Raw genomic sequence first — 144,179 nt, 5'->3', positions numbered from 1 at the left:
ATTGGAGACATGTTCATTTTGATGAAAGTTAGGTGATGTACACTTTCAGGATGCGCTTATCCATCAGGACACCTCCAGCAGTGCTGAAGAAATGTTCTGAGAGAACGATTGCTGCTGGGCATGACAAAACCTCCAAGACATGACAGGCGAGCTCAGGCCAGTCTTCTATTTTTGATGACCAAAATGCAAAAGTTTCAAAACTCCCCATGATGGCATTAATATTGAGCTTGAGATACTCCTGTATCATCCTCTCCAGTGGTTCACTATGTGTCAGACTTATTCTATGTTCTACCGGTGCATGGGCTGGTCTAAAAAATCTGTGAAATGACTCACAGAAATTGCTTCTGCCATTTACATTGCTGCTGCTCCTAAAGTTTTTGCATTGATGACTCTATGTTCCGAGTGTTGGAAGTCTATAACTGCGATGCACAATGTATGCCTCACTGATGTCTTGGGGAAAACAACTCTTAAGTGTCTACACGCGTGTTTCAATACTCCAGCATGTGCGCGTCCCTTTCCAGGGGAAAAAGCATCTGACAAAAATATACTCTTGTACCGTGGATCTAACAGAGTGCAAACCTAGTAGTCAGCACTATTTCTAATCCTAACAATACAGGCATCATGTTGCAGACAGTGCAGCAAGCAAGCACTCATGTGTCGGGTGCTTCCATGAGGTCCAAGACCATGATGTGTTGGTTGTGGAGGACACCACCATCGCATTAGCGCACAACTGCACACCCATACATAGCTCCCTGGTCACCATACAACAAAGCACAAGCTGTATAACGCTGAGAATCAGAGCATATGGCCAGCAAAGGTCAATTCTAGCGTTGCTTGAAAAAGACCCGGATGGGGTCGGAACGTCACATGCTACTTGATCCTTTTTGCCATTCACAAATTATTATTTTTTTGCTTCTTGATTGTGGTGTTAAATCTACATAAATTAAACAATTTTGCAAATTTTTGAAAGTGTGGCTAATTTAACTCTTACAAGCTCCTAGCTTTGGCATCTGTAGGGGGAAATCAAATTTTACATGACCCCAACTGTGACACTGAGGGCTGACTGCTGTGCTAAGAGAGGGTCGCATAGGGTAAGCACAACAAACTGCTGGACTGTGAATGAGGTGCAGGTGGAGCTGTTATAGTGGATTGAGAAAGATGTGATGTGTTCGGTGTCTAAGATCGGTCAAAAACAGCAGGTATATTCACTTCCGTAACAGCTGACGGACTCTCACTCACCTCGACTATAACAGGTAAACAAGTGGATGTTCTGCATCTGGAGACCTGTGTGAGAACACTTGCCACACTGATGATGGAGGAGGAAGAAGCAGAAGATGTGGTGACCGGTGGTTAGCAAGGCCCACTAGGCTGCATTTTAGCACAGTGAGATTCCCAGATTAATGCATACTGATTGTGCATGTGCTGGTTCATGCATGTAGTAGTCAAATTATTGAAATTTTTGCCACCACTGAGGCTAGGCAACCCTTGCCTCCCATGCGATCTGCCCCCATGACTGCTGCTGGCCACAGCAAGAGTTATGGCTGAGGATGCAGTGCTTGCATCACTCCATGTCTGTGCGGCACGTCACAACACAACCTCTTCGCCTTCCTCCACCTCCACTTCCTTTGCAGAGTTACTCAGCTACGTGCCCCTGGGTTCACACCAATTGGGATTTACAACCTCATTGTCATCCAATTTGTCTTCCAACTCCTCTCCCTGAGAGTCACCCTCCTCCTCTTCCTGCCTTGACAGCACAGTACAGTCCACGTGCGCTTCAGGTATTGGAGGCTCATCAGGCTCACCTCCACCCCTAGAGGTTAACTTCTGGTGATGAGGGTCTGGATTCTGCTCGGATCCTACTTTGTTTGGCCCTGGACTGGACTCAACTGAAAAAAATTGGGGGCATCGGTGTAGATGCTTTCCTCCTCTTGAGTCTGTGAATCTTTGGAGCAGACCTCTGAAGCCATGGAATAGAATATGTGAACAGCTCTGCAGACTTACCCATCTGTGGTACCCCAGAGTCAGTTGGTCAGTTAGAGAATTGTGATGTGGGGGGAAACATGGGTAATTACGGTGCCACCTCTGATGACTGTACTGTGTGTGATGATAAGGTGTAGGAAAAGAAGGAGAGGCCACTTGATGCAGCGCTTGCCATCCACTCAAGCACATGCTTTTTCTGTCCCTCACCCTGGCAGGGTGTCTCGATTACCCCCTCAGTGTGTCTGGGAAGCAGATACTGACAGCTCAGCCATCCGGTCAGGTACAGGGGCATGCTGAAGCTGTCAGTGCATTGAGTGACAGCTAAGTGTCCAGTCTGGTGCAGGGGCATGCTGAGCTGTTGGTGCTTTGATTGACAGCTTGGCTGTCCAATCTGAGACTGAGCGTTGCTAGGCTGTCTCCAAGTGTTCATTGACCCAGATGATTGCCTTGCTACTTAGCTGGGCTGTAAGTCCCGGATCTCTGCCAGGTGTACAGTTGCTTCAGCTAAGTGTGGTTAGTTTTGTCTTCACTTAGTATTTTGCTTGATGATCTTTCATTGCCTGACTTTGGACCTCATTCTGATCCTCTGTCTGTTTAACCCCTTTGTTCTGATCCGCTATCCTCCTGGTATTTTGAGCTTGAACTGTAACCTGACTATACTTGTATCTCTTCCCTCTGTTTGTGATGTCACCTTCTAGTTTTTGACCTTGGAATCCTTGACTATCCCGACTCACGGCTGGACCATGAGAAGTTACTCAGCATCACTCTGGGTCGGGTGCGCCTTGAATTTGAAATTAATCACCAACAGTGTCACTAGCAAAGCATCCGCACACCTCCCACTCCATGCTTCACTGTGGGCTCCACACACGTTGAAACCACTTCTTCACCACTTCCTTTCTGGATCTCACAAAAACATTGTGGTTGCACTCAATTGCATTAAGGCATGTCAATGTGAAATAAATGAAGTGTGAATAGCATAATGGCTTTTGAAATTTAGGAAAAAACACATGAGATGCTTAGCACAAAATTTGGCCAAAAGATGTGAGCCCATCCACCATCGTCAAGGTCTCATGACTCGAATGGGTCCCTGATCTAACTGCCCAGTATGAACACTTACCTATGGCTAATATCTTGGTAAAGCCTACATTTATGGATTGGTCAGAATCTGATGTGATTAGATATAATTAAAATCACTGCATGGTGAAGGGCGGAGTGCTCAGTCAGAAAGCTAGCATACAAATAACAGAAAACTGACAGGCACATCAAGAACTAGTCTGAAGAAGCGCATACCAAAAACAGCTTACATATCAAAATAAGGAAATGGTTGCACTCAATTGCATTAAAGCATGTCAATGTGAAATACATGAAGTGTGAATAGCATAATGGCTTTTGAAATTTAGGAAAAAACACATGAGATGATTAGCACAAAATTTGGCCGAAAAATGTGAGCCCATCCACCGTCATCAAGGTAATCTCATGAATCAGATGGGTTCCTGCCTATCTGCCCAGTATGAACACTTACCTATGGCTAATATCTTTGTAAAGCCTACATTTATGGGTTGGTCGAAACCTGATGTGATTAGATGTAATTAAAATCACTGCATGGTGTATGCTCAGAAATAATCACTTTGTGGTTACCAAAAAAAGTGTGGAAAATAATGTGGCACCACTCAATGGCATATAATAATAAAAAACATTTTATTAATACAAGATATATAAAATACAAGACATGATAAAAAAGGTGTCTGACAAATCTCAAAGGGACTAACAAAAGACCATGGATAATCCTGCCACAGCAATTTGTTGAAAAAACATTACAGTGCACCCAAGAATAAATTAAGCAAGGGACAAGAAGACATATCGAATTGTGTATTAAAATACCCTTTTTCTTATGTTGAACCTATGCTAATCAATAATAATGTCAATTTCCTTATCGCATAGATATCCTGACAGCGCTAACCGCAGGAAGGATAAACCAATAAGGGTTAAATAACCAAACAACAATACTGCCTGTCCCTTCTAATATAAATATTCTTGCGGTTTAAACCACAATGCGGGTGAACAAAATGAAGGTAAGTTACCTATTGGTGAATATTGAAGGAGAAACCTGGACGTCCCTTGAGCCCTGATGCGCGTTTTGCACGGCTTCTTCCGGAGGCGCCTCCAGAAGAAGCAGTGCGAAACGCGTGTCAGGGCTCAAGGGACGTCCAGGTTTCACCTCCAATATTCACCAATAGGTAACTTACCTTCATTTTGTTCACCCGCATTGCGGTTTAAACCGCAAGTACATTTATATTAGAAGGGACAGGCAGTATTGTTGTTTGGTTTTTTAACCCTTATTGGTTTATCCTTCCTGCGGTTAGCACTGTCAGGATATCTATGCGATAAGGAAATTGACATTATTATTGATTAGTATAGGTTCAACATAAGATAAAGGGTATTTTAATACACAATTCGATATGCCTTCTTGCCCCTTGCTTAATTTATTCTTGGGTGCACTGTAATGTTTTTTCAACAAATTGCTGTGGCAGGATTATCCATGGACTCTTGTTAGTCCCTTTGTGATTCGTGTGACACCTTTTTATCATGTCTTGAATTTTATATATCTTGTATTAATAAAATGTTTTTTATTATTATATGCCATTGAGTGATGCCACATTATTTTCCACACTTTTTTTGGTAACCACAAAGTGATTATTTCTAGTGGTGGTATATTACCCTTTATTGGGAATGTGTAATTATTGGGTAATTTTTGTGATAATGGTGTATGCTCAGTCAGAAAGCTAGCATTCAAATAACAGAAAACTGACAGGCACATCAAGGACTAGTCTGAACAAGTGCATACCAAAAAACAGCTTACATATCAAAATAAGCAAATGGTTGCACTCAATTTCATTAGAGTAAGCAGGAGATACTTTTGCGGAATCTAAGGTTCAACACATAATCCTTAATCCCTAATTCCAAATGTGTCCTTTCATGGTTTTGCAACCTTCATCCAAAATCTACAATATACAAACTCTAATAAGAGCAATGAAAACCATTACATGAACAGGTGTGTCATAACTATTGGCGTGTGTGTGTGTGTGCGTGTATGTATATTATGCAGCCTCAGGGTGCATCAGTGTCAGCGTGAACTATCTTTCGATATTTGAATTACATGAAATGCTATGGCAAGAGACCTAGGAGAACCCCACTGCTAATGCAGAGACATTAAAAAGCTTGACTGCTGTTTGCCATAATGTAAGTAAGCCAAAATCCTTCTGGTTCTGGAAAAGCGTCTTGGTGCAGATGAGACCAATATAGAACTGTTTGGTAAAACATCTCATTCTACTGTTTACAGAACAGAATGAGGCCTAAAAAGAAAACACAGGACCTGTAGTCAAATATGGTGGAAAGTAAAAGCTGTTTTGGGGTTGTTTTGCTGCCTCTGACACTGAATGCCTTGACTGTGTGCAAGGCATCATGAAATCTGAATATTATCAATGGATTTTGGGTTGGCCAATGTAGTGCCCTGTGTCAGAAAGCTAGGTTTGAGTCTTAGGTCATGAGTGTTCTAGCAGGACAATGACCCCAAACATACTTCAAGAAGCACCCAGAAATGGATAGAAACAAAGCTCTGAAGAGTTCTGGCCAGCAACAAGCCCAGATCTAAATCCCACTGATTACCTGTGGAGAAATCTTAAAATTGCTTTTGGGAATAGGCACCCTTCAAATATGAGAGATCTGGAGAAGTTTGCAAAAGAATAGTGATACAAAATTCCAGTTGAGAGGTGCAGGAAGCGATTGATTGCAGTTATTTATTCCAAAGAGTGTGTAGCCAAATATTAAATTAAAGTTGCCAACAATTTTGTCCAGCCCATTTTTGAGGTTTTGTGTAAAATGATGTCCAATATGTCTTTTAAAAAAAAGGGAGAAAAAGACTAGGCTAATGATGGTATGCACATCCCAATAGACAATAAAAAACCTTTATTTCATATTGGATACAATAAGCTAAAAACATTTAAAATACAGACAAAGAACCAATGACCCAGACACCCCCAAAAAACAGGTAATATGAACCTAAGATGTGGCCCATATTGGACTATTCATAGCCACCAGTAAGCAGGCACATATCATGCAATTCTATATAACAAGACAGCCATGTACATTGAAGGCAAAGATAAGGCAGAAAGACAGACTTGATATCAAGCATATAATAAATGTAAGAAAATGTATAAATCCTATCTGCCCTAAAGCATGTGGAACTAACCACAGAATGAAATTGCCTAGTGCAAAAGACACCCAAGAATGGTTATACCATGGCTGAAATTGCAAAGTTGCAGTGGATGCATAATGAGCAAATTAGAACCACCAGATACAGGTCAGAACAGCAAGAGTCCCAAAGGGGTTAAAGAAAGGGGGTGGTAGGCAGGCCCCACGCGTATCGCCGCTGTGACTGGTGGCTTCGTCAGGGGAAGTGAGTCCAATGTTGAAAAGAGTAGGTTTAAATACCTGTACCAATGATCAGAGAGGCGGAAGTTTATTTGTAGTGGTCTAGGTAACGGCCATGGAAAAAAAAAAAAAAAGACCACTACAAATAAACTTCTGCGTCTGTCCATATTTTTGTATTTGGAGGCAGCCTTGTTTGCAGTCTGTTGCAATTACATGCGCACGTGCGGCCGTTACTATGGCCACCATGATAAACTTTCTGACCAGTGTCATACAGTGCGCATGTGCTGTTAGGATGTCTGATTATTACTTCCAGCGATACAGCTGTAACGCTGATGTGTACACGAGTTCCAGGTGTCTTTGCTGTGCATCGCTCTGCCTCTCTGATCATTGGTACAGGTATTTAAACCTACTCTTTTCAATATTGGACTCACTTCCCCTGATGAAGCCACCAGTCACTTTGCAATTTCAGCCATGGTATAACCATTCTTGGGCGTCTTTTGCACTAGGAGATTTCATTCTGTGGTTAGTTCCACATGCTCTAGGGCAGTTAGGATTTGCAAATTTTCTTACATTGTTTTATTATATGCTTGATATCAAGTCTGTTTTTCTGCCTTATCTTTGCCTGCAATGTACATGGCTGTCTTGTTATATAGAATTGCATGACATGTGCCTGCTTATGGGTGGCTATGAATAGTCCAATATGGGCCACATCTTAGGTTCATATTACCTGTTTTTTGGGGGTGTCTGGGTCATTGTTCTTTGTCTGTATTTTAAATGTTTTTAGCTTATTGTATCCAATATGAAATAAAGGTTTTCTTATTGTCTATTGGGATGTGCATACCATCATTAGCCTAGTCTTTTTCTCCCTTTTTTTTACTTCTCTGCTCACAGGCTAGGTATTGCACTCCACTGGAGACTGAGATATGACAGTAGTGCACCCCTCCTTTTGCACAATATGTCTTTTATACTCAGATATTTGTGTTGTTCCAATACACATAAACAAATTAAACATGTGCAGAACAAAACGTGTAATTGCAATAATTTTCTGGGAGAAATTATCAATTTTCTTGAACTATATCAGTGTACAGCTCGTATAACAGTGTAAAATTGGGGCACAATTTGGCCATTTTAACTTACTGAGGGGTGTATTCACTTTTGTTGCCAGCGGTTTAGACATTAATGACTGTGTACTGAGTTATATAGAGAGCACATCAAATTTACACTGATTTACAAGCTGTATGCTTGCTAGTCTACATTGTATCACAGTGTCAGACCATCAGTATTGTCCCATGAAAAGATATAATAAAATATTTACAAAAAATGTGAGGGGTGTACTTACTTTTTTGATGTACTGTGTATATATATATACAGTCATATGTAAAAGTTTGGGCACCCCTATTAATGTTAACCTTTTTTCTTTATAACAATTTTGGTTTTTGCAACAGGTATTTCAGTTTCATATGTCTAATAACTGATGGACTCAGTTATATTTCTGGATTCAAATGAGGTTTATTGTACTAACAGAAAATGTGCAATCTGCATTTAAACAAAATTTGACCGGTGCAAAAGTATGGGCACCCTTATCATTTTCTTGATTTGAACACTCCTAACTACTTTTTACTGACTTCCTGAAGCACTAAATTGGTTTTGTAACCTCATTGAGCTTTGAACTTCATAGCCAGGTGTATCAAATCATGAGAAAAGGTATTTAAAGTGGCCACTTGCAAGTAGTTCTCCCATTTGATTCTCCTATGAAGAGTGGCATCATGGGCTCCTCAAAACAACTCTCAAATGATCTGAAAACAAAGATTATTCAACATAGCTTTTCAGGGGAAGGATACAAAAAGTTGTCTCAGAGATTTAACCAGTCAGTTTCCACTGTGAGGAACATAGTAAGGAATTGGAAAACACAGGTACAGTTCTTGTTAAGCCCAGAAGTGGCAGGCCAAGAAAAATATCAGAAAGGCAGAGAAGAAGAATGGTGAGAAGAGTCAAGGACAATCCACAGACCACCTCCAAAGACCTGCAGCATCATCTTGCTGCAGATGGTATCACTGTGCATCGGTCAACAATACAGCGCATGCATAACGCCTTTTTGTATGACCAAACAACTCAATCTTTGTTTCATCAGTTCACAGGACCTTCTTCCAAAATGTAACTGGCTTGTCCAAATGTGCTTTTGCATACCTCAGGTGACTCTGTTTGTGGCGTGCTTGCAGAAACGGCTTCTTTTGCATCACTCTCCCATACAGCTTCTCCTTGTGCAAAGTGTGCTGTATTGTTGACCGATGCACAGTGACACCATCTGCAGCGAGATGATGCTGCAGGTCTTTGGAGGTGGTCTGTGGATTGTCCTTGACTGTTCTCACCATTCTTCTTCTCTGCCTTTCTGATATTTTTCTTGGCCTGCCACTTCTGGGCTTAACAAGAACTGTACCTGTGTTCTTCCATTTCCTTACTATATTCCTCACAGTGGAAACTGACAGGTTAAATCTCTGAGACAACTTTTTGTATCCTTCCCCTGAAAAGCTATGTTGAATAATCTTGGTTTTCAGATCATTTGAGAGTTGTTTTGAGGAGCCCATGATGCCACTCTTCATAGGAGAATCAAATAGGAGAACTACTTGCAAGTGGCCACTTTAAATACCTTTTCTCATGATTTGATACACCTGGCTATGAAGTTCAAAGCTCAATGAGGTTACAAAACCAATTTAGTGCTTCAGAAAGTCAGTAAAAAGTAGTTAGGAGTGTTCAAATCAAGAAAATGATAAGGGTGCCCATACTTTTGCACCGGTCAAATTTTGTTTAAATGCAGATTGCACATTTTCTGTTAGTACAATAAACCTCATTTGAATCCAGAAATATAACTGAGTCCATCAGTTATTAGATATATGAAACTGAAATACCTGTTGCAAAAACCAAAATTGTTATAAAGAAAAAAGGTTAACATTAATAGGGGTGCCCAAACTTTTACATATGACTGTATAAATATATACTGTATATATATACATGTATATACTGTGGTGTAGTGACCACTGTGTCCACTAGGGGGCGCTGTGTGGATGTCCTAGGAGAGAGGATGAATGGCAGAGTACTGAATGACCGTTGTGTATCTCAAGGTGGGTGGCCTTGAGATGGAGACTTATGTGTGTGTTGGTCAGCAGTGATACTGCTGAGGTGCTGCTTCAATGTGTCCGGGAGAAGTCTCCAGGTAGCTGGGGAGACAGGTGGCACGAGTTATCTACAAATCCACCCAGGGGTGTGATTAAGAACGATAGTGTAAAGAGTGTGAGAATGGTTCAAGGACCTGTGATGAGGTCATAGCCGTGTGACCCGGTGGGCATGGCTACAGACCATATAAGGTGGCCAGGGTAGGTCACAGGTGTAAATGCAGGGACCCGGTTGGTCCGTTGTGGAAGGTCCCGCTGGGAGATGTGTCTCCTTTCCTGACAGCACGTGAATGCTGGGTTAAATGGCTGCACGTGCCTGAGGATTCCCTGGAGGGAATGGATGTCTGCAGCATGATGAAGGAACTATGAGGAAACCCTGACGTGGGTGAGATATCTGAGGATGGAGAGCCTGCGTATGCATAACCTGTGCGACCACAGGGATTACAGAGCTGAACTCTGTCATGGACGCTGTGCTGATTCTATGAACTGTATGTTACTGCTGTGGGTTTAGGTTGCTGAATAAACCGCATGGACTATAATTGTTTTATGAAAAACCCGTGCCTGATCTGGAGTTGTGGCGGCTAAGCGAGTATCCCCTACCCGAATGACTGCACTACCTCACAATACATAGTATATACATAATATTAGGCGCGCATTTCACAATAATCTTGCAGTGTAAAGAGGCTGTTGATGTTCCAATGAACAATTAAAATCCTTGTTTGTCGAGTGAAATATTATAAAATACACTTTATTGATCCCGAGTGAAATTGTAGTATCAAAGCAACACAACCTAAACAAGAACATGAAATTGCTAAAGTAATAAAAACAAAACAGTAAAATGAAGTAGCTGATTGGCAGTCTGCACAAAAAAGTCAAAAGAAACTAGATGGTCATTTTGTGCTGCCAGTCATCAAGTGTAATTGGACCATTAGATTGGTGATAGATCTCCTCAGATTAAATAGAGATTAGATTGGTGAGGGTTCATCTCTCAGTACCCCCACTGATTAGTTGTTTAAGGGAACCTGTCAGCAGTTTTGGCCGATATAAGATACGGCCACCATTTTTCAGGGCTTATCTACAGCATTCTATAATGCTGTAGAAAAGCCCCTGATCTGACTTGCAAGATAAGAAAAACAAGTTTTATTATACTCACCCAGGGGGGAGGCGGTCTGGTCCAATGGGTGTCGCAGGTCCACGTCCACGCCTCCCATCTTCTTGCGATGCTACCCTCCTGCTTGCTTCATCACTTTCCTCGGCATCGCACTCCTGTGCAGGTGTACTTATACAATACTGCACGCTGGGAAAGGTCAGAGAGACCCAGCACCTGTGCACCTGGATGTTGTTAAGATGACTAAGATGACATCGGGTCGCCATCACAACGATTGGGTCCACATGAAGAAGCCAATCCAAGGGCAAAGGGGCTTTCTTCCCTCTGCATGCTTGCTATATGCTGCGATTGCAGGGTTAAAGTGCCAGGAGTGGTGCTGTCAGAATCAGCAGACACCCGGCGGTGATCGCGGGCACAGCCTCTGTGCGCGGGCAATCGCCATGACGTATCCATATGTCCAAGGTCGGTAAGTACCAGGCGACCTGGAAGTATGAACATGTTAAAAATTCATAAAGGGGTTAAAACTGTATGTGGATCCCGCAAATAAATAGTAATTAGGCCAATATAAATCTAATGTGTGGCCGCCTTAAAAATAGTCCTATTCTTAACCCTGTGCTGTAGTCCCCCATTTCTATGAAGTGGATGGGGAATGCGCAAAATAAAAAAATACAGATTCCCCTCTGGTGACAGGTGAACTTGTATATGTGGGTTCCAGGTGTATTACAGGTTTAATTACAGCATGGAACAGAGTAAGGCTTATACTGTTCTATGGAGGAATTTTTTCTAAAAGACAAAAAAAAAATCTCCAGTTTAATGATTTTTTTTTTAGAAAAACACCCCCTTTCCTAATTTATACACCAAAAGTCTAGCATGAAGAATGTTAATGTGTGTCTAAAGGTGTGGAGTGATATAGTTAATTGCTTCTAAGAGTCCCAAGGTATAGGCCCCTGATGAGTAATCTATGTTAATACTGAGTTTTTTATGTACCCAAATAAAACTTGAGTGTAGAGAGCAGCAGAGAAAAAGTTGTTCTTATTACTGTAATATAAATTGACATGGCTCATGCTGTTTTTCTTGGCAGCCCTCCTTTGTGTCTGACTCGCAGTCAAATTCTTCCAGTTGACATTCCTTGTTTTTGGCTGGCCCTTCACCAGACCATAAAGCTGACCATCCACTGAGAGAAGAAAAACCCACTCAGGGGCATCTCTTTTTTTCCCTTCTTATTAATAGCTATACTGTTTAACATCCCATGTGTGCTACAAAAAGAACAGCAGGGGAAGTTTCAGCTGAAAACTAAAAAAAATAAAAAGCATAGCCAGGGGTTTGCAATGTTCAGTTGCTGTGATACATTTTTCACAGTAAAAAGCATGCAGTGACAGAAAGTATTGATTGCGCACTTAGTACGGGATCAATACATTCTGCAGGCTGAATTTGCTTTGAACATGAACTATACTTGTACCTTTCAGCGTGTTCCCATTTTGTTTTCATAGTTATTTGTTTCCTTCTTTTGAGTTTTTTTATGACATTAACTACGGTGGTTCTTTTTCAGGCACTTATTACAGTGATTGAGTACCAAAAAATCAGTAGTTTCATGACTTGATTAACTCTTCTGAAAGAATTTGTCTATTGTCATGATCTGTAGTGATCTGACAGTTTTAAATTGCACTGGGTGAACTTTTTTTACTTTGGAAAGTTCCAAGGTGTCTTGACTGTCCCTGGTGGTGGTTAGTGGTATTGCACTTTAGGTTTTTGTGCACTTAATTATGGATCAGGTGTGACACCCTATAAAGGTGTGCTAGGGGTGTGCAATCACTGCCTGTGATATTGTGAGTTTGTTTTCACTTTGAGTTTGAGAGCCTGGAGGAAGGATGGAGCTGGTGAGGAGTCCTGCGCAGCTTAGCCAGGGAGGACGTGTTTCAGCTATGGTGTCTGGACGAAGGGCTGGCATGGCGTGGTGGGGTCGCAGTGATGGTGTCAGCAGGAAGTGTCTGCATGGACTGGTGGAGTGGCTACTATGGAGAGTGGCACTCACCATGTGGGACTTGGCTGCTGAGCTGGACTCAAGCATGCTCGACTTCATGGCAGAAGCTGAACTCATCCTTGGGACTCTGTTACTAAGCTGCAGCAACTGGTGGTGGACTCTGCTCCTAGGCAGCACTATGGTGCAGGATCCTGTTATGGTGATGGATCCGGGTGGAGGAGAAGACGCACACAGGTGGTGGGCTCTGTTGCTAGGAGCGCACGCAACAGAGCAAAGCTAAGTGGTGTTTCCCCTGTATTGTCTCTTTCCTCATGTGTGTTATTAGTGCAGTGGTGGGATTAGTCTCCGCACCGACCTATTCCCTAGTGAGGGTTTAGGTTCAGGGCGAGCAAGGGGTTTAAGGTTCGCGTGCGGCGACAGGTTCAGAGCCTGTATAGGGAACGTAAGGAGTGCAGGGACACTGGCTCAGGGGAGCTTAGGTGGTCTCCATCTCCCCATTCCCTATCGCAGGGCCCACCATTGTTAAAGTTTCCCAGGTTCCCCCTTTATTATTTAAATTCGCCTTACTGGAGGCGGGGTTTCCAGATTGTATGTATAACGTGTAATTCCTAAATTCGCCAGGTGGAGGCGGCGTGTCCACCTGCACGTATTATTATTTAAATTCTCCACTGGAGGCGCTGTATCCAGGGTCACGTGTGTTATGGGTCCGCCTTGTGGTATCATCTGCGTCCAGACACACGTGACCATGACATTATCACAGGCCCTACAGTTTTTTTTTCTGGTGAGCCTTGGCCATGTGGAGACCTATGGTATTTGCTGCCGGGCCTCACTGAGGTGTGGGGAGCGGCAAGGTGTGTTAGTGCCGCTGCAGCAGCAGTTATCAGGGTCTGGGGCCTCTGCTCAGCTAACCAGAAAATTAAAAAAAAAAAAAAAAGCGGCTGCGGTCTGGCTAAAAGCCCCTAGAGTCGCTGCTGGGGAGCGGGACTGGTTCATGCATGCGGGCGCACCCAGGCAGGTGGGAGGAATGGTGCCCCACGGAGCTGCCTGGTATTCCCCGAGGTGAAGGGGTACGCCCCTGTGGTGAGCTGACTGGTGTGATAGTCCGTGGGGTTTACGCCAAATCTTCTATACCATCGAAGAAGCCGCCCCTCCTGGTCGTCTGGAGGCGACCAGTGAATGTATATATTTTCCTCCATATTCCTGCGGCTCTGGTACTAAAGCCCCCTAGAGTCGCTGCTGGGGAGCGGGACTGGTTCATGCATGCGGGCGCACCCAGGCAGGTGGGAGGAATGGTGCCCCACGGAGCTGCCTGGTATTCCCCGAGGTGAAGGGGTACGCCCCTGTGGTGAGCTGACTGGTGTGATAGTCCGCGGGGTTTACGCCAAATCTTCTATTCCACCGAAGAAGCCGCCCTCCTGGTTGTGTGGAGGCGACCAGCGAGTGTATATTTCCTCCATTTCCCGTCCCCTTCTCCTCCTGGTGTGTGCAGCAGGTGTGCTGCGGGGGAGTAGGGACAAATCTCAACCCTCGCCATTAACCAACCCTGGAGGCGCAGACCTCATGGTGAAAGGGTTGGAGGGTGGTGTCCCTTGGTGAATAGCGGGGGTGTGAGTGTGGTGACACAGGGGGACGCCTCTGTTGTCGAGTCCAGAATGAGTTCACCAAATTTATGACAAACGAATGTGTGTAATAAACGTTCAGGTCCGGACCTGTGTGTGAACGAGCATGTATGGGTGGCCACTAGTGTTGAGCATTCCGATACCGCAAGTATCGGGTATCGGCCGATACTTGCTGTATCGGAATTCCGATACTGACATCCGATATTTTTTCAATATCGGGCATCGGAATCGGAAGTTCAAAGTTGATTGACAGCCGAAATGACGTCATCATGATGCGCGGTGTGTGCGCATCATGATGCGCCGTCATTTCGGGCCTTCCGGGGGTCTCTGCCGGCCTGCCGGGGGGCTGTGCCGGCCTGCCGGGGGGCTGTGTGGACTGCCCGGGGTCTGTACCGGCCTGCCGGGGGCTGTGCCGGCCTGCCGGTGGTCTGTGCACCCTGTGGGGGTCTGTACCGGCCTGCCGGGGGGCTGTGCTGATGTCCGGGGGTCTGTGCAGGCATCGTCCGATGGGACTACAAGTCCCATCTGGCGATGCCTGCTACCATGACAGTGATTGACACATTAGCCAATGATGGGACAGTAGTAGTCCCATCATCCGGCTAATGTGTTAAATGTTTAAAAAAAAAAAAAAAAAATACTACATACATACTACATACATACTACATGCATGCTACATACAAATTCCCACACAGCTTTTACCATAAAGTGAGACTAGGGACTTTTTTTTTTAAGTGGCGGAGGAATACAGTGCGGAAGGATACCTACCTTCCGTCATTGGATTCCTGCAGCCCGTAGAGAGCGGCAGCATCAGCTGATGCTGCAGTTCTCTACCCAAGATCGTCGTGGGACACACTCGTGGACTGCTTCAGATCATGGGTGAGTATTTTTGTGGTTTGTTATGTTAATCATAGAATCATAGAATCGTAGAGTTGGAAGGGACCTCCTGGGCCATCTGGTCCAACCCCCTGCTCAAAGCAGGATTCGCTAAATCATCCCAGTCAGATGTCTGTCCAGCCTCTGTTTGAAGACTTCCATTGAAGGAGAACTCACCACTTCTCGTGGCAGCCTGTTCCACTCATTGATCACTCTAACTGTCAAAAAGTTTTTTCTAATATCTAATCTGTGTCTCTTCCCATTCAGTTTCATCCCATTGCTTCTAGTCTTTCCTTGTGCAAATGAGAATAAAGTTGATCCTTCTACAATGTGACAGCCCTTTAGATATTTGTAGACAGCTATTAAGTCTCCTCTCAGTCTTCTCTTTTGCAAACTAAACATTCCCAAATCCTACAACCTTTCCTCATAAGACAGGGTTTGCAGACCGGTCACCATTCTGGTCGCTCTTTTCTGAACTTGCTCCAGTTTGTTGATGTCTTTTTTAAAATGTGGTGCCCAAAACTGGACACAATATTCCAGATGAGGTCTGACCAAAGAGGAGTAGAGGGAAATAATGACTTCACGTGATCTAGACTGTATGCTTCTGTTAATACATCCTAGAATTGCATTTGCCTTTTTTGCTGCTGCATCACACTGTTGACTCATATTCAGTCTGTGATCTATTAGTATACCCAAGTCTTTTTCACATGTGCTGTCACTTAGCCCTATTCCTCCCATTCTATATATGCTTTTTTCATTTTTATTGCCCAGATGTAGTACTTTGCATTTCTCCCTGTTAAAAACCATTCTGTTAGTTGCTGCCCACTTCTCCAGTTTATTTAAATCTTTTTGAATCCTCTCTCTCTCTTCTCTAGTATTAGCTATCCCTCCTAGCTTTGTGTCATCAGCAAATTTAATCAGTTTACCCTCAATTCCTTCATCTAAATCGTTGATAAAGATGTTGAACAATACAGGGCCCAGGACAGAGCCCTGTGGTACCCCACTTGAGACATTCTTCCAACTGGATGTGCAGCCATTTACGACCACTCTTTGGGTCCGATCACTAAGCCAGTTATGAATCCACCTAACAGTTGCCTTGTCCATTCCATACTTAGTCATTTTTTCAATAAGGATTGTATGAGAGACTTTGTCAAATGCTTTGCTGAAGTCAAGATATACTATATCTACAGCATTTCCTTGATCCACCCAATCAGTGATACCGTCATAGAAGGAAATTAAGTTAGTCTGACATGACTTATTAGTTAGAAACCCATGCTGACTCTGTTTAATCACTTCATTCTTATCCAGGTATTGACATACATGTTGTTTAATAATTTGTTCAAAGATCTTTCCTGGTATAGAAGTCAGACTCACCGGCCTATAGTTGCCTGGGTCCACCTTCTTCCCCTTTTTGAAGGTAGGAACAACATTTGCTCTTCTCCAGTCTTCTGGCACTTCTCCTGTTCTCCAAGAATTTTCAAAGATTATGGAGAGGGGTTCAAAAATTTCTTCTGCTATCTCCTTCAGTACTCTGGGGTGTAATTCATCTGGACCTGGAGATTTGAATTCATTTAGGTTAGCTAAGTGTTTCCTCACTATCTTTCTGTTTATAGATATCCTGGATTCTTCTATTCCCTTAATAGGACAGTGAATAACAGTTGATGTTGCATTTCCTTTCTGAGAGAAAACAGATGCAAAATAGGAATTTAAAAGTTCAGCCTTCTCAACATCCTGTCTTACCATTTCATCATTTTCATCCTGTAAAAATCCTATAGCATCTTTGACTTTTCTTTTACTTTTGACATATCCCCAAAATCCTTTATTATTGCTTTTGACATCTCTTGCAAGCCTCAGTTCATTTTCAGCTTTAGCTAATCTGATTTGTGCCCTGCAGGTTCTGCAGACAGCATTATATTCTTCTTTAGATATGCCTCCCTCTTTCCATTTTATAAACATTTTTTTCTTCCTTTTTAGCATGTGCTTAAGTTCTGTGTTCATCCATCCTGGTTTCCTTAAATGCTTCCTATTCTTCCCTCTTTTCGGAATTGTTAACAACTGTGCTTTGAGAATTTCATTTTTCAAGATTTCCCATCCTTCCTGGACATTTTTGTCTTTAAGGATATCCAGCCATTGGATCCCTCCAATTCTCTTTCTGAATCCCTTAAAATCTGCCTTTCTGAAATCTAACCTTGACGTCTGAGTCTTCACAGGTCTTCTACCTCTAGTTATCCAAAATTCTAAAATAGCATGGTCGCTACCTCCTAGGGTCCCAGCCACTTTTACCTCCTCAACCATTTCCTCCCTGTTTATAAGGATTAGATCCAAGGTAGCAGTTCCCCTTGTTTTCTCCCTTACCTTTTGGAAGATAAAGTTGTCAGCAAGAGAGGATAAGAATTTCCTTGACCTGTTAGTTTTGCCTGAGAGAGATTCCCAACAAATGTCTGGATAGTTGAAATCTCCCATGACAACTATGTCATATTTTTTGGAGAACTTGGCCATCTGATGCATAAAGAGTTCATCTATATCTTCGGCTTGCACAGGCGGCCTGTAGTAAATGCCTACAATGGTGTCCTTTCCATTGTTCTGTCCTTGTATTCTTACCCAAACAGTTTCCACAGAACTCCCAGTCTCTGAAGCTTCAATCTCTGTGCAGATATACGCGTTTTGAACATACAATGCGACACCCCCTCCTCGTTTATCAAGTCTGTTTCTTGCAAATAAGTTGTATCCTTCTAGTCTTGTATTCCAATCATGTGTATTGTCCCACCAAGTTTCAGTGATTCCAATTACATCATATTTCTTTTCCTGTGTTAGTAGTTCCAATTCTCCTTGTTTGTTGCCCATGCTTTGTGCATTAGTATAGAAACATTTTAGTTTGTGATTGGTTTCTCTTTCTCCAATATTTTTATTAATTAGATTCTTTCGTCTTTGTTCTTCCTTTCCACTTCTAATAGCAGAGTTCTCAATATTTATTCCGTAGACGACAATGGCTTCGGGGAACAATGTGACAAGTATTGGTAAGTATGTTACTCTATGTTATATGTACTGTATGTCTATGTATGTATTGTATGAATGTATTGTATGTAGCATGCATGTAGTATGTATGTAGTATGTATGTAGCATGTAGTATGTATGTAGCATGCATGTAGTATGTATGTAGTATGTATGTAGTATGTATGTAGTATATATGTAGCATGTAGTATGTATGTATGTAGCATGCATGTAGTATGTATGTTGTATGTATGTAGCATGCATGTAGTATGTATGTAGTATGTATGTAGCATGTAGTATGTATGTAGCATGCATGTAGTATATATGTAGTATGTATGTAGTATATATGTAGCATGTAGTATGTATGTAGCATGCATGTAGTATGTATGTAGTATGTATGTAGCATGTAGTATGTATGTAGCATGCATGTAGTATATATGTAGTATGTATGTAGTATGTATGTAGCATGCATGTAGTATGTATGTAGCATGCATGCAGTATGTATGTAGCATGCATGTAGTATATATGTAGTATGTATGTAGTATGTATGTAGCATGTAGTATGTATGATGCATATATGTAGTATGTAGTATGTATGTAGCATGTAGTATGTATGATGCATATATGTAGTATGTATGTAGTATGTATGTAGCATGTAGTATGTATGTAGTATGTATGTAGCATGTGTGTAGCATGCATGTAGTATATATGTAGTATGTATGTAGTATGTATGTAGTATGTATGTAGCATGTAGCATGTATGTAGCATGCATGTAGTATATATGTAGTATGTAGTATGTATGTAGCATGTAGTATGTATGTAGCATGCATGTAGTATGTATGTATGTAGTATTTTTTTTTTTTTTTTTTTTTTTTTTACATTTAACACATTAGCCGGATGATGGGACTACTACTGTCCCATCATTGGCTAATGTGTCAATCACTGTCATGGTAGCAGGCATCGCCCGATGGGACTTGTAGTCCCATCGGACGATGCCTGCACAGACCCCCGGACATCAGCACAGCCCCCCGGCAGGCCGGCACAGCCCCCCGGCAGGCCGGTACAGACCCCCACAGGGTGCACAGACCCCGGGCAGTCCGCACAGCCCACCGGCAGGCCGGCACAGACCCCCGGCAGGCCGGCAGAGACCCCCGGAAGGCCCGTACAGACCCCCGAGAGGCTGTACAAGGGCAGGAAAGGGTTTTTCCAATTCCGATACCGGAAGTCTCATAGACTTGAATGGAACTTCCGGTATCGGCATCGGCGATACCGATACTTTTTTTAAAGATCGGCCGATCCATTCCGATCCGATATTTTGAAGTATCGGACGGTATCGCTCAACTCTAGTGGCCACCAAAAAACATCTTGTGGAAATGTGTTTTGGAGTCTGATCAGCTCTTAACAAACATACACATACATAAACTCGTTCCCCAGGCCGGCGCTGTGGAGAGGAGTGGTGCCTCCAAAATGAACTTTTTTGCCAATACTAGCGGTGCGTTTGTCATAAACCTGAAGTGTCAGGTAATGGTGGGGTGAACTCAGGGTCTGGGCGTCCCCGCTGTAGGTGTTTCCCTAATGAGGGGTGGTCTTGAGGGTCCAGAGGCCCCTCATTAAGGAGGGGGTACTGTCATGATCTGTAGTGATCTGACAGTTTTAAATTGCACTGGGTGAACTTTTTTTACTTTGGAAAGTTCCAAGGTGTCTTGACTGTCCCCGGTGGTGGTTAGTGGTATTGCACTTTAGGTTTTTGTGCACTTAATTATGGATCAGGTGTGACACCCTATAAAGGTGTGCTAGGGGTGTGCAATCACTGCCTGTGATATTGTGAGTTTGTTTTCACTTTGAGTTTGAGAGCCTGGAGGAAGGATGGAGCTGGTGAGGAGTCCTGCGCAGCTTAGCCAGGGGGGACGTGTTTCAGCTATGGTGTCTGGACGAAGGGCTGGCATGGCGTGGTGGGGTCGCAGTGATGGTGTCAGCAGGAAGTGTCTGCATGGACTGGTGGAGTGGCTACTATGGAGAGTGGCACTCACCATGTGGGACTTGGCTGCTGAGCTGGACTCAAGCATGCTCGACTTCGTGGCAGAAGCTGAACTCATCCTTGGGACTCTGTTACTAAGCTGCAGCAACTGGTGGTGGACTCTGCTCCTAGGCAGCACTATGGTGCAGGATCCTGTTATGGTGATGGATCCGGGTGGAGGAGAAGATGCACGCAGGTGGTGGGCTCTGTTGCTAGGAGCGCACGCAACAGAGCAAAGCTAAGTGGTGTTTCCCCTGTATTGTCTCTTTCCTCATGTGTGTTATTAGTGCAGTGGTGGGATTAGTCTCCGCACTGACCTATTCCCTAGTGAGGGTTTAGGTTCAGGGCGAGCAAGGGGTTTAAGGTTCGCGTGCGGCGACAGGTTCGGAGCCTGTATAGGGAACGTAAGGAGTGCAGGGACACTGGCTCAGGGGAGCTTAGGTGGTCTCCATCTCCCCATTCCCTATCGCAGGGCCCACCATTGTTAAAGTTTCCCAGGTTCCCCCTTTATTATTTAAATTCGCCTTACTGGAGGCGGGGTTTCCAGATTGTATGTATAACGTGTAATTCCTAAATTCGCCAGGTGGAGGCGGCGTTTCCACCTGCACGTATTATTATTTAAATTCGCCACTGGAGGCGCTGTATCCAGGGTCACGTGTGTTATGGGTCCGCCTTGTGGTATCATCTGCGTCCAGACACACGTGACCATGACATCTATACTTTTAAATTCAAGATACTAGCTCTGTTTCTGCAGGCTTCATACGTATCAAATGGACACTGATTGTGGCAGTCTGTATTCTGAGTAAGAGAAAGTTAGACATTATAATGGGAATTTCTCCATGTGTAAAAAGAGTAATTCCTATAAGGTTACTTTAGGACGGGTTTCCGAACCAGGTCTATTCAGGTCTGTCCTCCTCACCAGGCACCCATGTCAAGCAACATGCGCACCCCCGCAGAAACCTTGCACACCTAGACACCCACACGCTCTCTGACTCTATTCTACCACTGGCATCCATATCCTCACTCCATGACACAGACGGTGCCACTGCTTTCTACAATGCCACTCTAGCATCAGCTATTGACGCGGTTGCCCCTCTCGTTCATGGCAGAATGCGACGTATCAACAGACAACCCTGGCACAATAACACCACTAAAAAGCTCCGGCAAGTGTCCAGGATTGCAGAGCAGCGCTGGAGGAAAACAAATTCGCAAGATGACTTCACCACATTCAAACAGGCAACACTCGATTTCAGATCTGCCCTCACCTCTGCTAAACAGGCCTACTTCACAACCCTCGTATCTTCCCTATCTTGCAACCCAAAAAAGTTATTCAAAACTTTTAACTCCCTCCTCCGCCCACCACTGCCTCCTCCAACCTCCCTCATCTCTGCCGAGGACTTTGCCACACACTTCAAAAACAAGATTGACCAAACAAGGCAAGTCTTCATCACTCAACCACCACAACCCCTTTGTATACCAGACCAATGCCCAAACCCCATAACCTCACTCTCCAACATCACTAAAGGGGAGCTTAATCGTCTCTTCTCCAAATCGCACCTCACAACCTGTGCACTCGACCCCATCCCATCCCACCTCCTCTCCAACCTCACCACCACACTTATCCCATCCCTAGCCCACCTCTTCAACCTATCACTAACGTCCAGTACCTTCCCTTCTGCTTTCAAACATGCCACAATCACGCCTATCCTTATAAAGCCAACCCTCGACTCAACCGCTTTGTCCAGCTATCGCCCAATATCGTTGCTCCCATTCGCTTCCAAACTCCTGGAACAGCACGTCATCTAACTTGCTCTTTGACAATCTACAGTCTGGTTTCCGCCCCATCACTCCACTGAGACAGCCCTGACCAAAATTACTAATGACCTACTTACAGCCAAATCAAATGGACCATACTCTATACTCCTGCTTTTAGATCAGTCCTCTGCATTCGACACAGTTGACCACTGCCTCCTACTACAGATTCTCTCCTCCTTCGGCATCAAAGGCTTTGCCCTATCCTGGATCTCCTCATACCTTTCCAACCGCACATTCAGCGTCTCCCACTCCCACACCACCTCCTCATCCCACCCTCTCTCTGTTGGAGTCCTCCAAGGCTGTTTTAGGACCCCTCCTCTTCTCAATCTATACACTTGGTCTGGGGCAACTCATAAAGTCCCACGGATTCCACTACCACCTTTATGCTGATGACACTCAGATCTACCTCTCTGGCCCAGACGTCACCTCTCTGCTGTCCAGAATCCCAGAGTGACTATCAGACATATCCTCCTTCTTCTCCTCTCGCTTCCTCAAGCTCAATGTGGACAAATCTGAACTCATCATCTTTCCTCCATCTCACAGATCTTCCTTACCCGACCTAGCTATAACAATTAATGACATCATATTTTCCCCAGTACCGGAAGTCCGCTGCCTCGGAGTAATCTTTGACTCTGCCCTGTCCTTCAAACCGCACATCCAAGCTCTTTCTACCGCCTGTCGCCTCCAGCTCAAAAAATATTTCCAGAATCCGCCCTTTCCTCAACCCTCAATCTACTAAAATGCTTGTGCATGCCCTCATCATCTCCTGCCTCGACTACTGCAACATCCTTTTCTGTGGTCTCCCTGCTAACACCCTCGCACCTCTCCAGTCCATCCTTAACTCTGCCGCCCGACTAATTCATCTCTCTCCTTCCTACTCCTCTGCTTCTCCCCTCTGCAAATCTCTTCACTGGCTCCCATTTCCTCAGCGTATCCAGTTCAAATTACTAATTCTGACCTACAAGGCCATCTATAACCTGTCTCCCCCATATGTCTCTGAACTAATCTCCCGATACCTTCCCTCACGTAATCTCCAGTCCTCCCAAGACCTCCTTCTCTCCTCCACACTTATTTGCTCCTCACCCAACCGCCTCCAAGACTTCTCCCGAATAGCCCCTATTCTCTGGAATTCTTTGCCCCAACAAGTCCGACTATCAACCACATTTGGATCCTTCAGACGGAACCTGAAAACCCACCTCTTCAAGAAAGCCTACAGCCTGCAATGACCCCGCTACCTCCTTCTCTCTCACCACTACCGGTGATATCACCTCAACCAACACCGGAACTGCTGCAACCCACCAACCTGCTGTCTCCTTCCCCACCATCCAGTAGCATGTAAGCCCGAAAGGGCAGGGTCCTCTCTCCCCTCTGTATCAGTCTGTCATTGTTGGTTTGTTTACTGTAAGTGATATCTGTAATTTGTATGTAACCCTTCTCATGTACAGCACTATGGAATCAATGGTGCTATATAAATAAATAATAATAATAATAATATTCAGAAGTCTTTCTAATGTAAGAACAGATATCAGCGCAGAAAGGACATAAGCTGGCCACACACATGAGATAACTGTTGGCCAGTCACCCACTCGCCCATGCACATGAGCACTCTGCTAGGCCTTGCATTTCAATGGAGAGAGAAGAAAGTTGCTGGCAGATTGGGCTTTGAAATTCTCATAGCTACCAATCAGCAGTCACAGACAACTGACCTGGCCAATGGACCAGAGTCTCACGTTTCTATCCACGCCGCTGTAGTACATACCCTAAGTGCAAATTATTTGCAGGATATTCCCCAGCTGTACGATTTATCAAACCAGGCTTTGCATAAATCACATGCTTGCCAGTAAAACAATCCCATTCAGAGCAATTGCAGTTTGTTTTATATTTTTCTACTGACTGTCGGTCAGGAATTGGCCACAAAAACAAACTGACAAAATGATGCAAAAGCCATGTGTGAAACCAAAAATAGGCAATCATTGAAAACCATTTTTTAAACCATACTTTTGGAGATTCACTTCAGTCACACTACAAACATATCCATAGAATTCCATAGAGAGGCAAGTAACCCAAATTTCTCAGTCTCCCATACACACTACATAAAAAAAAAATCACTTGAACCCACCGATCATCTGAAGTGTATGAGGACATCCTGACCCTGTCTTGACAGAAGATGTCCAAAGAGACAAGGTCTGCTCTAGAGGAGATCTGCATGGAGGAATGGGCCAACGTACCACCAACAGTGTGTGCCAACCTTGTGAAGACTTACAGAAAATGTTTGACCTCAGTCATTGCCAACAAAGGATATATAATAAAATATTGAGATGAACTTTTGTTAATGACCAAATACTTATTTTCCACCATAATTTGCAAAATAAATCTTGCCAAATCAGACATGGTGATTTTCTAGATTTGTTTTCTCATTTTGACTCTCATAGTTGTGGTCTACCTATGATGTCAATTACAGGCCTCTCTCATCTTTTTAAGTGGGAGAACTTGCACAATTGATGGCTGACTAAATACTTTTTTTCAATACTGTATTTTCACATGCATGTCAAGTGGTTATAAATTTACAAGGCGGAGTTACTAATATGTTTAAGTCCGGTGTATGCATTGGTGAAGGGAATTAATCCAGCATTGCACTTTTTAAACAGAATAATTAAGGTGGATGACCAAATCAACATTTATTTTTCAATATTAAGTGATCATCATACAATACAAATCTGCTTGGAGCAGAAAAGTTGTGCTGCATCCCAAAGGTAGTCTGCTATTGGCCTGGTAGTACACATTGCAAGATACTAGTGGTCTATTGGGCTCTATTGTAAAATAACAAACAGAAAAATACAGAAACCATACAAATAAGTGAAATATGCTAAAATAAAAATGACTTATGGACACTACAACCTACAAAATGCAGACATATTTGTTCTGGAGAAGATGGTCAAAGGGTTATACATAAAATTAAGTATCGTATAAAAATAGAAAAAGTTAAAAAGCAAATGTAAAAAATAGATTTCTTTTCTTACATTGTTGTCACCTGGGGATCAGGCACGTAGGATTTATAATGCAAACATGCTTTCTCCTGTATCACCAGACAGTCATGTTAGTCATTTTTCAGTAATTTTCCATACCGGAATTGATACTTCAATATGCTTGTTATGACCACCCGTTGATGCCACACAACCAAATGTAAAACGAATACCTAAAATTCCATCATACTCAGGAAAATGTAATGCTGAGAACTGTACAGTACATGTGGTTAGAATCTATATTCATAAAAACATGCAGACTTAATGCACTTTTGGAATAGTTATTGCTTTACAGAAGGCTGTGGGAGCACCTCACGTACCATTCAATTGTTTTGCAATTTGAATATTCAGCAGCATAACATTGGTAATATTTATACATGTGACAGGTAAGTAATGGTTTTCCCCTCAGGTACATTGATTTGCAGTTTCAGTCTATACAGCTGCAGTCATAGGGTTTTTCTATCTTGGATCTTGGGTTCTGTACTGGGTCCGATCCTGCCCTGATCTTCCTCCAGTATCGTAGCCTGGTAATCTGTGTGGTTGAGGTGGAGAAGGTGGCACATCTTGTCGTAAAGGACCCTTGGTTTTTGGTGGCTGATATGGAGGAAGTGGATAGTTGTCTTCTTGATTGATCTTGGATCTAGGATGGGTACCTTTGATGCTTGAAGATGCCACATCATAGTAGTATGGTGGCTCTCTATCTTTGTACAATGCTCATGGACTAGTCATATACTGCACAGGTTCCACAGGTCCAGGTCTGAAAAGAAAAAGAAACATATTACCCTTAAGATAGCTAATACACAATGACTTACATATTGTATCATATCAGAGCTTATGAGTTACAATAATAGTGTAACTAAGGAAGGAGACACTAAACAATAAGATAATTAATACAGCACATGAACTAATTGTTTGGGGTTCAATCTATGTAATGTTGTGTAGTTCTGGTGTAGACAAGAGTCTGATGACCCGCTATATGGTTCCTGTTTGTGGGAGCCATGTCCTATTTGGAAAGAAACCCATACATATATTACAAGATGTTTCATGGTGTTCTTGTATACTACTCTAATGAATCTGACTTGAGCAAACAAATAATGATCCCTATTTCTGTAGTCTTACTGGGTAAAATGTCATATTTTTGAATTATAGCTCATTGAACTTGGTAAGGATATTCAGTTTCTACCCCCTTTGCAATCTCCATCAGGGGCTTACACCTGAAGCCCAGATAAATAGGATTCAGAAGAAGCCCTCATAGATCCAGTAAGTAAAATTAGACAAATATCGTGCAAATTCAACAACTTTGAACTTTGGAGTTAGTTTCCTTCTTTTAGAGAATATTCTTCTGCAGTTTTGGGTCTGGCATTAAAGACGGGACACCTCATAAAAAAGGCAAACAGTGCAAAGTGTGCCTGATTACACTCAATGAATGGTTCCTTCAGGGTTTAATCTCCTCCAAGGTTTTACATGGAAGCCTCTGATGGACACAGCAAATGCTCCTGAAATGTAGTGTGAATTAGCCTGTCTTTGCTGGCCAAAAAAGATGGAGACAATTTGAAAATTAAATATCATCTTTACTGATTCAAAAAGAACATGATAAAAGACTAAAAAAGTACAAGGGATAAGTGTAGCAGGAAACAGGTACTATTGTACAGATGGGTATTGTGCAATGGTTACATGATCATACAACATGGTTAAATCAAAAAAAGTCCTAGTGCTTTTGAAAAAATACAAAGAATTTAGAACCAAAAAGCATAGGTAAATGTAATTTTCAAGAGAAAACAGACAATAAAAGATTGGAGTCAAACCAAATGTAGTTGTAAGATTGTATGTAAAAATACAATTTGAAAGATGTAGTATAAACCACTTTTATTAATTTGAAAAGTTTAAATAACCCCAAGATACCAAACGATGAAATTATGAAGGGGATATGCTTGAAAGTAGCAACATTATGATTTAATAACAATAACAGATGAAATCCCCTTGGAACGGATGTAAATGGCACATATAGCAAAATGAAACATAATTCTCAGGTGAACAATGAGAGAGTTACAATGGCCATAGCATTGTCCAGTTCAAAAGCATTCACAAAAGGGTTCACTTGCGCTGTACAAAGAGTACATGGGTCGCCCTCCCAGGGCTGTGGGGTACTCGGTACCGGGCCGGTGTCAGGGGGATGTGTCACAGCAGCGGTGACCCGGTCCGTGGCCCTGGGCACCCAAGCAATGGGGAGATGTAGTTAATAGTAGGATAGTTTGTGACGCCACCCGTGGTGTTTGGCAAATATGGTGTTAGGCCAACGCTGCATACAGATCCGCTGGGACTGATGGTGTGGTGCAGCAAAGATGGTGTAGCTCCCCACAGGTGGAGCTGCAGTCTCAGGGCAGTGTAGATGTAGCTGGCACGGGGATGTAGCAGTGCCGAAAGCGTAGGGAGCAGACAAGACACAGCGGTTGTAGTTTCTGTACCTTTACTGAGTATATGCAGTCCAGAGTCCTGATTACAGATGGTATTGGAGCAGGTTAGCCTGGAAGCAGATCAGGATTCTCTCTCAGCAGAAGGGCTGTGCAGTCTCCTTCCTAGCGCTTTGCAGTGTGAAGCACTCCAGTACTTAGTTACTCTGAAATGCCTCTCTTCAGATGTTCCTAGAACTTTACTTGTATGACAGACAGCTATAGCCTCTCTCGGGGACTCCTCTCCTGAGTCCTGGCTCACTAGTCAATTGCTGTTGTGTCCCAAGTCTTTGCTGGGAGCAGGGCATTTACAGCCTCCTACTCCTCTGGTATCTGTGGTAGGACCGTCAGCATCTGTACCACCGTGGAGACCAGGCTCCAGTTCTGTGCGCTCTCAAGCTGAAGGAGCTCGCCTTCTGCAGCTCAACCTCTCAGCTTCGCACCTCCCGTCTGCACACTTCACCCTCTGCAGACTAACTGATCTCTTTCCCTTCAGGCCCTCAGAGGACACCCCTTTCCAGAAACCTGGTTCAGAGTTCTCCCTGCTGGCCCGGAGTGGAACTGTGTTGCATGCATTAGGTTAACTGCTGGAGAGACCCATCACTGCTTCCAAGCCTGGCATTACCCTACCCTGGAAGAAGGCAAAGCCAGTGTGGCGACCATACCCCTGGGGGGCCACATTCCCCCCTAGTGAAAGTCAGCACTCCTGGGCTGAGCAAAAACATGAAAAACAACATATAAACATTTAAACAACAATAATTGTACAAGATTTGAAAAAGAGAAAAATGTACAAAAACCAAGAGCTCAAAAATGGTCCTATGATGATAAGTCCAGCATCAATGTCCATGGTCTATTCCTGGGCAAATAGTAAAAGTTTTTGACCACACACAAGTCCTGTGGTTCAGTGTCCATAAAACAAACCAAAGAGAACTCTTAGAGGTCACCTGTAGGTACAAAACTTGAAAAATAGTTACATATTTACATAATTTCAAAATTTACATCTATTTTGCTATATGCGATATCTAACTGGTAGTATGCCTTGTGTGGTGCGAGTGGATCTGCGTAACCCTAGTGTAGGCAAACTAGGTAGCATTCTCCTATGGACTCTTAGACTCACCATGGATGCAACAGGTTCACCACTGGCAGGGCGAGGGTTCTCTGGCTCCACTGCTGGTGTGGCCTCTGTTGCCTGATTTTCTAGATCTTCAAGGTCTTCTTGAGTCCTATTCTCCTGTGCTTCTACTTGGGGAAATAACAACACCGGCATCATTAACTCTAGTCCAATTCGCAGGGAACTCTCCCAGCACGGTACTGACTGTCTTTTCTTCCTCTGTAGGTGGGATGTTATCTGATCCTCCCGCTTTTTCTTTCAAATGGTCAGGGCATAACTTCAAGTGATCCCTGGATACCGCTGCTGAGGTCTCTCCTCCATCTTTTTACTAACAAGGCATACTTTGGCATTATCAAAGTTCAAGGGCAGAATTGTATAGGGCTTCTCTTCCCATTGATCATCCAGCTTATGCAGTCTTCTTTTTCTCTTGAGAACTTGTTCTCCTGGTGAAAAAGGAACAGCAGGTGCATTTTGGTTATAAAGTCTCTCCTGCTTCTGCCTTGCCTGAGCCAGACTCTTCTCCACACACTCCTGTACCCTTCTGTACTGCTGCTGCCTCTCCTTGTCCCAGTCAGCATCTGGTGACATTACTTCAGGCATCAGGACTCCCATGTCCAAGTCAATAGGCAGCTTACCAGGCCTTGCTCTCATCAGGTACACTGGAGTACAGTTGGTAGGGTTCACTGGGATATGGTTGTAGAGATCTACCAGATCGGGTAACTTTTCTGGCCACAGATTTCTCTCCACCAAGGGCAATGTCTTCAGTAAATCAATCACTACCTGGTTCATCTTCTCGCACATGCCGTTGGTCTGTGGGTGATAAGGTGTTGTCCGGATCTTCTTACACCCATATAAGTTGCAAAATTCATGGAACACTTCTGCCTCAAAAGCTGGACCTTGATCTGTCAGCACCCTCTCAAGATAACCATGTGGTCTGCAGAAGTGCTGCTGGAACGCTCTGGCTGCGGTCCTGGCCGTTAGATCTTTGACCGGCACAACCACCAGGAATCTTTAATAGTGGTCCACTATGGTAAGGGCATAGCGGTATCCTGACCGGCTTGGAACCAACTTCACATGGTCCAGGGCTACCAACTCCATTGGCTGTTTGGTGATGATTGGCTGTAGGGGAGCTCTCTGGCTGTCTCGATCCTTTCTGTGCAGATTACATTGTCCACACTCCCAGCACCACCTCTCAATGGCTTTTCTCATGCCCGTCCAGTAGAACCTCTCTCGGAGCAAGGTTTCCAACTTCTTCCATCCAAAGTGTTCAGCTCCATTGTGGTATGCTCCTAGGACCATTGATGCATCTCTCTTTGGGACCACCACCTGCCAGACCAGCTCATGTGTGCAGCATTGATACTCCTCCGACACAGCTTCCATTCATAAATGAACAGCCGACCTCTTTCCTTCCACAACTGATGAGTTTCTTCAGGAGCATTCAACTCTGGGCGTGAGTCACCTTGTGTCAGCAGCTCTTTCTTTCACCAGGCGGACTGCAGGGTCATTATCTTGCGCTTCTGCCCAATCATGATAGGGTAACGGATTCAGAGTGACTTGCTTCAAGCCAGGCCGTCTGTTTCTCACTCCTTGAGCACGTTGGGCCGCCAGTGGCCAGTGGAAGGGAGGCAGTTCTACCTCTTCCAGAGCCTCAGGGTCTTCTCCTGCATCTGGCAGATTAGGCATCCTGGATAGCGCATCAGCATTGGCATTCTTATGCCCTGCACGGTACTTGATGGTAAACTCATAATTGGATAACCAAGCCATCCATCGCTGCTCCAGTGCTCCTAGCTTGGCAGTGTTCAAGTGGGTCAATGGGTTGTTGTCCGTGAAGATTGTAAATTTTGCCGAAGCTAGGTAATGCTTGAACCTTTCGGTGACATCCCAGACTATGGCAAGGAACTCCAGCTTGAAAGAACTGTAATTATCAGGGTTCCTCTCAGTGGGACGCAGCTTCCTGCTGGCGTAGGAGATCACTCTCTCTTTTCCATTCTGTACCTGCGACAATACTGCTCCTAATCCCACTTTGCTGGCATCCGTGTACAGCACAAAGGGTTTGTCATAATCTGGGTAGGCCACAACTTCGTCACCTGTGAGAGCCATCTTCAATCTGGTGAAAGACCTCGACAACTCTTCAGTCCATTCAAATGTGGAATTCTTCTGCATGCCTTGCTTGGACTGCCCCACCAGAAGGTTTTGCATCGGGGTGGCTATTTCAGTAAAGCCTTTGATGAATCTCCGGTAATAACCTACCAGTCCCAGGAATTGGCGTACTTCATGGAGGTTAATCATAGAATCATAGAATCATAGAATCATAGAATCGTAGAGTTGGAAGGGACCTCCTGGGCCATCTGGTCCAACCCCCTGCTCAAAGCAGGATTCGCTAAATCATCCCAGTCAGATGTCTGTCCAGCCTCTGTTTGAAGACATCCATTGAAGGAGAACTCACCACTTCTCGTGGCAGCTTGTTCCACTCATTGATCACTCTAACTGTCAAAAAGTTTTTTCTAATATCTAATCTGTGTCTCCTCCCATTCAGTTTCATCCCATTGCTTCTAGTCTTTCCTTGTGCAAATGAGAATAAAGATGATCCTTCTACAATGTGACAGCCCTTGAGATATTTGTAGACAGCTATTAAGTCTCCTCTCAGTCTTCTCTTTTGCAAACTAAACAATCCCAAATCCTGCAACCTTTCCTCATAAGACAGGGTTTGCAGACCGGTCACCATTCTGGTTGCTCTTTTCTGAACTTGCTCCAGTTTGTTGATGTCTTTTTTAAAATGTGGTGCACAAAACTGGACACAATATTCCAGATGAGGTCTGACCAAAGAGGAGTAGAGGGAAATAATGACTTCACGTGATCTAGACTGTATGCTTCTGTTAATACATCCTAGAATTGCATTTGTTTTTTTTCTGCTGCATCACACTGTTGACTCATATTCAGTTTGTGATCTATTAGTATACCCAAGTCTTTTTCACATGTGCTGTTGCTTAGGCCTATTCCTCCCATTGTGTATATGCTTTTTTCATTTTTATTGCCCAGATGTAGTACTTTGCATTTGTCCCTGTTAAAAACCATTCTGTTAGTTGCTGCCCACTTCTCCAGTTTATTTATATCTTTTTGAATCCTCTCTCTCTCTTCTCTAGTATTAGCTATCCCTCCTAGCTTTGTGTCATCAGCAAATTTAATCAGTTTACCCTCAATTCCTTCATCTAAATCGTTGATAAAGATGTTGAACAATACAGGGCCCAGGACAGAGCCCTGTGGTACCCCACTTGAGACATTCTTCCAACTGGATGTGCAGCCATTTACGACCACTCTTTGGGTCCGATCACTAAGCGAGTTATGAATCCACCTAACAGTTGCCTTGTCCATTCCATACTTAGTCATTTTTTCAATAAGGATTGTATGAGATACTTTGTCAAATGCTTTGCTGAAGTCAAGATATACTATATCTACAGCATTTCCTTGATCCACCCAATCAGTGATTCCGTCATAGAAGGAAATTAAGTTAGTCTGACATGACTTATTAGTTACAAACCCATGCTGACTCTGTTTAATCACTTCATTCTTATCCAGGTACTGACATACATGTTGTTTAATAATTTGTTCAAAGATCTTTCCTGGTATAGAAGTCAGACTCACCGGCCTATAGTTGCCTGGGTCCACCTTCTTCCCCTTTTTGAAGATAGGAACAACATTTGCTCTTCTCCAGTCTTCTGGGACTTCTCCTGTTCTCCAAGAATTTTCAAATATTATGGAGAGGGGTTCAAAAATTTCTTCTGCTATCTCCTTCAGTACTCTGGGGTGTAATTCATCTGGACCTGGAGACTTGAATTCATTTAGGTTAGCTAAGTGTTTCCTCACTATCTTTCTGTTTATAGATATCCTGGATTCTTCTATACCCTTAATAGGACAGTGAAGAACAGTTGATGTCACATTTCCTTTCTGAGAGAAAACAGATGCAAAATAGGAATTTAAAAGTTCGGCCTTCTCAACATCCTGTCTTACCATTTCATCATTTTCATCCTGTAAAAATCCTATAGCATCTTTGACTTTTCTTTTACTTTTGACATATCCCCAGAATCCTTTATTATTGCTTTTGACATCTCTTGCAAGCCTCAATTCATTGTCAGCTTTAGATAATCTGATTTGTGCCCTGCAGGTTCTACAGACAGCATTATATTCTTCTTTAGATATGCCTCCCTCTTTCCATTTTATAAACATTTTTTTCTTCCTTTTTAGCATGTGCTTAAGTTCTGTGTTCATCCATCCTGGCTTCCTTAAATGCTTCCTATTCTTCCCTCTTTTCGGAATTGTTAACAATTGTGCTTTGAGAATTTCATTTTTCAAGATTTCCCATCCTTCCTGGACATTTTTGTCTTTAAGGATATCCAGCCATTGGATCCCTCCAATTCTCTTTCTGAATCCCTTAAAATCTGCCTTTCTGAAATCTAACCTTGACGTCTGAGTCTTCACAGGTCTTCCTCCTCTAGTTATCCAAAATTCTAAAATAGCATGGTCGCTACCTCCTAGGGTCCCAGCCACTTTTACCTCCTCAACCATTTCCTCCCTGTTTATAAGGATTAGATCCAAGGTAGCAGTTCCCCTTGTTTTCTCCCGTACATTTTGGAAGATAAAGTTGTCAGCAAGAGAGGATAAGAATTTCCTTGACCTGTTAGTTTTGCCTGAGAGAGATTCCCAACAAATGTCTGGATAGTTGAAATCTCCCATGACAACTATGTCATATTTTTGGGAGAACTTGGCCATTTGATGAATAAAGAGTTCATCCATATCTTCAGCTTGCACAGATGGCCTGTAGTAAATGCCTACAATGGTGTCCTTTCCATTGTTCTGTCCTTGTATTCTTACCCAAACAGTTTCCACAGAACTCCCAGTCTCTGAAGCTTCAATCTCTGTGCAGATATACGCGTTTCTAACATACAATGCGACACCTCCTCCTCGTTTATCAAGTCTGTTTCTTGCAAATAAGTTGTATCCTTCTAGTCTTGTATTCCAATCATGTGTATTGTCCCACCAAGTTTCAGTGATTCCAATGACATCATATTTCTTTTCCTGCGTTAGTAGTTCCAATTCTCCTTGTTTGTTGCCCATGCTTTGTGCATTAGTATAGAAACATTTTAGTTTGTGATTGGTTTCTCTTTCTCCAATATTTTTATTAATTAGATTCTTTTGTCTTTGTTCTTCCTGTTCTTCCTTTCCACTTCTAATAGCAGAGTTCTCAATAGCATTTGTCAGGTGTATGGCTTTTTCTAGTCTTTTGCTTCCCTTCCCATGTTGTTCTAGTTTAAAGCTCTCCTTACAAGTGTAGCAAGACGACTTCCAAATACATGTTTTCCAGTCTTCGTAAGGTGCACCCCATCTCTAGCAAGTAGTCCATCGTAAAGGTACCTCACTCCGTGATCCAGAAATCCAAATCGTTGCTGACGGCACCATCGACGTAGCCAGTTGTTCACCTGCAGAATCTTATTCCACCTCCTTGTTCCATGGCCATCCACTGGGAGGATGGAAGAGAAGACCACCTGCACTCCCAGTTCTTTCACTTTCTTGCCTAAGTCTTCAAAGTCTCTGCAGATGGTTTCCAGGTCGTTTCTTGCGGTGTCTTTTGTCCCCACATGTAGTAGCAGGAATGGGTAGTCATCTGTAGATCTGAAGAGTCCTGATATCCTGTCAGACACATCTTTAATTTTTGCACCTGGAAGACAGCACATTTCTCTTGAAGTTATATCCGGTCTGCAGATAGCGGCCTCTGTTCCTCTCAACAGGGAATCCCCCATGACCACCACTCTCCGTTTCTTCTTCACATTTTTCTTTCTCCATCCAGGAGGACTCTGAAGGCGTACAAGGTTGCTGTTTGTGGGCAAAGTCTTATCCTGATGTATTTCTTCATTGGTTTCCTGCGTGAGAGCCTGGTACTGGTTCCTGAGGAGTATGGGTGCTGACTGCCTCCTGATCCTCCTGCTTCTCTGGGTCACATGTCTCCATTCCTCTGTTTCTTCAGGTGCACTTCGAATTTCTTCTCTTTCTGTAACATGAAGAGATAATTCTGCTCTGTCCAAGAACTCTTCGCCTTCCTTAATGATCTTCAACGTAGCTAACCTCTCTTCGAGACTTTGCAACTTTTCCTCCAACAGGGACACAAGCTTGCATTTGTGGCATGTGAAGTTTTGCTTTTCCACTGGTAAGTCTGTGGAAATGTAGAAAGAAATGCAGCTCACCAAATGGCTCCTGGCCTCTTCCATATTGAGATTTCTTAAAAACGATGAAAGATGAGCCAAAAAGGCACTGGGAATATGCAGATGATCTCCTCAAGACTCTTCCCCTGGTTTTCCGATTTCCTCTTTTCAGCTGCAACAGCCAAAACCCAGTGATCATTGAGCTCGCGGAGACTCTTCACTTATCCCAGAAGGCACTGGGAATATGCAGATGATCTCCTCAAGACTCTTCCCCTGGTTTTCCGATTTCCTCTTTTCAGCTGCAACAGCCAAAACCCAGTGATCGTTGAGCTCGCGGAGACTCTTCACTTATCCCAGAAGGCACTGGGAATATGCAGATGATCTCCTCAAGACTCTTCCCCTGGTTTTCCGATTTCCTCTTTTCAGCTGCAACAGCCAAAACCCAGTGATCGTTGAGCTCGCGGAGACTCTTCACTTATCCCAGAAGGCACTGGGAGTATGCAGATGATCTCCTCAAGACTCTTCCCCTGGTTTTCCGATTTCCTCTTTTCAGCTGCAACAGCCAAAACCCAGTGATCGTTGAGCTCGTGGAGACTCTTCACTTATCCCAGAAGGCACTGGGAATATGCAGATGATCTCCTCAAGACTCTTCCCCTGGTTTTCCGATTTCCTCTTTTCAGCTGCAACAGCCAAAACCCAGTGATCGTTGAGCTCGCGGAGACTCTTCACTTATCCCAGAAGGCACTGCGAATATGCAGATGATCTCCTCAAGACTCTTCCCCTGGTTTTTGGGTTGTTGTTGGGTTTCGTCCAGTCCCGGATGACCGTGACCTTGTCAGGATCTGGTGCCACACCTTCTGCACTGACCATATGACCGAGGTACTGTACCTTAGGCTTCAGGAGGTGGCATTTTGAAGGCTTCACTTTCAGGCCAAAATTGGACAAAGCTTCAAACACTTCGGCCAGGTGTTCCAGATGCTCTTCATAGGTCTTGGAGAAAACAATGACATCATCCAGGTACAACAGGACTGTTTCAAAGTTCATGTGTCCCAGGCAGCACTCCATCAGCCGTTGAAAGGTTCCTGGAGCAGTGCAGAGCCTAAATGGCATATAATTGAACTCACAGAGACCCATTGGAGTGGTAAATGCAGTTTTCTCCTTGTCTGCCTCTGCCACGGGAACCTGCCAATACCCACTGCTGAGATCCAAGGTGGAAAAGTAGCTAGCAGTTTTAAGTGCAGCTAATGACTCTTCATTTCTAGGCAATGGGTAGGCATCTTTATGTGTGATACTGTTAATTTTCCTGTAATCAACACACATTCTCATAGTACCATCCTTTTTCTTTACAAACACTATTGGAGCTGCCCATGGGCTACAACTGTCCCTAATGACCCCAGCTTCCTTCATCTCTTTCAACATACTCTTAGCACATTGGTACTGTGTTGGGGGTATAGGTCTGTACCTCTCCTTTATGGGTGGTTGGTCTATAGTGGGGATATGAGGTTGCACCCCTTTTGCCTGCCCAAAATCTAGTGGGTGTTTGCTGAATACCCGCTCATACTCTTGTGTCACTCTGTAAACCCCATTTCTCTGGTATGAAGGTGCAGAGTCAGCTCCCACCTGCAGTTGCTGGCACCACTCTTCTAGCTGCTTCACAGGGCCATTGTCCTCCACCGGATCGGATGAGACCAAAGGCTCTGCTGCCTTTAATGAGTTGTTATTAACAGTGAGCAGTTTAGCAACTGTGGCGTACCGAGGTATTGTGGCTTCCTCCTCCCCAGAATTCAGAAGGCGTACAGGTACTCTCCCCTTTCGTACATCAACCACCCCTTTGGCTGTCAGGACAGTGGGCCTGCTATCTGAATATACTGGCTCTACCAATACCTGGCAATCCTGCCCTCTGAGCCCTATGGCTGCCCGACACTAAACCAACATTTCACATCTGGGGGGTATTACAATGGGAAAAGCATCACTCACTCTGACGCTGCCAATCTCTCCGCCAGAGAGTTCTACCTGTTGCCTTTGCATCACGGCTCAGATCTCCTTCTGCAGGACTCTTTGTTCACCGGAACCAGCCGTCTCAGCCACCTGTTGCAACAAGACAATAACCTCGGACAGACAGTTTTCAATTACATTTGCACCAAGAGTCATCATGGGATTACATTCACGTTGATCAATATCAACAATTATAAGTCCTTGTGATTTTAACTCTACCCGCCCCACTTTAACAGTAATTTCCTTGCATCCAATCTGTGGCAAGGTATGACCATTACTAGCAACTACTGTTAGTTCATCAGTTGGGCTACAGGTGAGTTCAAAATCAGCCCAGTACCTCTTGTACAAAATATACGGCATAGTGGTCACCTGGGAGCCAGTGTCCAGCAAAGCGTTCATGGGGATGCCGTCAATCACCACAGGAAGGATTGGTCTCCCTCTCACATACTTGGCTCTCCAGTTCTTTGGGCCTGCTGAACCTACTCCTGGGGGTTGGCCTTTTGCCCCAGGGGTTGCTCATTTAAAGGACAGTACCTTGCAAGATGACCTGCCTTATAACAGCGGCGACAGATGGGACGTCCGTCCTGGTCGTAGCGATCGTTGTTCCTTCCTCGAAGTGGCTGGGTTCTCCTCCTCCAGAGCCACGGGACATCCTCTGTACTGGAAGCAAGCTGGACCTTTTCTTTGGTGGAATCCTGCAGGGACTGCACGGTTTTGGTGAGTGCAGCCTGTTATGAGTTCATTTTCCCCTTCACCTTTGATGTCTGATGAACTCCCTCTGCTGGTGAAGAGAGGTAGTGAAATTGATTGGGATGGGAAGAACCTGTTATCTGAACAGGCGGAGTGTGATTGGACATCTGGAATTTCTGAGTGGATATAAGGCAGCCGACGCCCTGCAGGGTTTGCTGGTGATCCTTTCTGCTCTGAGCTCTGGCATCCAGTTTTAGTTCCTGTCTACTAAAAGCTAAGTTTTTGCCCTGCTATTATTCCATGAGATTTTGTCTGGTTTCCTTAGTGTTTGTATTCAGCCAGTCCTGGTTGGGACTGGCTGAATTCCATTTTCGTCTCTGATCAGTTGATCTCTTTGCTCTGTTTTCAGACTATACCTGAGTGCTGATATAGTGATTTTGAAGTCTAGGGACTTCAGGGCCTTTTTTCCTTTCAGACGGTTGGGACATTTTTGTAGGGTTTTTTGCGGACTGCAGCCAGCAACTTTTCTGTCCTGTCCTATCTAGTTAGTTTTGCCCCATCATTTGCTCAGCCTGTCTTTCTGTCTGTGTTTGTGTTTTCATCTGTTTTTCACCGACAATATATGTTGGGGGCTGTCTATTGCTTTGGGGTCTGCTCTGGGGCAGTTTAGATTTCCCCTTTCCTTCTTTAGGCTTATGTAGTTCTCCGGCTGTGATGAGGGGTCTAGGGCACCGTAGGAACCCCCACAGCTACTGTTAGTTGTGGTAAATAGGATCAGGGGTCTGCAATCCGATAGCTACCAACCTCTCCGGTTTTCTGGACTTAGCTTGTATTTTTGCTTTCTCCTCCTCCGGTGACTCATTCATAACAGCAGCCATTCCCTTGGTCAGCTCCTGGACCTGAAGACGCAGCTCCTCTGTTGGATCTTTATCCAGGGTCTGGTCATCAGCCTCCACAGGGATGGAAGGAAAGGATGTAGCTTCCTGATGGTAGGTGATCGCTGGGCGCCTAGGGGGCGCTGGACGGTTGTCAAGGGATTCCTGCAGTACCCGGATAGCCCTGTCCTTAAACTCAGCAAAGTTCAAATCAGGGTTTTGCAGGGTAATGATGCGTAACTGTCCTCTGTGGGTACTGGACAGGAGTCCTTCGATGAACTGCTCCTTCAGCAATTTGTCTTCTTCTTTCACACTATCAGAGTCAACTTGCTTAACTGCTCGCAGCGCCTCCTGCAGGTTGAGGGCATAGTCCCTGATACTGTCCTGCGCCCTCTGTTTACAGCCAAAGAACCGCATCTTAATTTCAGCTGCAGTGCGGGTGTCAAAAGTGCTCTTCAGCTTGGCCAGGACCTTTGCAACAGTCTCTTTATCGGTGTCCTGCCAGGCTTTCACTTCTCTCAGTGCTGCACCCGTTAGCTGTCCAATCAGGATATTCATTTTCTGGTCTTCAGACAGAGGGTAAACTTTAAACAAGCTGCACAGTCTTTCTTAAAATTCACTCAGGGTATGTGACTCACCCGAGTACTGCGGTAGAATCATAGAATCATAGAATCGTAGAGTTGGATGGGACCTCCTGGGCCATCTGGTCCAACCCCCTGCTCAAAGCAGGATTCGCTAAATCATCCCAGTCAGATGTCTGTCCAGCCTCTGTTTGAAGACTTCCATTGAAGGAGAACTCACCACTTCTCGTGGCAGCCTGTTCCACTCATTGATCACTCTAACTGTCAAAAAGTTTTTTCTAATATCTAATCTGTGTCTCCTCCCATTCAGTTTCATCCCATTGCTTCTAGTCTTTCCTTGTGCAAATGAGAATAAAGTTGATCCTTCTACAATGTGACAGCCCTTTAGATATTTGTAGACAGCTATTAAGTCTCCTCTCAGTCTTCTCTTTTGCAAACTAAACATTCCCAAATCCTGCAACCTTTCCTCATAAGACAGGGTTTGCAGACCGGTCACCATTCTGGTCGCTCTTTTCTGAACTTGCTCCAGTTTGTTGATGTCTTTTTTAAAATGTGGTGCCCAAAACTGGACACAATATTCCAGATGAGGTAGCCAGGCAGCTCCCAGTATGTAGGGTATGGATAGCAGCATTATGGGGACCGCTGCGGCGGGTGCTCCTCCTGGCGGTACCGCAGGGTTGGCAGCAGCGTACGCCGCTGCATTGACTTGTGGCGCAGACATTCTCCCCCCCCCCCAATTAACGTTAGCCAGGGCCAGGGGTTGTGGGAGCTCACCGGTGGCAGCTTCGCAGGCCTGATGCTCCGGGCTGTAGGCCTCAGCTCCTCCACCTCTAGCGCGCTGTCCTCTCTTCCCCCGCGGCACTTCTCTTCTTTGCGCTCTGCGGCAGGCTCCGCCCACGAAGGCCGCCCCTCTTTCTTCCCACGTGCGCCAAGCAGCTCGGCAATGGCGGCAAATGGCGCCAAATTCACACAGTTCACAAACAGTCTATGGCACACAGGACCCGGGGATACCGGGCTCCGTAATCCTGTTCGCCCTCCCAGGGTTGTGGGGTTCTCGGTACCGGGCTGGTGTCAGGGGAATATGTCACAGCAGCGGTGACCCGGTCCGTGGCCCTGGGCGCCCAAGCAATGGGGAGATGTAGTTAATAGTAGGATAGTTTGTGACGCCACCCGTGGTGCTTGGCAAATATGGTGTTAGGCCAACGCTGCATACAGATCCGCTGGGACTGATGGTGTGGTGCAGCAAAGATGGTGTAGCTACCCACAGGTGGAGCTGTAGTCCCAGGGCAGTGTAGATGTAGCTGGTTTGTAGCAGTGCTGAAAGCGTAGGGAACAGACAAGACACAGCGGTTGTAGTTTCTGTACCTTTACTGAGTATATGCAGTCCAGAGTCCTGATTACAGATGGTATTGGAGCAGGTTAGCCTGGAAGCAGATCAGGATTCTCTCTCAGCAGAAGGGCTGTGCAGTCTCCTTCCTAGCGCTTTGTAGTGTGAAGCACTCCAGTACTTGGTTACTCTGAAATGCCTCTCTTCAGATGTTCCTAGAACTTTACTTGTATGACAGACAGCTGTATCCTCTCTCGGGGACTCCTCTCCTGAGTCCTGGCTCACTAGTCAATTGCTGTTGTGTCCCAAGTCTTTGCTGGGAGCAGGGCATTTACAGCCTCCTACTCCTCTGGTATCTGTGGTAGGACCGTCAGTATCCGTACCACCGTGGAGACCAGGCTCCAGTTCTGTGCGCTCTCAAGCTGAGGGAGCTCGCCTTCTGCAGCTCAACCTCTCAGCTTCGCACCTCCCGTCTGCACACTTCAACCTCTGCAGACTAACTGATCTCTTTCCCTTCAGGCCCTCAGAGGACACCCCTTCCCAGAATCCTGGTTCAGAGTTCCCCCTGCTGGCTCAGAGTGGAACTGTGTTGCATGCATTAGGTTAACTGCTGGAGAGACCCATCACTGCTTCCAAGCCTGGCATTACCCTCCCCTGGAAGAAGGCAAAGCCAGTGTGGCGACCATACCCCTGGGGGCGCCACATACACGCCTAACGCACGTTTCACATTAGCTTCTTCAGAGCTATACTATCTCTTCCAAATGGTATTTTTATATACAAGCTTACATCAACATTTGGCTTGACACCAATCTTTTGTCTGTTTTCTCTTGAAAATTACATTTACTAATGCTAATTGGTGCTTTTTGTTTGCAAAAGTACTGGCATTTTTTTTATCCAACCATATTGTATAATCATGTAACCCAGCTAAGGCTGGTTTCACATTCGCGTTAAAACAACGCTGCGCACTGCGTCGTTAAGCCCCGCCCCGATCCGGCTCCCTGCCCGCCCCATCCGGGATCACCGCCTACTTTCGCATTTGCACGCATGCGATCGGCGCACCCTATCTTTAGCATAGGGTGCGTAGATCATGCGCTGCCAGTGTGAAAGTAGCGTGCTGCGCACTTTTGACGGTGCGCCGTGCGCGCCGAAATGCAACATGCTGCATTTCGGCGCGCACAGCGCACCGTCAAGAGTGCGCAGCACGCTACTTTCACACTGGCAGCGCATGATCTTCGCACCCTATTCTAAAGATAGGGTGCGCCGATCGCATGCGTGCAAATGCGAAAGTAGGCGGTGATCCCGGATGGGGCGGGCAGGGAGCCGGATCGGGGCGGGGCTTAACGACGCAGTGCGCAGCGTTGTTTTAACGCGAATGTGAAACCAGCCTAAGATCTTTTTCCTGATACACTTATCCCTTGCATTTTTAAGTCTTTTATAATGTTCTTTTTAAAACAATAAAGATGACATTTAATTTTCAAATAGTCTCCTTTTTTGTAGGATTTTGTTATTTGCAGTTACTATTTATTAGTACAGATACTGCCCTCTATGCAGGTTAAATGGTCCAATAACTAACGTACATTTGTTTTAATTTACCCAAATTGATCATTTGAGAAAATACTCATCATGGTATAATTTGTTGCAGCAAATAAATTATAGATGTCTTATGGGAAACATTTATTAGAGAAAAAAGCTATGGATTGCCAATTTACAGTGACCACAGGGATTCTGCCAAAGTTTGCCGGAATTACAAAATTTGGCAGTACTGAAGGAAGACTAAAGGCCCCGTCACACACAGCGAGATCGCTGATTTTGTGACGCAACAGTGATCTCACCAGCAATCTCCCTGTTTGACACACATCAGCGACTGCCCCCCCCCCCCCGCCGGGTATCGCTGATCGTGCTTGATCGTCCTGGGCCATTTTTTGATCATTGGTCTCCCGCTGAACAGCGTGCATCGCTACGTGTGGCAGCGAGAGACCGACGATCAGCAAGCTCCCAGCGCTGTAAGCAGATGCTGGGAGCAGGTATCCAAGGTAAATATCGGGTAACTAATCGCGCGTCACTTAGTTACCCACTGTGTACCTTAGATACCTGCGTGCTCACGCTAGGACGCTGGTATCCAAGGCAAACAGCGGGTAACTAAGTGCTGCGCGTGCATAGTTACCCGATACTTACCTTAGATAAGTGTTCTCGCTGGTCCTGATCGCTGGTGAAGCTACCTGTTTGGCAGCTCACCAGCAATCACATAGTGAGGCACCAGCAATCCTGACAAGGTCATATTGTTGTCGGGATCGCTGGTGCATCGTTTAGTGTGACGGGGCCTTAAGACGTGAGTTCTCGAGATGTAAATGTTGTCACAGCCACAGAACATCAAGAAAGTGAGAAATTTGTAAAATGTGAAGATAATATAACACAGCGCCAAAAACCATTCTGTGTATTGTCAAATAAATGCAAATGTGGACTAGGTAAAATCTAAAGAAAGGGGGAATGACTTTTCCACTGTGGGCAGCAGGTTATGCAAGCGGAATAAGCTACAGGGCACCAAAGTGTTGTAGACTTTATAGAGCCCCTGCCTTATAGTATACATTGTGTATGAGAAACTCAGAAACTACGGGGCTGTCTCGTACTTGACATGTAATACGCATAAAACTGAAATGTAAGAACACTCATTGGAGGTCATTTTGTACAGGGCCATTCACTACATTATGTCACTACCAGGTGTTAAATACTCCATTCATATACAACATGTACACAATTAAAGCTACACTTTATAATGTGGAGAGGATATGTAAAATGCTGCAAGCTTACTGGAAAACAACTAGACAAAACACAAAATTAATACATTAGTCTATATTCTTCCCGTCCAGATGTCTCTCATTTAGAACACAATAATAAAATACATTTCAGTTTATAGGCTGCGAGATCTTGGCAAGAAGATGATGTTCTGGTTGTAAAATGAACATTAAGAACGATCAGCATTTCCTCTGTCTGGACATTGCCTGCGATGATACACAGATTTTAACTTCACAAAACGATGGAGAATTCTTCACACCAATCATCTGACATGAGTTTTCTATCACCTGACATCAAAGCCTGGATAACGCCTGGCTTTTTCATCAAACAATAAGACAGATGTAAGGAAATTATTGACAGCTGGTATTTGGTAAATTTATTGCTTGAAAATGCCAATAAATATACATAAGCGCGGGTGATGTAGCAGATAACATTTGCTCAGGATGCATGCCAGCTCATAATCAGGATTTGTGGATGCCTACCTTATGGACTCCTCCAAGAACAGGCTAATATAAAAGTAAGGCATATCTCTGTACTGTGCTAGCCAGTAGAGAAAGGACTGAGAGTCCGCAGCAATTGATACCTTTTAATGGCTAACTTTTTATCATCAGATATTTAGTTAGCCATTAAAGGGGTTGTTTCATCTTCCTAAATGGGAAAATTGCAAAGTGTTTGTAAAATCAAACAACTTTGCTGTTTATTTATTAAAAATTCACTGCATTTCCAAGAACGGATGCCTTTTTAATTTTGTTGCTCACTGCTTATTGCCGATGTTACTGGCCACCACTTCAGTCTGGCAGTAGCAGCCAAACATGTGAAGCGCTTAAAATAATACAAAACCTAGGATAGAAACAATCATCAAATACTTTGTGTCATGGCGGTAACTCGCATATGGTCTCAGCACCGGGCTACTCACTGCGTTCACCATTTTCCCCTCCCCTTGTCAGGCTGCCAAGCTGAGATACCTCATGCTGCTATCCACCATGCTTTAGGGAGGTACAGCCAGATCCTGCAGGAGCTTAACCCTGCAATGTCCTTCAGGGGTTGGATTCCCTAGCCTATCCCCTGCCAGCAGGGGATATATTAGGCAACTCATCCTGCCTAAACTTAGGTTTCTGGTTCCTAACTGTCTCTAGCAATCAGAACCCCTTCGTGACCGGGCCAATTTTTTAAATTCTGACCAATGCCACTTTATGTGGTCATAACTCTGGAATACTTCAACAAATCCAAGTGATTTTGATACTGTTTTTTCGTGGCACATTATAATTTATGGTAATAGTAAATTTAGATTGATATGTTTTGTATTTATTTATAAAAATATCAGAAACTTGACAAAAACGTAAAAAAATTGCAGTTTTCAAACTTTGAATGATTATCGCTTTAATCCAGATAGTCATACCACGGAAAAACATGAATAAATAACATTTCCCACATGTCTGCTTTACATCAGCACCATTTTTAAAACTGTCATTTATTTTGTTAGCCTTTTAGGAGGTTTAAAAATGTAGCAGCAATTTTTCATTTTTTCAAGGAAATTTACAAAATTTATTTTTTTGAGGGACCTATCCAGGTTTGAAGTGACTTTAGGGGTCCTATATATTGGAAAACCCCAAACGTGATGCCATTTTATAAACAGCACCCCCTGACATATTGAAAACTGCTGTCAGGTAGTTTATTAACCCTTCAGGTGATTTTCAGGAATTAATGCAAAGTGGTATAGCCGGAATGAAAAAGTGTTTGTTTACCACCTAAATGTCGCTAACTTCTGAACTGACCGCTATATCCGGGAGACTCTAAGGCCACTATTTGGCCATGAACTGCTATGGCAAACATCAGGATCACAGAATCATGATCTCAGTGTATCAATTAGATTAAAATGCAAGCCCCCACAATCTTTTAACCATTTATTTGATGTAGTTACTTTTGACAGCAGCAACTAAGGGGTTAAACCGATATGGACGGTGCCAACACAGATCATTTGTGATACAGCAAGTTGTCAGATATAGTGGACAGCCAACAGCTGCTGGATTGTCACCTTTATGGGGATGATATTCTTTTATATCTCAGGTCAGTATATATACATATTGGCGGTCTTGAAGGGGTTGTGCTACTTTGACTCGTTACTTCTGTTACAGACCAATCTCATGTACCTATTCTGTCTGACCTCTCTGATCCTGATGCCTGCTTTGTATTGTGAACCCGTGCTGCTTGCGCCGACATTGGACCTTCTGACTACGCTTCCGACTTTACCCTTCTGTGCTGTGCATTCCCACTTTGACCCGTGGGTCAGCTCCTGTAGGTCCAGGGACTCTCCTGGAGTAGCTCCTGGTGGCAACTTGTGGTCACACTTATCCTGAGCACCAGAGGCTCTAGTGAAAACCAGGTAGTCACTTAGTCATGCCCCTCCAGGGTAAGCCCAGCCCATGTGCAGTGGATCCACACACCGTAGTCAAACCCTTTGTAAGACCTGTTTCACACATCAGTTTTTCCACATCAGTCAAAATCCGCCAAAATTTGAAAATGGCGGATCCGCTTTTCTTGTGGTGGATCCGCCGTTTTTTCCATTGAAATACATTAGTGGCGGATTTTGGCGGATGGTCGTCCGTTACGTCTGCTATTCGGCGGATCCGCCAGATTTCTGGCGGATTCTGTCTGAGGTGAACGACTTTGATATGTTTTTTGGTGGCGTCAAAATGGCGGAAGATGGCGGATCCGCCGTCGTCCGCCATGTGATAGAATAGCCGCCTATGGGCGGCAGATCCGCCGGGATCCGCTATTTAGTGGAATCCGCCGGCGGAATCTGCTTTTTCACACTGAGCATGCTCAGAAAAAAAGATACTTTTCCAGACAGTCCAAAAACTATATAAAGGTGGGCTAATGACTCATTGGGCCCAGACATCCGGCACCAGCAAGAGAGACAAGAAATCAAGACAGAAGATAAAGACACAAAGCCTGTCAGCACCTGCCCAGCAGCAAGACCCCTGCAAGCACAAGCCAGGAGCAAGAGGAGCACCTGATCAGCACCAAGCCACGACCAAGAGGCCTGCCAGTGCCAGCCAGCACCAACAGCCTGCCAGCAAAGCCTGCAATTGTGAGTATAAAACTTATTTGTGTGGGACATGCCTGTCTGTGGCTTGCCTGCCTGTGTTTGTGTGGCCTGCCTGTGTGTGTGTGTGTGTGGCCTGCCTGTGTGTGTGTGGCCTGCCTGTGTGTGTGTGGCCTGCCTGTGTGAGTGCATGGCCTGCCTGTGTGAGTGTGTGGCCTGCCTGTGTGAGTGCGTGGCCTGCCTGTGTGAGTGTGTGGCCTGCCTGTGTTTGTGTGTGGTCTGCCTGTGTATCGTCTGCCTGTGTGTGGCCTGCCTGTGTTTCTGTGGCCTCCCAGTGTTGCATGTCTGTGTGTGTGTGTATTTTTATTATGCTTCTTTTTTCATACTTTAAATGTTTTTCTGTTGTTGCATGTGTACTGCATTTTATTTTCATACTACTGTAATTTTATTTGAATATTTGCAAGTGTGCTGTGATTGTGTTATGTGTGTATTGTATGTGGTGTGACTGTGGTATTGTATGTGGTGTGACTGCAGTATGTGTTCAGCATTTTTTTATTTTTCATGTACTGTGGTATTTAAAATAAAGAGCAGATTAGCTCCTACTTGTAAAAAAAAAATTAAACAAAAAAAAATATTATAATAAATAAAAACTGTCTTCCAAAAACTGTCCGTAGTATTCTTGTAAAACCAGGTAACATTAAGTGTGGGTATACGTGCAACAAGGTCACATTGAGTGTTGGTATTGGGTATACATGCAATACCTAAGCAAGGTAACTTTAAAGTGTGGTTATACTCTCACTGAGAGATTCTCAGTTAACTCTGCATCATGCAATTACACACATGCAATACCAAAACAAAGTCACTTTAAAGTGTGGGTATACTCTTACTGAGAGATTCACAGATAACTCTGCATCAGGGAATTACACACATGCAATACCAAAACAAGGTCACTTTAAAGTGTGGGTATACTCTAACTGAGAGATTCTCAGTTAACTATGCAACAGGGAATTACACAATGCAATAACAAAACAAGGTCACTTTAAAAGTGTGGTTATATTCTCACTGAGAGATTCTCAGATAACTTTGCATCAGGGAATTACACACACGCAATACCAAATCAAAATCACTTTAAAGTGTGGGTATGCTCTCACTGAGAGATTGCGCATTTCACATAGCATTAAATTTTTTGGGGTGGTTTTGCAATCAAAATATATATGGACTTTTTTTATCTTATTAAAAGTATGTTTATGCTTGCAGATCAGTTCAGGAAGTACTGCAGAACAGCAAGGTAGCAGCAGACCCGCCAGACCGCAGCAGACCCACCTAGGAAAACACTTCAGTTTTCCCAGTAAGTATAAAGGCCTGAAAGATATTTTATCCTTTGTATAGTAGCTTAACAAGTGTGTTTATACTTGAAGATCCAGCCAGCCAGGCCACAGCAGAGCCACCAGCAAGGCCGCAGCAGACCCGCCAGCCAGGCCGCAGCAGACCCACCAGCAAAACCGCAGCAGACCCGCCTAGGAAAACACTTCAGTTTTCCCAGTAAGTATAAAGGCCTGAAAGCTTACTTTATCCTTTGTATAGTAGCTTATCAAGTGTCTTTATACTTGAAGATCCAGCCAGCCAGGCCACAGCAGAGCCGCCAGCAAGGCCGCAGCAGACCTGCCAGCAAGGCCGCAGCAGACCCGCCAGCAAGGCCGCAGCACACCTGCCTAGGAAAACACTTGTTTCCCAGTAAGCATAAAGGCCTGAAAGCTTATTTTATCCTTTGTATAGGAGCTTAACAAGTGTCTTTATACTTGCAGATCCAGCCAGCCAGGCTGCAGCAGACCCGCTAGCCAGGCCGCAGCAGAGCCGCCAGCAAGGCCGCAGCAGACCCAAAAGCCAGGCCGCAGCAGTTTAATATGTCTTCTTCTGGGAGCTCCCCCTCATCAGCGAACTGAGGTAATATAAATATTTTTTTTTTAATGTTATTTTACAAATTTTGTTTTTTTTAACAATATATGCATGTATTATGTTTTCACAGGAAGCTGAATATGAGGAGCTTCCAGGAGGAGACATGCAGGGTGGAGAAATGCAAGGAGGGAGCGTGCAGAGTGTAAGTTTAGCAGATACAAAACTCACTTACATACATAATGTTACACCGAACACAAATATTCATCACAGCACACACAATAACTACACACCCATCCAACCACATACCTTTTTTTTTTTTTTTACAGTCTTCACAATCCGGTGCCCGCAATAGAGCGACTCCCAGGACATCCCAGCGTCATCGAGGTGATGCTTCTGGTGGTCGGCGAACAGTAAGTAACCCTTTATTTGGGTGATTGATTAATGAACCTCATGTGTCTGAATTCAATATTCCTTTTTTTTTTTCCACAGCGTGCTCCTCACAGACCAGTCGAAGAGGGGATGATCATAGATGTGGACGCCCTCATCGAGGCTGTGCAACTGCGGGAGCCGCTGTGGGACATGGCAAACCGCTACCATGCCGACCAACCAACCACCCGACGGCTATGGGATGAAGTGTGTACGGAGGTTGTAGAGAACTGGGAGGAGCTCGATGCGAGGGCCAGGGATTTTGTGCGTAAGTATTCCATTTTCAGTAACTTAATATTACAGCATGTGAAGTGTTGAATACTAACCACTTTGTTTTTCTTTCCTTCACAGGTGACAGGGTTATCATACGGTGGCGGTCGCTCAGGGATCGCTTCAAGAGGGACTTCAACATGGAGATGCAGGCCCCGAGTGGATCGAGAGGACGCAGGAGCAGCCAGTATAAACACTACAGAGCCCTGTCGTTCCTCCGGTCGACGATGGTGAGCAGAAGGTAAATATTCCACACACCATTTCTGTAGTACAAATGTTGACATGTTTAACCTAATTTTTTTTTTCAGCAAGGCCAAATGAAATATCAAAATATTAATATATATTTTTTTTCTCTTTTCTAGCACCATCTGCAGCACTCGGGAGCCTGCTTCTGAGTTGCCTCCCTCTGGAGGGATCCCTTCGGAGACCGCCACCAGGAACCACATCGAGGTATCCGACCCCTCTGTACCTTCCCTCTTGTCTCGTCCCTCTGTCCCCTCCACCAGCACTGGAGCAGCAGGGCAGTCTTCATCACATGAAGCTGCAGATGACGATTTACAGTTCCCTTTACCCCACCCCTCTGACACTGCCACAACATCTCTACCAACCTTTGGTTCTGGACGGCAGCGTCAGAGATGTCAGGAAAGGATGACTTGTGTGACTGTTTGAATCTGACTTCAACCATTCAGAATGCATTCCAAATTGTGATGTAACAGTTAAATTCTGGGTTGAAAATGATAAATCAAAGTATCATGGAACTCAGAAGTTACATGGAATGGATGAATTCAGAGTCAAACCAGGTGCTGAGGTTTTTTTTTTTTCAATCAGTTGTCCGGCAAATGGAAGATTTAAATCCTCACCTACAGATGCATGTTGTGCAAGCATGTCACAATGCTCTAGTGACTGCAGTATCCCAGGCCTCCCAATCTACCCATGCACCTATTCCATCACCTCATTCCACCGTCCATCCTCCCTCCGTCCATCCTTCCACCGTCTATCCTCCTTCCACCGTCTATCCTCCTACCACCGTCCATCCTCTTACCACTATTTCTCCTTTCTCTAGTTCCCCATCTCATTCTTCCCAGTACCTTCCTTCCCCATTGCATTATACCCCAATGCCCTCACCATACCCACCCCCACACACACCTTCAATGTTCCCACAAACATCCTCTGTCCAACTCCCGTCCCAACCTCATCTTCTCAACCCTCCTTCCACTTGTGATCCTCACCAACTTCGTTCCCATTTCTCCACCCCTCGATGTGGTCAGCCCTGTTAACCCCTCCGATGATATCTCCACCCAACAATACCTATAAACTATAGGAGAAAAGAGCGCAATAGGGTCTTATCTGGGTAGACTTTGAAAGAGGATAAGATAAATACACTCACTCTTTGTAGGAGAGATTTAGGCACGTAAATTCAATGGTCAGCCTGCTGCATGTCCAAGGGTCCACTCCGTGGCCGCCAAAACATCAGCTTCAAAAGGAATACATTTATGGACTTCTCGTGCGCTGCTTGACAAAATATCACATCCAAATTGTGTTGAAGGGATTAACCATTTATTACCCGGGTAATAAATGGTTAATCCCTTCAACACAATTTGGATGTCATATTTTGTCACTCAGCGCACGAAAAGTCCATAAATTTATTCCTTTTGAAACTCACCCAACAACACCGGCATCTGTAATTTTGTAAAAAATTGTTAAAATAAATTACAAAATGTTTATTTAAAAAATTGCTAAAACAAATTTTTTTTATTTCAAAAGAATTTTTTTGTGTCGTTTAATTATTTTCTTTAGTGCTTAAAGTAAAACAAAAAAAAAACACCGGTGGTGTACAGGTGTAATACTCAACACTTGGTAAAGGTTCAAGGTACACCGGTGGTGTAAAGGTAAAAATGCACAACACTTGGTAAAGGTTCAAGGTACACCGGTGGTGTACAGGTAAAAATACACAACACTTGGTAAAGGTTCAAGGTACACCGGTGGTGTACAGGTAAAAATACACAACACTTGGTAAAGGTTCAAGGTATACCAGTGGTGTACAGGTAAAAATACACAACACTTTTATTACACACAATTGGTGTAAAGGTATCAAAACTATGAAAGAAAAAAGGAAAAATTACAAAAGGTTTTCTTATACAAAAAGGGAACCTTGGTATATATATATATAAAAAAAAAAAAATTATACCTTGCCTTCTTGCCAGTCAACTCTTCCTTCTGGTGACAGAGAATAATCAGCAAATATGTCCCTCATTCTTGTCACTGACACAGTACTCCGAACACTTGTCTGGTGATAATCCCACAAGGTGGTTTCACAAACATTTTCTTCCATGGAAACAGGTTCCTTTGAAATTACAAAATTGTGCAGGATGACACATGCCTTCACCACCTCATCCACAGTCTCAGTTTTCATTTTAATGGCAGTTAACAGCACTCTCCATTTTGATGTTAAAATCCCAAAAGCGCACTCCACCACTCTTCACGCTCTTGTCAATGAATAGTTATAGATTTTTTTTTTTGTGTGTCAATCCATGAATTCCATATAGCTTGAGAAGATGTTTAGAGAGTTGAAATGCATCATCTCCAACACATACAAATTGCATTGGTGGGCCTTTTGTTCCAGGGAGTGGTCTTGGAGGTGGGAATTCAAAATTGTCTCCATACAAACGACGGCCCATTGCGGACATCTTGAATACCTGCGAATCATTGGATCGACCATACGCACCAATGTCGACCCTAATAAATTTGCATTTTGAGTCTGCAATGGCCATCAATACAATGGAGAAAAATTTCTTATAGTTAAAATATTCAGATCCGGAGCCAATGGGTTTCACAATCCTTATGTGCTTCCCATCCACTGCACCAACACAATTCGGAAACTGGCAGATTTCTTGAAAGTTGTCACATATCTCCAGCCACCTTTCCTGTGTTGGCTGTGGGATGTAATCCTCGTGTAGACAATCCCACAATGCCCGGCAGGTCTGTTGGACTATTCAAGAGATTGTCGATATCCGGAACTGGTAATGAAGGGAGGTGGATTCTCCAGTTGCCAGGAATCTGTTAAAAAAAGGGTTAAAAGTAAAATTAATACAAACTACAAGCAATAACATGACAATAAAAGTCTGCAGAATCTGAAAATTTTTAATAAAAAAGATAACTTACCGAAGGGTCACCATCAAACGTTCCACCGGTGATATAGACAAGTGCATGTGGGTGTCCCTTCTCTGGATATACGCTCCGACACGCTCCACCAAAATTTCAAACAAGTCCTGTCTCATCCGCACATAATTAAAGAACTTGTCTGGGTTATCCCTCAATTCCAGAAAAAGTGTTGAAAAACGCCATTTTATAGGATGAATCCACTGCCGTCTCTTCCTTCTCCGATGTAGGCTTCGCAGTCTTGTTTTCTCCCTCTGCAGAGCAATAATTGCCAAACGATTGCAATGAAAATCAAAATCCACACAGATGCTGTTAATATTCGCTATTACTCCTTCCATCTCTGCCACTAGCTCTACAACCTTTCAAAGATATTGTGTTAAAACACCCTAGATATAGTTTCCCCCTAGTTTCCAGGAACCAATCACATTTGGGAGCTTTTGGGAAAGAGCCAATCATATTTGGGAGCATCCCATTTGGAAGGAGTGGGAAAACGGATCCGTCAGAAAACGGACCCAACGGATGGCAAAAAACAGATGCCAGCATATGGTACGGATCCCTTTTTTGATGGATCCATACACAAATCCGTATAGAGGATCCGTCAAAATACGGATCCATACCATCCACTTGCATCTGTTTTGACACATTTTGAGCGGATTCGCCATTTTCAAAATTTGGCGGATTTTGACTGATATGGAAAAACTGATGCGTGAAACAGGTCTAAGTAAATAAATAAATAGAAGTAGTAATAATAATAATAATAAATTTTATTTTTATAGCGCCGACATATTCCGCAGCACTTTACATTTCAGAGGGGATTTGTACAGACAATAGACATTACAGCATAACAATAATCACATACAGTAGATTATAACAAATACCAAGAGGAAAGAGGGCCCTGCTCGCAAGCTTACAGTCTATGAGGAAAGAGGGAGACACGAAAGGTGGGTGGTAACAGTTACCCTGATTGTATGGACCAGTCATAATGTTAAGTGTGTAACAGTACAGACACAGAGGGCTAATGGAGGCATAAAGCATGTGGGAACATGATGCGGGGAACCTGGTTATGGTAAAACTTTTGGCTCTGCCACACAGGGATAGATTAGGTTAATGTGTTGGGGTGGTAGGCCAGTCTGAATAAATGCGTTTTCAGGACACGCTTAAAATTGTGGGGATTGGGGACTAATCGTTTTGACCTGGGAAGTGCATTCCAAAGAATTGGCGCGGCACGTGTAAAGTCTTGGAGACGGGAGTGGGAGGTTCTGACTATTGAGGATGCTAATCTCAGGTCATCAGCAGAACGGAGGGCGCGGGTAGGGTGGTATACTGAAACAAGGGAGGAGATGTAGGGTGGTGCTGAGCCATGGAGGGCTTTGTGAGTGAGGGTAATAAGTTTATACTGAATTCTGGAGTGGATGGGTAGCCAGTGTAATGACTGGCACAAGGTAGAGGCATCGGTGTAACGATTGGTGAGGAATATGATCCTGGCTGCAGCATTCAAGACAGATTGGAGGGGGGAGAGTTTGGTAAGAGGGAGACCGATTAGAAGAGAGTTACAATAGTCGAGACGAGAATGAATAAGAGAAACAGTAAGAGTTTTTGCAGAGTCAAAGGTAAGAAAAGGTCGAATTCTAGAAATGTTTTTGAGGTGCAGATGACAAGAGCGAGCCAGTGATCGAATGTGGGGGGCAAAGGAAAGCTTGGAATCAAGTATGACCCCAAGACAGCAGGCCTGTTGCTGGGGAGTAATAGTGGAACCACACACAGAAATGGCAATGTCGGGTATAGGTACATTAGTAGAGGGAGGAAACACCAGGAGTTCAGTCTTTGACAGGTTCAGTTTCAGATATAGTGAGGACATGATATTAGACACAGCGTTTAGACAATCGCCGGTGTTTTCTAGAAAGGCTGGCGTGATGTCAGGAGAAGAAGCGTATAATTGGGTGTCATCAGCATAGAGATGGTACTGGAAATCAAATCTACTGATTGTTTGACCAATAGGGGCAGTGTACAAGGAGAAGAGGAGGGGACCTAGAACCGATCCTTGGGGGACCCCAACAGTAAGGGGAAGATGAGAGGAGGAGGAACTGGCAAAAGATACAGTAAAGGAGCGGTCGGAGAGATAGGAGGAGAACCAGGAGAGAACGGTATCCTTTAGGCCAATGGAACGGAGCATAGTGAGGAGGAGCTGATGATCCACAGTGTCGAATGCTGCAGAGAGATCCAAGAGAATTAGCATGGAGTAGTGACCATTTGATTTAGCTGTTAGCAGATCATTAGAGACTTTAGTGAGGGCAGTTTCAGTGGAGTGTAAAGAGCGGAAACCGGATTGGAGAGGGTCGAGAAGAGAGTTTTCTGAGAGATAGCGGATAAGACGGGAGTGGACCAGGCGTTCCAGGAGTTTAGAGATGAAGGGAAGATTAGAGACAGGTCTATAGTTAGCGGCACAGTTTTGGTCGAGGGATGGTTTTTTAAGTAGTGGATGTATGATGGCATGCTTAAATGAGAAGGGAAAAATACCAGAAGAGAGAGAGAGGTTAAATATTTTAGTTAGGTGAGGGGTGACAGCAGGGGAAAGGGACTGAAGGAGCTGTGACGGAAATGGGTCACTGGTGCAAGTAGTTGGGCGAGAAGATGCAAGGAGCCTGCTTACTTCTTCTTCTGTGACTGGTTCAAAATCAGAGAGTGAGTTCGATGCAGTGGGGGAGGGAGGACAGTGCATGGTATGAGGTGATTGGGAGATAATTTCCTGTCGGATCTGGTCAATTTTTTCTTTGAAGTAATTGGCCAGATCGTCAGCTCGGAGCTCCGTGGTTGGGGCCTGTACTCTTGGATTGAGTAGAGAATGAAAAGTGTCAAAGAGACGTTTCGGGTTATTGGACAGTGAGGTGATGAGGGTGTTGAAATAGGTTTGTTTGGAGAGGTGAAGGGCAGTGTTGTATGTTCTAAGCATAAACTTAAAATGGATGAAATCTTCGGGTAGATTGGATTTTCTCCACAGACGTTCGGCGCACCTGGAGCACCGCTGCAGGAAACGTGTTTGCACCGTGTGCCAGGGTTGTCGCCGTCTGCGTTGTGGTGTTCTATTTATAGGGGGTGCAAATTCATCCAAGGCACTTTGAAGTGTTTCATTGTAATGCTTCAATGCAGAATCAGGACAGGAGAGGGAGGAGATAGGGGCCAATGAAGACTGCAAGTTCTTCATAAGTTTCTGGGTGTTAATGGCCTGTATGTTTCTATAAGTATGGACAGTGGGGGTGACCTGAGCAGCATGGCAGTTCTTGATAGAGAATGAAAGAAGATTGTGGTCAGAGAGCGGGAGAGGGGAGTTTGCAAAATCATCCACTGCACAAAGCCGAGAGAAGACCAAGTCGAGGGAGTTTCCGTCTTCATGCGTTGGAGAATTAGTAAGCTGCGAAAGGCCAAATGAGGAGGTTAGAGATAAAAGGTGAGTAGCAGATGGTGAGAGGGGAAGAGCAATGGGGATGTTGAAATCACCCATGATGAGGGTAGGGATGTCACAGGAGAGAAAATGTGGAAGCCAAGTGGCAAAATGATCCAGGAACTGATGGGAGGGGCCGGGAGGACGATACACCACCGCCACTCGCATGGAGAAGGGGGTGTAGAGTCTGACGGCATGGACCTCAAAAGAAGGGAAGACAAGTGAGGGTACTTGAGGGATAACCTGAAAGGTACATTTTGGTGATAGGAGCAGACCAACGCCTCCACCAGCTCTATTGTCTGATCTTGGGGTATGAGAGAAGTGAAGTAGTACATATAAATAACATAGGGAACACTTTTTTGATCAAAATAGTATAAAAGCCATGCCACCGTAGCAAGGTATACCCATTCAGGATGGTTCCTAAGTTACTATGGTATCACACTTAGCCATGTGCCAGTAGGTCTCAAAATGGAGGGAGGTAGTGCAGGACCCAGAACTGACCATTTTACACTTCCCTGTTTAAAAATATATAGTCAAGCTGCACAGCCTAAAAGTGAGGCAGGCACACACATATGTACGTAGTACAAGGTACTAAAGCAATACCAAAGAAATGGCCGGCATACCTGTTGACATAAGTGCAATTCATACTGTGGTTGTTTATAGGCAAAACCTAGATAAAAAATAGTAATATTTCTAATATACCGTAGCTTGTAAGCTCTGCTATCTTGTAAAGGCCACTGTTATCTTATCATCCAGCTAGCTTCAGTATCACTGCTCTCTTGTAAAGCTTCATATAGCAGAAATTCAGAGTGCACAGTTCTAGTGTGTGGCTTGATGATGCCGCTGGTATGAACTACCAATAGACTAGAAGCGCACCACGCCACCAGGAGCTGTGTCTTCCTATTTAAAATATGAGACAATCCCTTTAACTGAGACCTTGAAATATTTATCTTTTCCATAGTAGATACACTTAAGGTACTGTCACACTTAGCGATATCACTAGCAATATCGCTATAACTTGTGATGTTATAGCGATATTGCTAGCGATATCGCTGTGTGTGATACTTACCTCCGACCGCTCCCCCGCTGGTTATCGCTGATCGCGCGAGAACGTCTTGGACTGTTTCTCGTTGTCAGCTTCCTGCGGCGCTTCCTGTGGAGAGACGAGCGACGAGCATGGAGCCGGGCGGGAGGACATAGGATCGCCTAGTGTGACAGGTAAGTAGCGACCCCCATCCCCTGCGATGTCGCTGGTGAGATCTGCCGGTGTGGCAGCTCACTAGCAACCACTTAACGATGCACCAGCGGTCCTGACCGCGTCATATCGCTGGTCGGGATCGCTGGTGCATCGCTAAGTGTGACAGTACCTTTAGGGTGGGTATTTATTAACTGATTTGCAGCATTAAATGATGATTGACGACCGTTTGGAAAATATTTACCGATCGGAGGACATTTAGTTTGTTTAGACAAGCAGACGTCGCCTAACAATACACACTGGACGATCTATACTAGATCGCTCAGTACACATAGAGTGTCATTGTTCTTGACAGTGCAAGTCCTGCTTACACTATCCTTAATGCAGCAGCCAGGGTTGTCCATCTGGCTAATCGTTTCTCAGACGCGTCCGCTCTTCGCCAGTCGTTACACTGGCTGCCAATTCATTACAGGGTACAATTCAAAGTACTTGTTCTTACCCACAAAGCTCTCCACAGTGCGGCACCCCCTTACATCTCCTCCCTCATTTCTGTCTATCGGCCTAACCGACCGCTGCGCTCTGCAAATGACTTTCGACTAACCTCTGCCCTAATCCGTACCTCCCACTCCCGACTCCAAGACTTCTCCCGTGCTGCGCCAATCCTCTGGAATGCTCTACCCCAAAATATTAGGACCATCCACAATTTGCATAGTTTTAGGCGCTCGCTCAAAACACATTTGTTCAGAGCGGCCTATCACATTCAGTAATCAAAGTCATGTTTGTGTGTGTGTAGCCCATTCACTATCTCCATCTAACCCCCACCCCCTGAAGATGGCTGGACCGTCATTGTAAATACATCATTGTAAATACAAACCTGTGCTTTGTATCCCCCCCACCTCATTGTAGATTGTAAGCTCCACGAGCAGGGTCGTCTTATTTCGCTTTAATTATTGTATTGTTAACGTTGTTACTTATGACTGTTGTGTTTGAAACTGTTCAACTGTAAAGCGCTGCGGAATATGTTGGCGCTATATAAATAAAGATTATTATTATTATTATTATTACACAGAAAGATGCACCACTCAGAATGGTGGTCTCTTTTGCAGCATTTTGCTTGTTCATCGTGTGATTGGCAGGCTGTTTGCACTGCAAAATATTGTGAAATGAGATTTCATAGCAACACCTGTCCATGATAATCTTTTAGCCTTAATGCACCTTTAGATGATGGGTAGTTTGTGCAAGTTAAAGAAATAAGGCAATAAATCATAAATCACGAAATGAGGCATGGACCACAATGAAATTAAAGTCCTATTGGGATTTGTTGCATAACTGACGGAAACAGAAGCACAGGACGCCATTTATTATGATGGTTAGGGATGAGAAAACCGAACTGTAAAGTTTGGGGTTCGTACTGAACAAAACCCCGAACACAGACTTTTTACCAGAAGTCTGGTTTACTGTTCGGGTTCAGATGCCAAATATAGTTTGTTAAAAGGTTGCAGCACAACCAATCAACAAGTTTTTATGCTGTGGGCACTTACAGAGTCATCACAGCCATGATTAATATTTCTGCATTGATGCCAATTTATTTTCTGAAACCACATTTCGGAGGGTTTCAGCTTTCAAAAGAATAATTTATACAACCAATGGATGAATTTAACGTCAGATTATAAGCTGGATGGCAGGCATTTATAAACAGAGCGATCCCCTGGTTTAGAACACTCCCCTTTTGAAGAAGGAACGCCGAAACGCGCGTCAGGCGATATGTGGTGGGTCCCGACACAGCATCACAGGTACTTTAACATGTCTTGCATATAATGGTGGCTAATTTTTCAATAAGGAAAAACCCTGCATCATTTAGTTTCTGTACTTATTGAGATACAAGTCCATCTTTTGCTTGCACATAGACACTTTATTGCAAGCAGCGGTCAGGCGCCATGATGTATTTTTTATAAAGCATTATATGTATTGATTTACTGATCAAGCTGCTCTCAAATATTTTCAAATTTGTGCAACTTTATTAGGAGCAGGAGCATTTATGGATACATGAGTTTTATGTTCCACCTAGCATTTTATATATAATTTAATTTTGTGACCTGGCTGTTTGTGCTCACTCCCACCCGTTTCTGATTGATCTATGAGCACCTTTATTATGTAATCTTTGAATGTTGATTAATAAATTATATTTTTTTAAAAATTAACTTCAAACATTCTTGATATCCGTGTAGGGTAAGGTTGTTTTGATGTATGTGCGGAATGTGACCGGTGTATGAGGTCAAGGACTATAATGTTTAAACTTTTGTAGGCAACATTTTACATAACATTTGGGATCACATTTACCCAATGCTCTACGCTGAGCACTTACTGTACATCAGGGTTTCTCAATCTCCAAATGAGATGATTCAGATGAAACCCCTGAGGGATCAATTCACTATAATGCAGCAGCAGAATTTCTCTGGACTCTGGCCTCTGTTCAGTGGTGTCCTTCTTTTCAAAGGCGCACAAAACTGTGGCTGATGGCACTTTTATACATGCCTAAAAAGATGGACACAGCCAGGTCATATGTGGCCAGACGTTGTCCACAGTGTCTCCATCTGCGTCATTATAGGGAATCTTTCGCCGGGGGTTCTATCTGAATCACATGTTTCAGAGATTTACAAGAAAACCCCGGTGTAAGCGCTCAGTGTAGAGTGTAGAGAAAATATGTGCCTAGCCTTACTGCGATCTTTGGGAGGCAGAAGGAAAGATATCAACACCAGGTGAAGAATAGGTTTTATTTTATTTTTTCTAGTCCTCTGCATCTTCACAAAAAGCCCGCCGCAGTGTCAGACTCCCTATGTACAGAATACAAAATCAAATAAATGCCCCCCAACAGCCTCCCTTGGACCATGGAAAACAAAAAGAGTATGGACTGATCTGTTGATTGGAGGGTGAAGCCATGTGTCTTGTCAGTGATGTAACTTGAAGCTCATGGACCTCAATGCAAAAGTTCCAATGGGGCCCCCAATTATTGCAAGTCTTTAATACTATTGGTCATTTCATATAGGCCAAAGGAACTTTGATGGAATTGTCTTGATAACTGCCGGCACAGTATTGCTCTGCTCAAAATGATAGAATTAACAGGGCGGATAATGCATTTCATTTACTGCACTTTCAAACTAATGAAAACGTCAAAGAAGCCATAATTGATTCCATAGCAGAGGCCACAATTGCTCCTTTTGTGTGTTTTCATGGTCATATATAGAGTTAGGGTCCCGTTACACATAGCGACGCTCCAGCGATCCCAACAACGATAAGACCTGGTAAGGATCGCTGGTACATCGCTACATGGTCACTAGTAAGCTGTCAAACAGGCAGATCTACTCAACGACACAGCAACGATACGGCGATCCGTATAACGACCTCGGCAGTCGATGGAACCTTGTTACACAGCAGCTATTCTGATGACTCAGACCATGATAGGCGCGCTTCAGCGTTGCCTTTTCCACGCCCCTCTGCTCCGATTGGTGGTCACTACTGCGCTATCACTACGCGGTTTGCTTCACTAGCGACACCGTGTCAGTAACTGTGGATCCACGAATAATAACGCACTAGCGACTCAGACAGAGTCAGGAATACCGTATAATACGATCCACAGTGCTCAGGAACCAAGGATGGAAGCGTTACTACATTGTCTGATAGCGCAGTAGTGGCCACCAATCGGAGCTGAGGGGGTGCTGAAAATACAAAGCAAAATCACGCCTGCGTCCCTGAGTTCTGAGGCGCCAACGAGGTCGCTCGTCGTTGTTATGGTGTCAAACACAGCGATGCATGCTGGCCAGCGGGACACCAGCAATCAAAAAATGGCCTAGGACATTCGAGCACGATCAGCGATATTGCAGTGGGGGGCGGGTCGCCGCTATGTGTCACATGTAGCGAGATCGCTGGCGAGGTCGCTGTTGCGTCACAAAACCTGTGATGTTTCAGTGATCTCGCTATGTGTGAAGAGGCTAAATTAATGGTTGACCTAGATTTATGGGAAGATTAAATTTATTTTTGCCAAGGGTTAAAGAAGTACAAGGTCACTACATGCAGTACTATGCTAGTTTGGGCTTTTTTTTGTCCTCTACTGATAGTAATCTTAATAAAATAAATCTTAATGTAATTGCACTACATTTATTTCATAAATATATAGTTTACATTGGGACAATGCAATTTATTTAAAACATATTTAATTTATTTTCTGGACAGTATGTTTCCTCTTCGGCATGTTTGTAGGAAAAAAAATGTTGACGAATGAATGTGCTTTGTGGTATAATTTCTATCTACTGATGTCAATAGGGGAAAAAACACATCAAAATCAAATAACAAAAATTGATTTTGTGATGAAAAAAATCACATTTTTCTATTATTCAATAAGATGTAACATCTGGACATTGGGTTTTCATTCTGCTAAAAAATTCTATAAATCACTCAACATAATGTGGAGACAAAGACAACCTAAGAATTGGATTGTGTTTTATTGCCCACACTAAATTATAATTAGGATCCAATTGAATTTTCTCCAGCTCTTGTAATTAGACTTTTTCACATTTCCCATTTGAAAAAAATATTTCCATTGCATTTTTTTTTATTTTCAAAATCAATAATAGCAGAATAAAGTTCTCCATGGATTGTAGGTCAAATCTCTCTGTTCACTATTTAGCCAAAGAATGAATATGCCGAGTCTTCTTTATATGTTCTCTCTTTACTTTTCCCATGTTATGATGAAAGTCAGTAAGCCATACATATTGCACATCCACTAGAAGATGTGTGTCAGCACTGTATTTTTTTTTTGTTACTATGACAACTAAATCCAAATTCTAAAAGAGGATCAGAAAGTTGAAAAGCTGGTCATCACTTTGATATTGCTTACTTTTTTTAAAGGTCATTTTAAATTTCAATGGGCAATATTGTCTTCTTGAATAATACATTGCAACACAGGGGGACTGTTACCAGCCGTAGAAGGGAATTAGATGGCCTTTAACAAAATACAATAATATTGGTTTATGTTCCATGTTTACAAATAGGAATAAAAAACCAGTCAGCATCATCGCAATACTAAGATTAGAAAAACAGTGTTCTTATTGAGAAATAATTGAATATTCGGAGTGTTAAATAGGACCTTTTACCAAAATTTTCATGTTGTAGTAAGTGTTGCATAGCAGAATAAAATGTGTTTTTTTTGTTGTTTTATTTTTGTTTTTTTAATTTAGCAGGTTGTAGCTATTAAAATATTTGGCAGCTAAACAGTTACTTTTTTAAGTACCAGTGGGCATTACAAAAGTTCAAGGGAGTGTGTACTTTTTCCTATTTCTGGCACTGGCCAATATTATAAGCGGGCAACAATATGCTGGGGAAAGAAGAACACAGCCCCTCAACAGCATTGACAAACAGTCTGCTCTTCTCACTGCAGTGTAATGATGTGCTGGAGTACAGCAGAACTGAGTGTGGTTAATTTACAGCTTTCAGCTCTCATCTCCAGCAGTCAGTGTGAGGGAAGAAGCAGCACTGTTGATGTTGACTCTCATTACAAAGCAAGTGCTGTTCTTCCTCTCACCCTCACACCGACTGCTGGAAATGAAAAATGTTAATCACACTCAGGTATGCTGTACTCCAGCACATGTAATCACTCTGTAGTGAGATATAGCAAACTGTGTGATTATGTCTCCCACAGAGCCTGTTCTAGTGTGAGCATGCTCATTTCCCCATTGTATGTGGATGCCTGCTTATGATTGGCAGAACTAGCAGCACTATGATAGGAGTGCTACTAGAAGGGTTTGTAATGAGATTGCCAAAGATGAGAACTGAAAGCTATCAGTTAATCACACTCAGCTGTGCTGAAATCCTGCAAATGACATCCCTCTGCAGTGAGGGAAGCAGACTGATAGTCAATACTATGGCGGGGGAGGAGGTGGGACGTGTTCTTCTTAACACCCAGTGTGTTGTTGCTTGTTTATGATTGGTCAGCATCAGAGAAAGGCATAAGTACACACCCCCAGTGAAATCTCTCTGGTAATACCTACTTGGATTTAAAAAATATTATCTGTTTAAGTGCCCAAAAATTTGATCACTTACCTCAGAAACAGAGATGTGAAAAAAAAGTTTTCTTCTTCTCTGCAGCACCTATTACATCATGAGTATAGTTCAATGTGAAAAATTTGGTGAAAAGTCATCTTTAATACAAACCTGATGCCTTTCCGGGAAAATAGCTACTTTTCATACTAGGGGCCGTGTGTTTGTTATTATCACCACACAGTCGCTATCTTTTTTACATGGTTCCACCTGGCCAAGGAGAGGCGCCTTTTAAAAATCAAAAGCACATTCAAGGACACACATTATCTGGCTTAAATGATTTTGTAATTGTCCCATTGGAATCACTTAGTACAAATGTTTCCTGTCTTAAGTAAAATGAGGTACAGGAGGGAGAGCAGGCTGCGTTCCGTCTGGAAATCCAGTTTACCCTCTGGGAATGATATTGGATGAATGCAGAGCTGAATAAGACAAGCACTCATAGTCCTCAGTGAGACAGTCCAGACGATGTGTTGAAGGAAGAGACAAAAGCTGCTTGCAACATACAAAAATGGTTCCTAAGTGGCATAAACTACAGCACAACTGGTATCTTTGCACTCACACCTACCCTCTATTCAGTCATTCCACTCATCACTTCTCTGGAAATTCTTTCCCTACTTTTATTGCTATAGAAGAGCAGGGAAACAGACGAGCAATAACCGAGGGACACTCCCTACCCAACATACATTTAACCGAAACACAGAGAGTGGAACAATTTTGTGTAATGAATAGAATGGGGCTTAATGTGTTATTCTGCTAAACTCATTATGATGTTGCTGTATGTTTGCTTTTGCTAAAGCAAAGAGGGTTGAAACAAGAATGAAACTGATGAAAATAATATCCAAGATGCACAGCGTTAGCATATTACTGCTCCTGATTACCCAGTGTAAATCCTGACCTACATATTTATAAAAGGAGGAATTATGAATAGGTCTCACTGTCATGTTGTGAATGGATGTCTTTTTAAGTGTCGGATTAGTTTGTCTGTACAAGAAAAACAAGTGCCAATCACAGACAAGTATTTAATTGTGTCTGATTGGTCCTCTCTAATGAGAAATGTGAGCGTAATTAAAGTAAGACACAGACAAGTGTAATGCAATTTATATGTAACTGTATATGTGTAAATGTACGCCATATAGAGTTTCAGTAATATCAGCAAAGTTAGTGATTGGATATTCAAATTCTAAATTTCCAAATATAATTACGGTATGTAAATTAGGAATCAATCCCAGCAATTTCATATTCCTGTCTAGGCAATCTTCTGTGATCTACATACATCAATAGCACAAATGTCTAACACTATGATGTAGTGCATCCATAAATTCCAAGCTGTGAAGCCTGTCATACACATTAGATGGCTGACAACTGAACGATGGTTTGGTCAGCACTCGGCAGCCATCTTGGCCAGCTCTCCCATATACAACAGCGCTCCCTTGGCCAAGCACTCCTGTGTTTTCTACGAAAGAGCGGTCACCAGGCATGTCCTGACTTATCTCATGGAGACAAACCCCATTTGTGTCATTCAATGACATGATGATAGCAATCAGCTGTTGTCACATGGACAAGTCACCAGCATTGTCTGAAGTCACTGCAGAGGAATTTCAGCATTACATGTCACCCATTCAAATCATGATTCGTCTTCTACTCGGACCGACTAAAAATGTCCATATATCATAGATAGCTTTCAACCAAATGATTGGCTGACAATTCTACCCAATCACACACACTGGGGGGCTTAGTTAAGCATGCATGTGTTCTCAATAGGGAACAGAGAATAAACTGTTGACAGACATCTCTGAAGTTCAACGTACCCAATGCCCATTTCTAGGCATTGTCTTTAACTGAGCAAAAACCAAAACTTCTTTTAGCATTACTTCTCCCACCATTTTACGATTCAGTGTGACTCCCCATTTTATCTCATCATGTATGCTATGTATATAAATATAGCTACAGTGCTGTGCAAATTAATTGGGACAAAGCATTTTTTTAAGTAAAGTCGTAAGTTGGTTACCAGTCAGTGATTCAAACCAGTTTCAACTGCTTTGAACAGGTGTGAGTGCCTGTTCAAAGCAGTTAAAACTGGTTTGAATCACTGACTGGTAACCAACTTACGATTTTACTTAAAAAAATGCTTTGTCCCAATTAATTTGCACAGCACTCTATGTATACAGTAAAGATACTTCTGTATAATCCAAATATAAGTACCGTATATACTCAAGTAAAAGCTGACCCGAGTATAAGCCGAGGCAACTAATTTTGCCATGGAAAACTGGGTAAGCTTATTGACTCGAGTATAAGCCGGGCATGCATTGTCCCCTCATCCCTGTCCTAGTATGTATGACTCCCCCATCCCTGGCCTTGTATGCATGGCTCCTCCGTCCTCCCCCTGCTGTAAGCATGGCTCCTCCGTCCTCCCCTGTTGTATGCATGGCTTGGCTCTGCTCCCCCCATCCTCCCCCCATCACACTCACCCACACCTGGCGCGATCGCTGCAAGTCCTCCCTGCATCTCTCTGTTGTCCTGACGACGCAGCTTCTTCCTGTGTTCAGCGGTCACATGGTACCGCTCATTAAAGTAATGGATATGCGCTCCATGCCTATGGGAGTGGAGACACGTGCATATTCATTATTTTAATGAGCAGTACCACGTGACCACTGAATACAGGAAGAAGCTGCCTCACCAGGACAAAAGAAAGATGCAGGGAGGACTTGCAGTAATCGCGCGAGGAGTGGGTGAGTATGATGTGACAGCTGCCGCCGGCTCCTCCCCCACCGACCCCCTGGGACAATGACTCGCGTATAAGCCAAGGGGTGGGGTGTTTTCAGCACAAAAAAAATGTGCTGAAAATCTCGGCTTATACACGAGTATATACAGTACATTACTTAGGCTAAAATCAGGGGCAGATGAGCTATTGGACTGCAAATGGCCCATATACTGTTCGTATTTCTGTCCAGCTGCTTTCCTCATAGACTGTAAGCTTGCGAGCAGGGCCCTCATTCCTCTTGTTATTTGTTATAATCTACTGTATGTGATTATTGTTATGCTGTAATGTCTATTGTCTGTACAAATCCCCTCTGAAATGTAAAGTGCTGCGGAATATGTCGGCGCTATAAAAATAAAATTTATTATTATTATTATTACACTGATTCCTCCATCCTGTGCCAGCCAGTCATTGCACTGGTTATGCATTTGTTACAAAGTACAATAATAACTTAACCCTCTCACCCATAAACTTATCCACAGTTCATCACGACAATACATCATCACCCTCATTCTCTGTATTTCACCCTTCTAGTCCTCTTCCCTCTGCAACTGACTAACATCTGAACCTCCCACTTCCGTCTCTAAAGGGGGTTTTACACATAGCGATATCGCTAGCAATATCGCTAAAACGTCACTGATTTTGTGACGTTATAGCGATATCGCTAGCGATATCGCTATGTGTGATACTTACCTCCAACCGGCTCCATCGCTGATCGCGCGAGAATGTCCAGCTCCATTTCTCGTCGTCTGCTTCCTGCTGGGCTTCCTGCTGTGTGAGACGAGCAATGCGTGGAGTCAGGCGGGAGGACGTCAGGATCGCTGTGTGTGAAAGGTAAGTATCGTGCGCTTCGTCGCTGCTGCATCGCTATGAGATATCTTTCTGTATGAAAGCTCACTAGCGATCATTTAGCGATGCACCAGCAATCCTGACTGGGTCGTATCGCTGGTCGGATCGCTGGTGCATCGCTAAATGTAAAAGGGCCTTAAGACTTGTTTTGTGCTGCACCAGTTTTTTGGAATGCACTACCCAGACAATCTGATTAATACCTAGCATCCACATTTTTAAGCCTGCTCTAACAACAAATCTCTAGGACAGGTCTATCACCTTCTTTCACTAATCTAAACGCCCCATTACACATAACAATGTCCCAGCAATCCCACCAACGATCCGACATGGATGGGATCGCTGGGACATCGTTAGACAGCCCCTCCAGCGATCACGACCAGCGAGCAAGCTGGTATCTAAGGTAAACAGCGGCTTCTTAGAGCCGCGCCGTTCTTGGATACCCGCTGTTTATCCTAGAAACCAGCGTGCACGCTGGTATCTAAGGTAAACAGCGGGTAACTAAGAGCCGCGTGATTCTTGGGTACCCGCTGTTTACCCTGGAAACCAGCGTGCATGCTGGTTTCCAGGGTAAGCAGCGGGTATCCAAGAGCCGTCCGGCTCTTAGAAACCCGCTGTTTACCTTAGATACCAGCGTGCAGCGACGCTGACCGTTCGTCTCCCACTGCCACACGCAGCGATGCATGCTGGCCAGCGGGAGACCAACGAACAAAAAATGGCCCAGGATGATCCTGCACGATCAGCGATGCTTGGCGGGGAGGCGGTCACTGATGTGTGTCACACACAGCGATGTCGCTGGCGAGATCGCTGTGACGTCACAAAATCAGCGATCTCGCTGTGTGTGATGGGGCCTTAACTCTTCCCTGTTCTCACTTTCTAGTTTTCCTCAGGAACTGTTCCCTCCTATTCATTTGTCTCCTCCATGAAGTCAATAGCACTTGATAACTGCACTTTGACAGACATTGACTGATCACCTGTTCATGCAGCTTTATTTGAAAACCCTTATTTATTACAATAATGGCTGGACCATACATTGCAGGCACCTTTTACCTATTGCGTCCACCTTTTTCCCAATAGATTGTAAGCTTGCGTGCTGGCAGCTCACTCCTGCTACAACTGTTGAATACTGTGTTACTTAAAAATGTCTTTACATGTCCCTGCTTAATTGTAAAGTGCTGCAGAATATTTTGGTGCTATACAAATAAAATTATTATTTATTATTACTAGTATTCATGCACAGAGGAGACCTGTCCACCCCCGGCTCATATAGTCAAGTAAAGCAGGCCAAACACAGCATGATATAATTTTGTCCAAACTGTAGACTGAGCTCCACATTTGGCAGTGTAGAAGTGTACATATAATCAGATGTATTAGTCACGTCTCCAAACACAAGCAGCAGCTCTGACATCTTCCTTTATGTGTAGTAGCAGGGGCGTAACTAACATGGTCGCAGTAGTCACCACTGCGACCAGGCCCGGGGGGAGTCAGGGGCCCGGCAGGCATATCTCCCAATCGTCTCGATTCTCATGGGACAGTCTCATTTTTTATCCTCCCCACCCACGTCCCCACTGCCCTGAGCTGCCACGCCCCCCCAATGCACCCCATCCTCGCCCTCCCACAGAGACTCACTGCACTGACAGCAGCCCGTCACTAGGCTGTTTTCTCCAATGTGTGCACAGGACTTGTGATGAGGTCACAGGAGGGGAGGAGTCAGGGATCACATGATCAGGGGCTTCGGTGTCTGCAGGACTCTGCTGTGCTGGTTTTCATGGTGCTGGATGAGGTAAAGTTTATGCGTGGGGTCAGGCGGGGTTTACAGTGTGGATGTAGCAGAGCTGTGTGTGTCCAATTTTGGATGGAGCGGAGCCGTGTGTGTAGGACGTGTACGGAGCGGAGCCGTATGTGTATGAGGTGTACGGAGCAGAGCCGTGTGTGTACGAGGTGTACGGAGCAGAGCCGTGTGTGTACGAAGTGTACGGAGCGGAGCCGCATGTGTACGGTGTGTACGGAGCGGAGCCACATGTGTACGAGGTGTACGGAGAGGAGCCGCGTGTGTACGAGGTGTACGGAGAGGAGCCGCGTGTGTACGAGGTGTACGGAGAGGAGCCGCGTGTGTACGAGGTGTACGGAGAGGAGCCGCGTGTGTACGAGGTGTACGGAGAGGAGCCGCGTGTGTACGAGGTGTACGGAGCGGAGCCGCGTGTGTACAAGGTGTACGGAGTGGAGCTGTGTGTGTACGGAGAGGAGCCATGTGTGTATGAGGTGTATGGAGCGGAGCCGCGTGTGTATGAGGTGTATGGAGCGGAGCCGCGTGTGTACAAGGTGTACGGAGTGGAGCTGTGTGTGTACGGAGAGGAGCCATGTGTGTATGAGGTGTATGGAGCGGAGCCGCGTGTGTATGAGGTGTACGGAGCGGAGCCGCGTGTGTACAAGGTGTACGGAGTGGAGCTGTGTGTGTACGGAGAGGAGCCATGTGTGTACGAGGTGTATGGAGCGGAGCCGCGTGTGTACGAGGTGTATGGAGCGGAGCCGCGTGTGTACGAGGTGTATGGAGCGGAGCCGCGTGTGTACGAGGTGTATGGAGCGGAGCCGCGTGTGTACGAGGTGTATGGAGCGGAGCCGCGTGTGTACGAGGTGTATGGAGCGGAGCCGCGTGTGTGCGAGGTGTATGGAGCGGAGCCGCGTGTGTGCGAGGTGTATGGAGCGGAGCCGCGTGTGTACGAGGTGTATGGAGCGGAGCCGCGTGTGTACGAGGTGTATGGAGCGGAGCCGCGTGTGTACGAGGTGTATGGAGCGGAGCCGCGTGTGTACGAGGTGTATGGAGCGGAGCCGCGTGTGTACGAGGTGTATGGAGCGGAGCCGCGTGTGTACGAGGTGTATGGAGCGGAGCCGCGTGTGTACGAGGTGTATGGAGCGGAGCCGCGTGTGTACGAGGTGTATGGAGCGGAGCCGCGTGTGTACGAGGTGTATGGAGCGGAGCCGCGTGTGTACGAGGTGTATGGAGCGGAGCCGCGTGTGTACGAGGTGTATGGAGCGGAGCCGCGTGTGTACGAGGTGTATGGAGCGGAGCCGCGTGTGTACGAGGTGTATGGAGCGGAGCCGCGTGTGTACGAGGTGTTTGGAGCGGAGCCGCGTGTGTACGAGGTGTATGGAGCGGAGCCGCGTGTGTACGAGGTGTATGGAGCGGAGCCGCGTGTGTACGAGGTGTATGGAGCGGAGCCGCGTGTGTACGAGGTGTATGGAGCGGAGCCGCGTGTGTACGAGGTGTATGGAGCGGAGCCGCGTGTGTACGAGGTGTATGGAGCGGAACCGCGTGTGTACGAGGTGTATGGAGCGGAGCCGCGTGTGTGCGAGGTGTATGGAGCGGAGCCGCGTGTGTGCGAGGTGTACAGAGTGGAGATGTGCGTGTATTTTGGCATTGGTGGGCCCCATTTGAAAGTTCACACCGGTGCCCATAACTTTGTAGTTATGCTGCTGTGTAGTAGGAACATGTTTCACTTATCTAAAGGGTTCGAAATGTAAGTCAGCACTTGAAGGCATCCAGTTGACAAGGAGACTGACACTTGTAGATCTGTGTATAAGTTTAGAAGGATATAGGTTTCAGCTTCAGGCAGTAAACAGGTTACAGTAGTAAAGCTATAAAACCGACTGACATTTCTCAAGCATTAAGCAACTTTTTACACATACAGACCAATGTTACAACAGAAATAATGGAAACAATTTGTAATGTTAGTAAACCAGTGCAATTACCCCAAACTATGAGCAATAACTATTATATAAGAACATCCTGTTTTCACCAACAGCTGGATAGCTTACGTTTTTAATGTATCATAACTTTGTTGGTCAAACTGTATTGGTTTATCAGTCTTACACTTAAAATATCAGGAAATATTCATAAAATGCTTAGGGTGCATTTGCACTGACCAAGCTACAGCCATTAAACCAGTGTTTCATAATGCCTAGCAGCAGATCATATCTGTGCAGTACAAAGTAAATCCTGAAAACAAGAGCTTCTGGTGGGCCTTGAGGACTTGAGTGGGGGAGCACTGCGTTAAATGACAGGCAATTAGCAAAAAGGGCTGACTGCGCTTCCATTGCGCAGAACAATTGTTAATGTGGTGGTCACTCTGTAGCCAAAGAATATAATTGTCTTTGGCAGCACGTCATGATTATACTGGATGATCCACTACCAATGTTGATTTTTTTTTTGATTTTTTTTTTTTGTGATTGGCAGTATTTTCCAACTTTACAATTATTGCCCAACAAAAGTTCCTTGGAAATCCCATTCTAAATAATTGTGTAGTGTAAATGTATCTCAGAAGGAATCTATCAGCAAGATTTCACCCCCCCCAAACTATTTATATGTGCATGACTTATGGATATGGGACGGACCCCCACTCCATCTTAAAACCACCATAACTACAGTAAACCTAGGCACTAGAATAAATACACAACACATTATTTTGGTTGTCAAAATGGCCACAGCTTTATTTAAATCACAGGATTAAAAACAATCACAGTAGGAGTCAGGTGAAGTGCTAGTACATTGGGATTCACAAGTACTGTGATATCCCCAGCTGTCTGACATACAGAACCAGGCCAGACAGCCATAAAGGGGGCGGCACGCACTGGCTTGCCATTCAAGCAGAGCCAGTAAACTTTCAGGGCACCAATGACCCTATTATCCTCACTCCTGTGCTTAACCACTGTGCCCGCCCCTGATTGACGTTACCATTACAACGTCCTTGAGGCTGGCCACCAAAGCCGAGCCTGTTCACCACCATGAGGTTTTACATCTTCTATTAGTTAAAATGAGTCCACCTTAACTTGCCTGCAACTTCCACCTGACTCCTAAACCGCAAAGCTGTGACGGGTTATAAATTTACATTTGACACCATTTTTTTTTTTTTTTACAAATCACTTTAGTAAACTTATAAACTAGAAGTCCCTGCAAAAGCATTAAGGGGACTAACTTGGCAAACCTCCGACTCACAAAGAGTCATCCTACAGTACTCAGGAGAGGAAAAACCCCCTGTGGAGGAAACCTCTAGGGAACCATGGCTGAAGGATTGCCCTTCCCTTGGGCTTAGAAGGTTAATGCTGTTAACTCTTTATAGCCATGATAAAATTGAACCTGGAACAAAATATACAATGGTAAGTTAAAAAATACAATAAAGCATTCATCATACAAGCAATAATTAAAACGTTTTAGGACAATGATTATAAACAGGGCGGGTGGGCGGGAAATGCTTCCTCCTGTTCATCCTGTGCAAGAAAGAGGGAGAGACACAGATTTCCTGCTCTATATAAGCCCCACCCTCCTCACAGTAACCCCCAGGCACAGACATACTGGGCTTATTACTCTGAAAGCAACATCCCTCGTGCTTAAAAATCTACACCACTACACCAAAAAAGCTGCAGGAGTAAAGGTCCACCCATCCCCAAGTCATGTCCTTTTCCGCCTATGGCTCCAGTGGTTTCTTGTAGCTTTTTCAAAGACAACTCTAGCAACACCTATACACGGCCAGTCTGTTCCTCTATTACTGAGAAATCAGTGTTTGAATTCATATGCAAATGAGGCTGAAAAACTATTTGTAGATATGCAGCCTCTGTCACTCCAGCTCTATTCACTGCTCATTGCTGCCTTCTCCTTTCTGACTGACAGACTCTATGCTGTGTTGCTTCAAGCAAAGGAGCCATCAGTCAACAGTAGGAGGCAGTGCATGGCTGGGAATAGAGCTGGATTGACAGAGGGTTAAAATCAACAAATAGTTTTTCAGCCTCATTTGCATATCAATTAAAATGCTGATTTAACAATAATAGCGGAACAGACTGGCCATGTACAGGTATTGCTAGGCTTGTCTTTGACAGAGTTTAAGGGTGAAATTCTGCTGAAGCATTCCCTTTAAAGGCCCCATCACACTAAACGATGCACCAGCGATCCCGACAACGACACTACCTTGTCAGGATTACTGGTGCCTCGCGACATGATCGCTGTTGACCTGTCAAACAGGCAGACTCACCAGCAATCAGGACCAGCGAGGACACTGGTATTCAAGGTAAATATCAGGTAACTAAGCGAGCGCGTCGCTTAGTTACCTGCTGTGTACCTTAGATGCCTGCGTGCTCGCGCAGGGAGCTGGTATCTAAGGTACACAGCGGGTAACTAAGCGCGCGTCACTTAGTTACCTGCTGTGTACCTATTGTGTACGTCACTTAGTTACATGCGCGCGCGTCACTTAGTTACCTGCTGTGTACTTTCTAATGTAAACATCGGGTATCCAGGAGCCGCGGCTCCTGGATACCCGCTGTTTACCTTGGAAACTAGCATACACGCTGGTTTCTAATGTAAACATTGGGTATCCAGGAGCCGCGGCTCTTGGATACTCGCTGTTTCCCTTGGAAACCAGCATACATGCTGGTTTCCAAGGGAAACAGCGAGTATCCAGGAGTCGCGCGGCTCTTAGATGCCTGATGTTTAGCTTGGAAACCAGCGTGTACGCTGGTTTCCAAGGTAAACAGCGGGTATCAAGGAGCCGCAGCTCCTGGATACCCGATGTTTACATTAGAAACCAGCGTCCAAGGTCGCTGGTCCTGATCACTGGAAGGGCTGTCTTGTGATCAGCCTAACGATGTCCCAGCGATCCCATCATGTTGGATCGTTGATGAGATCGCTGGGACATCGTTATGTGTGACAGGGCCTTTATTTTCACTTACTCATTCAGGGTTTCCTTGAGCAAGGTTTAAGGTAGCCAATGTCAGTTACCAATTTATATTATATTTTAATTAATATATATATAATGTCTACCTATATCAAATTACCAAAGTGAATTAAACAATTTCATGTAACTAATTTGAGGGGAACAAACACAAAGGACAAGAGTAAATCAATGACAAAAGGTTGTTCTACTGATGGAAATTTGCTTCTGAAGACATAGCTCTTTTTGCTAATTTTTTTCATGCTGATTATAATTTGTGGCTTCTGACCTTCACTACGGCTTGCCAGATGTCTGGGCTCATGCACACCAACTATATACATTACATGCTCAAAATTAAATATAGCAGACAGTTGTTCAACCTCTTGATTGCAAACTTTGACAATTGGTACCATTTATTTAATACTTTTCAAGTAATTGATTTTAGAAACCTCTATAATGTATTTCATATTAACAAACAAAGAAAAAAAATCAAACGCAAGCAAATAATATTCATGACTTATGATCAAAGTGACTAATGCCTTGTTCAATAGAGAAAAAAGATACATAGTAGAGAATGTCCCATTGAGAATGCAAACATGGAGGTTGTAAAGACAACATTCTATATCTTGCTCACTTTGTATGCAAATACGATGAGGCAGAGAAAGCAATTGATGCTGCTGATAAGAGGATCTAACACATTATTATGTGGATACAACAAAGGTGTGTGTCTGTGGGAAGGATTAGATCAAAGAAAAGAAAGTGAGACTTTCCCTCCAAAACAAAGGGTTTGGTAGATCTATTAAGTCAGACTGTGGTGAGGAATGGTGGCAAGCAGTTGTGAAAATTATTAGGTCCTAACCCAGTATCACTAATTAACAGCCAAGGTAGACTGCAGAATACCTGCACGGATTAACCTACTTACAAACATGTAGTCACCTCACATCAACAAAGAATAAACTAATAAACAACAATGATGGTGTTAGCTAGATAAAGACACTATTACACAGCCCATACAATATTTCCTTGTGCACTTCTTTATCTCTCAGCTGCACACCATTTTACATAAGGATGCTTTGTATTAGACACTGTTGAAATCACACACTTTTGTAGTCCTCCAAGCAATGTAAAGACTGCACACTGTAAATTTGTTAATTCTTAATACTAAACCTTTCAAACCATACAAGATCTGAAACTGGCTGTAGATTTAGGCTATGTGCACACGGTGCGGATCCTCCCGCTGATTTTTCCGCGGGGATTTTGCGGTTTTACTGCCGTTTTTGTGTGGTTTTCCACTGCGGTTTTCCACCTGCGGATTTGTAGAATGGAGCAGGTGGAAAACTGCAGCAAAACGGCACAAAAGAAGTGACATGCTGCTTTTTTTTTTCCGCACAAAAACCGCGTGGAAAAAAACGCAGCATGTGCACAGCGGTTTTTTTTTTTTTACATAGGCTATAATGTTACTGTACATCACCTGAAGTTCTGCTGCACATCCGCAGCGGCAAATCCGCTGTGGATCCGCAGTAGAAACCGCACCGTGTGCACAGAGCCTTAGGCTGTGTTCACATGTTGCGTTTTTTTCGCATTTTTCCCGTGGATTTACCAAAAAATCTGCTCAAAAAACGCCTAAAAGAAGCTTCCTATTCATTTTAATGCATTTTGGACTTTTTGTGCATATTGATGCGTTTTTCACTGCGAAAAAAACGCTTTGTGGTAAAAAACGCAGCATGTTCATTAATTTCGCGGTAAATCCCACATTTCTGGCTATTTTCTATGTGTCTGGGGACGCTCCGGAAAAAATTGCGGCAATAACGCGCAAAAATCGCAGCAAAAACGCACGTTTTCTGGGAAGGAGTCCGGTTTTCATGCAGAAATTTTCTGAATACTTGTGCACATAGCCTAAGGGTAACCAAAAAATCAGATTGGCATTGGCCACCTTTTCATTACACAAATGCGGATGACAGATGCCAACCACATATAGATATTTATCAAAATGTAAAAGGCTTTTTTTTTCTTAGGACAAAGTATGCTTTAAGTAATAGATCTTGGACTAAAGATAAGTTCGACAGTTGGATGTGTAAAAAGATGTTCCTGTGCTGAGATAATCTTGTAAATGTGCCCCTGCTCTGTAATGGGTGTATCTGACCATACAGGGACATGGTCTGATCATAACACAGCTCCTGGCCGGGGGGGGGCATGAAAGATTATACAGACATTACAGTATGGAATGGCAGCTACATCTTTCTGTGAGGTAAAATATTTGCTGCCTGTTTTTAAACAATGCTTTACCTCACAGAAAGCCGTCTGTATACTCTTTTCCTCCTCCCCTGTCCAGTAGATGTGGTATGATCAAAACATGTTCCTGCGCAATCAGACACAGCCATTGCACAGTACACAGCAGGGGCACATTTAGGCTCTGTGCACACGCTGCGGATTTTGCTGCGGTTCCGCAGCGGTTTTGGCCGCTGCGGACCCGCAGCAGTTTTTGCTGCGGTGTACAGTACCATGATTCCCTATGGGAATCAAAAACCGCAATGCAGACGGTGCGGAATTTTCCGCGCGGATTATCTGCGTTTTTCAATCCACAGAAAGAATTGACATGTCAATTCTTTCTGCGGATTCTGCTGCGGTTTGCCATCTCCTCCATTGAGGAGATGAAAAACCGCAGGGCAAAACCGCAGAGCAATTCGCAGGTAAAACCGCAGGAATTTTGACCTGCGGTTTCACCTGCGGATTTTACAAAATCTGCGTGGATGAATCCGCACCTAATCCGCAGCGTGTGCACACAGCCTTATAAGATTATCTCAGCACAGGAACATATTTTAACACATCCAATTGTGGAACTTACTATTATTCCAAGATCTATTGATTACAATTAACTTTGTTCATGGGAAAACCTTTTTAATCTGAATTGTATTGAATCGTTTTGGTCATTGTATTGTGTTGTCATTGGAAAATCATTCATGTAAAGTGATAGAACTACACTTAGTAACGTTTCTCCTTGTAGAGAGTGCTATACCGGCTCTGGCATGCCAAGATATGAAGGCTTATTCGCTGTGCCATGCTCCTCTGGGAAATTTAATATGCATATTGCCTCTTCAGTGAGAAAGAGGACTTGAACTCTATAGCTCCATCTGTTGGAAGCAGAATTCCTACATGTCACTCAGCAAGGAGAAACTTTACCTCTTAGATCTCAGTCCAGAGCATCTCATCTAGCCAAATCAGTTCTCATACTTTGCACTGACAAGAGGCAATACCCTGAAACACTGTGTCTGCAAACTCAGATTCTCATTTGTCTTTTATCTTAAGTCACATTTCCGTTAAAGGGTTGATAGTGACTTGCAGGATTGCTGCATCCAACAGGTGGCGCTATAGAGTTCAAGTCCTCTTCCTCTCTGAAGAGGCAATTTGCATATTAAATCTACAATTGGTCATGGATCTCAACAGAAATCAATTGATGTTTTGTTATTTTAACTTGTGACTTTGCCACCTAAGACAGCTCCTCAAACCAACCGTGAACAATAAGTCATTCAGTCATCTGAGATCTCTAATGTGTGGCCAGCTTAACTTAAAGGGGTTGCCAACTGCTGAAAAACTATTACAAATGTGCCCAGGGAGGTGAGGAAAAAGATACCCATCTCTCAGACCAGTGCTGGTCCATGGTACCCTGCACAGTATCTTTTGGGATTAACATTTTGATATGGCATCACATGAGTACTGCCGCAAAGCAGCAGCCAATGATCAGCTGCAGTATTGATGTGAGACTCTCACCAAATGTTGATGCCAGGGACCTAGCCAGGAGTGCAGTGCCAAGTATGGGAAACGCACCGGTCTAGGAGGTGAGCATAGGCGAAGGCTGTGTTCAACACTCCAGTACTCATCCGTTAGAATGGATGCAGCAACAATGTAAAGTAAAGACATGGCTGTAATGGAGCTGTAATACTGATTACCGTTGGTGAATAAATCCACTTTGTTTTCCTTCTTCAATCACCATTTTAAGTTTTCTGCTAATTAAATTATGGTGCACAGAGGCTGGACTTTATTCTGGGTCTTCTCCCCCCTGTCTGTGATCCCCAGCCCCTCCGCCTGCCTCCTCTCTGTGAATGACTTGCCTCTTCTGCTTAAAATCTCAGCAGTGACCTGTCATTCACAGACCAGAGGCAGGCGGAGGGGTCAGGGGATCACAGAGAGGGAGGAGAAGGCCCCGTGTGCAGTCAGGCCCCTGTGCATCGAAATCTACTGTAATTAGCAGAAAACTTCAAACAGTGATTAAAGAATATCAAAGTGGATTTCTTCACTAATGGTATCAATGTAATGAGAGTTACAGCGCCATTACAGCCATGTCTTTATTTTACTTTACAAATCCGTACATGTCAGTAAAATGATGGACTAGTAAACAAGTAAAATCAAAACATGTACATTTAGATGGAATGACCAAACACTGCCAGAGAGGAATGATTAGGATGTGGCACCCTAATTCTTTGACATCATATTTTCCATGGACAAAGGAACTCGGTAATTTTTGTGCAGCGCTGGTGTCATATTTATTTATATTAGAGCATAACACAAAATTATTGATTCAGCCATAAATATATTTGGGATGACAAACATTCGGCACATTGTTGCAAGGGGAAGTCAGAATTTTGGGCATCAGTTTCCTGATTGCTTTCCCGCATAGCAATTGCTCTTCCAGTGTGACCATGTCCTGCAGATAAGAGGCTTGTACCTACTGCTACAAATCTGTGGATAGTAGGACTCCATGTGTAAATTGTTGGCGTCAGGTTGTAGAGATTTGATGATGTGTGAACTAAACATAAAGGTGTTTTCTTTATTTACACTGGCAATGCTGCCTTCTAGAGTTTCAAGATACCATGCTGTGTTTATCCAATTAGCCAAGAGTTAAGAGGGCTGCAGAAAATGGGACCGTTCTTATATGCCAATGTCATGGAAACCTGAGAACCCTGTTTAAAATACTTGTACTTAAACTGTAAGCTCTTATGCTTGCCAATTCTCTTTCTTAAATGTTTACTTAAACCAGTGGCATTCCAATCACAGCCAGCTTTTTAATTAATCCATAGGGAACAGCGTAAGTGCTGCCACTTTTCAGTCTACCCACTACAATCATACCACTGGTCGTACTACACTGTCTATGATTTCTATCTTGTGCAGATAGGGAGGTCTCATGGTGAATGAAGAATTATTATTTATTTATATAGCGCCATTAATTCCATGGTGCCGTACATGAGAAGGGGGTTACATACAAGTTATAGATATTGTTAACAGCAAACAAATTTACAATGACAGACTGGTGCAGAGGGGAGGGGACCCTGTCCTTGCGGACTTACATTCTATGGGATAGTGAGGAAGAGACATAGGGTCGGGGGTGCAGCAGCTCTAGTGGTGATGAGGTGGCAGCTCAGGCTGTGGTGAGGCAGCAGAATGGTCATTGCAGGCTGTAAGCTTTCCTGAAAAGATAGGTTTTCAGGTTCCGTTTGAAGGATCCGAGGGTGGTGGATAATCGGACGTGTTGAGGCATGGCATTCCAGAAGATAGGGGTTATTCGGGAGAAATCTTGGAGGCGGTTGCGTGAGGAATGAATAAGTGTGGAGGAGAGTAGGAGGTCTTGGGAGGATCGAAGATTACGTGAGGGAAGATATTGGGAGATTAGTTCAGAGATATAGCGAGGGGAAAGGTTGTGGATGGCTTTGTAGGTCAGTGTTAGTAGTTTGAACTGGATTCGTTGGGGAATTGGGAGCCAATGGAGGGATTTGCAGAGGGGGGAGACAGGGGAGTAACGAAGAGAGAGGTGGATTAATCCGGCAGCAGAATTGTGGACTGACTGGAGTGGTGCAAGAGCGTTAGCAGGGAGGCCACAGAGGAGAGTGTTGCAGTAGTCAAGGCGGGAGATGATGAGGGCATGTACAAGAGTTTTAGTAGATTGAGGACTGAGGAAGGGACGGATTCTGGAAATATTTTTTAGTTGGAGGAGACAGGAGGTGGCATGAGATTGGACGTGTGTTTTGAAGCACAGGGCATAGTCGGGAGTTACTCCGAGGCATTGGATTTCCGGTGCGGGAGAGAGCATGATGCCGTTTACCATAATAGATGGATCAGGTAGGGAAGATACGTGAGATGGAGGAAAGATAATGAGTTCAGTTTTGTCTACGTTGAGTTTTAAGAAGCGAGAGGTGAAAATGGAGGATATGGCTGATAGACACTCCGGGATTCAGGACAGCAGAGAGGTGACATCTGGGCCAGAGAGGTAGTTCTGAGTGTCATCTGCATACAGGTGGTACTGGAAGCCATGGGACTTTGAGTTGTCCTAGGCCAAGAGTATAGATGGAAAAAAGTAGGGGCCCCAGGACAGAGCCTTGGGGGACTCCAACAGAGAGGGGGCGGGATGAGGAGGTAGTGTGGGAGTGGGAAACGCTGAATGTGTGGTCAGAAAGGTATGAGGAAATCCAGGACAGGGCAAGGTCTTTGATGCCAAGGGAAGAAAGAGTCTGTAGCAGTAGGCAGTGGTCAACTGTGTCAAATGCAGAGGACAGGTCAAGAAGGAGGAGGATGGAGAACTGTCTGTTAGCTTTGGCTGTGAGTAATTCATTAGTAATTTTGGTCAGGGCAGTTTCAGTGGAGTGGTGGGGGTGGAAGCCAGATTGCAGGATGTCAAGGAGGGAGTTAGATAAGAGGTGGGAGGAAAGTTAAGCATGGACATGCTGTTCAAGGAGTTTGGAAGCAAACGGGAGCAGTGATATGGGGCGATAGCTGGGCATAGCAGTTGGGTCAAGGTTTGATTTTTTGAGGATGGGTGTTATGGTGGCATGTTTGAAGGAAGAGGGGAAGGTACCAGAAGTTAGGGATAGGTTGAAGAGATGGTTTAGGGCTGGAATGATCACGTTAGTGAGGTTGGGGAGCAGGTGGGAAGGGATGGGGTCAAGTGCCCAGGTGGTGAGGCGTGATTTGGAAAGGAGATGAGTAAGCTCACCTTCAGTGATGTTGGAGAGGGAGGTTATCAGGGAAGGGCAGAGGTCTGGTATGTGGAGTGGTTGGGGTGGTGGAACTGTAAAGGTTTGCCTTGCTTCGTCGATCTTGTTTTTGAAGTAAGTGGCAAAGTCCTCAGCTGAGATGAGGGGAGTTGGAGGAGGCACTGGTGGGCGGAGGAGAGAGTTCAATGTGCTGAACAGTTGTTTTGGGTTGTGGGATAATGAAGATACAAGGTTTGTGAAATAGGTCTGTTTAGCAGAGGGCTGATTTAAAGGCAAGTGTAGCTTGTTTGAAAGCAGTGAAGTCATCTGGCAGGCATGTTTTCTTCCAACGCCGCTCCGTGACCCTGGATGCTTGTCGAAGTGTTTTGGTGAAGTTGTTGTGCCAGGGTTGCCTATTGGTTTGTCGCACTTTGCCATGAAAGAGAGGAGCGACTGAGTCTATGGCTGATGTGAGGGTGGCATTGTAGAAAGCGGTAGCACTGTCCGTGTTGTGGAGTGAAGATATGGAGGACAGAGGTAGAAGAGAGTCTGAGAGTCTGTGGATGTCTAGGTGCGCGAGGTTTCTGTGAGGATGTGCTAGTGGCTGGACATTTGGGGCAGGTGAGAAGGACAAGGATGAGAAGATGAGTAGATGGTGGTCAGATAGGGGGAAGGGAGAGCTTGTGAGAATAGAGAGAGAACAGAGGCGGGTGAAGATGAGGTCTAATGTATGTCCATCTGTGTGGGTGGCTGTGGAGGACCACTGAGTCAGTCCAAAGGATGAGGTAAGTGACAGGAGTTTGGAGGCTGCTGGCTGGTGGGTGTCAATGGGGATGTTGAAGCCCCCCATGAAGATGGTGGGGATGTCAGCAGAGAGAAAGTGGAGGAGCCAGGTGGAGAATTGGTAGATGAAGGCAGTGGCTGAGCCCGGTGGTTGGTATATGACAGCCATTTGGAGATTAGAGGGAGAGTAAATACAGACAGAGTGAACCTCGAAAGAAGGGAGGATAAGGGAGGGTGGGGATTGGATAGGGTTGAAGGAGCAGTTTTTAGAAAGGAGGAAATCCATTCCTCCACCTTGCCTGTTGCCAGGGAGAGGAGTGTGGGTAAAGTAGAGGCCGCCATAACTCAGTGCGGCCGGGGAGGCCGTGTCAGGGGGTGTCAGCCAGGTCTCAATGAGGGCCAGGAAGGAAAGGTTGCAGGAGGTAAAAGAGGTCGTGGATCACGTGGAGCTTGTTGCAGATGGAGCGACCATTCCAAAGTGCTCCAGAAAGAGGGTGTGGGAGGGAGGGGGTCAGTGGCACAGGTTTTAAGTGTGAAGGATTGCGGTAGTTTCTCTTAGTGTGAGAAAGATATGGGTGAGAAATAGTGGGATGTATGAGGCAGGGGGGGCCAGGATTGGGGGATATGTCACTAGCAGTGAGAAGTAGTAGAGAAAGGGAAAGCAGGTGGGTGAAGGAGACTGATCGTCTTGTATTGTATTTTGGTATCTGCAGGGAACTACTTTTATGTGAGGCTACCATTCTATCTGGATTAAGTGTCTCTATTAATCTATGCTAGTATACAATTGTAAAGGGAAGCTCTAGTGGGCACTAGAGTTGAGCGAAACGGGTCGAAAAAATTCAAAAGTCGCCGACTTTTGCCAAAGTCGGGTTTCATGAAACGAAACCCGACCTTAGCGTGAGGTCGGCCATGAGGTCGGCGACCATCGCGCCAAAGTCGCGTTTCAAAAGATGCTTTTGCGCCCTTTTTCAGCCAATCAGGAAGAACGGACACTGTGGGCAATGTGATGACATAGGCAGCGGTTACCACCATGTTTGTCAAGGGCATGCAAGTGATTGGCTTGCTTTGTGTGGCATCACGGGGAATAAAAGGGCGTGCACGCCGACCGCCATGTTACTTATGCTGATCTCAGAATAGGGAGAGCTGCTGCTGCTGCTGATTCTGTAGGGAGAGCGTTAGGCAGGGAAGAAGATACCAAAAACTACTTCTGCTGCTAGTGATTTTGCCTGTACAACACACCAGTTACTGTGCAGTGCAAGGGGAGGCTATATTTTGGTGCATCAGCTCTCTTGGTTATTAGGCTGCCTTTTAAGGCTCCCTGATAGCTGCATTGCTATTTTCACGCTGCTGGGCAAACTGCTTTTTTCAAAGCAATCCAAATTTTATTGTTTTGTCCTGGTGAGTTACTGAGTGTTCATTTTTTCACACACCGTACAGCGGTGTACGCTCCTCACACAGTACTGTGTACCGGCTGTTATCACGGCCAAATTGAAGCTGTGTGTGACTCTGTAGGGAAAAGCCGAGGAGTTTGTCTGTTCTTACAGACCTACACTCTAGAGAGATTCCAATTCTGGCCAATTCTATATACACCTTGTAGTTAGTCATACACTAGGCAATTTCTGCCTGTCACATTGCGGTGTCATCTGTCCTGGGCCAGAGACAATAGTTCAGCATCGTCCAATCTACAGTGAGCTTCAAATTCTCACCAATACGCTATACATCTTCTGCTTTCTCATACACCAGCCAATTTCAGCCTGTCACATTGCGGTGTAATCTCTACTGGGCCTGAGACAATAGTTCAGCGTCCTCCAATCTACAGTGAGATTCAAACTCTCACCAATACTTTATACAGCTTCTGCCTTCTCATACACCAGCCAATTTCTGCCTGTCACATTGCGGTGTAATCTCTACTGGGCCAGAGACAATAGTTCAGCGTCCTCCAATCTACAGTGAGATTCAATTTCTCACTAATACTATATACAGCTTCTGCCTTCTCATACACCAGACAATTTCTGCCTGTCACATTGCGGTGTAATCTCTACTGGGCCTGAGACAATAGTTCAGCGTCCTCCAATCTACAGTGAGATTCAAATTCTCACCAATACTATATACAGCTTCTGTCTTCTCATACACCAGCCAATTTCTGCCTGTGACATTGCGGTGTAATCTCTACTGGGCCTGAGACAATAGTTCAGCGTCCTCCAATCTACAGTGAGATTCAAATTCTCACCAATAATATATACATCTTCTGCCTTCTCATACACCAGCCAATTTCTGCCTGTCACATTGCGGTGTAATCTCTACTGGGCCTGAGACAATAGTTCAGCGTCCTCCAATCTACAGTGAGATTCAAATTCTCACCAATACTCTATAGACCCTTTACCTTGTATTACAGTACCATATAGCTGTTATTATTTTGGGTACCTTTGCCAAAAAAATGAAGAAGTATGGTGGAAGAGGCCGTGGAAGTGGGCGGGGGTTGCCAGCTGGTCCTGATGGTGGTGTTGGTGGTGGTGCTTCTGCTGGTTGTGACAAAAGCACAATAGCACCTAAGGCAGGAGGTGGTGAGCCGGCGTCATTGTCTGGCTCCACAAGGCCTCGTAGGCTCCCTTTTCTGGGAGTAGGTAAACCACTTTTAAAGCTGGAGCTTCAGGAACAAGTTTTGGCTTACATTGCTGACACAGCCTCCAGCTCTATCGCCTCCTCTTCTGAAGTTTCAAAAAATAAAAGCACTGCGTCGTCAGTGGAGGCTCCTGGTCAGGAACAACATCTTTCCTTGTGTCCTTCACCCCTACTAAAAGTGAAGGATGCGGCAGGCCACACTACATATTACTCCATGGAGCTCTTTTCTCATACCATGCCTGGGTTATCAAGTCAAATCGTGAATTCCCCAGTCCAAGATGAATCTGACATGGAGTGCACTGATGCACAGCCACTGCTAAATTTATCTGCTGGTACATTCACTCAGTGCACTACATTGTCCTCGCAGTGTACTGAGCCAGACTCTGACCCTGATGAAACTCAGGTGCCCCTTCCCGCATACTATACCACCATACACGGTGACACAAAGGATGGTGCACATGACATTGAAGAGGAGGTGATGGATTACCCAGCTATTGACCCAGATTAGCATCCATTGGGGGAAGAGGGTGCCGCTGCCAATAGCTCAGAAGAGGAGGCGCATCCGCAGCAGGCATCGACATCGCAACAGCTGTTATCTGGCAGGCCCGGAGCAGTCCAAAAATGGGTTACAAAAACCAAAAGAGTTGCAAGACAGCTTGGCCAGACGGTCAAAATAGCACAGTGTGCAAGGCCTCAAAATGTCTTCCATAGTAGGAAGAGTGCAGTGTGGCACTTTTTTGAACACAATCCTTATGATCAGGCAAAGGTTATCTGTAAGAAGTGCGCAAAGACCTTTAGCCGAGGGAAAAAATCTGAGAAATTTTAATACCAGTTGCATGCTTAGACATTTAACCACCATGCACTTGCAAGCGTGGACGGACTACCAAACCTCACGTACCACATGTGCAACTGCTCCCAAAGAAGGTAGTCAGCAACGCTACATTGTTTCCCCCACTGTAAGCCCACCGGTTAGCACACCACCAGCCGCAAATGTTGAGGTGTCGTCGCAAGGCCAAAGCAGTCAGGGAATCACAATGTTATATCAACAAAAGACTGAATCTATGCCTTCAGAAAGAACACCAACTCCATCACCATCATCAACCCTCTCTCAGTCCGCCATGTCCACCGCTAGTTCCACCATATGCAGCTCTCAAGTCCAGCTCACCTTACCAGAGACTATGAGTAGGACAAGAAAGTACTCATCCTCTCATCCGCGTACACTGGGTTTGAACGCCCACATTGGCAAACTAATCTCGTTATAGATTATGCCCTACCAGTTGGTTGAAAGCGCAGCTTTCTGCGAACTCATGGACTATGCAGTACCATGCTATAACCTACCCAGTCGCCACTTCTTTTTTCGCAAAGCCATCCCAGCCCTCCACCTTAATGTGAAAGACCGCATTGTCCATGCACTCAAGCAATCAGTGAGTGGACAGGTGTACCTCACAACTGATGCATGGTCCAGTAGGCATGGCCAGGGCCATTACGTGTCCATCACTGCGCACTGGGTTAATGTGGTGGATGCAGGGTCCACAGGGGACAGCGGTGGTGGGACAGTGCTGCCTAGCCCACGGTATAGGAAACAGTTGGCTGTAGGCGATCGACCCTCCTCCTCCTCCTCCAGAAGCGAAAGCTCATCCACAGAGCGCAGTCACAAGAGCACTCCATCTGCAGCTGCCAGTGTTGCACATGAGGTGTCCCCCTATCGATCAGCTAGTGGAAAACGTCAGCAGGCTGTGTTGCAGATGATGTGTTTGGGCGACAGACACACCACGGAGGTACTGGCCGACTACTTTCAGCGACAAACTGAGTCATGGCTGGGCAGTCTACATCTTGAAGCAGGCAAGGTAGTTAGTGTTAATGGCCGGAATTTTGTGGCAGCCATAGCCCTTTCAAAACTCAGACACATACCTTGCTTGGCTGACACCTTGAACCTGGTGGTGCAGTGCTTCCTCAATAATTATCCGGAGTTAACAGGCCTGCTCCATAAGGTTCGAAGACTGTGCTCGCACATCCGCCGGTCGCCGGTACACTCCAGTCGTATGCAGAAGCTGCAGCGATTGCTCCACCTTCCCAAGCACTGCTTAATTATCGACGTTGCAACAAGGTGGAACTCCACCCTGCACATGGTTGAGCGGCTGTGCGAACAGAGGCAGGCCGTAATGCATTTGTGGGAGGATACATGGGAAGGCACGTTGAGGGCAGACATGGAGTTGACAGGTGTGCAGTGGTCGAAGCTGAAAGACCTCTGTAAAGTCCTTCAGTGTTTTGAGGAATGCACACGGCTGATAAGCGCAGACGATGCCATCATAAGCATGAGCATCCCACTTATGCGTCTGCCCATGCAAACTTTGACGCACATTAAGGAGCAGGCATCTGCAGCCGAGATAGATGAGGAGGAAGAGGAGGAGGGAAGCCTTGATGACAGTCAGCCATTGTCTGCTCCGGGACCTCTCCTGGACGAGGTGGAGGAAGAAGAGGAAGAGGAGGAGAAGGAGGATGATGATGGGGATGATTATTTAGGGTAGGAGGATGCTTCTCATGGGGAAAGAGAAAATGTTGGCATGGCAAGGTCTGGTACAGGGTTTGTGCGTGACTAGAGGGATGTGGATTTGCCAGAAAGTGCTCCTCCACCCAGCACTCGCTGTGCATCATTGACACCGGGAACATTGGCCCACATGTCAGATTATGCCTTGGAGATCCTAAAAAGGGACCCCCGCATTGCCAAAATGATGAACGATGACGACTACTGGTTGGCCAGCATCCTGGATCCACGCTATAAAGGCAAATTCCAAAACAATGCCACAGGAGAACCTTGACCTAATACTGGCTAACAAACAAGCAACTCTGGTAAGCCGGTTGATTGAGGCATTCCCAGCACACAGCAGCGGTGATGGTTCTCTCACGAGCCGTAGGGGCTGGGGGCAGCTTGGAAGAGGTGTTTGTGGTACACACATCAGAAGTGGCGTTGGAGACAGGGGTTTCATGACCATGTTGTGGACTGATTTTTCAAGTCCCGCTCACACGACTGGTAATACTGCATCAATTGAAAGTGACAAGAGACAGCAGTTGTCAACTATGGTTACAAACTACTTCTCATCCGATATTGATGTTCTCCCTCACAGGTCATTCCTATTTGACTATTGGGCCGCTAAACTGGACACCTGGCCTGAATTGGCACAATATGCCTTACAGGAGCTCGCTTGCCCCGCTGCAAGTGTGCTATCAGAAAGAGTCTTCAGTGCAGCTGGATCAATCCTGACAGAAAAAAGGACCTGTCTGTCGACCCAAAATGTAGATGATCTAACCTTCATTAAAATTAACCATGCATGGGTTTCCAAGGATTTTGTCCTACCTTACACTGATGACACATAGGTTGCCAGAAAAATGGCTTGCTTTGGTCCTCCTCTTCCTCGGACTTGACCAATTTCGCCTTTAGCAGCAGCTGAATGTCCCAGATCAACATATGCCATTTTGTGAACCTCCCTAACTGGGCTGCCTCCCCCCCCATGGCCGGGGTCACCACCTAGCGCACACAACCATGCGAGTGCCGTTGCCCTGGACAGGAGGGTAGGCCGACTCTTGGGCGCGGGCACTGGCACAGGGTCCCTCATAGTGCAATCAAGTGTCTATGATGGTGGGGGTGCACACCCGCCATCAGACACACCGCTGTACTATGAGGGGCCCAGTGCCAGTACCGACACCCACGAGTGTGCCCCCCTTGCTTGGGCAGGGCCCTAGCATTTGCAATGTTTACCTCTCCCTGCTCCTCCGCTGTATAGTCTGGGCTGTCAAATCCTTCACTGGGATTGCCACTACAAATTTGTTGAACTGCTAGATGATGGTTAAGACGTAGCTATGCCCTGTCCCGCTCGCCGGGCCCTAGCTTCAGATGATCAATGGCTTCCATTTCTTATGGACGTCGACTCACAATGACATGCAATGGTGGTTTATCATCAGCTTTCACAGTTTTCCTACTCACAGACGTGTGACATTCCGGCGCACATTTATAAATGTGCCCTCTCATGCCAATCCCATAGAATCGCCTACGGCCTGTGGCTTCTGTCTTTTGCACTCCAAAGTTACGTGACAGATCATGATAGGCAGTGAGCAACATGTTTACATCTCTCCCTGTGATAAAAATTTGATGGAGATGAGTAACGCTGATGGGATCAACGGTACTGCGATACAGCAACACTTTCTTCACAAAGTTATGTTTTCGCTGTCTCCACACACAAATTAATTGAGGGTTAGCATCGCCTCTGAGAATTGTGATGGAAGTTTTTCCCGTGATTATTAATTCCTAGATTTCTTCAATCACTAGATTTTATGTCAGTAATTGTTTGCATCTCATTTCCTATTGCGGAGAGGCTGGACTGTCTTACTGAGACAGAAATATATATGAAGATTTAAAAATACCACCAAAAGTGTATACTGGTGTACGCTTCAAAAACACTTCATTTTTTCTACTTTTTAGATTGTTGTCTAATCCATAATGAGAACACTGAGATTTTAAATGTTTAAACTATGCTCTATATACCTGCTATCCAGTGATAATATACCTTTTCTCACCTTTGTCCAATCACGTCTAATCCATACTGGGCCTGAGACCGTCTGAGCCTGCCTCCTGATCTATAGACATAGGTTTTTAATGTGTAAACTATGCTACATATATACGTGTTATCCGGTGAAACTGTACCCTTTATCAACTTTCTACAATGTTGTCGAATCCATACTGGGCCTGAGAACGGCTGCAGAGCTGTTAAGCAAGCTACAGCACCTGTGGTTTGGACACGTAATTTTTTCATTTTGTCAGGAATACCGGTTAGGCCTAATTCCGTAATTGCGGTTGACCTGCACTTACTGGGAAATCATCGTTCGCGGGGAATAATTGAAATCCCAGATCCCCATCACTAACGGTGTTCAGCGGGTTATCAGCACCTGTAAGCGACAAAAGCTGGTCCTTTCAGTGTAGCGCGCATGCAGCCCCGGACATGTAAGGGCATGATAGACCTGATATTGCTCGATCTCGCGTGCCAGAGCCTCGCGTATCCCTCTAGTAAGCTTGACGCGTACCGCGGGGGCATGCCGGAGTCTCGGTTGTTAACGGAATAAAGCTGAAAAATCGCTAGCACAACTACAAACGGACATACCACACCACACACAGAATCAACAAAGCTTGCAATCTGTCCATCTTTTCTGTAGCTTGTATGGTTGCAGTTTCCCAGGTGGAGTCCAATTAAGCCACAGGCTCCACTCCTGGTGGTACCCTTTTGGACATTCCTTTAAGATTCAGCTTTGCAATCATACATTCCCCGGAAATCAAACACTTTGCCTTCATGGACGCAGTTTGGAGGTTCGTGGGAATAACGCCGCCACATCGGCAGCTGGCATAATTTATTGGTGGGAACTCCGACGGTATATGGTCGTGTTCGATTTCAGAATTTTTTTTTTCTTTGGTTTGTATTTTACATTTTTATTCCAGCCTTTCTTGACTTCATAAGGGCATGACAAGCCAATATCTGTGTCTCCTCCACCTCCTCCTTTTACTCCTCCACCTCTTTTCTAAATGTAGTTGCCCTTTTCCATATGGTATTTTTGTCTTCTGAGAATTTTGTCTGCTTTGGGACACCTTTAAAGGTGTTTTGTAATTGTTTTCTATGTGCTTGTATGTGTTTGTGTTTGCCTGCCATTGTTTTCAATGGGGTTCGACGGTGTTCTTAGAACGTTCGACGAACATTCGACGAACTTGCCTCCTGTGCGACGAACCAAAACACTAGCGGAGTGGCTCAACACTACTCCTGATATATAGAAGTACATTGTTAATGTTTAAACTATGCTATATATACCTGGTATCTGGTGATACTGTACCCTTTCTGCCAGGAAGTCCTCCTCCAACCAACACTCTAAGTGTATCATTGACACCTGGAACATTGTCCCATATGTGTGATTATTTCTTGCGGATCATCTTGTTATATTGTGGTGTGATCCATCCTGAGCATGTGAGTGTCTATGCGTTACTCCTGCAATTTAGATGTACATTTAAAATTACCCCAACACTGTATACAGCTCTACGCTTGGGATACATTACCCATTTACTGCTTGTTATATTCTGGTCTAATCCAAACTGACCAAGCGCGAGTTATTTTCTGACAGTGGAAATAAATACTGAAATTGACAACAATGACACCTACACTGTGTATAGCTGTACTCTTGAGATCCATTACCGTTTTACGGCTTTTTAGATTGTGTTGTAATCCAATACTGAGCCTGAGAGTGTTTGTGTGTGCCTCCTCAAATATCTACGGAGATTTAGAATGTTTAAACTATACTATATATACCTGCTATCTGATGATACTGTACACTTTGTCTAATTTTTATATTCTTGTCTAATCCATACTGAGCCTGTGAGCGTCTCTGTGTGACTGATGGAATATATAGGGAGATTGACAATTATCCTTTGACTGAATAGAGCTGTACGCTTCTGATACAGTGCCATATATCTGATGTTATTTTGGTTCTATTTTCTGCAAAATTTTGAAGTTTGGTGGAAGAGGCAGTGGACATGGGCGTGGGGGGGCCAGCTGGTGCTGATGGTGGAGGTGCATCTGCTGGTAGTGGCAAAAGCACAATAGCAGCTAAGGCTGGAGGTGTTGAGCCTGCGTCATGGTCTGGCTCCGGAACGCCTGGAAGGCTACCTTTTCTGAGAGTAGGTTAATCGCTTTTAAAGGCGGAGCATGAGGAACTGGTTTTGGCTTACATTGCCGAAACAAATATGCCCTCCTCTTCTGAAGTTTCAAAAAATGCAAGCACTGAGTTGTCAAGTGCTGGCTCCTGGTCAGGAAGAACCCCTTTCCATGTGTCCCACCAAAAGTGAATGATGCAGCAGGCCACACTTCACATTAGCCCATGTAGCTCTTTCTATCATACCATGCCTGGGTTATCAAGTCAAATCGTAAATTCCCAAGTCCAAGATGAATCAGACATGGAGTGTGGGTGGCCAGCCAGGGCAGTGGGGTTAATCGGTACCGGGGCGGTGTCTCACAGGGATGTGTCACGGTGGTGGTGACCCGGTCCATGGCCCTGGGCGTCCATGCAAAGGGGTGAATTACGTTTATAGGTGAATGATACGTGACACCACCTGTGGTTTCTGATTAGATTGACCAGCGCTGCAGTGTCGCTGCAGTGTCGCTTCTCTGGGATAGATGTTGTGGTGCAGCTAAGATGTAGAAGCCCTGCACAGGTAGGGCCGTAGTCGCAGGGCAGATGAAAGAGTTGGTAGATGGTGTGCAGTGCAGGATGTAGCAGAGCCATGCACCAGGCGCAGGAGAAAGATGACAGACACAGTCGTGCAGTTCCTTTACCTGTACTTGGTAAGTGCCGTCTAGGACCCAGAGTACAGATGGAAAAGGAGTTGGTCAGCCTGGAAGCCAATTTCAAATTCTCTCTCTGCAGCTAGGTAGTGTGACCTCCGTTCTAGCGCTTATCTGAGGTACTCGCAGTGCTGAGTTCAATGAAGTTCCCCCTGTTGACTCTCTTTTGGAACTTTCTCGTATGGCAGGCAGCCGTAGCCTTTTCCTTCTGGCTCCCACACGTCGATGCTGGAGCCTCCGAGCTTTAGTTCGGTACAGAGCATTTACAGCTGCTACTTCCTCCGGTTTCTGCTGCAGGAACGTCAGTGTCCCTACAAACTCGGAGACCGGAATCCGGACCATGCGCTCCAGCTAGGAGTGAGCCTTAACTCTGCTCATCCTTCAGCTCCCCTTCTCACGTCCACACACTTCGCCTTCCCTGCACAGAGTGCCCTAACTTACCTCCTCCCGACCACAGAGAGCAGCTCCTCAGGAGTCAGGTTCAGAGGTCTCCCTGCTGGCCTGGAGTGGGAAATGTGTTGTTTGTTGGTTGAACCGCTAGAGAGATCCTTTGTTGCTCCCAAGCATAACATCACACTCCCTAGGAGGAAGGTAATGCCACTGTGGTGACCGTACTCCTGGGAACGCCACAAGTGGACTGATGCCCAGCCACTGCTAGATGATTCTGCTGGTACATTGACCCAGACCACTACATTCCCTTCACACTCTACACAGCGAGAATCTGACCCTGAGAAACTAAGGTTCCCCTTCCCGCATACTGTACCACCTTACATGGTGACAAAGAGGAAGGTGCAAATGAAAGTGCAGGTTCCTTGAGCAGGTGGGGGGCATACTCATGGGTGACGGCACTGGCACAGGGCCCCTCATAGTATGCTAAAGTGTCTCTGCCGGTGGGAGCCACCCACCGTCAGACTCACTGCCACACACCGCGGTACTATGAGGGGCACTGTGCCAGTGCCGTCGCCAACGAGTGGGCCCCCCCTGCTTGCTCCGGATCACAGCACTTGCAAAGTTGAAATACTTACCTCTCCCTGCTCCACCGCCATGACGTCTTCCGCGTGTCCTGACAGTGATATTCTGATCAGAGAGCACAATGACATCACGTCTGTACGCCCTCTGCCTTAACAGCCAAGTGCAGCGAGATGGAAGATGGGGACGACGAGGAGTCCAGACTAGTACAGGGATTCCCTAGCGAGGAGACTTATTTAATTGTTTACAATGTTGGGACAGCAATTTTTGGGGAGCGCTATACTCTGGAGAATGATATATGGGGCCCACCCTACACTGGAGCATTCCAAAGGTGGACATCAGACACTGGAGCATTAGAAATGGGGCCCATTATATATGAAGCATTATTTGGGCCCATAAGACAGTGGAGCTTCATCCATCGGGACCAACATATACTGTAGCATTATGTGGAGCTCATCATATACTGTTTCAAACATTATATGGGACCAATGATTCTGTATGGAGAAATATATGGGCCTCATTACTCTGTATAACGCACTATGCAGTGCCCATAATACTGTATGGAGTAATATACTGTCCGTTTTTGAAGCTATTGGAGAATTTAAAATGGATATCAGTCATGAGATGTAAGAAGTGAAGTATTTTTCATTGTACTATACCGCTATTTCTCTACCGTATCGGAGCATCATGAGTTGTTGTATGTGTTAAAGGGGCGCTCTTTGGCCCAGGGCACATGAAAACCTGGAGCCAGCCCTACCCCTCCACAACTTTAGCAAAATAACCCTGCTGTGAGTTCATTTTCCCCTTCACCATTGAGGTCTGATGAACTCCCTCTTCTGGTGAAGGAAGGTAGTGAGGCTAATTACCAAGCACCTGGGCAGGATGATGATGACTGGGTGACGGGAATTACTGACTGGATATAAGGCAGCCGACGCCCTTCTGCCTTGCTGGTGATCTCTCTGAGGGATTCTAGGAGACCAGTCTGATTCCTGCTCCTCAAAAGCTAAGTTTTCTGCTTTACTTTTTGCATTTGTGTTTTGGTTTTGTTTTGCATTGTTTTCCTTGATTTCTGCCATTCCCTGCTGGGGTGAGCTGAATTCCTTTTTGCTGTGTCTTCAGAAAATACCTGAGAACTGATATAGTCTTTTGAAGCCTAGCATCTTCAGGGCTTTTTTCCCTATCAGCTGTTGGCTCTTGTTTTGATAGGGTTTTGGCGGATTACAGACAGCAGCTTTTCTATCCAGTCCTATCTAGTTAGCTTGGGCCCCATCATTTGCTCAGCCTATCTTTCTATCTGTGTGAGTGTTTTTTCATTTTGCTTCACCGTCATTATATGTTGGGGGCTGCCTATTGCTTTGGGGTCTGCTCTGAGGCAGTTTAGATTTCCCTTTCTGTCTTTAGGCTATGTAGTTCTCCGGCTGTGATCGAGGGGTCTAGGGCACCATAGGAACCCCCCACGGCTACTGCTAGTTGTTGTTGATAGGTTCAGGGTTCTGCAATCCGATAGCTGCCAACTTCTCTGGTTTTCTGGACTTAGCTAGTATTTCTGTTTTTGCCTCCTACTGTGACTCATTCATAACAGAATCACCAGCCATACTGCAGATCCTAGGGTACTCAATAGCAGGAAAGAATTGTAAAAAAAAAAAAAAAAAAAGAGTGTATATTTTTTCCCTCTATATCTCTGAGGCCGTAGGGGAATTTTTTTTTCTCTCAATGGAGATAAAGCAATTGTCTGATCGTGTGGAGCAGCTCGCTGCGGAAGTGCGGGGAATTTCCACCTACCTTGCTCATTCACATGCTGCTGAACCAAAGATCCCTACTCCTGATGTGTTTTTTGGGGATCGGTCTAAATTTTTGAATTTCAAAAATAATTGTAAATTATTTTTTGCCTTGAAGCCTAACTCGTCAGGGAGCTCCACGCAGCAGGTTAAAATTGTCATCTCTTTGCTGCGTGGCGATCCCCAGGATTGGGCGTCTTCTTTGAAACCAGATGATCCTATTCTGGCTAATGTGAACGCATTTTTTCAAGCCTTGGGGTTGTTGTATGACGAACCTAATGCTATTGATCAGGCTGAAAAGACCCTGTTGGCATTGAGCCAGGGTCAAGATTCTGCAGAATTGTACTGTCAAAAATTCCAAAAGTGGGCGGTCCTTACTACCTGGAATGATAATGCCTTGGCAGCTCTCTTTCGGAAGGGTTTGTCAGAAGCCGTAAAAGATACTTTGGTGGGATTTCCTGTTCCCTCTGGTTTTGACGATTCTATGTCATTAGTCATTCAGGTTGAGCGGCGTCTACGTGAACGCAGGACTGCACGAGAGGTGTTGCCACCTGTTGAACAAATGTCTGAACCTATGCAATGTGATAGAGTTTTGTCCAGGGATCAACGTCAGGAGTTCAGAAGGCGTAATAAGCTGTGTTTTTTTTGTGGAGATGTCTCGCATATTATTTCTGCCTGTCCTAAATGAGAGAAACGTTTTGCACACGTTTTCTGTGGGTGGTGTTCAACCTAAGTTTCTTCTGGCAATTACTCTGATCTGCTCCCTGTCCACATTTTCCGCCAAGGCTTTTGTGGATTCGGGAGCAGCCCTGAACCTAATGGACTTGGATTTTGCTAAACGTTGTGGATTTCCTATGACACCTCTGCGGACGCCTATCCCTTTAAGGGGGATTGATGCTACTCCTTTGGCGAAAAATAAACCTCAGTTTTGGACCCAGGTGGTAATGCGGGTCGCTCCAGACCATCAAGAAAATTGCAGATTTTTGGTGTTGCATAATTTGCATGATACCATTGTTCTGGGGTTTCCCTGGTTGCAAATTCATAATCCAGTTTTGGATTGGAAATCTGTGTCTGTGGTGAGTTGGGGTTGTCGGTGTGCCCTCAGTGAGGCTCCGGTTTTTTCCACCTCTCCTCAGTTGCATGACGTTCCTGACTATTTGGTGGATTTTTATGATGTATTTAGTGAGAATGAGTCTGCGTCTTTGCCTCCTCATAGGAGTTATGACTGTGCAATTGAACTGAGCCCGGGGTGTAAATTTCCCAAGGGTCGGCTCTTCAATTTATCTGTACCCGAGCACGAGGCTATGCGATCCTATATTAAGGAGGCGTTGGAGAAGGGTCATATTAGACCATCCTCTTCACCCGTAGGTGATGGGTTTTTTTTCGTGGCCAAAAAGGATGGTTCATTAAGGCCTTGTATTGATTATCGTGCCCTCAACAAAATTACTATTAAATATCAGTATCCGTTACCCCTGATTTCGGATCTATTCTCCAGAGTTAAAGGTGCTTGCTGGTTTACCAAGCTTGACCTCAGGGGGGCGTATAATCTTATCCGCATTAAGCATGGGGATGAATGGAAGACGGCGTTTAATACTCCGGAGGGACATTTTGAGTACCTGGTGATGCCTTTTGGGCTCTCTAATGCCCCTTCTGTCTTCCAGTGCTTCATGAACGATATTTTCCGAGACTTTGTGGATAAATTTTTGATTATCTATCTGGATGATATTTTGATCTTCTCCAAGGATTGGGATTCTCATGTGGAACATGTTCGGACTGTGTTCCGGATCTTGAGGGAGAATTCCCTGTATGTCAAAGGATCGAAATGCCTTTTTGGGGTACAGAGGATTTCTTTTTTGGGATTTATTTTGTCTCCGTCAACTATTGAAATGGACCCGGCCAAGGTACAGGCCATTTATGATTGGGTCCAGCCCACTTCTTTGAAGGCCCTCCAGAAGTTTTTGGGTTTTGCTAATTTTTATCGGAAATTTATAGCAAAATGTTCTAGTATTGCCAAGCCATTGACTGATCTGACTAAGAAGGGTGCTGATGTGTTGAATTGGTCTCCGGAGGCTGTTTCTTCCTTTTAGGAGCTGAAGCGAAGATTCACTTCTGCCCCGGTTTTGCGGCAACCTGATGTCTCACTGTCACGGGGGCTTAGTTCAACTAAGGCTGAAATACCCGGGGCCCCTGTGGTGTCCCTTTACTAGGGGAAACCCTGTCTGACCCTCAACCCAGGGTTTTTGCTGAAGGTGCAAATGCCTGAGCCTCCGACCTTTCCTTATCTCCTGCTCAGCCCTGCACTTAACCCTCCACCCAGTGAGAAGTCACCACCAAAGCTCCCACACAAATAATGACAGACAGGGAGAACTTAAACTGCACTGCGCCGCACACACACAGGAATAAACAGTAATGTGAACAGGGCACAACTAAACACAAATATGGGAAGGAGAAAGGATAACGACGGATCATACGACACCAGATATGAATCTCTCTCTCTTGAACACCTCCACTCCAGACCGGAACCACTTGGTATGAAACACAAGCTATAATCGGCGACGCCCATATGCCAGTATGACTATTTAAAGACCGTGGGCGTGACTAACCATCCAACCTGGTCTCCAGCAGTATTAACCCCCGAGAGCCTGAAGATCAGGCCGGCGCCACTGAGGCTATAGTGGCTGGAGGTGGAACTACCTCTGCCTGCCGGATGCTGTGGTGTGAACAGCGTCCGACATGACAGTACCCCGTCTTCTACGAGGGACCCCAGGGCCCTCAAGACTCATAGGACCCGGCTTGTCCGGATGACGACGGTGAAAAGAACTGACCAGCCGATCCGCATGTATGTCTGAGGCTGGAACCCAAGACCTCTCCTCTGGACCATACCCCCGCCAGTGCACCAAATACTGAAGAGTACGGCGTACTACTCGAGAGTCCACTACCTTGGCGACCTCGAACTCTAACTCGCCATCCACCATGACTGGAGGTGGCATCGGCGTCGTGTCCACCAAGCCTACCACCTTTTTCAATAAAGCCCTGTGAAACACGTTGTGTATCTTGTACACCGCGGGAAGTTCCAACCGATAAGCTACTGGGTTAATGATGGCAGAAATCCTAAAAGGCCCAATAAACCTTGGACCCAGTTTTAAAGAAGGGATTTTGAGTTTTATGTTCTTAGTAGCTAACCACACCCATTCACCCACACACAGGTCCGGACCTGGCATGCGTCTACTGTCAGCCACCCGTTTGTACCTGGCACTCATGCTCAACAAACGCTGTTTCACCCGCCTCCAGACTGATGACAATTGGGCTCCTAGCTGATCCTCCTCCGGGACACCCCCGGAGTCACCCTGACGTAAGGTACAAAACTGAGGATGTTGACCGTACACACAAAAGAATGGAGACTCTCCTGATGACTCTTGGCGGTGATTATTTAATGCGAATTCGGCCAGAGGAAGGAAAGTAGACCACTCCTCCTGGTTGTCGGACACAAAGCATCGTAAATACTGTTCTAGATTTTGGTTCATGCGCTCAGTTTGTCCATTAGACTGTGGATGAAACGCCGATGAATGTGACAACTTGATCCCCAACCTTGAGCAAAAAGCTTTCCAAAACCTCGCCACAAATTGCGTACCCCTATCAGATACTATGTCAGACGGTACTCCGTGGAGTCTGACCACCTCCTTCACAAATACCTGAGCCAACGTCTTAGCATTGGGCAAAGAGGACAACGCCACAAAATGCGCCATCTTAGAAAAACGGTCAACCACCACCAGGATGACCGTGTTCCCTGCCGAGGCTGGCAAGTCAGTGATAAAATCCATGGAGATTTCTGTCCATGGCCTATTGGGTACCCCCAGAGGCTGTAGCGTGCCAGCAGGACGGGTTCGGGGTGACTTAGCCCTAGCGCACGTGATGCAAGCTGCCACGTACGAGACCACGTCCTGCCGGATTTTGGGCCACCAGAAACGACGCAATACCAGCTCTAAGGTGCCCTTCACCCCTGGGTGACCAGCCAGTACCGAATCGTGGTGTTCCTTCAACACCTTAGGCCGAAGATGCAGGGGTACAAATGATTTGTTGGCGGGAAGTGCTGGTGGTACCTCCTCTTGGGCCTCGGCAATCTCCGCCTCTACCTCAGTCGTGAGAGCCGAGACCACTACCCCTTTCTGGAGGATGGGTACCGGCTCTTCCCGAGGTTCTCCCCCCGGAAAACACCTAGACAAAGCATCCGCCTTGGTGTTTTTAGCCCCGGGACGGTACGTCACAAGAAAATTGAAACGAGTAAAAAACAATGCCCAGCGAGCCTGCCTAGGAGACAGACGCTTGGCCGACTCCAGGTAGAGCAGATTCTTATGGTCGGTGATAACTGTGACCTGGTGAGCCGCCCCCTCCAAGAAGTGTCGCCATTCCTCAAAAGCCAGTTTGATGGCCAACAACTCCCTGTTGCCGATATCATAATTCCGTTCGGCCGGCGACAACTTCTTGGAGAAGTAGGCGCATGGATGCATCTCGCTCAAGGACGAGCCTTGAGACAGTACTGCCCCCACTCCCACCTCCGACGCATCAACCTCTACCACAAAAGGTTTAGACACGTCTGGTTGCACCAGAATGGGGGCTGAAGCAAAACTATTCTTCAGACGCTCAAATGCACGTATAGCCACCTCAGGCCAGTTCGCCAGATCGGCACCCTTTTTTGTCATGTCCGTGAGCGGTTTGGCGACAGTCGAAAAGTGTTTTATAAATTTCCTATAATAATTCGCAAACCCAAGGAACCGCTGGAGTGCTTTCAGACTCTCCGGCCTCTCCCATTGCAACACCGCTTGCACCTTAGCGGTGTCCATTTTAAAACCAGCTGCGGACACAATATATCCCAAAAAGGGCAACTCCTGGACAAAAAATAAACATTTTTCCAGCTTAGCATAGAGCTGGTTCTCCTGGAGCAACTGTAACACCTGCCTAACATGCTGCAAATGAGTGTCCCGATCGCTAGAATAAATGAGGATATCATCCAGGTATACAATCACAAATCTCCCCAGGACATGAGCAAAGACATCATTAATAAAATGTTGGAAAACGGCAGGCGCGGTGGTCAACCCAAACGGCATAACCAGACTCTCAAAATGACCCTCAGGAGTGTTAAACGCCGTCTTCCACTCATCCCCCTGACGGACCCTTATGAGGTTATACGCCCCCCTGAGGTCCAGCTTGGAAAACCATTTTGCCCCCGCTACCTGGTTGAACAAATCCGGGATCAACGGCATTGGGTAGGGATCACGGATAGTAATCTGGTTTAACTCTCGGAAATCCAGACACGGGCGTAACCCCCCATCTTTCTTCTTAATGAAGAAAAACCCCGCGGCTACAGGCGAGGATGAAGGCCGGATGTGACCTTTGCTCAGACTCTCCGCGATGTAGTCTTTCAGAGCTTGTCTCTCAGGACCAGAAATATTAAACATCCTGGCCTTAGGTAATTTGGCCCCGGGTTTTAACCTAATAGCACAGTCATAGGCTCTATGTGGAGGCAGTTCTGAGCAACCCTTCTCAGAGAAAACATCTGCGAAATCCTGCAATGCCTCCGGCAGGCTGGGCGTCACGGCGGACACACATGTGGCCAAGCAATTGTCTTGGCAGAAACCACTCCATTGTACTATGTCCTGAGTTTTCCAATCAATTACCGGGTTGTGCCTGGACAGCCATGGAAAACCCAGGACCATTTGAGCTGGGAGATTACGGAGGACCCTACATGTAACCGACTCAGAATGTAGGACCCCAATGTGGAGTTTCACCTCTGCCACAAACTCAGTAATCTCCCCTTGAGGGAGGGGAACAGCATTAATGGTCACCACCTGTATGGGGTGAGGAAGTCTTTCAATCTTAAACCCGGCGGTGTGTGCAAACTCCTCATCTATGAGATTGGTGGCGGAACCGCTATCCACAAACACTGATATAGGTAGCTCTCTGCCGGCGACAATAACCTTGGCAGGGAGCATACATTGAGATACCATCATGGAGGATATGCATACGCTCAGTTGGGTCTCCTCCATACCCTCTGAGCTTAACAGTTTTCCGCCGGTGTGACCCTCTTAGGTAGTACCGGGCAAACGTTAACATAATGACCTCCTTTACCACAGTAGAAACATGCTCCGGACTTCCGGACTCCCGGAGCGCGAGGCTGAACCTGTGCCACGCCAGCAATCTGCATAGGTTCATGGGACTCATCTACTTCAACCACACCTGCACCTCTGCTTTCCCCCAGAGGTAGCGTCTCCTGTGCCCCCTGACGAAAACGGCGATCAATACGTATCACCAAACTCATGGCAGACTCCAATGATGCCGGAGTCTCATACATCAGGAGGGCTTGTTTCACCCTCCCTGATACCCCATGAATAAACTGGCTCCGCAGTGCTGGGTCATTCCACTGTGTGTCTACAGCCCAGCGGCGAAATTCCGAACAATAGTCTTCTGCCAAGCGCTCCCCCTGGCGGAGGGCGCGGATTTTAGATTCCGCTAGAGCCAGTCGGTCAGGGTCATCGTAAATGAGCCCGAGGGCAGAAAAAACATTATCAACAGAAAGAAATGTAGCAGAGTCAGGTGGTAAGGAAAATGCCCATGCTTGGGGGTCACCACTCAGTAATGACAACACCAGCCCTACCCGCTGGGCCTCATTACCTGAGGATATTGGCCGCATGCGGAAGTATAATTTGCAGGCCTCCCGAAATATGACAAATTTGCTGCGAACGCCTGAAAATCGTTCTGGCAGCGGAAACTTCGGCTCTGCACCGATACCTGCAGATGTCGTTTGCACCTTTGCTACTACCAGGCCCTGCTGCTGAACTGCCCCATTCAACTCGGAGACCTGTATGGACAGCGCCGCCAACTGGCGGGTTATGGAATCTAATGGATCCATGGACTCCTGAAAAAATGTGGGCCGATTATAATGTCCGGGGGGCTTAGTTCAACTAAGGCTGAAATACCCGGGGCCCCTGTGGTGTCCCTTTACTAGGGGAAACCCTGTCTGACCCTCAACCCAGGGTTTTTGCTGAAGGTGCAAATGCCTGAGCCTCCGACCTTTCCTTATCTCCTGCTCAGCCCTGCACTTAACCCTCCACCCAGTGAGAAGTCACCACCAAAGCTCCCACACAAATAATGACAGACAGGGAGAACTTAAACTGCACTGCGCCGCACACACACAGGAATAAACAGTAATGTGAACAGGGCACAACTAAACACAAATATGGGAAGGAGAAAGGATAACGACGGATCATACGACACCAGATATGAATCTCTCTCTCTTGAACACCTCCACTCCAGACCGGAACCACTTGGTATGAAACACAAGCTATAATCGGCGACGCCCATATGCCAGTATGACTATTTAAAGACCGTGGGCGTGACTAACCATCCAACCTGGTCTCCAGCAGTATTAACCCCCGAGAGCCTGAAGATCAGGCCGGCGCCACTGAGGCTATAGTGGCTGGAGGTGGAACTACCTCTGCCTGCCGGATGCTGTGGTGTGAACAGCGTCCGACATGACACTCACTCCCGGTCCAGGTAGAGGTGGACGCTTCTGAGATTGGTGCAGGAGCTGTTTTGTCCCAAAAGGATCCTGTAACATCTAAAATGAATCCCTGTGCTTTCTTTTCCCGAAAGTTCTCTCCATCTGAACGTAACTATGATGTGGGGAATCGGGAACTGTTAGCCATGAAATGGGCATTTGAGGAGTGGAGACATTGGTTGGAGGGAGCTAAACATCAAGTTGTGGTCCTCACTGACCACAAGAATTTGATTTACCTGGAGTCGGCCAAACGCTTGAACCCTAGACAGGCTAGGTGGGCCTTGTTTTTTACACGTTTTGATTTTGTGGTCTCTTTTCTTCCTGGCATTAAGAATGTCAAGGCTGACGCTCTCTCTAGGAGCTTCTTTGCTGATTCTCCTGTGGTGACCAAGCCTGCTACCATCTTAGGCAAAGGGGTAGTTCTTTCTGCCATCTCGCCAGATTTGAGACGTGCTCTGGAAGAGTTCCAGGAGGACAAACCTGAGCGTTGTCCCAGTGGAAAGTTGTATGTTCCTGACCAGTGGAAGAAGAGAGTGATGTCTGAAGTTCATTGCTCTGCATTGGCTGGTCATCCAGGTATTTTTGGTACTAGAGATCTGGTGAGTCGCTCTTTTTGGTGGCCCGCCTTGTCTCGTGATGTCAGGAATTTTGTGCAGTCCTGTGGGACTTGCTCCCGGTCTAAACCTTGTTCTCGATCTAGTGGGTTGTTGATGCCTTTGCCGGTTCCCAGGAGGCCATGGACCCATATTTCAATGGATTTCATCTCTGATATGCCTGTCTCTCAAAGAATGACTGTTATTTTGGTGATTTGTGATAGGTTCTCTAAGATGGTTCATCTTGTACCACTCCCTAAGTTGCCATCTTCCTCTGAGTTGGTGCCCCTGTTTTTGCAACAGGTGGTTCGCTTGCACGGGATTCCTGAGAACATTGTATCTGACAGAGGAGTTCAGTTTGTGTCTAGATTTTGGAGGTCTTTCTGTTCCAAGCTGGGAATTCAGTTGTCCTTCTCCTCTTCTTTTCACCCTCAGACCAATGGGCAGACGGAGAGAACAAACCAGACCTTGGAGTCGTATTTGAGATGTTTTATTTCCGCTGATCAGGATGATTGGGTTTCATTTTTGCCCTTGGCCGAATTTGCTTTAAATAATAGAGCTAGTTCTGCCACTTTGATGTCACCTTTTTTTTTGTAACTTTGGGTTTCATCCTCGATTTTCTTCAGGGCAGGTGGAGCCTTCTGCCTGCCCAGGTGTTGACACTGTGGTGGAGAGAATGCACCAGATCTGGGACCAAGTGGTGGATAAGTTATCTCTCTCCCAGGAAAAGGCCCAGCGGTTTTCCAATCGGCATAGGACCATTGGTCCCCAGTTTAAGGTTGGTGATATGGTTTGGTTATCATCGAAAAATATCGCTATGAAGGTGGCTTCTCCTAAGTTTAAGCCTAGATTTATTGGACCTTACAAGATTTTGGAGATTATTAATCCGGTCTCTTTTCGTTTGGCTCTTCCTGTTACATTTAAAATCCATAATGTGTTTCATAAGTCCTTGTTGAAGAGGTTTGTTGAACCAGTAGTTCCTGGGGTGGCACCTCCGGACCCTGTATTGGTTGAAGGTAACATGGAATATGAGGTAGAGAAGATACTGGATTCCCGTCTGGCTAGACTGAGACTCCAGTATTTGGTTAAGTGGAAGGGTTATGGTCAGGAGGATAATTCCTGGGTCTCTGCCTCTGATATTTATGCCAAAAGATTGGTACGTGCCTTTCATCGGGCTCACCCTGATCGCCCTGGTGGCGTGGATGAGGGTTCGGTGACCCCTCCTCAAGGGGGAGATACTGTTGTGAGTTAATTTTCCCTTTCACCATTGATGTCTGATGAACTCCCTCTTCTGGTGAAGGAACGTAGTGAGGCTGATTACCAAGCTCCTGGGCAGGATGATGATGACTGGGTGACGGGAATTACTGACTGGATATAAGGCAGCCGACGCCCTTCTGCCTTGCTGGTGATCTCTCTGAGGGATTCTAGGAGACCAGTCTGATTCCTGCTCCTCAAAAGCTAAGTTTTCTGCTCTACTTTTTGCATTTGTGTTTTGGTTTTGTTTTGCATTGTTTTCCTTGATTTCTGCCATTCCCTGCTGGGGTGAGCTGAATTCCTTTTTGCTCTGTCTTCAGAAAATACTTGAGTACTGATATAGTCTTTTGAAGCCTGGCTGTTATGATTGAATCACCGTAGGAGGCAAAAAACAGAAATGCTAGCTAAGTCCAGAAAACCAGAGAAGTTGGCAGCTATCGGATTGCAGACCCCTGAACCTATCAACACAACTAGCAGTAGCCGTGGGGGGTTCCTACGATGCCCTAGACCCCTCGATCACAGCCGGAGAATTAAATAGGCCTAAAGAAAGAAAGGGGAAATCTAAACTGCCCCAGAGCAGACCCCAAAGCAAAAGGCAGCCCCCAACATATAATGACGGTAAAGCAAGATGAAAATAATAACACAGACAGAAAGATAGACTGAGCAAAGAGGGGCCCAAGCTAACTAGATAGAAAAGGACAGGAAGGCTGATGTCTGCAATCCGTGAAAAACCCTATGAAAATAAGAGCCAACAGACTGACAGTGAAAAAGGCCCTGAAGACGCTAGGCTTCAAAAAAGCTATGTCAGTACTCAGGAATATACTGAAGACAGAGCTACAGGCAAAAGGAGATTCAGCTCACCCCAGCAGGGAATGGCAGAATACTGAAAAGCAAGGAAAACAAAAACAAAACCAAAAGCTAACAGGCAAAACAAAACTTAGCTTGAGAGGAGCAGGAATCAGACTGGTGTCCTAGAAGTCCACAGAGAAATCACCCGCAGGGCAAAAGGGCGTCGGCAGCCTTGTATCCAGTCATTGACTCCACTCAGCCAGTTATCCTCATTAGACTCAGGTGCCTGATAATCAGGCTCATTACCTTCCTTTACCAGAATAGGGAGTTCACCAGACCCCAGTGACGAAGGGGAAAATGAACTCACAACAGTACCTCCCCCTTGAGGAGGGGTCACCGAACCCTCAACCACGCCACCAGGGCGATCAGAGTGAGCCAGATGAAATGCAAGCACCAATCTTTTGGCATGAATATCAGAGGCAGAGACCCAGGAATTATCCTCCTGACCATAACCCTTCCACTTAACCACATACTGGAGTCTCCGTCTAGCCAGACGGGAATCCAGTATTTTCTCTACCTCATATTCCATGTTACCTTCAACCAATACAGGGTCTGGAGGTGCCACCCCAGGAACAACTGGTTCAACAAACCTCTTCAACAAGGACTTATGGAACACATTATGGATTTTAAATGTGACAGGAAGAGCCAAACGAAAAGAGACCGGATTAATAATCTCCAAAATCTTGTAAGGTCCAATAAATCTAGGCTTAAACTTAGGAGAAGCCACCTTCATAGCAATATTTTTTGATGATAACCACACCATATCACCAATCTTAAACTGGGGACCAATGGTCCTATGTCGATTGGAAAACCGCTGGGCCTTTTCCTGGGAGAGAGATAACTTATCCACCACTTGGTCCCAGATCTGGTGCATTCTCTCCACCACAGTGTCAACACCTGGGCAGGCAGAAGGCTCCACCTGCCCTGAAGAAAATCGAGGATGAAACCCAAAGTTACAAAAAAAAGGTGACATCAAAGTGGCAGAACTAGCTCTATTATTTAAAGCAAATTCGGCCAAGGGCAAAAATGAAACCCAATCATCCTGATCAGCGGAAATGATGTTCTCAGGAATCCCGTGTAAGCGAACCACCTGTTGCAAAAACAGGGGCACCAACTCAGAGGAAGATGGCAACTTAGGGAGTGGTACAAGATGAACGATCTTAGAGAACCTATCACAAATCACCCAAATAACAGTCATTCTCTGAGAGACCGGCATATCAGAGATGAAATCCATTGAAATATGGGTCCATGGCCTCCTGGGGACCGGCAAAGGCATCAACAACCCACTAGAGCGAGAACAAGATTTAGACCGGGAGCAAGTCCCACAGGACTGCACAAAATTCCTGACATCATGAGACAAGGTGGGCCACCAAAAAGAGCGACTCACCAGATCTCTAGTACCAAAAATACCTGGATGACCAGCCAATGCAGAGCAATGAACTTCAGACATCACTCTCTTCTTCCACTGGTCAGGAACATACAACTTTCCACTGGGACAACGCTCAGGTTTGTCCTCCTGGAACTCTTGCAGAGCAAGTCTCAAATCGGGCGAGATGGCAGAAAGAACTACCCCTTCACCTAAGATGGTAGCAGGCTTGGTCACCACAGGAGAATCAGCAAAGAAACTCCTAGAGAGGGCGTCTTAGACAAAACTCTATTACATTGCATAGGTTCAGACGTCTTTTCAACCGGTGGCAACCCCTCTCGTGCAATCCTGCGTTCACGTAAACGCCGATCAACCTGAATGGCTAATGACATAGAATCGTCCAGACCAGAGGGAACAGGAAATCCCACCATAGTATCTTTTACGGCTTCTGACAAACCCTTCCGAAAGAGAGCAGCCAAGGCATTATCATTCCAGGTAGTAAGGACCGCCCACTTTCGGAACTTTTGACAGTACAACTCTGCAGAATCTCGACCCTGGTTCAATGCCAACAGGGTCTTTTCAGCCTGATCAATAGCATTAGGTTCGTCATACAACAACCCCAAAGCTTGAAAGAATGCGTTCACATTAGTCAGAATAGGATCATCTGGTTTCAAAGAAAACGCCCAATCCTGGGGATCGCCACGCAGCAAAGAGATGACAATTTTAACCTGCTGCGTGGAGCTCCCTGACGAGTTAGGCTTCAAGGCAAAAAATAATTTACAATTATTTTTGAAACTCAAAAATTTAGATCGATCCCCAAAAAATACATCAGGTGTAGGGATCTTTGGTTCAACAGCATGCGAACGAGCAACGTAGGCGGAAATTCCCCGCACTTCCGCAGCGAGCTGCTCCACATGATCAGACAATTGCTTTATCTCCATTGAGAGAAAAAACAAAATTCCGCCTACGGCCTCAGAGATATAGAGGAAAGAATATACACACACTTTTTTTTTTTTTTTTTTTAAACACAATTCTTTCCTGCTATTGAGTACCTTTGATCTGCGGTATGGCGGGTGATTCTGTTATGATTGAGTCACCGTAGGAGGCAAAAAACAGATATGCTAGCTAAGTCCAGAAAACCAGAGAAGTTGGCAGCTATCGGATTGCAGACCCCTGAACCTATCAACACAACTAGCAGTAGCCGTGGGGGGTTCCTACGATGCCCTAGACCCCTCGATCACAGCCGGAGAATTAAATAGGCCTAAAGAAAGAAAGGGGAAATCTAAACTGCCCCAGAGCAGACCCCAAAGCAAAAGGCAGCCCCCAACTTATAATGACGGTGAAGCAAGATGAAAATACTAACACAGACAGAAAGATAGACTGAGCAAAGAGGGGCCCAAGCTAACTAGATAGAAAAGGACAGGAAGGCTGCTGTCTGCAATCCGTGAAAAACCCTATGAAAATAAGAGCCAACAGACTGACAGTGAAAAAGGCCCTGAAGACGCTAGGCTTCAAAAAAGCTATGTCAGTACTCAGGAATATACTGAAGACAGAGCTACTGGCAAAAGGAGATTCAGCTCACCCCAGCAGGGAATGGCAGAATACTGAAAAGCAAGGAAAACAAAAAACAAAAACAAAAGCTAACAGGCAAAACAGAAAACTTAGCTTGAGAGGAGCAGGAATCAGACTGGTGTCCTAGAAGTCCACAGAGAAATCACCTGCAGGGCAGAAGGGCGTCGGCAGCCTTATATCCAGTCAGTGACTCCACTCAGCCAGTCATCCTCATTAGACTCAGGTGCCTGATAATCAGGCTCATTACCTTCCTTTACAAGAATAGGGAGTTCACCAGACCCCAGTGACGAAGGGGAAAATGAACTCACAACACCTAGCGTCTTCAGGGCTTTTTTCCCTATCAGCTGTTGGCTCTTGTTTTGATAGGGTTTTGGCGGATTACAGACAGCAGCTTTTCTATCCTGTCCTATCTAGTTAGCTTGGGCCCCATCATTTGCTCAGCCTATCTTTCTATCTGTGTGAGTGTTTTTTCATCTTGCTTCACCGTCATTATATGTTGGGGGCTGCCTATTGCTTTAGGGTCTGCTCTGGGGCAGTTTAGATTTCCCTTTCTGTCTTTAGGCTATGTAGTTCTCCGGCTGTGATCGAGAGGTCTAGGGCACCGTAGGAACCCCCCACGGCTACTGCTAGTTGTTGTTGATAGGTTCAGGGTTCTGCAATCCGATAGCTGCCAACTTCTCTGGTTTTCTGGACTTAGCTAGTATTTCTGTTTTTGCCTCCTACGGTGACTCATTCATAACATAACCCCCAGTTTTCAGTATGTAACTATTATTATGAAGTAAATTAAGGTTGACAAGCTTCCGTAATAAAAATTGAAGTTTTTGCCATTCAAATGGGCACTGTAGGTGTGTTTAATGTCCTCCACTCCCTGCCGACTTTGCGTCCCCATTGACTTGCATTGGGTTTCGTGTTTCAGTCGGCCTTCGACTTTTCACGATAATCTGCCAATTTCGTTCGACCCGACTTTTGAGAAAGTCGGGTTTCATGAAACCCGACTCGACCCGAAAAAAGGCAAAGTCGCTCATCTCTAGTGGGCACCTCATAACACATGCAAATACCTAATTTTATAGAAAAAGTGGTGAGCCACTTTAAGACCACATGAATTCCATATAAGAGCTCCTGGATACCCGATATTTACATTAGAAACTAGCGTCTAGCGTCGCTGATCTCTCGCTGCCACATGCAGTGATGCGTGCTGGCCAGCGGGAGACCAGCGATCGAAAAACGGCCCAGGCCGATCGAGGACGATCAGCGATACCCGGCATGGGGGCCAGTCGCTGATCTCCGTCACACACAGCGATCTCGCTGGCGAGATCGCTGTGGCGTCACAAAATAAGCGATCTCTCTAGCGAGATCGCTGTGTGTGACGGGGCCTTAAGGCCAGTAACATAGAATGCCATTTAGCCATAAGTTTAAAAAAGGAAAGAGGCTGGAGTCTGTCTATATATAAAGTCCACTTTAAAGCCCACACTAAGAGAAGATATACAAGAGGGAAACGAAGAGGTGGAGTCTCTATGGGTGGAGATACAAGGAGGGAAAAGTAATAAAATCCTTATAGGTGTTTGTTATGAGCCACCAAATATAACAGAAACCACTGAAAATGTATTATTGAAACAAATAGACAAAGCAGCAAATCACAATGAGGTGATTATTATGGGGGACTTCAACTACCCCGACATAGACTGGGAACCTGAAACCTGCGTATCTCAGAAAGGAAACCAATTTCTGTCAGTGACCAAGGATAATTATCTGTCACAACTTCTGCAGGGCCCAACTAGAGGGACAGCCCTTCTGGACTTAATTTTAAGCAACAGGCCAGATAGAATAACAGAAGTACGAGTCGATGGGCACCTAGGGAACAGTGACCACAATATAATACAATTCCACTTGTCCTTCAGTAAGGTGCCCTGGAAGGGGGTTACAAAAACGCTGAATTTCAGGAAAGCAAAGTTTGATCAGCTTAGAGGACCTTCGCCGAATTGATTGGGACAATGTCCTCAAAAATAGGAGCACAGAAAATAAATGGGAAATATTTAAATCAGTTTTACACACCCACTGCGAGCTAGCCATACTGTACAGAAATAAAAGGGCTAGGAACAGGAGAACACCAATGTGGCTAAATAAGGATGTAAAAAGTGCAATAAATAACAAGAACAAGGCATTTAAGAAGCTAAAACAAGAAGGCAATGGAGAAGCATTAAAAAGTTATAGAGAAAAAAATAAAATGTGTAAAAAAACAAATACATTTAGCAAAAGTGGAAACTGAGAGACTCATTGCTAAGGAAAGTAAAATAAACCTCAAACTATTCTTTAATTATATAAACAGTAAAATGATTAAAATTGAAGGTGTCGGCCCTTTAACCCCTTAGCGACAGAGCCAGTTCCGGGCCAATTTTTACAATTCTGACCACTGTCCCTTTATGAGGTTATAACTCTGGAACGCTTTAATGGATCCTGCTGATTCTAAGATTGTTTTTTCGTGACATATTGTACTTCATGTTAGTGGTAAAATTTCTTCGATAAGTTTTGTGTTTATTAATGAAAAAAACGGAAATATGGCGAAAATTTTGAAAATTTTGCAATTTTAAAACTTTCAATTTTTATGCCCTCAAATCAGAGAGATGTGTCACACAAATTTCTTAATAAATAACATTTCCCACATGTCTACTTTACATCAGCACAATTTTGGAAGCAAAATTTTTTTTTTGTTAGGAAGTTATAAGGGTTAAAAGTTGACCAGCGATTTCTCATTTTTACAACAAAATTTACAAAACCATTTTTTTTAGGGACCACATCATATTTAAAGTCATTTTGAGGGGTGTACATGACAGAAAATACCCAAAAGTGGCACCATTCTAAACACTAGACCCCTCAAGGTGCTCAAAACCACATTCAAGAAGTTTATTAACCCTTTAAGTGCTTCACAGGAACTAAAGCAATGTGGAAGGAAAAAATTAACATTTAACTTTTTTTTGCCAAAAAATTTAATTCAGAACCAATTTTTTTTATTTTTACAAGTGTTAAAAGAGAAAATCAACCACAAAATTTGTTGTACAATTTCTCCTGAATACGCTGATACCCTATATGTGGGGGTAAACCACTTTTTCAGCACACGGCAGAGCTCGCAAGGGATGGAGCGCCGTTTGACTTTTTCAACGCAGAATTGGCTGGAATTGAGATCGGATGCCATGTTGCGTTCGGAGAGCCCTTAATGTGCCTAAACAGTTGAAACCTCCAACAAGTGACCCCATTTTGGAAACTAGACCCATTAAGGAACTTATCTAGATGTGTGGTGAGCACTTTGAACCCCCAAGGGCTTCACAGAAGTTTATAACGTAGAGCCGTGAAAATAAGAAATCTATTTTTTTCCACAAAAATGATCTTTTCGCCCCCAAATTTTTATTTTTACAAGGGTAACAGGAGAAATCATACCCGCACAGTTGTTATGCGATTTGTCCTGAGTACGCCGATACCCCATATGTGGGGGGGAACCACTGTTTGGGCGCATGGGAGAGCTCGGAAGGGAAGGAGTTCTATTTTGGAATGCAGACTTTGATGGAATGGTCTGCGGGCATCATGTTGCGCTTGCAGAGCCCCTGATGGGCCTAAACAGTGGAAACCCCCCACAAGTGACCCCATTTTGGAAACTAGACCCATTAAGGAACTTATCTAGATGTGTGGTGAGCACTTTGAACCTTCAAGTGCTTCACAGAAGTTTATAACGTAGAGCCGTGAAAATAAAAAATCCATTTTTTTTCCACAAAAATGATCTTTTCGCCCCCAAATTTTTATTTTTACAAGGGTAACAGGAGAAATCATACCCAGAGTTGTTATGCGATTTGTCCTGAGTACGCCGATACCCCATATGTGGGGGGGAACCACTGTTTGGGCGCATGGGAGAGCTCGGAAGGGAAGGAGTGCCATTTTGGAATGCAGACTTTGATGGAATGGTCTGCGGGCATCATGTTGCGCTTGCAGAGCCCCTGATGGGCCTAAACAGTGGAAACCCCCCACAGGTGACCCCATTTTGGAAATTAGACCCCCTAAGGAACTTATCTAGATGTGTGGTGAGCACTTTGAACCCCCAAGCGCTTCACAAAAGTTTATAAACGCAGAGCCGTGAAAATAAAAAGTCTTTTTTATTTCCACAAAAGTGATTTTTTAGACCCCAATTTTTAGACCCCCAAAGTTGGCAAATAGTGGAAACCCCTCGATTTTTGCTCCAACCCTAACCCCAACACACCCCTAACCCTAATCCCAACCCTAACCCTAATCCCAACCCTAATCCCTAATTCTAACCCTAATTCTAGTTCGCCCTAACCCTAATTCTAACCCTAGTCGTGACCCGAGCCCTAACCCTAGCCCAGCCCTAGCCCTAGCACAACCCTAACCCTAGCCCTAACCCTAGCCCTAACCCTACCCTAGCCCAACCCTAACCCTAGCCCAACCCTAACCCTAGCCCAACCCTAGCCCAACCCTAACCCTAGCCCTAACCCTACCCTAACCCTAGCCCTAACCCTGCCCTAACCCTAACCCTAGCTCTAACCCTACCCTAACCCTAACCCTAGCCCAACCCTAACCCTAATGGAAAACTGAAAAAAAAAATATTTTCTTTATTTCATTATATTGGCCTATATAAGGGAGTGATAAACGGGGGGGTTATGTACTATTTTTTTTATTTTGATCACTATGATCGTTTATCATAGTGATCAAAATAATGAATGGAATCTGCCAGCCGAAGCCGGCAGATTCCCGGCGGGCGAACTGCGCATGCGCCCGCCATTTTCAAGATGGCAGCGCCCATCGGAGGATGCCGGCGGGACGTGGGACCACCGGGAGGGGACGGAGGGCCACGGAGAGGTACCGGGGGGGGGGATCGGGGACCCTATTTCTCTCTCCTCTGATGTGCGATCACATCAAAGGAGAGAGAAATTAAATGTAAAATCGCGGCTTTTTTTTTGCGGTCGCCGTTATAGGGTTAATAACGGCGATTGCAAAAGCGGGGGTCGGTAAAAACCGACCGATTCATGTTCTCTGGGGTCTCGGTTACCCCTGGCAGCCAAGACCCCGGAGAAAATCCGACACTGGGGGGCGCTATTCACTTAAATCACAGCGCCGTGAATTAACAGCGCTGTGGTTTTAGTACCCTTAATTACCGCCGTTAAAAGGCGTATCGGCGGTCGTTAAGGGGCTAAAGAACAATGAGAGTGAAATCATAGAGAGCGATGTGGGAAAAGCAAATGTTTTAAATACTTTTTTCTCAACAGTGTTCACACAGGAAAAGGATTTGCCAGGGGAAATGCAGAGTGATAATGTAAACTCCCCATTAAGTATTACCTGCCTAACCCAGGAAGAAGTGCAGAACCGCCTTAGTAAGATTAAAATTGACAAATCACCAGGCCCTGATGGCATTCACCCTCGGGTATTAAGGGAGTTAAGTGATGTGATAGACAGGCCTCTATTCCTTATATTTAAAGACTCTATAGAAACAGGGTCTGTTCCTTTTGATTGGCGACAAGCAAATGTGGTACCAATATTCAAAAAGGGGTGTAAAAGGGAACCTGGAAACTATAGGCCGGTAAGCTTATCATCTGTTGTGGGTAAAATTTTTGAAGGGTTTCTAAGGGATACCATTCTGGAATATCTGAATGTTAATAAATGTTTAACTACATATCAACATGGATTTATGAAGGATCGCTCCTGTCAAACTAACCTGATTAGCTTCTATGAGGATGTAAGCTCTCAAATGGACCAAGGAGAATCATTGGATGTCATTTATCTCGACTTCTCTAAAGCATTTGACACTGTCCCACATAAAAGATTGGTAAGTAAGATGAGAAAGATTGGGCTAGGGGAAAATGTGTGTAGATGGATAGGTAGCTGGCTTAGTGATAGAAAACAAAGAGTGGCTATTTATGGGGCATACTCAGATTGGGCCAGGGTTACTAGTGGGGTACCACAGGGTTCTGTATTGGGCCCCCTACTATTTAATATATTTATTAATGATCTAGTGGATGGCTTAAACAGTAAAATATCAATATTTGCAAATGATGCAAAACTATGTAAGGTAGTTAACACAAAGGAGGACAGTTTGCAACTGCTGACAGATTTGAGTAAATTGGAGAATTGGACTGAAAAATGGCAAATGAGGTTTAACACAGATAAGTGTAAGGTTATGCATATGGGAAGGAGAAACAGATGCTACAATTACTTACCAAATGGGAAACTGCTGGGGAAATCAGACATGGAAAAAGACTTAGGCATCTTAGTCAATAAGAAGCTAAATTGGAGTGCCCAGTGTCAGGCAGCTGCCACCAAAGCAAATAGGGTCATGGGATGCATTAGAAGAGGTCTGGGGACACAAGATGAAAACATAATTCTCCCTCTGTACAAATCACTCGTCAGACCACACTTAGAGTCTTGTGTGCAATTTTGGATGCCGGTGCTCAAGAAAGACATTACTGAACTTGAAAGGGTCCACAGGCGGGCTACTAAAATGATAAATGGAGTTGGTTCACTACAATACCCAGAAAGGTTATCAAAATTATGTCTATTTACTCTAGAAAAGAGAAGACTTAGGGGAGACCTAATATTATTATTATTATTATTATTATTTATTGTTATAGCGCCATTTATTCCATGGCGCTTTACATGTGAGGAGGGGTATACATAAAAACAAGTACAATAATCTTAAACAATACAAGTCATAACTGGTACAGGAGGAGAGAGGACCCTGCCCGCGAGGGCTCACAATCTTCAAGGGATGGGTGATAATACAGTAGGCGAGGGTAGAGCTGGTCGTGCAGCGGTTTGGTCGATCGGTGGTTACTGCAGGTTATAGGCTTGTCGGAAGAGGTAGGTAATATATATGTACAAGTATATCAGAGGGCAATACAGAGATCTCTCCAATGAACTGTTTATACCAAGAACTGTGACAAGAACAAGGGGGCATTCTCTTCGTTTGGAGGAAAGACAATTTCTGCACCAGCATAGAAGAGGGTTCTTCAAGGTAAGAGCAGTGAGGCTCTGGAATTCTCTTCCTGAGGAAGTGGTGATGGCCAACTCACTGAATGAATTTAAGAAAGGAATGGATGCTTTTCTTGTGAGTAACAGTATAGAAGGTTATGAATAACATAATATTATAGATAGATGATTGACCCAGCTTATGGAAAGGAAGGAATGTTTTTACCTATGGCGAAAATTGGCTTCTACTCTGTGGGTTTTTTGCCTTCCCCAGGATCAACAATGTAGAACAGCTACACTAAAAATAGGCTGAACTAGATGGACATAAGGTCTTCCTTCAGCCTTCAAAACTATGTTACTATGTTACTAAGTAAACGGGTAACCGATGGACATCGGTGTGCATATCGATTGTACACATGCCATCATTTTTATTGCAAATTCATAAAATGCGTATCTTTTAGCATTAGATTATATACATCATACATATGTTTGCATACAATTCCCCAATTCCCTTAACCCCTTAGCGACAGAGCCAGTTTGCAGCTTAATGACCAGGCCAATTTTTACAATTCTGACCACTGTCCCTTTATGAGGTTATAACTCTGGAACGCTTTAATGGATCCTGCTGATTCTGAGATTGTTTTTTCGTGACATATTGTACTTCATGTTAGTGGTAAAATTTCTTCGATAAGTCTTGTGTTTATTTATGAAAAAAACAGAAATATGGCAAAAAATTTTAAAATTTTGCAATTTTAAAATTTTAAATTTTTATGCCCTTAAATCAGAGAGATGTGTCACATAAATTTCTTAATAAATAACATTTCCCACATGTCTACTTTACATCAGCACAATTTTGGAAGCAAAATTTTTTTCTGTTAGGAAGTTATAAGGGTTAAAAGTTGACCAGCGATTTCTCATTTTTACAACAAAATTTACAAAGCCATTTTTTTTAGGGACCACATCATATTTAAAGTCATTTTGAGGGGTGTACATGACAGAAAATACCCAAAAGTGGCACCATTCTAAAAACTAGACCCCTCAAGGTGCTCAAAACCACATTCAAGAAGTTTATTAACCCTTTAAGTGCTTCACAGGAATGAAAGCAATGTGGATGGAAAAAATTAACATTTAACTTTTTTTTGGAAAAAAATTACTTCAGAACCAATTTTTTTTATTTTCACAAGTGTTAAAAGAGAAAATCAACCACAAAATTTCTTGTACAATTTCTCCTGAATACGCCGATACCCCATATGTGGGGGTAAACCCCTTTTTCAGCACACGGCAGAGCTCGCAAGGGATGGAGCACCGTTTGACTTTTTCAACGCAGAATTGGCTGGAATTAAGATCGGATGCCATGTTGCGTTCGGAGAGCCCTTAATGTGCCTAAACAGTGGAAAACTCCAACAAGTGACCCCATTTTGGAAACTAGACCCATTAAGGAACTTATCTAGATGTGTGGTGAGCACTTTGAACCTTCAAGTGCTTCACAGAAGTTTATAACGTAGAGCCGTGAAAATAAGAAATCCATTTTTTTTTTCAACAAAAATGATCTTTTCACCCCGAAATTTTTATTTTTACAAGGGTAACAGGAGAAATCATACCCCCACAGTTATTATGCGATTTGTCCTGAGTACGCCGATACCCCATATGTGGGGAGGAACCACTGTTTGGGCGCATGGGAGAGCTCGGAAGGGAAGGAGTGCCATTTTGGAATGCAGACTTTGATGGAATGGTCTGCGGGCATCATGTTGCGTTTGCAGAGCCCCTGATGGGCCTAAACAGTGGAAACCCCCAACAAGTGACTTTATTTTGGAAACTAGACCCATGAAGGAACTTATCTAGATGTGTGGTGAGCACTCTGAACCTTCAAGTGCTTCACAGAAGTTTAAAACGTAGAGCCGTGAAAATAAGAAATCAATTTTTTTTCCACAAAAATGATCTTTTCACCCCCAAATTTTTATTTTTACAAGGGTAACAGGAGAAATCATACCCCCACAGTTATTATGCGATTTGTCCTGAGTACGCTGATACCCCATATGTGGGGAGGAACCACTGTTTGGGCGCATGGGAGAGCTCGGAAGGGAAGGAGTGCCATTTTGGAATGCAGACTTTGATGGAATGGTCTGCGGGCATCATGTTGCGTTTACAGAGCCCCTGATGGGCCTAAACAGTGGAAACCCCCCACAAGTGACCCCATTTTGGAAACTAGACCCCCTAAGGAACTTATCTAGATGTGTGGTGAGCACTTTGAACCCCCAAGCGCGTCACAGAAGTTTATAAACGCAGAGCCGTGAAAATAAAAAGTCTTTTATTTCCACAAAAGTGATTTTTTAGACCCCAATTTTTAGACCCCCAAAGTTGGTAAATAGTGGAAACCCCTCAATTCTTGCTCCAACCCTAACCCCAACACACCCCTAACCCTAATCCCAACCCTAATCCCTAATCCTAATTCTAACCCTAATCCTAGTTCGCCCTAGCCCTAACCCTAGCCCAACCCTAACCCTTAACCCTAGCCCAACCCTAGCCCAACCCTAACCCTTAACCCTAGCCCAACCCTAACCCTAGCCTAACCCTAGCCTAACCCTAACCCTAGCCTAACCCTAACCCTAGCCTAACCCTAACCCTAGCCTAACCCTAACCCTAGCCTAACCCTAACCCTTATGGAAAACTGAAAAAGAAAATATTTTTTTTATTTCATTATGTGTGCCTATATAAGGGGGTGATAAACGGGGGGGTTATGTACTATTTTTATTATTTTGATCACTATGATCGTTTATCATAGTGATCAAAATAATGAATGGAATCTGCCAGCCGGAGCCAGCAGATTCCCGGCGGGCGCACTGCGCATGCGCCCACCATTTTCAAGATGGCGGCGCCCATCGGATGACGCCGGCGGGCGCGGGACCACCGGGAGGGGACGGAGGACAAGGGAGAGGTACCGTGAGGGGACCGGAGGGATTGGGGACCCTATTTCTCTATCCTCTGATGTGCGATCACATCAGAGGAAAGAGAAATTAAATGTAAAATCGCGGCTTTTTTTTTTTTTGTGGTCGCCGTTATAGGGTTAATAAAGGCGATCGCAAAAGCGGGGGTCGGTAAAAACCGACCGATTCATGTTCTCTGGGGTCTCGGCTACCCCTGGCAGCTGAGACCCCGGAGAAAATCCGACACTGGGGGGCGCTATTCACTTAAATCACAGCGCCGTGAAATAACGGCGCTGTGGTTTAAGTACCCTTAATTACCGCCGTTAAAAGGCGTATCGGCGGTCGTTAAGGGGTTAAGCCAACAGACTTGCTCTAATATCTGTATGTAAGGAGATCATTGTATACATTAACTGTAGCTCAGATGGTTCAAAGTTGGACAACAAGAAAATAAATATAATAAGAGAGGAAATCAAGCAAAGAAAAATAAAAGTAAAAAATGTGTTAAAAAAATTAGGCGACTCCTCTTTTGGATTGCTAAATTGAGTTTCTCGAGTCTAGGACTTTTTTTTACAAATACCGGATTTGACCTTGCAATGCTCACAAAATTTTGGCTACTCTATTATTATGTTTTCGTCAACAGAGGGCATTTTAGATATTTGGGTCTAAGTATTATGCAGGCATCCCAGAACACATTTATTTCCACTACTTTGATTTATAAAGAGCTTGTAAAGCTATAATTTTTTTGTGGCTTATGAGGACTCCAAGTGGTTTACAGCTTTGGCCTCCTCTTCCCACGCCTACACAGCCCTGTGTGATTGTAGCAAATCACTTAATCACCCAGTGTGCACATTTAAGTGTAATTGTCCTATCACCTCCCGAGCCATGCCCATCCCACTAATTTGTTCTGTTGCCATTCTGAATGTGTGAGCGGGCTTCATTCTTTCTGTAGGTGTGTAACAAGACAAGGATTCCGTTGTGTCAGTTTGTGTAACTCAGACACCCACATACCACACACTGCAGCTTTGTTATCGCACATTTGATGCTGGGTTTAATAGTGTAGAATAATTTATGAATTAGAAAACAAAAAAGTCCAGCTGAAATACCATGTTAGAACAGCGTCAACAAATGTGTAATTGTTCTCTGAAACCATATAACATTTGAATCCCATCACAGAGAAAAACAATACAATTAAAACTTGCATGTATCTTTGTAACTACAACATCAATTTGAAAAAAGTTGGGACTCTGTATAAAATGTAAAGATAACAAAAAAAACAAGAATGCGATAATAGGGAAATTTCTTAGTGCCATATTTTATTCACAACAGAATATAGCACACAGATCAGAAGTTGAAAGTTAGATTTTTTTTCCATTTCATTTAGAAATTGATGGCAGTAACACATCTCAAAAAAGTTGGGACATGACCACATCTGCCATTGTGTAACATCCCTTCTTATTACAACAGTCTGTACATGTCTGGGAAATAAGGAGACCAATTGCTGAAATTTTGGGAGAGGAGTGTTGTCCCATTCTTGTCTATGTAGGACTCTCACTGCTGCACTGTCCGAGGTCTTACCTGGATGTTTTGTTTCATAATGCGCCAAATGTTTTTTGTTGGTGAAAGGTCTGGACTGCAGGAGACTGGATGTTCTTCTGTAAAGCCATGATGTTGTGATGGATGCAGTATGAGATTTATGATTGTAATTGTTGAAATATGCAAGGCCTTCCCTGAAATAGACGTTATCTGCATAGGAGCATTTAATATTCTAAAACCTCTATATAATGCTCACCATTGATAGCGCCTTTCAAGATGTGTAAGCTGCCCATGCCATAGGCCCTAATGAACCCCTATATCATCAGAGATATAGGCTCCTGTACTGTGCTCTGATAACAAGTTGTATGGTTTCTTTCTTCATGAGTCTGCAGGACACGGTGTCCGTGACCACAGAACAGTTTTCCATTTTTCCCCAGTCCATTTTGAAAGAGAAGAAGACAGAAGCGATTCTGGATTGTGTTGATATATGACTTCTTCTTTGTCTGATAGATCTTTGATTTTCATTTGTGGATAAATCAGAAACCTCCCTAACCCATAAAGTTTCATTGATCAATACACACATCCATTTAACCCCTTAGTGACCAGGCCAAATTTTTCAAATCTGACCTATTCCACTGATTTTCAAATTGTTTTTTCATGACACATTGTGCCTAATGCTAATCGTAAATTTACCTTGATATGTTTTGGGTTAATAAATAAAAATATCAGAAATTCAACAAAAATTTTAAAGCATTTGCAATTTTCCAACTTTAAATGTTAATTCTGTTAATCCAGATCGTCAGATCACACAGAAAAGCCAATAAGTAACATTTACCTCATGTCTGATTTACATCTACACCATTTGTAAAATGTTCTTTTACTTTGTTAGGTTTTTGTTCGGTTTAAAAATGTAGCTGCAATTTCTCAAATTTTCGAGGAAATTTACACAATTTACTTTTTTAAGGGACCTATTCAGTTTTGAAGTGATTTTGGGGGTGTATATATAGTAAAACCCCCAAAAGTGATACAATTTTAAAAACAGATAAACACTGTGGGGAAACAGAGTACCAGAAGTAGAGTGGTACTTTTTAAAAAAGGTATGTTAAAACCTGGTAAGGCCTGTTTCACACTTCAGTTGTTTGATGTCAGTCAAAATCCGCCGTTTTGCAAAAAAAACGGATCCGCCGTTTTTTTGGCGGATCCGTTTTTTTTTCCATTGACTTGCATTAGCGGCAGATTTTGACGGATGGTCATCCGTTGGATCCGTTTTTTGACGGATCTGCCAAAATTTTGGCGTTCGCTGACTTGAGTGGACGGACAATGAAACGTTTTTTGTCTGCGTCAAAATAGTAGATAGCGGATCCGCCGCTATCCGCCATTTGTTATAATGGTCGCCTATGGGTGGTGGATCCGTTGCCAACTGTTTTTTGACGGAATCCGGCAACGTATCCGTTTTTTGACACTGAGCATGCCCGGAAGAATTTCCTTGCCAGAAATTTAACCCCAAATTCCATTCTGGCGGCAGAAAAAGTCTCTCTCTCTCACTCTTTTTTTTCCCCAGACTGATTTTCCTTTACATTTCAGTAACTCACTACTAAAGCGGATCTGTCAAAAAATGGATCTGGTGGCATCCGTTTGTGCCACAACGGAAACGGATCCGTTTTTTCACAACCTGGCGGATTTTGACTGATGTCAAATAACTGAAATGTGAAACAGGCCTAATCTGTTCACCTGTGCAAGTTGTACGTGCCCATGATCAGGAACTGCTGCGGATCATCCACAGAAACTGACAAGCGGCGCATCTTTCAGGACCGCAGTACGTCAATTTCAGTGAACACATGCGAACTTACCTGCGCACAATAGCGTTTTGGACGCAGCGAAAATATGCTGCATCCAAAATGCTGCTACTTCGAGAGCGTGGACAATAACGGTTGCTGTGTTCCATGGTTGGGGGATGAGCTTCACCTGGATGCTTGCAGGAAAAGGCAATTCACAGTTTTGAGTTGCACTAACCGAAAGTATGATTCTTTATCCAATATATAAAGTAGCAGTTTTCATTCCACAACATGTTTCCACATCGGACTGACGTCTTTCTCAGGTGTAAAAACTGTTCACCAGTCCGTCGTGGAAACACATTGTGGAATAAAAACTGCTTCTTTATATATTGGATCAAGGATCATCATTTCGGTTACTACAGCCCAAAACCACACTTTTTAAAACCGCACCTATCAACATATTAAAAATACAATCAGGTAGTTTATTAACCATTCAGGTAAATTTCAGGAATTAATGCAACATGGCATGACAGAAATGAAAAATGTTATTTTTATTACCTAAATGTTGCTAGCCTCTGAACAGGCCACTATACCTGACAGACATTCAGGCCATTATTTGGCCACAAAATTGTCAGGGCAACCATCAAGATCGCACAATCATAATCTCAGGTTGCCGATGGGGTTAAAGACGAAGCCCCCACAATTTGTTAACCATCTTGATGCTGTAGTCACTATTGACAGCAGCATGTAAAAAGTTAAACGGCAATGGTTGTTGTGAACACCGCCTCTGCCTGATGCAACAGGGTGTCCGCTATAGTATACAGCTGACTGCTTCTAGATTTTTACCCATTGAGGGATGCTATTCTCTTTTATCTCAGGTCAGTAAAAAGACATATTAATGCTCACTAGGGTTTAAAAATTCATATGTCTGGTCCATAAAACTCAAAGCAAGTCACATTGTGATCAGGTTTGTGGATCAGACTTTCCCATCTAAACCCTTCACTCCGTGGTTATTTTTCATTTTTGTTTTTTTCCTTCACTTCTTTTCAATCCCCATAGCCATATGAGGGCTTGTTTTCTGTGGGATAAGTTGTAATTTTAATTCCATTCATTTTATGTTGTGATGCACTGAAAAGCAGGAATAAAATTCCAAGTGGGTGGAAATCGCAAAATAGTGCACTTTCACAATTGTTTTTGGGTTTTTATTTACCATTTTCAATATACAGAAAAACTGTCCTACCAATATGATTCTGCAGGTCAGTACTTGCACGCAGATACCAAACAAGCATAGTTTTTTATTTTATTTAAGTGGTGAAAAAAAATCAACAATTTGTGAAAAAAGAAAAAACTAAACCTTTTTTGTGTAATGACCTTTTTTCCAAGACTCACAACGTTTTCATTTTTCAGAATATGGGGCTGTGTAATAGCTTATTTTTTGTGTCCTGAACTTGCATTTTTACTGATACCATTTTAGTGTAGATATAATATTTTGATCGCCTCTTATTGCATTTTATTTCAATGTTGCGGCAGCCCCCCAAAAAAATCCAATTTTGGCACTTTGATTTTTTTTGTTGTGCCATTTAACACTTGGATTAATTTATTTTATAAATTATAGATTAGACTTTTACAAACAGTGATAACAAATATGTGTATTTTAGATTTTTTTAATTGTTTGATTTTTAATGGGGCAAAAGGGGGTGATTTAAACTTTTGTATTTCTTTTTTTTTTTTTCATATTTTTTAAAAAGTTTTTTCACTTTTCCCCTTAGGGACTTAAATCAGCCGTCATGTGCAGGGAAAAAAGCAGGATCGGTATCTGAGCCCGTATCAAAGTCAGGGAGCCAATATATGACATATCAGTATGTCATATGTCGGTAAGAAGTTAAGTCAGTGGAGATTCATTACACATGGATGTAAAAAGTCAGATGCAAAAAAGTCAGATGTTAAAAGTCATATCTAAAAAAATATACTTTTTACATCTGTGCTCCATTTGTTTTTCATTGATTCATTGTTAATTGTCAATGGACACAGAGTTCTCTCTTCACACAGGTAATCAACTGAGCCACCCTGCATGTATTTACTCCATTCACTGCTAGCAAGCAGCCTGAATGGTACAACTTCCCACCTCTGCTGCCTCTATTTTCTGCTGCAATATATCCAAATGGTAGAACTCCATACTTCTGCTGCTTTACCATTTTGCTGCATATTTTAATGTGCTTGCTAAAGCTTTGGTATAATTCATTTGTTGCTCTTTATGTAATACTTACTGTTTTAGATCCGTGACTGGGGCCTCTCTAGATCTGATCAGGTGGAAGGAGCTATAGCATATTGACACAGCCTGGTCTAGTGCCTTTGATCATCTAACCATCCCCTGGTGTGCTGGCCCCAGCTGCCAAATTAGACCCCACCAGCTCCCACAATCCCTCTCTCCTGACCCTGTAGTGTGGCCTATATATGTAGTAATTCCTAAGGGGAAGCACGCAGTGTGGGGTACAGCACGCAAGCATCCCATAAGCAAAGCATCACAGAAGCTAAGCATCAGGAAGATGGCAGTTGTACATGGCAGTGAATCAGGTAACCCACACTTTGCTCTCCCCTTTAACCATGTGCTTTATTTTTATCCTCCTGTGTTCCCTTGCCATCCACATTCACCACCCTCTCCCCCCTCCATCACGACTCATTCACATCAGCTCCTCTATACCTCCCTTTCCCATGTACAGCTCCCATGCACTCCTCACCTTCCAGAGAAACCTCAGCTCATGTTGTCCAAACACATCGCAGAAAAAAACTACTGACAATTCCAACAACTATTTGCTCTTTATCTTCCTACTCCTACTGATTTCAGGGGACATCTCCCCCAACCCTGGTCCACCATCCCCCAACCTCAACCCCTACCTTACCTCATATCAAAACCATAATAATCTTATTAATATTACTTGCACTCTCTCATCTCTATCTTTTAATTGTGCCCTCTGGAATCCACGTTCGGCTTGTAACAAGCTTCCTTTCGTACACAACTACTTTCTGAACAACTCTCTTTATCTGTTGGCCCTCACTGAAACCTGGATTCAGGATTCTGACACTGTCTCTCCTGCTGCCAGTTCCTACGGTGGCTTACAATTCTCTCACTCCCCGAGACCCACAAACAGACATGGTCATGGAGTCAGCATACTCCTGTCCACACAATGCACTTTCCAGGTCATCCCCCCAGTTCCATCACTCTTATTCCCTTCTTTTGAGGTCCACACCATCAGGCTCTTCCGTCCCCTCTCCCTCAGAGTAGCAGTCATATACCGGCCCCCAGGCTCACCCACCCACTTCCTTGACCACTTTTCAGCCTGGCTACTGCACTTCATGTCCTCAGAACTTCCAACCCTTATCCTGGGAGACATCAACATCCCCATTAACAGCCCTACTTCCACATCTGCATCCCAGCTTCTATCACTAACCACCTCTCTAGGCCTCTCGCAGCTTTCAACCACTGAGACACACAAGGACGGTAACACCCTTGATCTGGTCTTCGGCCGGCTCTGTTCAATCTCCCACCTAAATAACTCACCGCTTCCACTCTCTGACCACAACATTCTCTTCTTCACACGCACAAATCCTCGTCCACCCCAGCTCACTCCTACCTACCACACAGTCAGAAATCTACAAGCCATTAACCCTCAGACACTTTCAGATTCCCTACACTCATCACTGTCCCCAATCTCCTCTTTTTCCTGTCCTAATCTGGCTGTTCATCACTACAATGACACTCATAGAAGCACCCTTGACCAAGTAGCTCTCCACACCCTCAGAACCTCCAAGCACAGAGTAAAACAGCCCTGGCTCACATCGCAAACTCAACTTCTCCAGCGATGCTCTAGGAGTGCTTAATGCCTATGGAGAAAAACCCGCACATCAGATGACTTCATCCACTTCAAATTTATGTTAAGAACCTATAACGCTTCCCTTCACCTCGCCAAACAGACCTACTTCACCACCCTGATCTCCTCACTAGCCAACAACCCCAAGAAACTTTTTGACACTTTTCACTCCCTCCTCAGGCCAAAAGCACAAGCCCCTATCACAGACATTTGTGCTGATGACCTGGCCTCCCACTTTACAGAAAAAATAGATAATATCCATCAGGAAACCTGCCCCCAACCACCAAGTGCTGTGACTCCCATCCCTTCCTGCATCTCCCCTGGCTCACTTTCCACATTTTATCCCATCACAGAAGAAGAAGTCTCCAGACTCCTCTCTTCTTCTCGTCCGACTACATGCACTACCGACCCATTCCCTCACATCTCCTCCAGTCTCCAGTCGTTACAACCCACCTAGCTACAATCTTTAATCTCTCCCTCTCCTCAGGCATTTTCCCATCCTCCTTCAAACATGCCATCGTTACTCCATTACTAAAGAAACCCGCTCTCGACCCATCCTATACAAACAACTACAGACCAGTCTCCAATCTCCCCTTCATCTCTAAACTTTTGGAGCGCCTAGTTTACTCCTGCCTTACTGTTACCTCTCCACTCACTCCCTTCTAGACTCTTCACAGTCCGGCTTCCGCCCCCTACATTCAACTGAAACTGCACTCATCAAAGTGACCAATGACCTTCTGACAGCAAAACATAACGGTGACCACTCTCTGCTCATTCTTCTTGACCTATCTGCAGCTGTCGATACTGTTTACCACCATCTCCTACTCTCTAGGCTCCAGTCATTAGGCATTAAGGACACTGCTCTCTCCTGGTTCTCGTCCTATCTCTCTGACCGCTCCTTCAGTGTTTTGTTCTCTGGCTCCACATCATCTCCTCTTCCTCTTGCTGTCGGGGTACCTCAGGGCTCAGTCCTTGGCCCTCTTCTTTTCTCTCTCTACACAGCCCCAATTGGACATACCATCAGCAGATTTGGCTTTTGGTACCATCTTTATGCTGATGACACACAACTATATACGTCTTCCCCCGACCTTACCCCCGCTGTACGACAGAACGCCAGTGACTGTCTGTCCGCAGTCTCCAATATCATGTCCACTCTCTATCTGAAACTCAACCTGTCCAAAACTGAACTTCTTCTGCTCCCGTCGTCTACTAACCTCCCTAAATCTGACATTTCCCTATCCGTGGGTGGTACCACAATAACACCCCGGCAGCAGGCGTGCTGTCTGGGTGTTATATTTGACACCAATCTCTCCTTCACATCCCATATCCAATCTCTTGCCCGCTCTTGCCGCTTACACCTAAATAACATCTCTAGTATCCGCCCTTTTCTCACCATGGAAACAACAAAAACCTTCACTGTAGCATTGATCCACTCCCGCCTGGATTACTGCAACGCTCTATTAATTTGCCTCCCCGTCACTCGACTATCCCCTCTCCAGTCCATACTTAATGCAGCAGCCAGGGTCGTCCATCTGGCTAATCGGTACTCGGACGTGTCTGCTCTTTGTCAGTCATTACACTGGCTGCCCATTCATTATAGGATCCAATTCAAAGTACTTGTTCTCACCCACAAAGCTCTCCACAGTGCGGCACCCCCCTACATCTCCTCCCTCATTTCTGTCTATCGGCCTAGCCGATCGCTGCGCTCTGCAAACGACTTTCGACTAACCTCTGCACTAATCCGTACCTCCCACTCCCGACTCCAAGACTTCTCCCGTGCTGCTCCTATCCTCTGGAATGCTCTACCCCAAGAAATTAGGACTAACCACAATTTGCATGGTTTTAGGCGCTCCCTCAAAACACATTTGTTCAGAGCGGCCTATCATGTTCACTAATCAAAGTCATTCTATGTGTAAGTGTGCATGTGTAGCCCATTCACTATCTCCATCCATCCTTCACTCCCTCAAGATGGCTGGACCTCCATTGTAAATACACCATTGTAAATACACACCTGTACTTTGTATCTACCTCATCTCATTGTAGATTGTAAGCTCTCACGAGCAGGGTCGTCTTATATCGTCTTAGTTTGCTTTATTTATTGTATTGTTAACGTTGTTACTTATGACTTGTGTTTTGAAACTGTTAAACTGTAAAGTGCTGCGGAATATGTTGGCGCTATATAAATAAAGATTATTATTACTATTATTATTATTATTCAGATGATTTACCTATTTCACTTTTTAAAAAATGGATGAAAAAAAATGGAGGTGCATATTAGAAAATGGTAAATTTTATATGAATATAAAAATAGAAGAGAATGTGTGAATGTAGCCCAAGGCTAGACGGCAACTTTGGTCACAACATAATTCACCTGGTCAGAGATTGCGCTGTGTCCCTTCTGCTTTGCAGCATAATGCGATCTGCAAAGAACTGTGACTACGATAGCAAAGTCGCAAAAAGTCCATCCAGTTGTGACTTTTTTTTACTTGCTTGTCGTGGTTGCTCTACCCTGCGGGACACAATGTATCCAATTTGGACATTTGCCATGATGCCCTAAAGCAGTATTTCTCACCTCCAGTCCTCAAGACCCACCAACAGGTCATCTTTTCAGGATTTCCTTAGTATTGCACAGGTGATGCTGTTAATTTCTTGAGCAGGTGATGAAATTATCACCAGAGCAATACTAAGGAAATCCTGAAAACTTGACCTGTTGGTGGGTCTTGAGGCCTGGAGTTGAGAAACACTGCCCTAAAGCAACATTCACACCTATTGTACTTAGGAAAGAAAAAAAGATATAGAAGCAACATATTCAGTTCTCAGTACCAACGCTTTCTGTATCATGAGACTTTTATGAGGCGAATATATAATGTATATGGAGGATTTTTGAAAAAGAGAATACAGGTGCTTCTTGCAAATTTATAATATACCAAAAAGTTCATTTATTTCAGTTCGTCAATACAAAAAGTGAAACTCATATATTATATAGAGTCATTACAGAGTGATCTATTTCAAGTGTTTATTTCTGTTAATGTTGATGATTATGGCTTACAGCCGATGAAAACTCAAAAGTCATCATCTCAGTAAATTAGAATAAATAAAAAAACACCTGCAAAGGCTTCCTAAGCATTTAAAAAGGTCCCTTAGTCTGTTTCAGTAGGTTCTACAATCATGGGGAAGACTGCTGACTTGACAGATGTCCAGAAGGCAGTCATTGACACACTCCACAAGGAGGGTAAGCCGCAAAAGGTCATTGCTAAAGAAGCTGGTTGCTCACAGAGTGCTTTATCCAAGCATATTAATGGAAAGTCGAGTGGAAGGAAAAAGTGTGGTAGAAAAAGGTGCACAAGCAACAAGGATAACCACAGCCTTAAAAGGATTGTTAAGAAAAGGCCATTAAAATTTTTGAGGGAGATTCACAAGTAGTGGACTGCTGCTGAAGTCATTGCTTCAAGAGCCACCACACACAGATGTATCCAGGACATGGGCTACAAGTGTCACATTCCTTGTGTCAAGCCACTCATGACTAATAGACAACACCAAAAGCGTCCTACCTGGGCCAAGGAGAAAAAGAACTGGACTGTTGCTCAGTGGTCGAAGGTGTTGTTTGCAGATGAAAGTAAATTTTGCATTTCATTTGGAAATCAAGGTCCCAGAATCTGGAGGAAAAGTGGAGAGGCCACAATCCAAACTGCTTGAGGTCTAGTGTGAAGTTTCTACAATCATTGGTGGTTTGAGGAGCCACGTCATCTGCTGGTGTAGGTCCACTGTGTTTTATCAAGACCAAAGTCAGTTCAGCCGTCTACCAGGAAATTTTAGAGCACTTCATGCTTCCCTCTGCTGACAATCTTTGTAGAGATGAAAATTTCATTCTCCAGCAGGACTTGGCACCTGTCCACACTGCCAAAAGTACCAATACCTGGTTTAAAAACAACTGTATCACTTTGCTTGATTGGCCAACAAACTCGCCTGACCTTAACCCCATAGAGAATCTATGGGGGATTGTCAAGAGGAAGATGAGAGGCACAAGTCCCAACAATGCAGACAAGCTGAAGGCTGCTATCAAAGCAACCTGGGCTTCCATAACACCTCAGCAGTGCCACACACTGATCGCTTCCATGCCACTCCTTTTTGATGCAGTAATTGATGCAAAAGGCACCTCAACTAAGTATTGAGTGCATTTACTGGTAATAGAAAAAACTGACGGCACATCTAGAACTAGTCTGAATAGGTGCATACCAAAAGGCAACTTACATATTAAATAGAAAATGGTAGCACACCAAATATGAAATATGTGAAATACGAATAGCAAAATGGCTTTAGTAATACATTTCATAATGGCTTTTGTAAGGCATATCAAATATGAAATAAGTGAAACATGAATAGCATAATGGCTTTTGTAATCTAGAAAAACATATGAGATACTTAGCACAAAATTTGGCCAAAAGATGTGAGCCCATTCACCAACGACAAGGTGATCTCAGATTGAATGGGTCCCTATACTGACTGCCTAGTGTGAACTGACCTCTGGCTAGTAACATGATAAAGCCTGTATATATAGGACGATAGGAACCAAACATATGATTGAATGCGATTAAAATCACCACTTGATGAAGGGCGGAGTGCTCAGTCAGAAAAAAAGTATACAAGTAATAGAAAAAACTGACGGCACATCTAGAACTAGTCTGAATAGGTGCATACCAAAAGGCAACTTACATATTAAATAGAAAATGGTAGCACACCAAATATGAAATATGTGAAATACGAATAGCAAAATGGCTTTAGTAATACATTTCATAATGGCTTTTGTAAGGCATATCAAATATGAAATAAGTGAAACATGAATAGCATAATGGCTTTTGTAATCTAGAAAAACATATGAGATACTTAGCACAAAATTTGGCCAAAAGATGTGAGCCCATTCACCAACGACAAGGTGATCTCAGATTGAATGGGTCCCTATACTGACTGCCTAGTGTGAACTGACCTCTGGCTAGTAACATGATAAAGCCTGTATATATAGGACGATAGGAACCAAACATATGATTGAATGCGATTAAAATCACCACTTGATGAAGGGCGGAGTGCTCAGTCAGAAAAACAGTATACAAGTAATAGAAAAAACTGACGGCACATCTAGAACTAGTCTGAATAGGTGCATACCAAAAGGCAACTTACATATTAAATAGAAAATGGTAGCACACCAAATATGAAATATGTGAAATACGAATAGCAAAATGGCTTTAGTAATACATTTCATAATGGCTTTTGTAAGGCATATCAAATATGAAATAAGTGAAACATGAATAGCATAATGGCTTTTGTAATCTAGAAAAACATATGAGATACTTAGCACAAAATTTGGCCAAAAGATGTGAGCCCATTCACCAACGACAAGGTGATCTCAGATTGAACGGGTCCCTATACTGACTGCCTAGTGTGAACTGACCTCTGGCTAGTAACATGATAAAGCCTGTATATATAGGACGATAGGAACCAAACATATGATTGAATGTGATTAAAATCACCACTTGATGAAGGGCGGAGTGCTCAGTCAGAAAAACAGTATACAAGTAATAGAAAAAACTGACGGCACATCTAGAACTAGTCTGAATAGGTGCATACCAAAAGGCAACTTACATATTAAATAGAAACTGGTAGCACACCAAATATGAAATATGTGAAATACGAATAGCAAAATGGCTTTAGTAATACATTTCATAATGGCTTTTGTAAGGCATATCAAATATGAAATAAGTGAAACATGAATAGCATAATGGCTTTTGTAATCTAGAAAAACATATGAGATACTTAGCACAAAATTTGGCCAAAAGATGTGAGCCCATTCACCAACGACAAGGTGATCTCAGATTGAACGGGTCCCTATACTGACTGCCTAGTGTGAACTGACCTCTGGCTAGTAACATGATAAAGCCTGTATATATAGGACGATAGGAACCAAACATATGATTGAATGCGATTAAAATCACCACTTGATGAAGGGCGGAGTGCTCAGTCAGAAAAACAGTATACAAGTAATAGAAAAAACTGACGGCACATCTAGAACTAGTCTGAATAGGTGCATACCAAAAGGCAACTTACATATTAAATAGAAACTGGTAGCACACCAAATATGAAATATGTGAAATACGAATAGCAAAAAGGCTTTAGTAATACATTTCATAATGGCTTTTGTAAGGCATATCAAATATGAAATAAGTGAAACATGAATAGTATAATGGCTTTTGTAATCTAGAAAAACATATGAGATACTTAGCACAAAATTTGGCCAAAAGATGTGAGCCCATTCACCAACGACAAGGCTAGTAACTAGCCAGAGGTCAGTTCACACTAGGCAGTCAGTATAGGGACCCATTCAATCTGAGATCAACTTGTCGTTGGTGAATGGGCTCACATCTTTTGGCCAAATTTTGTGCTAAGTATCTCATATGTTTTTCTAGATTACAAAAGCCATTATGCTATTCATGTTTCACTTATTTCATATTTGACATGCCTTACAAAAGCCATTATGAAATGTATTACTAAAGCCATTTTGCTATTCGTATTTCACATATTTCATATTTGGTGTGCTACCATTTTCTATTTAATATGTAAGTTGCCTTTTGGTATGCACCTATTCAGACTAGTTCTAGATGTGCCGTCAGTTTTTTCTATTACTTGTATACTGTTTTTCTGACTGAGCACTCCGCCCTTCATCAAGTGGTGATTTTAATCGCATTCAATCATATGTTTGGTTCCTATCGTCCTATATATACAGGCTTTATCATGTTACTAGCCAGAGGTCAGTTCACACTAGGCAGTCAGTATAGGGACCCATTCAATCTGAGATCACCTTGTCGTTGGTGAATGGGCTCACATCTTTTGGCCAAATTTTGTGCTAAGTATCTCATATGTTTTTCTAGATTACAAAGCCATTATGCTATTCATGTTTCACTTATTTCATATTTGATATGCCTTACAAAAGCCATTATGAAATGTATTACTAAAGCCATTTTGCTATTCGTATTTCACATATTTCATATTTGGTGTGCTACCATTTTCTATTTAGAGTGCATTTACTGAACATATATTTCAGTAGGCCAACATTTCGGATTTTAAAATCATTTTTCAAGCTGGTGCTATAAAGTATTCTAATTACTGAGATAATGCCTTTTGGGTTTTCATTGGCTGTAAGCCATAATCATCAACATTAACAGAAATAAACACTTGAAATAGATCACTGTTTGTAATGACTCTATATAATATACAAGTTTCACTTTTTGTATTTAAGAAATGAAATAAATTATTTTTTTGATGATATTCTAATTTTTTGAGAAGCACTTGTAGGTGCAAACATTTATACATGAAGCAGCACAACAGATACTGGCAATGGGAGGACAAATTATGTGCTTAGTTCTTGTGTTACGGTATGCTGTATGGCCAGTATTATAAATTTCTTTTGCATACCACCAGAATTGACTGATTTTACTGAGTGTCATGGGACTTTTAATTATGCAAATTCCGTAAGATCAATTATAAAAATCAATGCTTTGCATGTCAGTTAAGCTAAGACCCTTGTTTTATTCACAAAGCACTTAATGCCTGATTTACATAGATTCAAGTCAATACTTGTGGATAACCTCTGGTATATAACGTAACGGAAATGAAAATTTATTTGAAACAAAGGTGACTGTCAAGCATTCATACCCTGAGGTGCATGAAAAAAAATCTGTTAGTGAAGAACAAAGGGACACCAAGGTGGAATGCTTGGTAAAGTATGAGAAGAAAACATTTGCTAAGCTGTGAGCCAAATGTTATTGGCAATGACCAGAGCTGTTCAATTTGAAGGATGGATAAATTCCCCATGTAGTCACATAAGAAGCAGAGTTTTCTCTAAAATCAAATACATGCAGTGTGAGACTGGAAAGACTGACAATATGGAGTCCCAAACACAAAGGAAAACTAGATACTGCTCAGCGTCAACTTAAAGGAGTATTAGAATTTCAGGAAATAAAGGAGATGGGAAGTTCTCCAATATTCCAATATACTTTCTCTGGCAATTTCGATAACAGTTATACTGCACATTGCACACTGTTAAATGACTGTTGTCCACCAACATGCTTGCCAGATGGCAGTTATTTAATACCATATCTTAACATGTCAACCCAGCTTCAGATGCACACTGACCGATCTGTAGTAAATAGTTCAGCGCTCATAGGCTACCATTGTTTTTGACACCACAGGTTCCTCTTGGAATGATGTGCTGCTAAGAATCTTGATCCTTTGTGCAGAATAAAAGGTCATTTCATTGGATGAACAAGTGCTTTGCTTGTTCATTAGATGATTGTAAGCCTATTTAGTTCAATTTGTGGTCTTGAATTGAAGGCTGATTTCACACATTTATTTCACTTACCAATAGTTCCACAGAAATTTACAGACATTAGCAACACGGTCCTCATTGCTCACAATCTAAATTCCCTATCAGTATGTCTTTGGAGTGTGGGAGGAAACGAGAATATCCTGAGAATACTCACGGAAACAAGGGGAGAACATAAACTCCTTGCAGATGTTGTCCTTGGTGGGATTTGAACCCAGGATCCCAGTGCTGCAATGCTAACCACTGAGCCACCATGCCCATCTTTCACAGTCAGAGGAGAGTCAGAGATTCCTGGACTGGGCATGGATCTCCTGACCCAAGATCAACAGTCTCATATTTAGAAAGCAAAAGGTAAAAGTATGGAGCTCACCATGCCTGCCTCAAAATAATGCACTGATATGTTCAAACTGTGGGTGCCGAATCCAGCTGGTGAAGCACAACCAAAATACAGGTAAAAGAAAGGAAAAAGTAGAACTGGGTGTCCCAGGACTTCTCGATTCTTTTAACAGCCTCATATTTAGGCCGGTGTCAGACTTGCGAGTACAATGCGTGAAACTCACGCAAGTCTCTCACCTCAATACCGGACACTGCCATTGCCACTCGGGTCTGGAGCGCTCAGCTGCATAGAAACATATGCAGTCGTACACTCCAGTCCCGACTGCTAGCGGCAGTGCAGGGTATTGATGCGCGAGTTTCTCGCATCACACTCTCAATTATGACCCCGGCCTTAGTGATATTTGCTCAGTTCAGTTTAGGAGACCCGCAAATGCTGCTGCTTGTTCTTGAATTTCAGAGCATAAAGGTTATTACCCTTCCCACCCAGCCCACTTTGACATAGCTGGACAAGAATGGCGTTATCCTGCTAAGTGTCTTTTTTTTATTGTGCAACCTTGTGTTTGTTCTAAAATGTAACTTTTCAAAGCTTTGTTCCCCAGAAATCGGGCAAATAAGCTTTGATGAATCTCTCTCATGTATTTTCTTCCATACTCCCAACACATTCTAATAGGGTAATTGGCTTCCTATGAAATTCATCCTTATGCGTGTCTGAGACAGGGCCCTCAGAGTATACAGTATAGGCAACGGCAGATAACACACAAGAGATTGTCCAGTGTTTCTTGTACCATATCATAATGTACATAATCGTTAGACAATCCTGCTATGGCAACACTGCGATTTTTGGACAGTCTAGAATGCACAGGCCGAATCTGTCAATCTCACCTCCCAGGCCTTGCAGTCCAGCTAGTGTGAGATGTCCCCTTAATGTGATAGCAGTTATCTCTGACAGCAATTAACTATGGCTCCTCACACAGTGTATGGTGAGGGGAAACAGCTGTGATACACTCGGATACAAGGAATAAAGTGTCTCACTTTCCCTTAGGGACAAAAACACAGGGATCCCAGCCTGACAAGAAATTCCAAAAGTCATTCCACACATAACATGAGAGGAAAGGCCTATTAGTTGTTTTCTTTAAAATGGAAGGGTAATGATTTTTTTGGGTACCATTCCTAAGTTTTATTTAAAAAAGGGAAACAAATGTTACAACTATAGCGTGAGATTAAAATGATTGCTTACTAGTTACTATTAGATGTATCTACACCTCTCTGGACCTGGCCATACAACAAGACTTCAGAGTCAGCAAAGTTTATATTTTTCATTTTTAAGATAGCTGCCACATATTCTGTAGTGCTGCACAATGTATAGCAGCAATACGGTAGAATAGTAGAAAGTTTGTATGTTGATGACGGGCATATATTAAATTAAAGATTATGTGAATTTAATTAGATGGAGTGCTGGAATATCTAGTGCCTTAGGAGAGAATGAACAGGCCATATGCATATGAGGCTGTGAACCCCTGGGTCACTGAGTGCATCAGTATGAACATCACAAATGTTTGTATTATTTTACTAAAGCAGCGTAAAATTAAGAAGATTTACATACTTTTCACCTACTGCCATCAGACCAGGCCCCAAGCCTTCTCACTGAGAGAATCCAAACATGAGGATGACACATATACCTGTAAGTCTGTAAGGAGTACTCACTAGATATGAGAACTGTATTTCAGTGAAACTGAATTCCCCTAAGTTTATAAAAATTATTTTTTTTCCAGAATAATTTTTTTTGCAATTCTCTCTGACAACTTCAACTACTGTAAAAGGCAGCCATACGCAGATGTCATTTTAATGAACTGTAGAAGGCTAGACGTACGATTAAAAAAAGCAATAATACTCACCTTACCACTCACATGTCCCGCCATCCCCGCAGCATGCTGTCCAGTCCTCCGCACCTCTTCTCTCCCATCCCTCATTTATGACATTTTCTTGACCTCTGTACTGCAGTTTTCAGCTCAACTTGGTCTCTTAAGTCACAGCGCATGTCGTGACAGCACGACATGTGCAGCCTGAGTGACATCTGAGGCCTAGTTGAGCTGGGAGCCACAGGAAGGATTAAAGAGGTGTGGTAGATAGGCTCACTTGGCTGCTCTCAGAGGTAGATACAAGAATGCTTCTTCTGCTGGTTTATTTACTGTAAACACGTAGGAAGAGATCTTCCTGCTCAGATGAGATGTTCTTCACCATTTATTTATTGAGACAGCACTGGTTCCAACATAATATCTGTAGCATCCGTCTGGATGACAAATTCTTTGCTGAAGTCTGGTGCGACCAAGACCAGCTGTTTACATAGGACCAGCTTCAGCTCTCAGAATGCCATCTCTGTCTCAGGAGTCCATGTGGCCATTGTCGTTTTGGTGCCTTTCAGAAGATCTGTCAATGGTGCAGCAATTATGGCAAAATTTGGGATAAGCCGCCAATAATATCCCACAATTCCAATAAATGCCCTCACCTGCTTCTTGAAAAGCGGTTGTGGATACTTCTGGATTGCCTTGACTTTGTTTACTTGTAATTTGATTTCACCTTTCCTGATGAGGTAGCCTAAGTACTTTGCCTTTTTCTTCCCCATGGCCCTTTTTTTGGATTTATGCTAAGCCCTGCCTTTCTCAGAGCATCCAGAATCGCCTGTACTTTTGGCAGATGACATCCCCAGTCTGGGCTGAAGATCACAATGTCATTGAGGTAGGCTGCAGCATACTTCCTATGCAGAGCTAAGATCCGATCCATGGCCCTCCAGAAGGTAGCAGGGGCACCCTGCAGTCCAAAAGGCATTCTGGAATATTGAAAACAGCCCTCAGGTGTCAAAAAGGCAGTCTTTTCCTTAGCACTCTGGGGCACGGGGATCTGCCAGAAGCCTTTGTCAGTTCTAGGATGGTAATGTACCTCATGGAACCAAGCCTCTCAATGAGTTCATCAATGCAGAGCATTGCATACACGACAAATGTGGATTCTTCATTCAGCCTGTCGTAGTCGTTACAAAAACTGCCACTCACCGTCGGGCTTCGTCACGAGGACAATGGGACTCGACCATCCACTTTTTGACTTCTCTATCATGCCGAGGTCTAGCAATCTCTTTATCTCGGTTGAGATTACCTCACAGCGTGCTTCGGAAATTCTATATCTCTCTTGCATTTGGGTGGCATGCTCTATGATGTTCCAGATGTCAGCTTCACAGGTTTCCTTGGCAAAATCTAGTAGCTCTTGAGCATAGCGACTGTACAGTAGCTTGAATACAGAGAAGCCAGTGGAGGCTAGAGGAATTTCTCAGACAGAGAAGAGCAGAAACAGAAGTAGACAGTCCCAGTCACGACTGTTCTCAACGACTTTCTTGAGCATGGCCTTTAAGTTCTTATTGAAGCCCCAACCCTAACCACAGCCCTAACCCTAATGGCAACCCTAACCCTAGCCCAAACCCTAACCCTAGCTCTAACCCCAAGCCTAGCCCCAACCCTAGCCCTAACTGTAAAAAATGGAAAAAGTTATTTTTATTTTACTTTATTATTTTTATGTAACTAAGGGGGGTGACAAAGCGGTTTTTATTTACTATTTTTTTTATTTTGATCACTGTGGTAGGGTCTCTCACAGTGATCAAAATGAACTAATAGGAAAAATCTCCTATTGTTGCCGAGTAGCAGCTGGGTAGATCTCAGCCGGCGCTGATGATGCGGAGGACTGGGGGATGGAGCAGGAGGATCTGGTGATGTTTGAAGTACCAGGAGAGCTCAGGGAACCTCATTTCTCTCTTCTCTAGTATGCTCGATCATATCTCAGGAGATAGAAATGAATGGAAAATGAGATTTTTATTTTTTTTTTGTGATCGCCGTTATTCAATGAATTACAGCAATCACGTGACTGGGAACTGTAAAAACCGACCCATGGCATGTTCTCCGTGGTCTCGGTCATTAAAGTGTTAAGATTCTACACTTATTATGCACTGGGGCCTGAAGAGACCCCCAGAGCATAATAAGGAATATTCAAGGTACAGACAATAACATTGTTGTAAATCAAATTTTCCTGTAAAATTCAAACGATTTGGCGAATTTGAATCTTGGCAAGTTAAATCATCTTTAGCAGTCACACAATGGAAAAAATTGAATAAATGATAGCTCTACCCTTAGGCCGGGGTCACACTGGCGATTAAATCGGACGAATGCAATGCGATAAAAAATCGCATTGCATTCGTCCCAATGTTATTCTATTTGGCAGCTCACATCATGCGATTTTTGATCGGATCCGATCCTCGGACCGAGACAATCACAGCATGCTGCGATTGTCACCGATTTTCGGATCGGATTCGACAATACAAGTCTATGTGGGCGAGAAAAAATGGGACTAAAAACGGACTAGATGTGTGACTTGCGATAAAATCGCACTTGGTGTCCTTTAGCAAAAGCCGGCAATTCTTCCAATACAGTAAAATCACAGAGACCGGTCAAATAAAGAATGAATATATCTAGACATATATATATATATATATTTTATACATGTCATAGAGACACATTAATATATATATTACAAATTCATACAGTTCATCATAGCAGAATAACCGCAGAAACATTTGCCGGCTTTTGTATAATTATTCTCCTGCCTGACATGAAATGACACATGGTTTACATATAGTTAACCATTTCATTTCATTTTTTTTTGTTATGTCTATCACTATTAATTAGATGAGGGTTTGTGGTTAAACTTTTGGACTTGTAGGGGTTAATTTAAGGGGTTAATTCGTTGTATGAAATTACGGGGACTCCCTGCAGCCTCAGTGACTTCAGCAGGAGTCCCTGCAATGTAATACAATGAATTAACCCCTTTAATTAACCCCTACAAGTCCAAAATTTTAACCACAAACCCTCATCTAATTAATAGTGATAGACATAACAAAAAAAATGAAATGAAATGGTTAACTATATGTAAACCATGTGTCATTTCATGTCAGGCAGGTGAATAATTATACAAAAGCCGTCAAATGTTTCTGCGGTTATTCTGCTATGATGAACTGTATGAATTTGTAATATATATATTAATGTGTCTCTATGACATGTATAAAATATATATATATATATATATATATATGTGTGTGTGTCTAGATCTATTCACTATTTGTGTGGGGAAACCTGTCATTGGGCTCCATTATATGTCCATTTAGGCACCCTGCGAGAAAATCTCGCCAGACGGATGTCAAACGGATCCTTACATGCGATTAAAATCGCATCAATTAAGAAAAATCGCATCAAAAATGGATCAATGGTTAAGATACCTTTGTGCGATTTCGGACCGTTAAAATGGGACCTTTTTTTAAAGGTTGTGTGTGACTCCAGCCTTAAGCTAACTAATTGGGAACTGGTAAGTTACAATACCAAGGATATATTATACACCAGACAAATAGACTGACGTTACAATAAGTTTTACCCTTTCTTCTTATTATTTTCTGAAAACTCTGCTGTAGATCTTCTGGGAAAAAAAGAACTTACTCACCATATGGCGGCTACGTATATACTTTTAATGAATAATTTAATGTAGCACAAACAATGACTGGCTCTTAGAGAAAAGTAGACGTAACCAAGGTGCCAAAATTATTGCACTGGATTATTGAGCTGTGTAACACTTGATATGAAACCTCTTTGCAGAATTAAAGACCTAACTGCTATAAACTGTCAAAGATCTATACAAATAGTACAGATGTTAGTGGTATTTGGGATTTTATGAGTCTTATTCACAAAACGTACTTTTGAAAACCACATATATATGTATTGTATGTATATGGCTCAGTTTTATAACATTTATGCCTCATTTTTCATTCACTGACTTTAATGAAGGACAAATATGGAATTATAGTGTAAAAGTAGCGATTATAGCACTAAGACATCTTCTACATTTCCTAGATCAGCAAGAAAACAATTAAGCCAAGAAAAAATAGCATCATGGATTAGCATACGGTATGCGAATAATAGTGCATTGTGGTGTCTACCAGAATAGGTGTACAGGATTAGATAATCATAATCATCTCCTTTCAATAACGATGCCTTACCTGTCCACAGGTTGTGTATGGCATTACATCTCAGCCATATTGTCTTCTTTATAGCTGAGTTGCATTGCCAGACACAATATACACAAAAGATTACTTCAAGGGGGGGTATCCCATCTCCAAGATCCTATCCCAATATGTAGAATATGTAATGATAATAATATTAGCAAATATCTCAAATTAGAATTGTATAGTTCTTCTGATTTGCTATGTCACTTTCTCCATGTGCAGGACATTGTAGTAGCTTAGATATCCATGGTTACAACCACTAACAACTAACTGTCACTATATGAGTGGTTGTAACATGGATAGCTAAGCTACTGCAATACCCTACACATGAGGTGACATAGCAAATCAGAAGAATTATGCTACATTTGATAATAATATTATTTTATTATTATTATTAGTAGTAGTAGTACACCCACTACATATTGGGATAGGATCTTGGAGATGGGATTACCCCTTTAAGTATTTTTTATTATTTCAGCAGTTTATGTCTTAAAGGAAATCTGTCACTAGGTTTTTTCTCCCCCATCTGAGAGCAGCCTAATAAAGTGACAGAGACCCTGATTCCAGTGATGTGTCACTTACAGGGCTGTATGTTGTATTTTTGCTAAAATCCCTCTTTCCTATGCTGCAGATCTACCAGCTCTTTGAAGGCTGAGCCCTGAATAACCCCACCCACACCACTAATTGGCAGCTTTCTGTGTACACTGTGAATAGGCAAAAAGCTGCCAATCAATGGTGTGAGAGAAGTTATACTAAGCTCTTTAATATGAAGGACTATAAGCAAGCAAGTTTATTAGTTCTCTAGTGATAATCTCCTGCTGATAGAACTGTTATTTTATCAAAATTACAGCAAGCAGCCCAGCAAGTGATGTATCACTGGAATTAAAGTCTCTGTCTCTACTTTATGATCCTTTCAATTTAGGTACCAAAAACCTGGTGACAATTTCCATCACTTCTATAAAACTATATGCAATAATTCCAGATACTCCTGCTGTGAATAACTTCAGACAACAGACAAGGCAGGTCGAGTACATTCAACTACAGCTCATGTTTACTTGTAAAGTCAAATTAAAATGTCATTCTTCAATATCACAAATCTCAAAACATCCCCGGAACAGAAGTAGATTACTTGTTATAGAGCACCGTCTTCTCTTACAGCCATGCACAGATGTCAGTGGTAAATGCCGGAGTAAGGTTACACAACGGGTGGGAACGGCCAATACGTGCGGTAGAATAGCCAGGCGTTGGTGCCAGACTATCAGGTGGTCAGTTTAATACCTAAAGGGCCCGTTACACATAGCGATATCACTATAACGTCACTGGTTTTGTGACGTAGCAGCGATATTGCTAGCGATATCCCTACATGTGATACTTACCTCCGACCGGCTCCCTCGCTGATTATCGCTGATCGCGCGAGAACGTCCTGGGCCATTTCTTGTCGTCTGCTTCCTGCTGTGGCGACGAGCGACGCGTGGACACAGGCGGGAGGACGTCTTCATCTCACAGGTAAGTAGCGACCGCTGCTATGTCGCTGTGGGATCTGCCTGTGTGGCAGCTCACTAGCGACCACTTAGGCCTCTTTCACACTTCAGTTTTTTGTGTCAGTTACAATCCGCCAAAAAGGTGGAGAAGCGGATCCGTTCTTAACTGATGTGAACGGATGCCACAGGATCCGTTTTTTTGACGGATCCGCAAAATGAGGAAATTTAAAGGAACCGCTGGCCGGGAAGGAGAGAGAGAGAGAGAGAGAGAATTTTTTTTTTGTCCGGCACCCAGACAGAATTTGGGGTTAAATCAGTGTCTGGAGGATCCGCCGGCCAAAAAAACGTTGCAAGCTCCGTTTGTAAATCTTTGAGGATGTTAACGGACAGCAACGTTATGGCGGATCCTCATAAAAATGGATGCAACGGACGGCAATCCGTCAAAATCTGCCAATAATGGAAGTCAATGGGGAAAAAAACGGATCCGCAAAAAAAAATTGCGGATCCGTTTTTTTCAAAACCTGGCGGATTTTGACTGATTGTAAAAAACGGAAGCGTGAAAGAGGCCTTAGCAATGCACCAGTGAACCTGACAGGGTCATATCGTTGTCGGGATCGCTGGTGCATCGCTAAGTGTAACGGTACCCTAAGGCCTAATGCACATGGAGGTGTCCTGCGTCTCTGGGCTCAGGAGCGGTAGGAAGTTCATGTTCTGGTTTAATGCTCCATGTAGTGGGATATTATTGAGTGATTTACAAGAAGCAATGCTTCTAGGGGAGGATTTAGCCATAATTTTACAAACAAAAACTCGGTGTGAAATCAGAGTCACACACAGATAATGTTAAGCTGAATTTACATTGCCTGATTATCATAAAGTGCATTGATTGCAATGTTCATTTCCCAATAAACAGGCTGCTAATCATAAGAAAAATGAGCAAAATGCTCATTCATTGGATGAAATGATTTTTAAATAGATTTAAAAGCCATTGCTCTCGGCAGCACATCAGTGTAAACATGTGCTGCCGAGAACAATGACAGCCCATGCACACAATCTATCACTGATCATTCTGTCTAATCAGGCTACTTAATGACAGCAGATCAGCTGTAGCCATCTGGGAGCGCCCTGCGGGGCCTGGGGGTACTCGGTACCGGGCCCGTCGACTTCCATGGGGGACGGGGTCACGGCGGCGGTGACCCGGTCCGTGGCCCAGAGGCGTCCAGTAAATGGAATAGGGGAAAGTTGTGTGGTATTTATGTGGTAAAAATAAAGATAATGTTTATAGATGGTGAAATACGTGGCGCCACCTGTGGTATTCTAGTCAGAGGTGACCAGCGCTGCGGTGTTGTTCCTCTGGAATGGATGTTGGGCGCAGCTATGATGTTGTAGCCCTCCACAGGTAGGGCTGTAGTCCCAGGGCAAAGATGTTAAATAAATAGTAAAAATAGCTGTAAACGTTGGGGTGCAGATAAATGAGAGAAAGACACAGAGAGGTGCAGTTTCTTTACCTTTTACTGGTAATAGGTTGCAGTCCGGAGTACCACATACAGGTGATGGAATGAGTCCGGCTCGCCTGGAGGCATTCAGGGGATCCACCTTGCCAGGTGGGGATTTAGGATCTTCCTTTCTGCGCTATGTGTGTGGGTCTCCGCTGTATATAACGATGCTGCGACCCTATATTCGTGATGGTTTCACTAACCTGTACGGCTGTCAGTGTGAGCCTATTCCATGGGTACCTTTCTCTTCACCGTCTGCCCCGGGCTCCTTATCCGCTGCCGTGCCCTCAGGTGATTAATGTGCACAGGAATTTACAATCCCCTGAACTTTCAGATTCGGCTATCAGGACTTACAGCTCCTGTCAGCCTAGGACTCTGATGTCCCTTTTCTCTTTATTAGCGCTTCACTCAGGGGTCTACTATATGCAGTATTTTAGCTTCCCTAGGGTCTCTCAGTCTCTGCTCTTGTCCTTTCCCTCTTCACAGATCAGCTCTGCATATCGAGCTCTTCTCAGATCAGCTCCCTGTCTTCATCTGACCGGATCTTCCAGAAAGATCTCTTTACCTCACGTCCTCATGTTAAACTGTCATTTTTCCTCACAGCTCACAGCTGCTTCGTTTCCATGACAACCCCCTCAGCTGATTTCTAGCTGACTCACCAACCCCCTCTGCTGGCCAGAATTTATAGGGCATCTCCCTTTTCTGACCTGCATCAGTAAATTGTGATTAAATCTATGCTGCCTGGCATGGGGTCCCTTTCTGCCTCCAAGCATGACTTTACCCATTAGAGGGAGGTAATGTCACTGTGATAACCGGACTCTAGGGTGTCACAGACGCTCTAGCGAGATTGCTGAAGCGTCACCGATTTTGTGATGCAATAGCGATATCGCCAGTAATCTCGCCTCATGTGACACATAGCGACAACCCCCCCCCCCGCCGCTGGATATCGCTGATCATGCTCGAATGTCCTAGGCCATTTTCCATTTTTTCATCGTCGGTGTCAAGCTGGCCAGCACGCTTCGCTGTGTTTGACCCGACGAGCGACCTCGATGGCGACGCAGAACTCATGGACACAGGTGGGAATCGTTCAGAAAAGCTTCTGTGTGACAAGGTACCAGCGACCGCCGAGGATCGCTGGATAGTTGCTGCATCGCTGAAGAGATCTGCCTGTTTGGCAGCTTACTAGCAACCATTTAGCGACACACCAGCGATCCCTACCAGGTCGTATCGTTGTCGGGATCGCTGGTGCATCGCTAAGTAAAACGTGACCCTTATACATACAGATATCTGGCCAATTTCTGTGCATTCATACCAATAGGAGTCTGAATTAGTGGGGTGTAAATGGCCAATAGATCTGAGTGAAATCTATACCATCTTCCAGATAACTAATCTGAGTTACATAAAATCTGTCTGCCAATCACAATGATTGTAGCATGCAAAAGGATCTGAAAGATATCTGTAAGACCCCTCCATGAAATGGAATTAAGGGTGTGTGCACACACTGCGGATTCTGCTGCGGATCTGCAGTGGTTTTGGTCCTGCGGATCCGCAGCAGTTTCTGCTGCGGTGTACAGTACCATTATAATCAATGGAAATAGAAATCCGCAGTGCACACTGTGCAGAATTTTTGCACGGATTTGCTGCGGTTTCAAAACCGCAGCATGTCAATTCTTTGTGCGGATTCCGCTGCGGTTTGGCACCTGCTCCATGGCAGGTGTCAAACCGCAGGGGAAACCCGCAGGCTAAACCGCAGAAAATCTGCAGATAATCCGCAGGTCTTGTGACCTGTGGTTTTACCTGCGGATGTACACAAATCCGTGCGGAAAATTCCGCAGGACAATCTGCAGCGTGTGCACACACCCTAAAGGTTTTGTTCTAGGATGATCATAACAGATAAGGAAGATGAGAATTGATATCTGTGTATGTAAACAGCCAAGTTTATAATTTGTGAAATGGTACAATCAGTCAGAATTTTCTGCATAATCCCAGATTAAAGAGGTTGTCTAGAATATTTCCCTTCTGTATTGGTAGGTGCTAACAGATCCTTGTTAGGTATGAGCAGCCTCACATACTGCCGTCAGGTATCACATAATCACAGGTATGAGTATTATACATCAATGGCAGTTTGACTATAACTCTGATTCTGTTATGAGCCCATGAATCAGTGCTCGACCAGTTGTAGGATGGACCCCTCTGAATTACAATGGGGGTCATCGCTTCCATTAAGGTTTGATGGGATAAATATGGCTGGATGCACTGCTATCCTTCCCATCATATCTGATGGAGCTTACAATGGAGGTTCAGTGTGGACACAGCCCGATCAGTTGGACCAGCTGGAGCAGCTTGGGAAGTGAAGCTGACTGTGTTTGTCACGGAATCCCTGAATTATGGAGTAGTAGAATAAGGGAAATTCATTTATCACATGTAGATTACCAGGGAGGGACATGAGAGAGCTGGCCTCACTGTAAGCAGCACAGAAGACAAGTAATAACATGGCTCTCAATGTTCTCCCCTTCAGTCTCCCGCTATTAGGAGATATTAAAGGAAGCCTGCAATTAACCTTCATTTGCAGGTGCACGAAGGTCTGTCTAATGAACTCCGCTATCAGTTGGAGTTTTTCTATCCAGGTCCTAAGGAAGTCAATTAGATTTGTTTTAATGACTGTAAGCAATTACAGTTAACCCTAAAGTTTATCAGCAGTAACATACATAATGCCATTGCTAGGGTAGGAGGATGAAATGTAACGGCAGTAAGCACTACATTTCACAAAATACAGGGCAGCCACTTATTAACGCAGTGCCCCACTGCATTTGTATAT

General features: G+C 44.2%; 1 long non-coding RNA gene across 1 annotated transcript; it reads right to left on the bottom strand.

The window, feature by feature from the left end:
• Nucleotides 1-24,621: 24,621 nt before the first annotated feature.
• On the bottom strand, nt 24,622-122,110 carry LOC141047020 (uncharacterized). The gene is made up of 2 exons (XR_012219731.1): nt 121,988-122,110; nt 24,622-25,764 (listed from the first exon to the last, which is right to left on the bottom strand). It is a non-coding gene; the product is annotated as an uncharacterized lncRNA (long non-coding RNA).
• Between the last annotated feature and the right edge of the window lie 22,069 nt (nt 122,111-144,179).

Source organism: Dendrobates tinctorius, unplaced genomic scaffold, assembly GCF_039654945.1.
Source record: "Dendrobates tinctorius isolate UK_male_01 unplaced genomic scaffold, ASM3965494v1 ptg000125l, whole genome shotgun sequence".
Classification (NCBI taxonomy): domain Eukaryota; kingdom Metazoa; phylum Chordata; class Amphibia; order Anura; family Dendrobatidae; genus Dendrobates; species Dendrobates tinctorius.
Note: the sequence above shows the minus strand (reverse complement) of the source record. Positions and strands in the feature narration are given on the sequence as shown.